General features: G+C 47.2%; 1 protein-coding gene and 1 long non-coding RNA gene across 2 annotated transcripts; both read left to right on the top strand.

The window, feature by feature from the left end:
• Positions 1–35,301: 35,301 nt before the first annotated feature.
• On the top strand, positions 35,302–103,411 carry LOC115068847. The gene is made up of 6 exons (XM_029559918.1): positions 35,302–35,458; positions 47,124–47,229; positions 48,077–48,257; positions 90,992–91,076; positions 99,459–99,518; positions 103,043–103,411. Exons 1-6 carry the CDS (start codon positions 35,369–35,371, stop codon positions 103,223–103,225), a joined length of 705 nt encoding a protein of 234 aa, XP_029415778.1. The 5' UTR covers positions 35,302–35,368; the 3' UTR covers positions 103,226–103,411.
• A 5,696-nt stretch (positions 103,412–109,107) lies between these two features.
• LOC115068848 lies at positions 109,108–114,820 on the top strand. Its single transcript, XR_003848203.1, has 3 exons — positions 109,108–109,144; positions 110,103–110,153; positions 114,731–114,820. It is a non-coding gene; the product is annotated as an uncharacterized LOC115068848 (long non-coding RNA).
• The last annotated feature ends 6,056 nt before the right edge of the window (positions 114,821–120,876 follow it).

The raw sequence follows: 120,876 nt of genomic DNA, 5'->3' as shown, positions 1-120,876 counted from the left end.
ATTCCACAATCTTTATAAATTTCAAAACTTTAAAAGTCCAAGATCGCTTTAATAACCCAAAGTCTCTTAACTATGGGCTCCTATAAAATCCAAAGTAAATTACATACCTTCTTATTCAGAGGGAAGAACCAGGGCACAATTATATCAAAGGAAAACCCAGCACCCAGTGTAAATCAAATCCTGTAACTCCTTGTTTGGCACTGGGGTTTCACTCATGGTCTTATGGGCTTCAAGGGGCTTAGGGAGCTCCACTTCTGCTCTGCAACACACACACACAGCTTGTCTCGAAGGCTCAGGCTGGCTGTGCTCCACATCTGCTGCTCACTGTCCTTGGTGGACAGCCCACGGTCTTGGCATCTCTAATATCCTGGGCTCTTTACTGCAACTGAGGCTGCACCTTCCCCAGTGGCCTCTCCTGGTCTCTCACAGTGCCAGGCCCTGACTGTTCTCCATGACCCCTTCATGCCTTTAAAACCAGTACCATGTAGGAGATACATACACATTTCCAAGTTTGGCTTCCAACTTGAGATACAGCCTTGGCCTCCTCTGGACCACAGCTTCTATGCGCTGATCCCAAGGAAATACGTTCAGAAGATGTCACCTCAATAATGCTAGTGTGCTGCCATCAGACCCAGTACCTGGCACACAGCATTTCTAATAGATGCTTGGGACACATAAAAAATAAAAAATACACAAGAGAGAGTCAGTGTTGAGGAGCCATGGTGTAGAAAGCAGATTGCTATATGCACCTTTAAATCTACGAGGATGCTGGAGAACACTTTAGATCTCACACATACTTCACAGAAAGTGAAATGAATTGTGGGAAGTGCAACCCAGCCAGCATTCTGCTTTTGCCACGGCATACCTCTGCCTTCTCAATAGAGGGGATTTCTTTTCCAACTTGTCATGGTCCTTCTCCAAAGCTGGATAGACCGGGTATTGTGTGGAGCTAGGTTACACTGTGGGCAGCTGGAGAGCCGTCCCTTTTTAGCTCCTGCTCAGTGAGTGTGACTGAGGCTCCCCTCTTTGTTTCTGCCATAGAATCTGACAGGTGAATCCTGCATCTGGCATGTTCCACTGTGGCTGTCGCCAAGGCCAGTTTGTCTGAGACCAGTGATGAAACTGTGCTGAGGCACAGTCCATGTGTGGGAGAGCATCTTCTTTTCTGTGCACAGAGGGAGGACATAGTCCCTCTCACGATGCCCAGGCCCGAGACAATACAGGTGGACCCTAGTGGCTTGTCACCTCATTGACAATAGAAGGAATTTATGAACTGGCAAAACAAAAATTGCATTGCTTAAAATAACCACAGACCATTGCTGTACCTTGCATAGAGAGCTGAGGACTTTTGCGCATACACAGACAGCATCCAGCAACGGGTGCCAGGTGTGCGCAGGGTGAGCTTACATGCCTGAGTCTGGTTTTCATCTCTGTGCCACACTGGACCAATCTTTGTGTTTTCATTGGACTTTTGTTTTCTTGAAATTCTTTTCTGCTCAGTTCTTGTTACTAGCTCTCTCATGTTAGAGGAGATGGATTTACACATTGAAACCTCAAGTTACCTGGGAAAGCAGGGTGCATGGATTAGGAAGGGTGAGGTGGGCCCCACAGGAGCCTGCACACTTGGGTGATGGCAGTTGCTTTAGGGAGCTTGTGGTAAGCCTGCAACAGTCTACTGAATGAATGGAAATAGGGAACAAATTGCACAACCCGAATCCCACACCTTCTCCAGTGCAAATGATTGATCTGTGTGTTCTGTTTCATTTTTATATCACAGATGCTCCTTCGCTTACTAAGAGATTATATCCCAATAAACAAACCACAGGCTGAAAATATTGTCAGTTGAAAATGGCTTCACTTTACCAAACTGTTGGTGTGCCCCAGCTGAGCTATGCAACTTGTAGGAGGTTACATGTTTGCCTGTGTGATGGAGGGCCTCACCCGAGCATCCAAGCTTAGCCATACAACCTTGCTTTCCTGCATGGTGGTGGGGTAACTGGCTGCTCTGTCTGCTGCCACTGCCCAACATGGAGAGAATATATTACTATATATCACCAACCTGGGAAAAGAGCCAAGTTCAAATTTCACAGTATACTGTCTACTGAATGTGTCACTTTTGAACTGTCATTAAGTTGAAAACTTGTAAGTCAAATAAATGGGAATTAGTGAGGTCCACCTGTATCCTATGAAGCTTGCTTCCTACCCTTGCATCCTAGAAATCTTTACATGGACATTGGAGGCATAATTAGTTCTGTTAGTGACACTATTCTGTGAGAAGGAAGTGACATCTTTTGGCGAAATCTTACTCTGAGTTTGACAGGATTTGATCTTCTCATTTTTTAGCAGTGACAAATTCTAAGATGCTCTATCTCCTATATATGACTTTCAGTGGAGCCTCTCTGAAAAGTTTTTTTTTTTTTAAATTTATTTTTAGGACAGGTGTGGTGGTGCATGCCTATAATCCCAGCACTCGGGAGGCAGAGGCAGGTGGATCTCTGCGAGTTCAAGGCCAGCTTGGTCTACATAGTGAGTTCCAGGCCAGCTGGGGCTACAGGGAGACCCTGTCACAAAAGGACCAAAAAAAATTTATTTTTAATTATGTGTATTTATGTGTGTCTCTGTGTGGGTATACATGGGTGTCTTTCAGCTTGGGCTCAGGAGCCAGCCAACACCAACTGTTGAATTCAACCATTCTTGATCTAGAAGACAAAAAAAGCGTGCTCTGTGAAGGAGGGACATGGTATCTACCAGAAAATGTAGAGTTTGCCACTGTCTTTTCTCCATCACTGACCTGGTTGGTGCTTTAATTTAGTTGACTCCAGTTTGGTGTTGGAGTAACGATCTTAGTCGGGGATCTTAGTCGAGGATCTTAGTGGGAGATCTTAGTGGGGAATCTTAGTGGGGGATCTTAGTGGGGGATCTTAGTGGGGGACTTCTCACCCAGCAGAAACATGGTTTAGAAGCATGTAGGTGAAAAGTAAACCATGTAGGTGAAAAGTACGCGTTTCCTTTAGGACTTTCTCAGTACCCCTCTTTCTTTGCCGCCGTTGGACACAGTGAACCCCGTGTGTCCTTCTTTTCTGAATTCCCACAAGCCCTTGCACAGAATCAGGTATTTGTAAATTAATACAAGCCACGTGGCTGTGGTATAACATTTTGCAACTTGCATTTTCCAACCTAATACTGTATCCTGGTTCTTAAATGACCCTTTAGACACATACTGCTTGAGAAGAATTAAAAATACAAACATACACTGTAGCAAAACTCACCAGCATTTTTTTTACCAATCACAGTTTTGTAGATATCTGACACCCATTTTGTTTACCCCGTGTGGCTTTTAAAAAATGCTTACTTATTTAAATGAACAAATGGATTTGTATGTATTTATGGTCTACACTGTGATGTTTTGAAGCATGCCTGCATTGTGGGTAGGTGAATCAAGCTCATTAACATATGCATCGCCTCACATACTTACCATTTTTCTCTAGTGAGAACACTTCAAATCTACTCATAGTGAGTTTCAAGAATATGATCCATTAATTTGAGTCATCTGCACATCCCCACTTGTGAGCTGTTTGCATCAGGCTGGGCACGGGCTCTCAAGTGCTGGAATTTCGAATGACTCAACCCACAATTTGTGCTTTTCATTAGATCTGGAATGCAGATCTGATTGTCAGCGTGCATCAGCCCTTCAGCTGGGAGCTGTCCGCTCTACACCAATCCTGGCATACAGAGCGGTGGCCTTGGACCTGTGCCTTTCTTCTGCCTCCTTAGCTTCTCAGGGTTCTACCCTGCAAAGTGGGCTAAGAACCCTGTTCCTGCCTTCCTCGGGGTTTTCGAGGGAGCAGGTGATCTGGCCTCTAAACTGTATCCTGCCTTTGGTGTTGGCTTCAGTCGATGGTCCCGTCACTTCTCGTCACCCAACATTGCCCTCTCTTGGCCTCCTTCCTAAATTTTAGACTACACCCACAATTACTCCCCCGTCTCTGTATATTATAAGCTAGGATCCCCATACGAGGGAGAGCATGCAGGTTTTTATCTTCTTCAGTTTGGATCACCTCTCTTTACTTCCCGAGTCCGTCCATTCGCCTACAAATTCTATGATTTCATTTTCTTTACAGATGAGTAATATTCCATTTTGTTTATGTGCTGCATTTTTATTACCCATTCATCTGTCAGTGGACATCTACATTGATTCCATGGATGTGCAAATATCTCTGTGGTGGATATGGAGTTCTGTGGGTAAATGCCCAGGAGTTGAAAGCTGGGTCATATGGTAGGATTACTAAATGGCTCAAGTTTCTAACTTACTAGTATAAGTTTTTCCATAGTAAAGTGTTAAAATTATTGCTGTTTGTATATTTAAATGATAACATCTTTCTTATTGCTGCTATTTATGGTTATAATCAGAATTACTGTTATGTTTAATTTTTTTTAATTACTATTTTATGCGTATGTGTGTATTGCCTGCATGTAGGTAAGTGCACCCGTGTCGTGCAGTGCCCTCGGTGGTCAGAAGAGGGTGCCGGATCCCCTGGGACTGGAGTTACAGACAGTTGTTAGCTGCCATGTGGGTGCTGGGATTTGGACCCGGGTCTTCTGCAAGAACAACTAGTGTTCTCAACTGCTGGCCATCTCTCCAGCCCCTGTTATGTTTATTTTTTAAGATTTGTTTGCTTTTCGACTAACTCCAACACTGCAGCGTGGGGACAGTTGCCACTATGAACAAAGGCTGAGGAGCAGCCACACTGCTGTTTAGGGTAGAATAGGCTGTGTATTTACATGAATGTATAATATCTATGTCAGCAGTATTGGCCGAGTCCATTAGCTCTCCAGTTGGTTTATTGATTGGGGTTTTCTTTGGTTTGTTTGTTTATTAAAAAAATGGAACTGTGAAAAAAAGAGAAAGATTTGTTTTTTATTTTGTATATGTGTTGCCTGCATACATGTATATGTACCACATGTGTGCTTGATGCCCATAGAGGGCAAAAGAGGGAGCTGGATCAGTTCTCAGGACCATCATGGTGGTTGTGAGCCTCCATGTTGGTCCTGGGAACCAAACCTGGGTCCTCTGCAAGAGAAGTACACGGTCTTAAGCACTGAGCTGTCTTGCTAGCCCCCATAGGTCTGAACTCTTATCTGTGCTCAGCTGCTGCATGCTGTTTATTATTATTTTTTCTCTCTCTCTCTTTCCCTCTTTTTCTTTTTGATTATAGGTTTGTGCCACCATGCTCAGTTTTAGCATGTTTATTTTCTATTTTATTCATTTTAAAGTTAATTTCCTTATTTAATCAGTTCTTATTCTAACATCTTGAAGGTGATTATATATACATGCCTGTGGTTTATTAGAGCGAAAAGACACAAGCTCACATCACTAAATATAAAAGTTTTTAGGGCAGACTCCAGGAGAGGACAGATACAATTTGTTCTTTCTTAGAGAGAAACAGACCCTAGTAGTGTGTACAGAGTATTTCTAACAAGGGAAGTGCACCAGGCCTTGGTACCCAGGCCCAGTCACATAGGCATGAACACCAGTGTGACCATCTCTACTTTCCAGTCTCAGGCTGTTACTCCAGAGCTCAAACTGACACAGGACAGCTCAAGGTGGATTAAAGCTGACATTTACCATAAATCACATTGTCCCATAAACTGTATGATGTGGCCCAATGCATTGGGTGTAATTCTTTGATTTTTACCTATTATCATTTTCTGAACTAAAACAATTTGTGCATGTCGTACATGAGTATTGTATTTGCATTGCTTCCATCCCTCCCAGTCCCCTCCAGGTCCTTCCATGGCTCCCCCACTCCCTCTCAATTTCTTGCTCTTTTCTTTACTCTTGTTACATACACATGCATACATTTATAGATACACATATATGTATGTAGATATACATACATATGTAGAACACACTGAGTCCACTTAGTGGTGCCCCTGTGTTCCTGGGTTTAAGGCTGCCCACTTGGAATTAGATAACCCCTCAAGGAACTGGTCCCTGGGGGAAAAATACTGATTCTCCCTCCCTCAGCATCCATTGACTGCCTGCGGCTCTTCATCTTGAAATGTCCCCCGTTCACCTTGGCAGCTGGTGGTGTTATTATATGAAGAGCTTGTGAGACTACCATACTGTGGAGATTTCATTGGTTCGGCGTCCCTGGCGTGTCTAGCACTAACTAGCAGCAGGTGTCTTGTCCCTCTGACTCTTACAATCTTTCCACAGCCTCTTCTGTGATGTTTCCTGAGCCTTGCTGTAGAGGTTGCATTGTAGATGTGTCACTTAGGGCTGGGTGCCTCACAGGCACTTATTCTCTGCATTTGACCAGTTATGGAACTTTGTAATAGTCTCCATCTGTTGCAAAAAAGTAACTTCTTGATGACTGGTGAGGGTACACTTGTCAGGCTGGTCAGGAGCTTTCCAGCAGCAGGTCTCAGCCTAGCCCCAGAGTGGGAAGATGGCCAGCTCTTATTTTTAACTAGCGCATATGAGCTGTCCACAATAACGGCTTGCATGGTCACATTTCACACATACATGTAACATGCTTTGATCATACCCCCCCCCACTACCCTCTTGTCACGACCCCCTCCATATCCCCTTCCTTTCTCTATGGTTCCCTGTCTACTTTGCCTCATCCAGATTGAGCACATGAGAACAAGTGTGCTTTGTCCTTCTCAGTCTGGCCTATTTTGCCCAACAGAACCATCTCCAGTGGCATCCATGCTTCTGCAGATAACACAGTTTCTTTCCTTCTTTATGTCTGAATAAAGCGCCACCATGCACATACACAGCACTGTCTTACCCATCCATCGCTTGATGGTCATGTAGCCCATCTGTAGAGTGGCTGTTGTGCTGTGTTGCTGTCTCTCTGGTATGCAGTTTGGGGTGTAGTCTGTGGCATTTCTGGGCCATGGGTGCTTGGAGACCCTCCCTGCAGATGTCCATGGTGTCTGAATTATTTTGCCTTCCCACCAGTAGCGTGCTGACGTTCCTTCTCCATGCACAGTCACCTCCTGCCCATCACTCCAGGTCAAGGCATTTTCTGCCCATGGTCACTCCCCTGCATCTCCTGGGAGATCCCTCCCTCCAGTCCCCGCAATATCTCCATTCCGTGCCCAGCGCTGCAGGACAAGCTCACCCTGCTGGCCTCAGTAGCCCACCCTCGAGACTGCCCCACGCACCAATCAAACACTTTTTGTTTCAGTTCCATTGAAAGTGGAACCAACATGAATCAAAAGTTCACCAAGTGGGAAAAGGCTCTAGAAGCAGCAAACAAGGAGACCAACCGTGTGTAAAGGAATGCTGTAAGCAGATTCTTTTCAAAGTCTCTGAAAAGGCCGTTGTCAGCATCGCCTCTGCAGTGCACAGGCAGGCAGACCAGAGCCCCTCTGGAAAGCAGACAGAGCTTTCTCCATAAGTCATTTTAGCTGTTCCAGCAGTGTTGACCAAGTGTGCATAAGCTCGCTGTTCACACGGGGAGCTGAGCTCTGGCTTGGGGACATCCTTGGCTGCTTTTCTGAAAGTTTCCCACTTCCTCCCAGGACTGGTCATGGGGGAGACCTGTCAGGCCTAAGCACCTAGGATCTGGCCCAGGCTGCACACCATTCGGGGTGCTATGCAAACCTGGTGAGTGAATACATGAGCTCCCACCTCTACTTCTCTTGTTTATCTCACGTGTCTTTCCAGAGTGTCTTTTTTGTTCTGGGCTCTGTGTCGTTTCTGAGACCCCAGAGAAGCCCAGGGCTCTCACCTTCCAGGTAAGGAGCTTGTGGAAGCATCCAGGCCATGACTGATCTGGGAACAAAATGTGAAAATAACTATTCCAGATGCATCCCGTTTTTCCTATACGTGGGAACTTGATGGAGCGTGTCCTTGGGCCTGAGAAGTGTGGGCAATGCCCACAGCCAAGCATCGTGCACAGTGGTCAGCCCCCACAGGTGCAGGGACCAGGGCACACAGGCGCTCAGGAGACATGCGGCAGCCTGTGCTCCTGTTCTTATGACTCGAACACACTTTCCAAACACATCAAATGTGGCCTCAGGGCCTGCTGTGGCCAATCACATGTGACTTAGGCGTGTCACATGATTTCCCCAGGTCCCTTCCTGGCTACAATGCCCCGCTTGCCCCAGCTGGTAGCTGTGGCTTGTGCTCACATTGAAATGTACCTCTGAGACTGGAAGCCACTGAGACCAGGTCTGCTTGTTACTGTATCTGACTTAGCTTGAGCTGTCTGAGGCAGAGTCTCCTCGGAGGGTGCAGTGCGCCCCACCCCTCCCGTTGTTTTCCTTTGTGTCTTTGCAGTCACTGCCAGCAGCACTTCCACAGACAGTGCAAGAAAAATAACTCGTAGGCTTAAAAGTTCTGTCCTTGAGCAAATACTTTAAAATTTTTTCATTTATTATTTTTCCTTTATGTGTATGAGTATATTGTTTGCGTGCATGTAAGTGCACCTGTGTCATGCAGTGCCCACAGAAGTCAGAAGAGGGCATCAGATCCTCTGGAGTTGGAGGTATGGATGGTTGTTATCCATATGGGTGCTGGGAATCGAACCTGGATTTTCTCCAAGAACAGCCAGTGCTCTTGACCGCTGAGCCACCTTGTCAGTCCTGCAAATGCTTTTTAATGGGTATTAGATTTTATAAAATCATGGGAGAATCATGCGACACTACCTGCACTGGACACAGTTGTGGATCACAAGCCTGCACACTCCTTTGCAACTGGCCCCGAGGTGACAGGACCCTTCACCTGTCCTTCATTGTTTATTGTCACCCCTGAATTATCTTTAAAATAAACACCTCATCTTCTCTTCAGTGCAACTTTCATTGTCTAATTACCACTGATGGGTGGGCATTCTTTTCCCCTCTCTCTTTCATTCTGTGGTGTATGTGTATACATGCGTGTCTGAGTGTGTGTGGTGTGTGTGTGTGTGTGTGTGTGTGTGTGTGATGCGTGGAGGTCAGAGGACACCCTCCTGCACCAGTCTTCTCCTTTTACCTTGTTTGAGGCAGAGTCTTGTTCACCGATGCACTAAGTTTATCAGGCTAACTGGTTTGTGGTTTTTCTGGGGCTTCTCCTGATTCTGTCTCCCATCTCTCATAGGAACACTGGGATTACAGACATGCACTACTGTGCCCAGCTTTATGTAGATTCTGAGGATTCAAATTCAGGTCCTTTTCCTCGTGCACAAGTGCTTCCCCCCAAGCCATCACCACACTCTGAAACCCTTCCTTAGCCCTGGTTTGCCCTTCTTGACTGTGGCCACTGCCATGTGACCAGGAAAGAGTACAAAAGCTTAAAAACTTTAGTCATGGTATATTATTGTTGCAATTACCCTGTTGTGATGGTTAATCTCTTACTCTGCCTAATGTATGTTTTGTCGTAGACATGTTTCTATGAGTATATATGGGGTCTGGTACCATCTATGGTGACCTCGGGCAGCATCACCCTCAGATAAGGGGTATCACAGTACATTCGAACCAGGTCTGTGGGGGTGAATCAAGGGTGCACCAGGTGGTATGAATGGGACCAGTTAAGGTAGGAGGCAAACCTTGTCTGGGATGTGGCTCATCGTCTTCTGCAAGGGCTCTCTTATGTGATGGCTCGGGCAGGAGAGGTGCTCTGTCCTGCTGCCCTGTCTTCTCTCTGCCTGTTCTCAAGTCCATACACTACTCAGTAGGAAGGGGAGGAGACAAAATATTTGCTGCTAGAGGCAGGACCCACAGGCCAGTCCTTAGTCACATGACCACAGTAAGCTGCAAAGGAGGCTGGGAATTGTAGTTTTCCTTGTGGGAGGCGTGTTCCCACCTATGAAGGAGGAAAAAGGTTAGAGGACAGAACCCAGATTCTACACTAGCCAGATGCCACTTGCCTCTTTCCAAGCTGGGATGGGTTCAGTTATGATTGTCTAACAAGTTTCCACATGTATAGCTCATTGCCTGCTTGCTCAAAGTCCTGTACGAGTGATTCTATTCCTGATAAAGTGTCAGAGCGATTCTTCTAAGTGGACAAGTGGACCTCCTGTTCTCGAGTTTCAGGGAGCCCTGTCCACCTTCCTCTTCCTGCTCAGTGTCCTGGGACCCACTGTCTGTGCTTCCCTGTGAGTTCCACCAATGGCCTTTCCTTTGGGTTAGGTCAGTGGGAGCCCTGGAGGAGGAGGGAGAAAGGGAAGAGGCATGAGTCTGTGTCTCTGTGGGTAGGGAAGCTTGGCATGCACTTCGAAGATTGCAACTTGGGACGGGAACCCTCTTTATCTGCTCCCCCCCCATGTCCCCCAGGAACTTGATGGCCATTGATCCGGCCCTAAGCCCCTTGTTGACCCTCCAGGTTTCTGTATAGCCTCTTCATAGATCTCTCTCGGTGTGTCAACCTTGTTACTCAAATCAAATGTCCACCTGTTCCCACTGTACCTCAAAGCAACGCAACCCCTTCCAGCAGCTCCCCGTGCCTCAGGGCGGGGGTAGTTCCTTCTTAGAGTATCTAAGATGCTGGGGGTTTAACCCGCACTTGCCACTCAGGATTTAGACTCAGGCTAAGTAAGACACATCAAGAAACAAGATGAACCTAAAACCATGGAAACCAGGAAAATCCATGAAAACACGAAGCCTCAGGTCTGTGTTTAGATTCTTGTTTTGCTGATTTGTTGATATGTTTATTGTTTTATCTTGTGGTGACTCTGCCTCAGCTGTGGCTCTGAAGCATGGGGCTGGCTGGATGCGAAGTCTCTGCTGACCCCTCTGAGGACTGCTGTCCATGCACCGCACAGCCCCGTGGTCTAAAGGCCACCCTAAGGAGGCCATGGAAAGTCTGTGTCCTAACCAGGATGTGACTGGGACCTGCTGCCTCTCCACAGACATGGGTGCTCTGGACTCAGACAGAATATCCAAGTGGCCGCACGTGCCCACGGCCTGTATATCGCCTTCACGTTACTTTGGAGGCAAACAGCAGGAGCAGAGCGACGGAGTACATATGTTAAATTCACATCAGTAATAAAGATTAAGTAGAAGTTAATAGCGTCCCAGTCATGCTTGTGGGAGTAATCTCCTTTCTGAAAATTCAAAATTAGATTTGGAGGATCGAAGCAAACAGGGGGTGAGACTTTGGCGTAATATTTTAATCAAATTGTCATGAATGAGTGGATACAATTAAGAATTCTGTCAGTCAAAGTATGGAGGCCCCTTTGTTAGTCAGTGTTGGGAGGGATGTGCTGGGCCGTAGTGGGGAGGGATTACACTTGACCTTTCCCAGGATCTTTGTTTTTGACCCTCTGGCTGGGTTTTCCGGGTTAGATGGCCATTTTTAAAAGGTATATACATGTGTGCACGAATAGATATGTGTCCATATCTGCATAAACATGCATATACACGAATTTCCATATTTGGGCTTGCTTCTGTGTGTAGAGTGGGATCACGTATGTATGTGCATTCAGGGACACATGGGTATGTACATTTTGCACAGACAATGCACATGTTTGCACATGCATGCATGTGTGTGTAATACATATGCATGCATAAGAACATGTGGAGATCAGGGGGCATGTAGTGAGAAATACTAAGCGTCCCTCTAAAATTCACCTTCTGTGGCTGGTGAATTTCATTCTTCAAATTCTTGGGGCAAGAGCCCTAAACCCACTGATGCAGGGTGGCTTTGGCGTCCCTCTAATTTTCTGGGATCCTAGTTCTTCTAAGCTAAGCTCACCAAGAGCAGAGAAAGACTCTGTTGCTCTCAAGGACATCCCAGTATTCCCATATGAGAGCAGATATGGACGGGGGGCAAACAAAGGCCTCTGCCAAGCGTGTTGTAAATTCCGGCCGCACATGCCCTCTCCCTCTCTCCGTTGCTTTTCCGCTGCAGACTAGCACGCTGTCTGCAAATATTCACATGGGTAGGATGTGTCCACATGAGCAGGTCTGCGTAGATGAACATGTAACCACACCCATGTAAATGCCGGCCCAAGCTGCCGTCGGGGAATCAGTGAATGAATGTGTGTCTGCTAACGTGGACATCAGCGCAATCTGGCAACCAGAGGAGGTCCACAGCCAGCTGCACACCCGCCCTCCCTTCCCTCCAGGGTTTGCGATGTTCACACTCTCCTCGCAGCCCCTCCCAGGATGGGTGAGACACCAGGCAAAATATATGCTTTCTTTTTGCCACCTCCCATCACCCTCCTTTCCCCTCACGGAACATTGATTTATTTTTAATTTTGACGCACGGGTGCTGGGTGGTAGGGAGAGACGCTGGCAAAAATATATACGTATTATTTTCCTTTTGCAGCCTTCGTGTGCTGTGTACGTGTATCTTATTTATCAGTGATTATAAATCAATAAGGAGAATGCGAAGCTCCAGGACGAGCCAGGCTCCCAAGCCTCTGGAGTCACAGACTTCAGCACTCATGAATGCGATGTGTTGGATACAGAATTTATTAGTTTAAGCAGATTCGAGCGGATTCGAGTTCCTTCTTTGAAATTTATTTTTGCCCAGGCAGCCGCCACTGCTGCTGCTCCATCTCCCCTTTTCAAACCCAGTGTTTAGGAAATAGACAGACGTTTCCACACAGGATGACAATGTGTAATCAGTGTCCCTGCGGTTTATTTTACCTTTTGCTGTAGAGGAGAATCAAGTCAGAGCAACTTGCTCGACTCCCTCCACTTGGGTGAGCATTTTGAGGCCGAAGGATCTAATTATTATTATTTTTTTTAACGCTGCCTTTACTGCATTTGCCTGGGGAATTATTTCAAATCGACTGACAGACCCATTGTGCTAGTGACATCATAGAAACTGGGTTTTTACACGGAAAACAAGCCTTCTGTTAATTCAGCAATAACGCGCACCCTGCGTGCAAAAATTGCCTTAGGAATGTCTAACCCAAGCGCTGAACGCATTCAGAGGAAAACCACCACCGCACGACGGTTGAAGGGGTATGCATCAAAATGCCTGGCATTTAATTTCTCCCCCCTTCTTCAGGAATTTAGCCAGTGAAATATAGCAGCCGGGGTCCCAGGCCTGCGCAAGCTCCTGCAATATGCTCCCGATCAATCAGATTTGCATAACTAAACTGTCTGCAAGCCCGCTCGGCTGCCCAGGTGCAAGGCCATTTGCATATAGAACAGTGAGGAGGTCCCAGGAGTCACTTCAGACCGGAGCGACTGCTGAGCCCGCAGTCCGCACAGCCCGGGAAATGAAATTGGAATGACAAAAAAAATGGGAGTGCTCGCTTGGAAGGGTGAAATATGCAGGCGCTCGCAAAGGTTATGTAGAGATTACCAGGCGGGGACTCTGAGGTGCGGCTAGACCCACTGGGTCGTCGGCAGTCAGGCTGCCACCCCAGGCTGAACTGGGCGACAGAGGGATGAAGTCTTGGGGTTCTCCTCGCCTGCCGGTTTCCCCTTGAACTTGAGGTACTATTTGGGACCTCCTGGGCTTTTCCTCACACATGGAAAGACTTCCCTGGGGCCCCCAATTGTGCTGCAAGACAGGATTTTTTTAAGAAGATAGCAGGCCTGACATTATGTCCCCTTTTGTCCTCTGTCTACCAGGAGTGTGGCGTTGTGGGCCATAATGAATCATCGCCTCCGTAAGTGTCAAGTTCCCAACCTGAGTGCTGTGGGTCTCTGTCTCACCCTGACTTACACCTACCCTATTAAGAGGGGTGACATCACCTGGGACAGCTCACAGAGGTCAGCTCTCAAACTCAGGAACTTATGGGAGGAGAGATGGAATCTTCCAAGTCAGGGGAGGGAAGTGAATTACGGAAGGTCACCAGCTTGGGGGTAGTGGCATGCACTCCCCATTTCCCAGCGCTCTGTGCCTCAGGAGGACTGGCCGCCCCCCCTCGCCTTCACGAAGCTGGCGTTGAGCTTCCTGCCCCCTCTCCAGACGCTTCTACTTTCTCGGGTTGTTTGCTCTGTAAGAAAAGTTATAAATGACGTTTTACAACAGAGATGATGATAACCCTGGTTGGAGTCGTTTGTTAGTGTATTCACATTTTTATTCTGTTTTTAAAATATCTTAAACTTAAACATGTTCATGAACCCCCTAAAAGTAGTCCAGGCTGTCACTTCCTGCGGGACACAGAAAAGTCAATGTCCTGAGATTTTTGGGTCTCCCCAAATGCTTTCTGCTGTGTGTGTGTGTGTGTGTGTGTGTGTGTGCGCGTGTGTGTGCTCATGTGCACATGTATAAACTTGCATATGGAGGTCAGAGGACAACTTTGAAAGTCATTCCTCCATTTAATTAATTAGCTAATTAATTATGTATGTATGTATGTACGTATGTATGTATGCATGTATGTATGTACCTATGTATGTATGTATGTATGTATGTATGTGTTTTGCCTGCATGCATATGGGTGTACCACATGTGTGCCTGGTGCCCAAGGAGGCCAGAATTGGGTGCTGGATTCCTTACAACTGGGCCTATAGCCAGTTGTGAGCCGCTGTGTAGGCTCTGCCAACTGAACCCAGGTCCTCCGAAAGAGCAGCAAGTGGTCTCAACTGTTAACTGTTCCGCCCCTAAATTTATTTATTTTGTGAGATTATGCTTTCCTATGTGTGTGTGCTGCTATTCTCTCTCTCTCTCTCTCTCTCTCTCTCTCTCTCTCTCTGTCAGAGGACAATTTGCAGGAGTCAGTTCTTTCCTTTCACCATGTCTGAACTCAGGTCCTCAGGCTTGGCAGCAAGCACTCTTACCAGCTGACATCTTACCAGTTCCACAGGTTTTTGTTTTGTTTGTTTTGCTTGTTTGTTTGTTTGTTTGAGACAGGGTCTGCTATTGGCTTCTGTTCACCGGCTGGCTGACCAGTGAGCCCCCAGCAATCTGCCTGCCTCTGCCTCCCCTGCACTGGGATTACCAGCGTATACCACTATATGCCCGACTTGTAGGTTCTGAGGATCAAACTCAGGTCCTTGTTCTTGCAAGGGAAGGGCTTTATTGGGTGAAATATCTCCTCGGCCCCCACCCCCAAATATTCTTTCGAGTTCTCTCACCCTTGTAAGAACCATTCTTAGCACCCTGGCCTGGATCACGTGGGTTTTCTGAGCAAAACACCTGTGACGTTGGACTAGGAGAAAAGTCTGTGGCCACATCTTATGAGAGATAACTTTCTTTCAGCTTGGTTGGTGGGGACTTCCTGTTTTGAGGGCACTGTCCCTTTGCCTGCCCAGCACTGATGGCAGGGATAACCGTGGGCAGGTGGAGAGCAGAGGGGATCTTAATGCGAACACGCCTCTGCTCTTCAATTGCCTTCCTTCTACTTCTGGCAGGAAATTGTAATGGCAGTTGAGTCTTTCCTGTCCTCATTTAGGAATGTGAATAGGTAAGGACTCTCTTTTGTATCCTTTCCCCTGGCATAGGAGGAGAGTATGTGGGGTGCTGGGTGGAGTCAGGTCAATGTCCCTTTTGGTTTGAATGTCACTTGTTGCCAAGTTGGCATCCTTTGTTGTTATCATGGTGACAGCTTTTTGTGCTGGGGAAGGGTCATGCACTTATAATCTGAGAGTAAACTGGGGAGTGAGAGTACTCAGTGCTTAGTACTTTTGTCTCTCCTGGTGCGGCCTTGAAGCTGGAGGAATAAAGGGCAAAGGCCATGGGACACAACCCTGGTGTACGGATCAGAGAGCCATGGAGGGCTGTGCTTGGGGCGTGCAGAGGCGAGCAGCCCAGCCACCAATGTCTGCAGCAGATAGATGTGTTGTGCTGAATGTCACGCTTGGCTCCTGTTGACCACCTATGTGTGTTGCTGACACCCGTGAAGAGGGAATCCAAGAAGCCCAGCCAAAACGGAGCCCAGTAGGCCATTCCTGGCCCTTGTCCTTGCTTGCTCCCTGATGACCTGTCTTGCTTCTCTGTGCCCCTCTCTCTGTTTGACTTCAGGCGTAGCTTTCTTTCCTTTGGGGTGGGAGTGCTCCAGTTTTGATCATGGCCTGAAGGGGGCTATGAACTCACCAGGCACTGAACTCACCAGGCACTGACTGTGACCTAAAGGTTCCCAGAGCTGCTCCTCCGACCATCCCACAACTGACTGCCAAGGGCCTTGAAGTGGAGCCTAGAGACATGAAGTGCAGAAAACAGCCACTGTCTTCCAGGTGGCTTACAGACTGATGGCAGAGATGGGCATTAGACAGATACCCACATGAACATGTCCTTGTCAGTCTGCTAAGAGCTAGTCACTTTCAGCCAATACTTAGCGTGCTCTAGTAGGTGGCCAGGCAGGGTACAGAGACTGAAGGATCGGTAAGACACAGACTCTCCATGAGGCAGGCAGGAAGACCGTGCTGTGAAATCTCTGCCTGCTTCAGTGTCAGGTGCATCTCCCAAGGCTCCACACCAGATGGTCTCTTTGTTAGCCCTGGCAGGGCTGTGAGCTCTGCCCGGCTAGGTGAGGATGGACTGACATTGTGCACACAGATTTCAGTGCCATGCACCACTATGGAAGTGATGATAATATTGAGGCTTGCTGCAGAAGAGGTGGAGAGTCCAGTAACCTATGGAAAGTCATTGCCTTGGCACTGGACCACTTATCAGCTGCTCTGACCCTTGAGGCTGCCTTGGCAATGGGTTTGGATTTCGGTTTGTGAACGGGAGAAGGAAGAGTATCTGTGATGTAGTTTCATCACCAAGACTTTTGTTTGGGCCCAGGGAGCTTATGCACTGAGCTTGGTCCGTCCCCTAGTGCTCTTACGTGGTGAGGCCTTTGTCATGGTGGGAGCATGAAGTAGAGGAAAGCTGTTCATCTCGCAGTGGTCAGGAAGCAGGGAGTGGAAGAAGATCCAAGGTCTTAATCTCCCCATCAAGGGCACCCCTCATATATATATAATTTTTATTTTATGTGTATGAGTGTATTGCTTGCATGTTTGTGAGTGCACCCGTGTCATGCAGCACCACAGAGGTCAGAAGAGGGCATCAGATTCCCCTGGAACTGGAGTCAAGGATGGTTCATAGCCGCCATGTGGGTGCTTGGAATCGAATTTGGGTCCTCTGCAAGAGCAGTCAGTGCTCTTAACCCCTGAGCCATCTCTCCAGCCCTACCCCTTTTTTTTTAAGATTATACCTGTCTCCCAGAGTGCCACAGTTGGGGACAAACCATTAGCACAGGAGCCTTTGAGGGAGGGTTGGGACACTTAAGATTATCTTAAGACCTTAAAGTCTGGAGAGATGGTTCAGTCAGCATCTCTAGTGTTTGCTGAAGTACTTTGAGGGCTGGGTTCTACCTCCAGCCAAGCCTGCTGCACCTGCCTATAATCCCAGCACTGGAGAGGCTGAGACAGGAGGCTCCCTGGGACTTGCAGGCCAATGGGCTAAGCCAAATTAGTGAGGTACAGGCCAGTGAAAGACCCTGTCTCAAAACAAAAGTTGGAGAGCGATTGAGGAAGACGGGGGTATTGAACTCTGTCCTCCAACATGCATGCGCACACACATGCATGTGTCCCCTCACACACATGTGCTCAGTGAGCTGGGGGCTCATTCTCATCTGATTCTAGTCTGTCTGGAGAGTTGGACGGCTGCCTGAAAACGTGCTGTTGGAGTGTAGAGCCAAACATTGAGCTGCGCTCTTGGAAATTGGGGTGCTGAGGCTGTTAGGCCAGGCTGCTGGGCACACCCTCAGGAAAATCCAGACTAGCAACTGTCCAGTCACCATGAAGCTGTGCCTGGCTCCCTGACTCTGGGTCTCTTGCTGAGCTCAGAGTGCACGTCCTGTGTCCAGACATCGCCCCTCCAGCTGTCTCTGAGCACAGCAACACCAATGTGACCAGCTCCTGGGGCCCAGTGTGCCCTGGCCTTCTAAACTGCCCTTCTTAAATTCAGCTGTCCCTCCTGCAATGCTGAGGGGGCATGGCCACCTCAAAGTCCCACCCCCCAGGTGCTCTGTTTCCCCCATATCCACTGGCTCCTGGCAGTGAGAAGCCCTGCTTCCTTCTCTCCCCACAGCTCTGCCCAGCAACTGGTGCTGTAGGCAGCCGGATGAGAGATGGGCATCTGCTGGGCTTCTGGGTCCCCAGGGTGCAATCTTGGCATTGCTGCTTGGGAACCACGTGTGAACCAGGCCTGAGAGGATGGGAAGCACGCCTGCCCTCTCCTGGCTGCCTTTCTCTGGGCTCCTGATGGTATGCTGTTTTGGGTTTATAGCTTTTGCCAAATTTGTGTCACTAGAATAAAGGGGTGCCCCCAAACACAGGGGAGATACCCCAAGACCCCCAGCACCTGAGTCTGTAGAGAGTCCTGGGCCTTACATATGCCATGGTTTTTCTTATCTGTACAAACCTATGATAAAGTTTAATTTACAAATTAGGTGGAACAACTGATTAACGATAACTAATAATAGAAGACAATTCTAGCAATGTACAGTGATAAAAAGTAAGCTTTAGAAATTGTTTATTTCAGGAATTCTCCAATTATTATTTTAGGATGGCCACAGAACCTGAACTCACAGATAAAGGCACCTTCTGCTGTGCTAAGGTCTTCTCATTCTTGTTTCCCAGATAGTGCAGAGGGCTCGGGACTCCCTGTCAAATCCTTAGCACTGGCTGATGAGACCCATCGCGGGAGACTGCACAATGCTACACGTTCTTGTCACACACAGTTTGATCTCTAAGGTTTCTCAACATGGTCAGTGGTGGCTGGTGTGGCGGATGGTTGGCTCCGCATGAATAGGACTCCCTGTGACATTGTCCGATCCCCTTCATGCCACTGTGAGCCACTCCTGCTCTTCTTTTTTTTCTTCTAATCTAAAAATCCTATCTATCTATCATCTATCTATCATCTATCTATCATCTATCTATCATCTATCTATCTATCTATCTATCTATCTATCTATCTATTATTTATTTATTATTTATTTGTGTGAGCCCATGTGTGTGGACAAAGGACACTTGGGGGAGTTAGGTCTCTTTTTCCACCATGTGGGTCCAGGAAATTGAACTCAGTCAGGCTTGGCAGCAAGTGCCTTTCCCAGTGAGCCATCTTCCTGGCCCATTGGGTTATGTATGTATGTATGTATGTATATATGTTATGTATGTATGCATGTGCATGTGTGTGTATGCATGTGCATGCATGTGCAGGTGCATGCACGTGTGTGGAGGGCAGAGAAAAACCTCAGGTGTCTTTCTTCAGGTGCTGTCCACCTTGTTTTTTGAGACAGGGTCTCTCACTTGGTTTGAAACCTACCAAGTAGTCTAGGCTGGCTGGCCAGCAAGCCCTAGGGAGCTGCCTGTCTCCACCTCCCTACCACTGGGATTACAAGCATGTCCCTCCATGTCTGGTTTTTCTTTTTCTTTTACGTGGGTTCTGGGGATTGAACTCAGGTCTTCATGTTTGCATGCAGGGACTTCACTGACTGAGCTGGCTCCCCGGCCCTCCTTCCCTTCTAAATTCAGCTGTCCTTTGCATGAGGACGGAAGGGGCCACCTATCAGATAAGGCTGGAGGCAAGCTGTGAGGCTGCCAGCCCTCTGAACATCAGCTCGGTTCTCCAGTCGCCTCTCCAGCGTCGCTGCACTTCTGAGCGAGCACAGCTCACTTAGCAGGGGATGCAGGGGAGGGCTCCAGGCTCACTTAGCAGGGGATGCAGGGGAGGGCTCCAGGCTCACTTAGCAGGGGATGCAGGGGAGGGCTCCAGGCTCACTTAGCAGGGGATGCAGGGGAGGGCTCCAGGCTCACTTAGCAGGGACGGCAGGGGAGGGCTCCAGGCTCACTTAGCAGGGACGGCAGGGGAGGGCTCCAGGCTCACTTGGCAGGGGATGCAGGGGAGGGCTCTGGCTCCAGAGCAGGCGACGGGGAGCGCATGGTTGTTCGTCGTTGTCCCATCTTGATGGCTAGGTTGAGATTATGGCTTGGGGATAAGAGTCCATTTATCTGGTTTGTTCCCACAATCTAATTGGAAAAGTGGAATTACCACTTAAGACTGATGGTAACAAAACAGCTTTAAGCGATGAAGCTAAAATGAGCCGCGAAGTTACGTCCAGGAGCCGACCACTCTGACTGCAGCAAGAGGTTTTATTTGAAATTAGAAAATGAAAATTACCGATCAATACGGAGAGAATAGAATAAATAGCGTTTCAATTGTGCTACGGGGGAATGTAACTCGGAATCAAGATGTCCTCTTTACCTTCTTTCTAGTCCCAGCTCTATACACATACGTGCAACATGGATAAGTACATAATTCATTGGTGAGCAGCCAAGACACAGCCTGGAGCCTCTAACCTTCAGATTAGCCCCATGGAGGTGGTGGAGGTGGGCTCTGGGGAAGCCAGACAGCAAGCAGGGATCTCTGTAGGCCTCACCTGCAGGGATGAAGCCGAACGCTCTGGCCTGTGGTTCCTCTGTCAACCTGGGATGCTGGAGAAGTCCAGCCCCAGAGCTCAAGTCTGAGAGTGCCATTTGTAGAATATTCAACACTTGTCAACACAAGGCCCTTGCACCGTCTAAGTCTGGTTCTTCAGTTACTCTGACAAAGACGCAGAGCAGACTTTGTTGCAGTGTAGAAAGCCACAGTAACTGGCTGCATGGGCTGTGCTGGCTCTCTGCACAGACAGACGGCCTCAGTCTTCCCATTTCGTATGTAAGAAACTGTTCAAGATTACTTTGCCTGAAGCCACACAGCACGCAGGTGGCCAGGTGGGTCTGGAGCCCAGGCAGGCTGCCTCATGAGCATCTCTGATGAACACTGCCCCTTCCGCCTGCTGGGCTGGTGGGCCAAGGGACATTGCTCATCAGAAGCACCACAAGTTTCCTCCAGGTCTCCTCCCACCCTGAAGGCTTTCTACAGTCGGCTTAGTCATATACTGTTACAGTTTGAGTGTGAAATGTCCCCCATAGGCTCCTGTATTTGAACACTTGGTCTCCAGCTGGTGGTGCTGTTTTGGGAGGTTGGGAAACCTTTGAGGCGTAGGGCCTAGTTCGCAAATGCAGGCCACTGAGGGTTAATGCCTGGTCCTGATTTTGGCCCAAGTTCTCTACTGCCTCACCCCGCCCCCCCCTCAACTCCTCTGCCATGGCCAGCCTCAGACAGCTGGTCTGTGCCTTCCTTGCCTTGATGGACTAGACCCTCTAAGCTGTGAGCCAAAATATACCTTTCCTCCCTTAAGTAACTTCTGTCACATGATGAGAAAAACTAAGAAACGCTAACTAACATATACTATGTAAGATATTTTCAGGGAGATGATCTAACATTGAAGAAGTCTCAGAAAATTTTGAAATACAACCAACTTCTGAAGAATTAATAAAAATAAAATAAAAAAAAAAACCTTAGGAAGGATTATAGCATTCAGCTCAGGAAAGGGGAAAAAGAAAAAAAGAATAATATTGAATATTGGTCTTTGTGAGTGTGTGTGTGTGTGTGTGTGTGTGTATGTGTGTGTGTGTGTGCCTGTGTGTGCCCATGTGTAATATATGTATTTGTGTCTGTTATGTATGTGTATGGTATGTGTGTGTGTGTGTCTGTGTGTCCGTGGTATGTGTGCCTGTGTATATGCCTGTGTGTGTCCATGTGTAATGTATGTTTTTGTGTCTCTTATGTATGTGTATGGTGTGTGTGATGTAAGTATGTGTGTATCTATGTGTATATGTGTGTGTCTATGTGTCTATGATGTATGTGTATATGGTATGTGTGTCTGTGATGTATGTCTCTGTGTGTGTGCCTGTGTGGTTGATCTCAGTTGTTCCTCTGGCCCTGTCTACCTTGTTTTTTGAGGCAGGGTCTTTCACTTATCTGGAACTCACCATGTAGACAAAGCTGGTGGCCAGTGAGCCCCAAGGATCCTCCTGTCTCTGCCTCCCCAGTGTTGGGATAACAAATGCATGTTGTCATGCCTGGCTTATTTTTTACGCAGATTCTGGGGTTTGAACTCAGGTCCTTGTATTTGAAAGACAAGCCTTTTACTGACTGAGCCATCTCCCCAACCCTCTTTTCTTTCTAAGGTAAAGAAGTTACTTCCTTTGGAGGACTCCCAGATTTATGCAGGATGTTTAAAGTCTGGTGTTGAGTTCTCATGTCAGTTCATCACACAATGCTCTTTGCTTTATACAAATATTTACTGCCGCTTGCCCTGCATGTTTTACTAGAGATGCTGTTGATATATGAATTTGTGTCTCCAGAAAGATTTGGATGCCCAAGGCTTCTCCCAGATCCAAAAGTGATCATGGCTGCTTTTCTCGGCAGTGTGAGCTCCCCTTCTACTTCTTACTCAGACCAGAAGAGCCTTTGGGCTCATGCGTGAACAAATCCTGATACTCTTCCCCAGGACCATGCAGCTGCTTGGCCCTGCTGAGTTTACCCCAGACTGGATCTCCGTCTTGCCATGGCAAGTGCAGCCCTTGGTGACAAACGAAGTTAAGGCTGCATCTACGAAGGACCCTCAGAACAGATGACCCCTCATGCCTCCCTGCTTGCTTCTTGGGGTGTGGTCCCTCACCCCCCAGATGGCCCCTTCCCCTGGCTAAGCCTAGTTTAACTTCTCCCTGTGAGGTGTATTCTGAACATCAGCTACTCGGTCATGAGCACACAGGGTGCTGTGACACTGTTTCTTAGGTATGGAAAGAAGGCTACTGTAGGTGATGAGGGTGGATCCTCACAGATCAATCAGAAGGCCTCATGAGCCACAGTAGAGGTTTCTAGAAGCAGCAGTGGAAATTCTGCCCGGAGACAGTCACATCACATTCTGCTTGAGTTCCCAGGCCCTAGGCTGGCTTGTGATGTTTGAACTCAAGTAGCGTCACTGACTGAGCAGGATTTCCAATTCGCTGGGATACCCTTCAGAATGGTGGGCTTCTGGGCCCAACAATGCCGAAATCTACCTTCCTAAATGTACCCCCTTACTGCGACGGTTCTACTTCCCCAGGGACCCCCCAAGGAATGTAAAGGTTTGCAAAGGATTTGACGTGCTCCCCCAATTCCTCCATATCCCTCCTGTCCAGCTGATTTCCCGCTCCTGACCTGGATGCTGAAGTCTCTTCTTCCACCGTACAAGAACAGAGCAGTTTGGGCTTGTGCACCTGTAGAAAGTAGTGCTGGAACATCATGTGGGGGTGAGTTTTTGCACAGAGACCTAAGGAAACTCACTGCAGGAGTGGGCTAAATAGACATCCCCGGGACGATGTGGCTGTGAGGGACCGTGGGGCTCAGACACTGTTCACCGCACCTCAGCATCAGCCTTTTTCTCATTAATAAGCCTGATACTCATTGTCTGACACTCACATAGGTTTGGTGAGGAATACCAGGAGTCTGAGCCTTGGGTTTGTTTGTTTTCTGTCTTCTGGAAATGGGAAGAAGGAAGTGTGATACACACACGGGTAGGTACTTCACCTCCAAAGAAGCCCAGGCGTGGCGTTTGAAGTCATGTCTCATTCAACATTCTCATCCCAAGTTCAGTGATCAGACAGATACCCATATGGAAGCTGCTAAAGTTAGGTACCCAGAGAGGGGAAAGATGTTCGGCATCCGCGTTCTCCAGCCCTCTGAGCACAGAATACCAGCCTGTTAAAAGCGGTCTATTTTTATGGAACTCTTTTGCTTATATTGAGATATAAAATTATTAGTCTGAGGTTGGCTCACATCATCAGAGCCTCAGATTCTTGGCAGAGTTGTGTGCAGTCTGTTCCAGTCACTCAGTGCCAGGGACAGAGCCCGCACAGGAGCAAAAATAGGTCTTCCTGCCGAAACCTGCTGAGTTCCTAGGAAAGCGGCGTGCGAGAAGAATTTAATACCCTGGCCTTAAGAAAGTTTCTGTGTTCTCCTCACACAGACTTGCCCTTGGTAGGTGACTGATAATATGCAATTGCAGTTTCCGCGGGTGTCGTGGAGGTAGGGAGAGGAACCTTGGCAGCCCGTGGCCCTGTGATAGGAGCGTTTTGCATATAAATTACATATGCATATGACATTTTAGCTCCAACTTTACATGTGGTTTGGAGGCTGGGTGCAGTCTTGTCCCTGCCTGTCTGTTTGCTTTCCCGTCGCTGCATCAATATTAACCCTGCTGTTTTAGTTTTCTCGGAAAGAAAGCCTGGATCAGCTTTACTTGAAGCCGTGAACAGGACACTGCGGCTTTTGGAGCACGGGGTAGCCTTGGAGGTTTCCTGGTGGACCTCGGGTCTTCTCCGCAGCGAAGCGTTCTGATTCGAGGCTTGCCTCCCCCACCCCAATCACCTCTTTTGGTGTATGAAAACCCAAGTGGAGTTTTACGGACATGTCTTTCATGATAATGTTCTATTGTCACTTATTTTTCTCCCCTTAAACATTTGAGAGCTTTCTTATTATAAACATGATAAGGGCACAAAGCAGGATGTACATGTGTGTATCTGTGCTTGTACGCGTATATATGTGTGTGCGTGCACATAGATTCCAGTTTGTATGTGCATGTGCACTCATGTATATGTGTGTGCTCATGTGTGTATGTGCATGTGCGTGCATGCATGTGTGTGTGTGTGTGTGTGTGTGTGTGTGTGTGTGTGTTTAGTAATGGGTATAGACTGAACCCAGGGCCTTACTCATGCTAGGTAGGTGCTCCATCACTGAGCTAATCCCCCAGTGCTCTTTTTATATTTTATTGGGAGACAAGGTCTTGTTAAGTAGCCTTAGCTAGTCTGAAACCCACGCTGTAGCCTGGGCAGACCTTGTACGCTTCCCAATTAGCTGTGATTATAGGCCTGTGCTGCTAGGCCTGTCAGAGCAGTGTTTTCAAGCAGATGCCAGGAGATTTGGACATTCAAGGACACTGTCTTTGGTGTGATACTCTGTGGGCTTCACAGGGCCTTGAAGGATGTTGGGGAGCACAAGACCCTGTCCTTCGCCTTATTGGGGCTGGAGGGAGAGCTCTGGGCCAGATGTGGCTTGCTTGAGGCTTCCTGTGAGTTAGGAGCTGAAGTGGGACTAAAACCCAAGTCATCTCAAATCTTGTCCAACATAATCCTTGCTGGCTTATCTCATCACGGCCCACAAGACATGCAAAAATGTTTTTTCATTCATTCATTCATTCATTCATTCATTCATTCATTTGTTCATTTCCGTTATCTTCTTCTGCGGTACTGGAGACTGAATCCAAGGATTTGCCCTTGCTAGGAAAGTGCTCAACCACATCCCAGCCTGGTTTTCACATTAAAAAAATTAATATTTTTATTTTATATGTATGAGTGTATTGCCTGCATGGATGTAAGTACACCTGTGTCATGAAAGGCCTGTGGAGGCCAGAAGAGGACATGTGGGCGCTGAGCACGGAACCAGGGTCCTCTGCAAGGGCAGTCAGTGCTCTTAACTGCTGAGCTATCTCTCCAGCCCCAGTTCTCACATTTTTAAATGGCAGGAACAACAACAAAAAAATCAAGACACAAAAATTACATGGGATTCAAATTTCAGTGTGTGCAGTGGAGTGTGTGCGGTGGAGTGTGTGCGGTGGAGTGTGTGCGGTGGAGTGTGTGCGGTGGAGTGTGTGCAGTGGAGTGTGGTGTGCAGTGGAGTGTGTGCGGTGGAGTGTGTGCAGTGAAGTGTGCACAGCCAGTGTTCAGTGTGTTGCCTGTGGCTGCTCTTGTTCTGAGCAGGCAGAACTGAGATTCTATGATCCACAAAGACTCTGACACTCAGGACAGAGAAAACGTGCCGGTGACTTCTGCTCTGTGTGTTCTCCACCCTTAGGCTCTGTTTACCTACCAACCCCATCTATTCAGGGCAAGGTTTGGCTTTCACTGCTTATGTTGAGGACAGATTACTTGACAGCCACACATAAGTCAAGTGCCTTGTTGGGGAGTTCTGGTACAAATTAATGTGCAGGAAGGAGGTCTCGGATTTGGCCTCTGTGGTCTCAATTTCTAGCTCTAATTCTAAAGCGGTGTTAATAGCTGTGCGTCAGCCAGAATGAGAGGAGAGGGGCATCTCCTCTATATTCTGGCCTACATTGGGATTCGTGATGGTTGCTGCATTTATCAAAAGGGATCTTGAGGTCTGGAAATATGGCTCAGTGGTATAGTGGGTCCATCCCTGGCATGTGCAAGGCCCTGGGTCTATCCTTGGTTCTGCAAAAGAAGAAAGTAAGAGAGAGTCGTGGTGGCATACTGATAATGTAGTGTGGATAAATAACAGAAAATCAGATGCTTTCCTGGGAGGTTCAGCAAATGCAGGTTATTCTAGGCGATGTGCAAACTTAGGTTGTGAGGTCAAAAAAAAAAAAAAGACTAGGACATCTCATCCAAAGCTGAATTGCTTTGCGGGCCTCCCATGCTGTGAAGTTGAGTGAGAGAGAACCAAGGCTATCAGCCAGTCCTAGAGGAAGGGTTCAGTCTGACATCTGAAATTTCCTTTTGAAGAAAGAACATTGAGCCAGGGTTTGCTCAGTGGTTAAGAGCACTGGCTGCTCTTGCAGAGGACCTGGGTTCGATTCCCAGCACCCACGTGGTGGCTGACAGCTGTTTATAACTTGGGGTGGGGAATCCAATGCCCTCTTCTGGCCTCCTCAGGTATTGCATACATGTGTCAGAGGACATGGGTGTTAGTCCTCGCGTTCCACCTGTTTGAGACAGGATCTCTTGTTGTTTGTGTCTGCAGATGTCAAGCTAGCCAGCCTGTGAGTTTCCAGGGATTCTTTTGTCCCTGTCTCCCATCTTCCTGGAAGTGTCCTGGCATCCTTCCTCTTTGGTGGCAAGTGCTATACCCACTGATCCAACTCCCCCAGCTTCCCTTTCTTTCTTTTTAAATGTAGTTAAAATAACTTATTAATTTAGCAGGAAGAGATTTCAGAAGATTTAGCCAGACATAGAAAACATACATTAAGATGCAGAATCAAGGGGTGTCCAAGAACCGTCTTCCAAAACACAAGCCAGGCCTTCATCTCTCCCAAGTAGAAAGTTGTTTCTTTTCCTTTTCTCTTTAACATTCTGTAATGTGTTGCATGGGCTAATGCCGGGAAAGCAGGAAAGCCACACTGGCCTGGAGGAACCAGAACGATCCAGCAGCTGGCAGGGCAGACTGAGTGTCTTGGATTTGCATGTTCTGAGGAAGGCCCTGGCTTGCTGACATTCTTCATAAAACTCCAGTTCCAATGCTGATAGATTTCTGATGCCACAGTTTTCATTAATAGATTGAAGAAATGTTGATCTCTGGGCAGATCACTAGGTTGCACAACAAATATTTACTAAGAGCCTGCTTACTCTGAGCAGCCGCAGCCCTCACTGTCTTTCCAGGACTTGGCATCTCTTGTGTGGGACATTTCTGTTTTTGCTAATACTTGGGGATGTTTGCTCCTTGTCCAGTGTGATGTAGGCAGAACACAGGTGAGGACTGCGTGTGGTAATAGTTCACAGTGTGGACTCCGGGGCCAGGCTTCCTGGGGTTCAGACTCTTCATCTAACTCTTTGAGAAGTCCCCAGAGCCTTTCAAAGACTCAGCTTATTGGGCTCTGGAATGGGACTGTTTTGAGTAGGGAATGAGCTGGTGTGTAAAGCTTGGGGACCAGAGCACATGATAGTTACAGTCATTTGGCTGGAGTGGTTGGGAGGCAGTGTATGTGACCCTCAAAGCAAAACTGTCATCCTCAGAGCAACTGGGATTTGTGGCCTCGTTTTATAGTGACAAGATTCAGGTTGGGTGAATGACCTGCCCCAGGGTTGCTCATCCCCTTCCTACCAAGCTCACATCTTGTAGAAGAGGCTGTAGGCCAATAGGACAAACCAGGTTGGCCTGGACACTGTGGCCAAATTGGATGCTGGACCCTATGTACATACCTGATACATGGTGATTCACGGGGTCACTTTCTCCCTCAGCTTGGCAGCATGCTTTCTGCCTGAGGAGGGGATGGCGGCTCTCTTAGTTGGTCAAGGGCTAGGGAACGTTGGTGTTTGTTTAGCAGATTTGCTTCTTTGTATAACTTTAACTGGAGACCTGGAGCAACAGAATGGGAACCAACAGAGGCAGAGCAGACCCAGCAGATCAGTCTCCAGTTGCCACTTTGACAAACAGAGCATCCAGCAGTGGCAATTGGGTGGGCATTATTTTAGATGTAACAAAGCTACAAGCTATGGCTTTGCTATAGGACATCAGAAAACGGGAGCAATCCAGCAGAGGCCAGTGAGGACAGCTCAGGGGTCTCTGGTCAGATGAGGAAAAGAGGAATGTTGAGACAAGACGATGTCCCCAAAGGAAAGGGTTGGGCAGCTTTAAATCACACACACACACACACACACACACACACACACACACACATGAGAACAACCACCCTCAGCAGGAGCCCATGACGCTCACTTCCCTGGTGGGAGTCTCTGAACATTTGTGGGGTAGCAGGGGTCCCCCAGAACAGGAGCAGCACTTTGGGAGCAATGACAGGGTTGCCGAGTTCGTGACCCTGTGTTTCCTCTTCTCTGAAGTGCCAGTCACTATCAGATGGAACGACAGATTTTTCTAGAACAGAGAAACAGCCCCGTGTTAAATATTCACATTGATTCTAAAATACATCTGAATTTCAAAAACCCTAGAATGTGCCGCCGTGAGTATTTTTGAACTGGAAAAGTATAGCAGTCAGTAATGGTGAACTTTTAAATTTTATTTTGCTGAGTTTCTCTGCAAGGAACAGTGCTGGGAACAACTACTCTGAGCCTCAGTCCCCTCACCTGTGACACTGGCCTGTGGGGGAGGCAAGGCTGGGGTTTGGGGTGCTGGGCTGTCACCCATGAGTGGTACACAGGGCTATCGTCTTCTCACCGATTTTTAGCATGGGTGACCCCAGCTGGGAATACAGACTTGCAGCCCAGAGGCAGAGCCAGGTCTTAGAGCCTAGCGGTCAGGAGGGAGATACCAGAGAATCCAACTAATTCTAAGAGCAGAGAAAAACAGAATGTGAGGGAGGACCCGAGGGAGGGGTGACAATCCTCCCTCTCCGCAGGAGTCGGAGGGAGTGACTGGTCCCAGGGGTGGGGGCAGGCAGGAAGGTAGGGTCCAAGGACAGATGGCCTCGGGGGTAGACAAGGAGCTGACGTGTGTGGACAGCCAGCACACCACAGAGATCTCAGCTGTGGAGCCCAGCTCTAAGCAGGTGTCCTCTGATGCCCTAACCTCACCAGGGCCTGGAAGAGGACAGAGGACTCCCCCAGGGACTATAGCCACTCTCCCCGTGTAGGCTCCATGCCACCCTGAGGACTCATCTCTGAGCAGCCTGGCCCTGCTATGGTGCTTTCTTCTGCTTTGCTCCTGAGAAGGGATCTGCAGGTCTAACTATTCAACAAAGGAAGGCGGCTAGCATTCTGGAGACCCACTGTTCCCCAGGCACGTAAGTGGCCTTCCAAGCACTTGTTCAGCAATGGTGATCTCCCCGTGATACTCTGTGTTAGCGCTCCTCATCCACAGCTTCCTTTTCCCCAAGTCTCAGTTACTGGTGGTCAGGTGTGGTCTGAAAATATGAATGAAAAGTTCCCAAATCAGCAATACATACATTTTAGTTAACTGTCCTAATTAACATGAGGAAATTTCAAGTCATCTTTCTGTTCCTCTTGGGAGGTGAAATATCCCTTCCACCAACGTATCCACACTGTATATACTACCCACCCCATAGCACTCAAAGAGAGGGAGAGAGAATTCAGGTGCACATGATTTTTATTAGAATATACTGTTATAATCGTTCTGTTAGTTCTTGTTAATCTCTTATTATGCTTAATTTATAAACTAAACCCTGCCATAGGCAGGAGTGTTGGTTAGTTTTTTTAAAAAAATTTTTTCTAAAAATTATTTTATTTATTATTTTTATTTTATGTGTACGAGTGTATTACCTGCATGTATGTGAGTGCACCTGTGTTGTGCAATGCTGCAGAGGTCAGAAGAGGGCTTCGGATTCCCCTGGAACTGGAGTTAAGGACAGTTCGTAGCCACCACGTGGATGCTGGAAATCAAATCCGGATCCTCTGCAAGAGCAGTCAGTGCTCTTAACCCCTGAGCCATCTCTCCAGCCCCGCTGGTTAGTTTTAATTGTTAACTTGACAGAATCTAGAATCACCTGGGAAAAAAGTATCAATGAGAGATGGCCCTATATGTCTGCAGGGGATTGTCTTGATTACATTAATTGATACAGAAAGATCAAGCCAACTGTGGGAGGCTCCATTCCTTGTGTTTGAGTCCTGGATTATGCAAATGTAGATGGGGGCCCGGGGATAAGTAAACAAGCGTGCATCGGTTCCCATTGGTTTTGGATGTGACCAGCTGTTTGAAGTTGCTTCCTTGATGTCCCCTCAATGACAGACTATAAACCCTTTCTCCCCTAAGTAGCTTTTTGTCAGGCTTTTCACCACAGCAACAGAAGAATGAAATTAGGAAAGTATGTAGGCACAGGGAGTGGTATTCCTTATGGATAAAGGGGGACCACTGCACCTACTTTGTATCTGATCCCCAATCTAAGAAGAAAAGACGGAATGGGGAGCAAGACCAAGACCCTGCTTTCATGGGGCTAGCTTTGCAGTGGAGAAAGCAGACGATAGTTTCAGAGAGAAACGCTGTGATGAAGATAAAGTGATTAGGGAGCAGTTGCTGTAACTCTAAGCAGGTTGGTGTGTTGATACTTGAGTTGGGAATGGATGAGAAGCAGCGGGCTGTGTGTAGACCCTTGGGGAGAGCATCCACAGAGAATGGAGCCAGTGAAGCTGGGTAGGGAGAGAGTGTTGGCAGTGAGTGCCCAGAGGTGCAATGCCATCTGGGAACTTTCAGAGGGAGAGAAGAGTGGCTGTAGTGCTGTTGTGAGGTGCCTCCGGCCAGGAGCGGGGTGTGGGGGCTCCAGTGAAGTCACAGTGGTCTGTCTTATCCTTGGATGCAATTCTTCTCTTTTTATTGGGAAAGGATACTGAGAGTTTCCATCAATCGAAATGTTCCCTCCTGGAGGGACATGAGGCTTATGAAACCCCCAAGAAACTCACAAAGCCTGATTTAGCTATTTCTTGTTGCTGTGATAAGAGATAATGACCAAGGCAACTTACAGAGGGAAGAATTCATTTGAACTTATGGTTCCATGGGTAAGGGTCCATAATGGTGGGAGGCACAGCAGCAAAGGCAGCCAGAGCAGAAAGTGAGAGTGATCACATCTTCAAGCAGGCACAGGAAGCAGAGAGACTGGAAATCTGGCAGGGCTTAAAAACTCTTAGCACCTGCCCCCCAGTGATGGTTTTCTTCCAGCAAGGCTGCACCTCCTGAAACTTCCTGAAACAGCACCATCAACTGGGATCAAAACGTCCAAATACTTGGAGCTTATGGGGGACATTCTCATTCAAACCACCACAAGGCCCACCTCCAAGATTACAAAGTGGGACACAACTTTGGGGAAGAGGGCACTCTTTGGTGGAGCTGCCTGTGTGTTGCACAGGGCGCTCTAAGGATGCAGCTTTTGTGAGTTGTCACCCATGATGGCCTGGGCTTTTGCAGGAGTCACCTGTGCTCCTGTAAAAATCCCTAATAAACTGACCAGTTCACCTAGCTGGACTTGGATGAAACTGTTTCTTTGCTCTGTCATTGCTCCTTTTCCAGAGGAGAGAAATAATAACAGAACAAAAATAATAATAAACCCTCCTCTTATGTTTCTTCCACACGCACAAGAGGAAGATTTCTGTGTCTGGTGGGTTGGTACTCATCAGCAGAGGGTCCATGATGGAAAGGCAATTCTGCGCCCTTTGTACCCCAAGTTTTGTGGAAAAGCTGTCTGTCATCATACAGAGGATCGGGGCCTGGTGTCACCATCTCGACGACTTATGAAAATATGTGGCTTCCCAGAACCTTTAGAGGAATCAGACTGCACACTTATCCCGGGTCTATTGGGGATTCAAGGTCCTAGGGGGAGTGAGCATCCTCAGCTGTTGGTGGCGTGGAGACCACCCCCCTCCCCATCCTTTACCTCTGAAACAAAGCAGGGACCAAGCAGACCTCCTTTCTTTTCTGGGACTGAATTTGAACTTGCACAGTGAGTGGGGTAGGGTTAGGGGGAGGCCACGGGGAGCGGGTGGCCTGTAAGGCGAGCAGGGAGGAGAAGGGGCAGGAAAGCAAAGCAAAGGTGCTGCACTGGGCCGGGGGCTGTGGCCGGCCTTGGGAACCCTTCGCTTTTCTGATTGATACTTTTCAATTATTCCTCCCATTTCACTGACATTTGAAATGCTATTTTGGTTCACTGGGCTAGCGGTCTGTCAATCTTGTTTACCTTTTCAAAGAACCAGCTCTTAGATTCAGTGATTCTTTGTAGTGTTTTCTTTATTTCTATTTCGCTATGGAAATGAAAAATTATATCATTTCCTTAGATTCCATAAGTATATTTAAGGAATCCAAGAATGAAAACTCATTTAATTATGTCTCTGACGTGGTAAATTGCTTCTGTGTCGGACATAATGGCATGGACAGCCTTTTGCTAGGGAAATGAGTTCTCCAGTAGGACATGCCAGCGATAAGACGTCCGGTTTTGAAATTGTATTTCTCTGTATCGGAATTAAATCTGGACTTTATATTTCTGGACTGCCATGCTCAGGAGCCGGCCCCTATACACTACACCCCAAGACTGACAAGCAATGCTTACATGGGGACTCTTTTGCTCAAATTGGATCCACGTTTTTATGTTCTATCCTTGTATTAGCTATTAAAATCTCTCAAACTGTAGCCCCCCTCAGTACCCCCTCTTTCTTCTTTTCATCATCATCTCCCCTCCCCCCCTTAAAACTAGTGATAGGGTTTTCCCAACCTGATGGCCAGACAGCCGCCGATGCCTGGGAAGCAGGGAGAATGCTTCTTCTTTGCAGCAATAATTCCCACCCGGAGGCTGAAAGGTGTAAAATTAACGCAAACTTAGTAAAATGCAATATTGATTTTCTGAGATGCATAGAGGGACCGGCTTTTCATTATAATAGGGGGTCAGGGCTAAGCGTGTAATACTGCGAGGCCGAGAGGCTTTTGTGTGAATGAGTCTTCCTTGATGGAATAAGGGGGTCCAGTTTGGAGATTGTGAGTCCAAGTCTCTTACCTTTTCTTTTGGGCTGCCACCTGTATGTCAGGTTCTTGTGGCCCCAGATCAGTCACTGAAGCCAGAGCCAAGCATTCCCTCTCCCCCGACCTTCCCAGCATTTCTACCTGCCTGGGTTCCCACCCACTGTCCTTTTGCTCACTGGTTACAGCTCTTATTAACATTCCAGAACCCGGCTGAATAAAGACAGCCTGGAGGGTATCCGCATATGTAATTTCATTTTAACCTAGGCATTAATTTGTTTCTTAAAATAATAAAAAAGCACAAAATAATCAGCCGTGCCCCAGTACAGATTTTTCCCTCCGCTGGTATCCTATTAAGATCCAAGAGCTGCCTCTTGATCCCTTGATCCCTGTTTCAAAGCCATCCACGTTCCCTGCCGCGTCTTCTTCCTGGAAGATTTTATTATTGGCATTTGGATGTGGGGGATCCTGAGAAATCTAAATACCCTTGGTGAATTTGGTTTAATATTGCCAAGACCCTATCACACCCTGGTGCGGAGTGTTTCTCACGGAAATGGTGGTCAAGATTACAGCAGAGCCAAAAGCAAGGGAACAGTGGGACCAGGATCCTGCACAGAGAGGGTGGGGAGGCATCGGGGCAGCACAGCCCTGGGCTTGCAGGGGTGCCCTCTTAGTCCTGGAGCATAGTATGGAGATTCTTGGGAAGAGGGGTCTCCCCCCACCCCCCAATGCAGATATATGTTCCTTTCTGCCGGGTGTGAAGGACAGACAGGCTACAATTGCCCCGCAATGTAACTTTATAGCTTGAGTTTCCTAAATGTCATTAATAATCAGGAACGTTGGCTACAGAAGGGTAAGTTAAATCCTGTCATCGGAACAGCAAACAGCTTTAGTCAAATGTATTGGCAAAGGATTAAAAATGCATCAAGCATGTATTTGTCTTCTCTATGGGAAGCCCTTATTAATAGTCTGAAGAGTGGGAAGCTTCGTCCTTATACAATCAGCACCATAGTCGTCTCTTTAAAAATATGTTTTAATGTGTGAAATTGCAGGATGCCGACGCTGTCATTAAAACCCCTCTCCGGTTCCAATAATTTCTCCACTTTCGCTCTGTTTCTTTTCTTCCCCCTCCTCTACTGCCTTAAATTTTTTTTCCCTATTTCTTCTTCCAAAGCGTATTTCAAAGTGGCAGGAACACAGGGCTGTGAGGGAAAGGAAGGTGAGGCTCCCATCTCTAGCTCAGAGGGCCGCAGCTGCAGAGTTGGGTGCTACGGGGACGTTCGCTGGCCAAAGACACCTTCCTTCACAGGATGGTCCGTTGGGATGTTTGTGGCCAGGGGAGCAACTCTCCAGTCCCAGTTGTGTCCTGTCATGGCTTGGAGCATCTACCACATGTCAGGAAGTGACTATGCGATTGTTTTATTTCCTCCGGCCCTGGTGCGGCTAGAGTGGGACAGCCGGCCAAGGTCATTAGCAGACAGGGGCTCAGTTCAGCGTGCAGTGATTTGATGTTCTGTCTTGTCCTCTTTCCTGTCTACCTTCTTTTCTCCCCTCCCTGTTTTGGCTCAGTCTTGTTATCCACCTGACAGTTTTTTCTGAGCACCTACTGTGTGCCAGGTCCAAAGTGAGTGAGCAGCTGGCTTCTGCCTTTGAAAACCCAACACTCTTGCTCCAAGCAAAGGAGCCCAGGAGCTGCATGGCTGTGGGTCTCCCTGTCTCCCCACACCACAGAGGCCTTTTAGTTCTATATCCTCCTTGGCTGTGACCAGGGCAGAGCGGCTGTGTGTGGGAAAATCTCCTTTGTCTTTGTGAAATTTTTTCCAACTCCCAGGGTACTTGGAAAACACCCCAGTGGCCAGTTTCCTCCCCTGGCTCCTTCCACCTGGCACTTTCCACTCCCTGCTCATGTGCCCTGCTGCTGATGCGCTCGTTTATGGACTAGTATTGTCACAGGCACAGGGGGCAAAATCGATGCAATTTGAATTTCTCTTTCCCAGCCGGGTCCTTGGTAAATTGTTGTGGAGAATTATCGATCTCGTATTGCGATGTGATTCTTAAGCAGCATTAAGGTGTTCGCTTTACTGGGTAACACTTATCTAGACAAAGGGAGACATGGGGCTGTGGGGCTCCTCAGTTCACCCTAAGGAGAGAATGGAGAATCACCTCCTTTAAAACAAAGCCCAACACAAAGCCCTCGGTGCCGAATGGACGGGGAAATTGCTTTCTTGCCACTAATTTTGATTGAATTGAGTCGGTCATCTCCAACAGAACAATAGGAAACATTTAACGGTTTCTTGCACTTCTAAACACACAGGCAGGGTTTTAAATAGTCAGGAGGTGATGACACATGTGATAGCTGATTTCTAGCCAGGATCCTGGGCAGGACAAAGTCCACCGGAGCACACAGTGGCCGAAGCCTGCACCTCAGCCTTCACCACTAAGAGGCTGGGGCTGGACCCCAAGTCAGTGATGTGTGGGAGCTTGCTTGCTGATATTCTCTGGGGCCCCTCTGGGCACAGGACTCTGAATGCCGAGCACACGCCGATTGATCCAGTCCTGGTGAGGTTACTGCTTTAAGACTCTGGGCTTTGTAGACCTTGGTGCTCTGTGAGTGTGGGATTTTGGTGCCTTGAAGGGTTCTGTCACTTTGAGCTGTTAAAATTGTCCATTTTGTAGTGTTAGCTATTGCTTTTTTAAAAAAAAAAATTTTATTATTTTTATTTTATGTGTATGAGTGTAATGCCTGCACGTGTGCAAATGCACCCGTGCCATGCAATGCCTGTGGAGGTCAGAAGAGGGTGTTGAATCCCCTGGAATTGGAGTTATAGACGGTTGTTAGCTGCCATGTGGGTGCTGGGAATGGAACCTGAGTCCTCTGCAAGAACAGCCAGTGCTTTTAACCATGGAGCTGTGTCTTCAGCCCCTTGATTCTTTAAAGAAGGAATCTGGGCTGCAGGTGGTGACTGTCATGAGACTAAATCAATGCTGTAAGTCCTGTTCTGTTGAGTTATCCACACATCTGATTACTGATGTTTCAACACTCTCACCCCAATTCGTCACCCTGTTTCCTCTCACAAAGGCAAGACTTGGCTCTCCTTGTCCCTGGGGAGCCCTTGGTTCTGGGGGTGGTGGAGAGATAGTGAAACTCTTCAGCATTTTAAAAACACGGCCGCTTACCAAATAGGACAGAGGAAACTTGTCCTGCTGGTTTAGATGCTGCATCTCTGTTGATGGAGCAGGTGTGACCAGTCTAGAGGCTACCTTCCTTCACCCCCTCCCATGGATACTTCTGGAAGGACACCCAGACTCCTGCCGTACTTCTGTGCTGTCTGTAGCTCCACTCTAAACAGTCTCATACAGGCCTACAGGGAATGGGCTGCCCTACTGTAGTTTACAAGTCCATCTGCTTCCCAGAGGGTAGAGGGAAACAGTGGTCACCATGGGTCCCCTGTGGATGTGGCTTGAAGGTCTGGTGTCCTTTGTCTGATCTGAAAAAAAATCACTAGACGCTCTTGGGTTTTCAACAGCTTCCTCTCACAGGGGGAAGTTGGTTACCTTTATTTTGTGGGCTCACAAAATCCGAGTTTAACTATAATTTAACCCAAGAACCACCAGCCTCCACTGCACTTTCTTATAATGGCTATAGGGAATGTCACAGAAAATTGTGAAATTACCAGATAATTTTTGCTTTTTTCCTTTGGGTACAAGTTGTTTTTTTAAGTATATATATTAATTATTGTTACAGATTATTGTATTATTATGTTATATACAGTTTTATAATAGAAGGGTTGGGGATTTAGCTCAGTGGTAGAACGCTTGCCTAACAAGCACAAGGCCCTGGGTTCGGTCCTCAGCTCTGAAAAAGATGACAAAATAACAATTTTATAATAGAGACAATTATACACTATAGTATTATATAATATTATTATATATTATGTGTGTGTGGATGCATAAGGTCAACCTCAGGTGTCACTCCTCGGGGCCAACCATCTTGTCTGTTGAAACAGGGTCTCTCACTGGGACTTGGGGTTTCAAGTAAGCTGGACTAGCTGGCCAGAGAGCCCCAGGGGTCCTCCTCTCTCTGACTCCCCAGCGCTGGGATAATATGCACACGGCACCATGCCCAGCTTTTTGCATGGGTGCTGGGATCAGACTTGAGTCTTTGTGTTTATGCACCATGCCCTTTACTGATGGAGCCATTTCCCCAGCCCCTCTTTCTATAATGTTTAGAATAAAATCTTGCAAGGTCGTGTATGTATGAATTGGCCCCTACGACCTTCCTCCCGTACTTCACTGGCTTATACCAAGATACCCCAGAGCCCTGCACAGCCCTTTTTCCTCCTGTTGGTCTTCACTTACATGACACATCCTTGGATGGCCTATCTCAGGCCAAGTTATCTGACATCATTGTCTTTCCTTACTGTCTGTCCATCACTTCACCTGTTTTTACAGCCTGCTGTTCTTCTGGCTGTCTCCCCACCCCAACCCCTGTATCCTGCTACCTTTTGCTTTCTGCAAACTCCACAGAAGCCCTACACAAGTCAGGAGTTCCGCAAGGCCTTGTTGACCAGAGGACAGAGATTTTCAGCTTCGGAAAGAACATGCTAGACAGGATGCTCTGAACTTGAGACAAGAGCCCTGGAACTCAGCTGTAACCCATGCTCCCTGCAGTTTGGAGCCATGACTTGGCCTTTGGGCTTTAGCCTCTGCAACTAAAAAAGCAAGGAAAATTCTAGAACTTTCCTCGAGGGGCACTGGAAGAATTAGATGTTATCAAGGATGTCACAAATGTTTTGTGAACATAAATAAGGTCACACAGCTCAGTCGGTGGTGTGCTGTAACTTCTGGAGGGCAGAGGCAGCGAATGAGGGGTCCAGGGTGACTGTTCAGATTCTCTACAGCTCTTGGCTCAGGTCGGCCTGAGCTTTGTCACTGCAGAGTCTGGCAGGATCCTCGCTCACTCTCCTTAGCAACTTCTGGGTCAAAGTTGTGTGGGTCAGTGTCAGCTGACTCCAGGGAGCTGGAAGTAAAGAAATCTATGCTGAAGGGGCTGCTGTCTGGCTTCCTGGTGCCAGACTGACCCATGCCCCACTTTAACACCCCTCCCCCATTGCAGCCCTCACCCCATATACTCAGATGAGACTGTATGTGAACTGGGCTCATGATGAATGAGTTAGGGGTCTAGAGAGATGGCTCAGTGAGTAAGTGTTCACTGTGCAGGCAAGAAACTATGAGCTTGAGCCCCAGCAGCCAGGTAAAAGGCCAGGCATGGGGGTGTGCACTTGTAATCCCAGAGATGGGGAGGTAGAGACAGGCGATCCCAGAGCTCATGGGCCAGCCAGCCTAGTGTACTGGATGAGCTCCAGGCTAGTAACAGCACCTGTCTCAGAAAACAAAGTGGAGGAGGGCTGGGTGGGGTGGTACATGACTTTAATCTCAGCAATCTGGAGACAGAGACAGGTGGATCTTTGTGAGTTTGAGGCCAGCTGGGTCTAGAACAAACCCCGTCTCAAACAAACATGAAGGAAGCAAACAAACACTAAAAATCCAAGGTAGATGGCATGTGTGTAACAATATCCAGAGTTGTCCTCTACATGTATGCACACATGTGCACATGTATGCTCACACATACACACACACACACGTGAATTAGGCAAATGAGGTCACCATTGGGGTGGCCCTAATCCAATAGGCCTGATATCCTTATAAGAACAGGAAACCAGGACATAGACTCACACTGAGGGAGATGATGTGAGGGATACACGGGGAGACATGTCATCAACAAACCAAAACGGAAGGCCGCTGAAGGTCTGGGCCCTGCTGACACCTTGACCTTGGACTGCCAGCCTCCAGAACTGTGAGAGACAGTGAATGTCTGTTCAAGCCTCACAGTGGACATGGCAGCCTGGGAGAATTCAGACTCTGTAGCAACAAGTCTGATCCCTGTTCGTGGAGAAAGGGAGACCGGGCAGGTCCACATGAGAAGGAAGGGTTTTCTAGAAGTACCTGCAGGCCTTCCCAATCTCTATGTTAAGTGATGCTGGTTCTAGGAACGTGCAATTTTCAGAACCAAGAGTGACTTAGGGACAGATGTAGGAGCGTCCTTTGCTGATGCTGAGTGGTCCAGGGTGACTGTTCACATTCTTTATAGCTCTTGGCTCAGGTAGGCCTGACTCAGTGCCTGCTGTCTTCTCCCCACCTCAGGTTGTCCCTGGGACTGTGATAGGGGCTCTGTCTACCTGCCTCCCAAGTATGCAGCAATTCTGGTGTCTTGAATCCCTTTCTGAGCCCTTGTGACCACTTTGGGGCTCTTTAAGGACCTTCTCCTGGGCTCCCTGCTGCTGTAGAACGAACAAGAAGCCCGCTGTGGCAGCCAATCTCCTCCTTAATTAAGCTGCACAAATGTCAAAAAAAGGTGTGAAAGCAGAGTGTGGTTATCTAACTCCCAGCTTGCAACTGAATTTTTTTTCCTCCCTTTTTGCTGTTATAACATTATTGAAGTTACTCGGAGCTGGGAGAAAGTTAGGATGGAAATTCGTGATGACTCCTCGTTCACGTTTGCAAAGGACGTAAGGGTACATAAGTGATCTGGGACCTGGTTACTTAAGTTCCTGGCCCATAGGCCAGCCTGGCTGTCAACTCAATACACTGCGTCCTAGCTGTGTGGTGGTAGAGAGATGACTTCATCTCTCTGTGCCTTGGTTTGCATGGTTGTCGATAGGACACACAATAGAACCTGTCTCAGAAAGTGGTTGGGTGGGTCAAGAGATAGGAAGCAATGGGAGCTTTTAGCAGAGGATCTGCTTTGGAAACCATAGCAACTGTCCTGTGACTCTTCCTGAGATGGCCCCCATTTTCCTCCTCATCCTCTTCCTACCATTCCTGGCCCAGCCCAGTCTATACCTGGCTCTGTGTGCCCCACACTGTCCTTTGACTTGCTAGTTTTCTTTTTTAAAAAAATATTTATTTACTGTTTTTATTTTATGAGTATGAATGTACTGACTGTATGTCGGTAGGGGCACCTGTGTTGTACAATGCCCGAGGAGGTCAGCAGAGGGCGTCGGATCCCCTGTAACTGGAGTCACAGATGGTTGCTAGTCACCATGTGGGGCCTGGGAATCGAACCTCTGTCCTCTGCAAGAGCAGCCAGTGCTTTTAACTGCTGAATCATCTCTCCAGCCCCAACTTGCTCTTTTTTTTTTTAAGCACATTCTTATCTCTGGCTAGTACCCTGAGGTCCAGCCTCTGCCCCCTGGTCCGGGATGCTTCCAAATCTCACTGTGCATTTGCAGCTGTTGTGACAGGTCTCTGGTAGCTCTATACCCTTGTAGTGAGAGCCCCCTTCCTCTTTTTTTTGGAGGGGGGAGACTCACTGATGGACTTATCTTGGGCCCATAAAGCTGCACATCCAGGGCTCTGCAGCCTGGGGCCACAACCACTGACAGTTGCCTCTGCTCGTCTACACTGTTCGGTGCCATCACTTGGCCACTGGTGAACCTTGATAAAGAGGGTGACACAGATTCATGCTTGGTGAGTTCTTGAAGGATGAGTGAAGGGAAGATGGAATTACACATTCATGGAATTAGGGTGTTAGACTTGAAGGAATCTCTGAGCTCCCTCAGGATCTCAGAGTCCGAGTACCAGCACTTACGGACCTTTCTTACCATCAGAACTGAGTGGTTTTGCAAAGCAGCCAGTGTGCTCTGTTCTACTGAAACATGAACTTAAACACGCGCAATGACCTATTGAAGATGATCCACACAAAGGAATTGTGGGTGCTGTCAGTGTGGACAGACCTGGGGAATATGTTGGATTTTGGTGAGATGCTAAGACAGAAGCATCAGGGCTAAGCTGACCTGTGTCTGGGTCCTCGCTCAGCAATTTTGCTGCCCTGTAACTTCCATTAAGGTCATTGGGCTTCAGTTATTCACATGTAGAATGGACTGTGCCTGCTCCATGGAGGACTCAATAAGATCTTTTCCCTCTTTGTCCCTTGTGGTTTATGAAGCAGCTCCCAGGCCTCTGGCCCACTTGGTAGGTAAGTACCTGCTAGTCCATCTTTCAACCTGCTATCCCCCTTTGCTCTGTCTCCATCTTCTGACCATGTAAAGGATTGGTTCAGAAGTCACTTCTTCCTGCATCCCTTTCACTCGCAGGCTTGCCTCTCTCTGATCAGTGGGGACTCCAGTGAATGGAGAAGGAATAGGGTCAGGTGCAGCGTAGAGTGGAGGTACAGATGACATTCATACAGATGAGTGGAGGGTAAATTCAAGGCATGTCAGGGGTCAGCAGCAGGCTGTGTTTGCCCAGGGCTGTGTGTGGAGCAGAGGTGGAGGGAGCTACATCAGGACCATGGGGAGGGGTGAGACATGGTTGGAACAGCATCCTGGGGCGTACTTTGGGGCCTTCCAAAGGGCTTGAAGCCTTCCCTTCCTCATCCCTCATCTATGCCCCACCCCTTCCTCCTCCTCTTCAGGATGAAGTTAAAGTTGGAAGATGCAGAAGACAGATCTCAGTGGGGTTCTGAGTGGGTGTGGGAAAGAGAAAAGATCAAATTAGAAAAGGATTAAGATATCAGTACAAATCCTGAGACTAAGTGGTAGTCTGTGAAGGATGCAGTCAGAAGGCAGCATCTCCCCAAACCCTCAGTCACAGGTTCCTCTTGGCTCCTGCTGCTGCATGGTGGACACGAGTGCTTGGTGTCCCTCCAGAGACCCCTCCTGACCATTCCGTCCTTCTGTCCTTCCCAACACTCAGTTGGCAAGCGTTTGCCTTCTCCCAGTTTTACTCCAGTGGACATGAAAGAGACACACATGGGGAATATAGAACTTTTGTGTCCTTGAACTTGAGGATGAGCCCTGCCTCTACCTGGCTGCTGTCTTGCTGGTCAAGTTCCTCTACCACATAGACTAGACTTTGCCTTCTGTAAGCTAAGGCTGTCGGAATCCACCTGGTTCCTTTGACTTGAGAGCTCTGTGTACCTCTGCTGACCCCAGGATTCAGCGGGCAGTAGTTCTTTGGGGTGGGATGTGGGGTGAGGGCTGGAAAGCCACAGGTGTACTCCGAGTATTTGCAGACCTCCATGCTCATGGTCTAAAAGTGGTGCAGCTGGACAGCATTCAACTCTTATCCAGTTAAGACAAACACTCCAAGGTCACACACCTGCCGGCAGACCAAGAAAAGGGCCAAGTGCTCAGCTGCTGCTCTGCCCGGGGTGGGGTATAGACAGAACCACTCTCCAGCGTCCCTCAGAACAGGACAGTGCTAGCTAGTGGGGCTTCCTCAGGTCACTGCACCCGAGAGAATAACAGAATGACTGGGAGTTTCCAGGAGGCCATGTGTCTACTTTCAAGAGCCTTCCCTTTCCTGAAATAGGCTTTTGCCCGCCCTAGAATTGTCATATCGAAAGTCTTTCCTTCATCAGAGCAAAGGAGGGCGGAGGCTGTGTGAGAGGCTGGTTCTGAGCTAATAGAACCTCAGCTAAAATTAAAAGAAAAGGAAAATTCATTCTTTATGCAGCTTTCTGAGTTTTGACCACTTAAAAAGTCAGCAACTCAATGACAATCTGTCATCCATCCATCTAGCATCATCTATCTATCCATCCATCTATCTATCTATCTATCTATCTATCTATCTATCATCTATCTATCTATATTAATCTATCATCTACCTATCTACCTATCTATCAACCTATGTATCTATCATCTATCTATCATCTATCTATATTAATCTATCATCTACCTATCTACCTATCTAGCAATCTCTATATCTATCATCTATCTATATTAATCTATCATCTACCTATCTATCAATCTATATATCTATCATCTATCTGTCTACCTATCATCTATCCATCCATCCATCCATTCTATCAATCATCTATAAACTTACCTACCAGTCTATCATCTACCAACATTATCTATCTATCCATCTATCCACCCACCCACCCACCACCCATCCATCCATCCATCATCTATCTATCTATCTATCTATCTATCTATCTATCATCTACCATCTATCTATCATCTATCATCTATCTATCTATCTATCTATCTATCTATCTATCTATCTATCTATCTATCTATCATCTATCATATGTCTGTCTATAATCGATCTACATTATCTATTGATCATCTACATTTTTAATCTATTATCTACCTACATTATCTATCACCTATCCATCTAGCATCATCTATCTATCTATCTATCTATCTATCTATCTATCTATCTATCTATCATCTATCTATCTATCTATCTATCTATCTACGCATCCATCCATCTGTCCGTCTGTCCACCCATACTTCTGTCCACGTCTCTGTGTTATCTATCTACCTACCTATCTCTCTACCATCTGTTTATCTTATTTCTTCCTTTTAAAATACACTTCTCTTTCACATCCACAGGTCTATGTCCTACTGCTCAAGCTATCTCCAGAAGGTTCTATGAGTCAGAGCCACATAACTCCTTCCAGGGACCACTGAGTACCCTCAACTCAGGTCACCCCAAAGTACTGGTGCTCTTGGTGCTGCCCCTTCTGGATGAGTGAGTGTGTGTAGGTGACTGTCATTCTCTGACCCTCATTTAATCCTCTGCAAACTGAACTTAGTAATTCTGCCTTACAAGCCTCATAGTGACATGCCTGAGTAAGGCAGAATGGAAAGGGTGGGGAGGTATCTGGAGCAGAAGGGGGCTCAGCTTGTGCAGTGTGTGTTCAATTATGTGTGCGTGCGTGAATTCACACATGTAGCAAAGCTGTGACCCTTGCTGTGGATGTCCTGCACTGGAGGTCTGAGGAGACTGTGAGCTGGGCAGTCCTAGCCTCAAGCCTTCAGTATCCCAGGGATGGCCACTGTCCTCCTGGGAGTGGGGAAAGGGCTCCGGAGTGGTGGGTGCAGGAGGGGTCCTGACTGTGACTGACTACATGCCTGGCTGTAACTATGGGGTGGCAGCTGCCATCAGGGGCAGCCTCCTGGCTGTACAGCAAGATGCTCAGAGGACCAGAAGGGCAGATTCATGGGGGGCAGCCCCTAGTTTGAACACAACTGTGTGATTTCTTATGACTGCAGATGGTGGGCTTCCTAGAGCAGAGTCAGCTCTGAGCTGGAGACCACACTGTTTCGAGAGTTCTGCAAACAGGGCTCTGTGTCTAGCAGATACGTCTGTTCCTATGTGTATGGAGAGTTCAGGCTGGATTCATCTGAGCTGCTCATCATGCCCATGAGGCAGGCATGCTCCTTTCCACCCCAGAAGAGACTTGGGGTCTTGGAAGGAAGCAAGGACTTGCCAACGGCACCTGATGGTCAACCACAATGTGACCTTGACCCCAGATCCTACTTATCCCTCTCCCCTCTCTCCTAAAGCAGCTCTCTTCTTTCTGATTTTCTGGACCCCTCATTGCCACACATGCATGTTGCTGCCTCTTCTCAGTAGAACTGGTCTGTCACTTCCTCCAGTCAGCTGCTGACCTTAGTGTCTGGGATCAGAGAGGACAGCCACCTACACACACTCATCTACCCAGAAGGGGAAACCCAAGACCACCAGTACTTTGGGGTGGTCTGAGCTGAGGATACTCAGTAGTCTCTGGAAGGAGTTATGTGGCTCTGATTCATGGAACCTTCTGGAGGTAACTTTAGCAGTAGGACATAGACCTGAGGATGTGAAAGAGAAGCATATTTTAAAAGGAAGAAATAAGATAAATGGATGATAGAGAGATGGCTGAGTAGAGAGATAACAGGTGTGGATGGATAGATAATGTAGGTAGGTAGGTGAGTAGATAGATGATAGATGATAGATAGATGATAGATAGATAGATAGATAGATAGATAGATAGATAGATAGATAGACAGACTGAAGGGGGATAGCAGTGCAGAAGAGAGGCTACGGACTTCCTGTGAGCTCTACCTGGCCTGTGGCTTCAAAAGCGCTTGGTCTCTGCCACCGTGGAGTGGACAGTGGTCCTGGCTCTCTCTCATTCAAATGAGGGGGCCACCCTCATCAAAAGCCACATGGCGAGGAGCTCTGGGCAAATGGGCACTGTTGACTTTCACGGTGTGTGGAAAGCCAGCATCTGGGGAAAACCCACTGTTTACATTCTGCTGTTTTCCTCAAGTGAAAACGTTTTCTACAAAAGCCCAAGAAATCAGAAAAAAAGGAATTTAACTTAAAAAAGGCAATAAAATTTAACATCTGAAGTTGGACACTGACTGATAGGCTAGTTTCAACCTCTTTGAACCAGGGAACGGGTGGAACAAAGCCATCCGAGGGAGACTTAGATTTAAACAGACCGGTTTCCGCTTTAGCTGTCTAAGGGTCTTTTTTTTTCTTCTTTTTTTTTAAAGGGATATAAATTCCAACCATGTTTTGTGTGAAGGGTCTCGGTGCAGACTGACATTGTGAGTGTCAGCCCCAGATCACTTTAATCAGAGAGTGGATATGCATGATAAAACGGATAAGGGACTTTAATCAAAAAATCCGCTGGCCTGGAAACGTGACGCACTCCGCCAAACACACTCCATCCCACTTTTCTTGTGCCACTGCCAAGATTCTATTTCATGAATATGCATCGGACATGATATTACATTAAAATGTGACATTGGTGTATGGGGTGGAGGATTTAGAATCACTCAATATGTGTGTGCGTATCTATGCACACATACATGCCCCCACACATGCAAACACGTGTGCATACCTTTACAGATCTAGACTGTTCTGCAAAGTTTTTGTCAATTGGATGTTGACGTCGTGAGATGATTTTTCCCTTGACGTATCCTTGGGTGCTGAATATTAGATTTCTAACTTGTTCCATCCCTGTAAGAAATCAACAGTGACAGTAGGCAGGGGTTTTGCTTCAACTCTACCCAGGAATGCCCTGTGCCATTTCCAGCATGGGGTCACATCTTTCCATGCATAATGTTCGTCAGGGAGAGGGCACAGGCTGCTGAAACCGTGGTTTGTTTCAAGCTTAAGGAATTAATTCCAAACGCAGTGAAGAGGCAGCTGTGTGCCTTTCCCGTTCCAGCGGCATGGAGTTTGCCTTAGAAACAGGGGCAGGGGACCATGGTGGACCTGCCCTCAGCTGCCTTCCTGAGATGAAGCTCTGGGGTTGGTTCCTCCATACCCTGGAGGTCCAGCAAACCTGTGGGCTATCTGCCTGCAGCCCTGTCCTGTCTTCCTGTCCTGTCTGCCATGTCCTGTCTGCCCTGCCTTGTCCTGTCCTGTCCTGTTCTATCTGCCCTGTCCTGTCCTGACCTGTCCTGACCTGTCCTGACCTGTTGCACAGGAAACTGTCCCCCAGGGAAGGGATCTGCTTAACATTACCTGGAAGTACAAGTACGGAAAGGTAGGTAGACGATGGACGCCAAGTGTGCCCTGTGATGCCTGCTCTTAGGTCTCTTCACATCTCCAGCTCTGCTTCCTCATCTGTAAACTGAGGAGGGGGTTCTAGATGAGCTGACCCAGATCCCCTGTACGCCTTATGAAATGGGACCTAAATGCCCTGCCTAACCTCCGTCCTACTTCTTGCTTTCACACTGAAAACAGAGCACACAGGCTTCAAGGAGGATGGTTTGAAGCCTCCACTGCTCACGCTCTGTCCTGCCCTGTCCTGTCCTGTCCTGTCTTGTTCTATCTGCCCTGTTCTGTCCTGTTCTGACCTGTCCTGTCCTGTCCTATCTGCCCTGTTTTGTCCTATCCTGACCTGTCCTGACCTATCCTGTCCTGCCCTGTCCTCTCCTGTCTTGTCCTGTTCTGTCCTGACCTGTCCGTGTCTGCCCTGTCCTGTCCTGACCTGTCCTGTCCTGTCTGTCTGCCCTGTCCTGTCCTGTTCTGTCCTGACCTGTTCTATCTTCTCCCTCCCCTTCTTTTTCCTTCCCTCTCCTTTGTCTCTCCCCTCCTCTCCTCCCTCTTCTTCGTCCCATCCCTCCCCTTCCTCTGCTCCCTCCCTCCCCTCCCTCCCCTCCCTCCCCTCTCCTCCTCTTCTCTCTTCCCTTCCTCTCCTCCCCTTTCCCCTCCCTCCCCCTCCCTCCCTCCCCCTCTCCTCTCCTCCCCACCCCTCTCTTCTGTTCCTTTCCTGTTGACTTTTCCCCTCTGTGGAAACAGAGGATGAAGATTTTGGAATTTATTGGACATCTTACCATGGTATGTAGAGCAGATGGCTTGTGGAACACATGTGCTTTGTGCAGATTAAAGATGAACGTACTGTGAGATCTTGTTTGATGTCTTGCAGAGTCTCTCCCATGGAAGGAAGAACTTGGATGGTGTCTGGCACACATGGATCCCTCTGGAGGCATCAGGGGACAGAAGACTCCATGGTGCTGTTTGCTTAGAAGTGGGTTGGTGTTTTTGACTCCCAACAGGGCTAGGTGGCTCTGGCATCCCTCCTGGGATACTGGTGGCAAATGGCTAGAGCTGATATTTGCCCAACATTTCAACTGTAAGGACAGTTGCCCGCACTGAGGATGCTCCTGGGCAGTAGTCAGGGACACTCTACCCATAAAAATCCCTTTCACGTAGACTGGACCTGCAGGTGCATAGTGGACTGCACGGTGTCCTTCCCCACTGCAGGTCATGTCCACCCAGAACCTCAGAGTATGGCCTTCCATGGAAATGGGGTCATCACAGATGTCATGGTTTCACTCATCCTGGATTTAGGGGATCTTATAGGAGATACGGGGAAAAGTCATCCTGAGAGGATGAGGCCAGACTGCAGATGCAGCATGTGACCAGGAACACCTGGTCGCCAGGCTCTGCAAGAAGGAAGGCACTGTCCCAGAGCCTTCTCAGGGAGTGTGTCCCACTGACCCTTGCTCTGGTCTTCTAGGCAACAGAAATAAGCCATGTATCAAGCCAGGCACACTGGGACACAGTCCAGCTACTGATGCAGGCTCCAGAGTGAAAGGAGTCATAGGCCCTAGGCATCAGTGCCCACTCTGTTCTGGGCTGTGGTGGATGGGGTGGTGAACTGTGGTCCTGGCCACAGCCATGATGCTCAGCTCGGTAGGGTCACTGAGCCACTGTGCCTTAGAGTGTTCCCAGGGGAAGACAGAAGAGACAGAAGGGGAACTAGACCCAGCTGTGGACCACAAACCCAAGCCAGTTGTTACCCCAGGGGAGGAGATGGCTTGGCCAAGCCTCCATCACAGCATGGCACACAGAGTCACACCCTCCTTCTTCCCACAGGCTGGGAAGCGGGGCCCAGAGGTCAGAGCCTGGGTCTGAACCTTGGAGTCACTCGGGTGTTTGACTTGCCTCAGATGCTCTTCTGGTTGTGGGGCTGGTGGCTGTGGACTGGAAGACCTCGGAGGACAAACATATGGGGCCAAAGGTCCAGATGGTGCGGCTACAGGTCACCTTCTGGCTGGTATGGCTTTGTTAAAACCTCTGGGACCTTTTTTTAGATTGTTCTAGATCAGAAACTTTTAAAATTCAAATGCCACGTGTAATGTTTAATTCAGGGCCCTGACCACACCATCCTGTCAAGATTCGTGTCTTAAGAGCCTTGGGAATGAAAGGTCCAATTAAGACCACTGTGGGGACCACATGGACATTGTGGGGTGGGGTGTGGGGTCACACAGACAGTGTGGGGTGGGTTGTGGGGTCACACAGACAGTGTGGGGTAGGGGAATGTCTAGCTGACTAGCACTTGGTTGCCCCTCCATTCCTCTGAGTCTCATTTGAAAAATGTGTGCAAAAATTATGCAATACAGGGTTTGGGGGAGATGGAATTAGGGACAATGACTTGGATAGTCTAGGAAACTTTGGACTGTACCGACATTGGGATCTTTTGGAGCTAATGTCCTCCCCCCTCTCCCTTCTTGTCCCTCGTCTTTCTTATATCCATCCATGAGCTGTTGTGGCTCAACATCCACTTCCCCTACAAAATTCTGTGCTGCTAGGGTCAGATGGAATAGGCATCATTGTGGCTACGAGGCTTAAAAAACCATTGACAGTTAATAGAAATTGATCAAAGTATGTTCTCCATGTCGATATTCCCAAATTGCTTCCCTATAATACTAAAATTGAGAAATCTTGAGTCCTCTAGAGTGATTGGATGACTTCCATTGACATCAGGATGACAGACCAGTGGAGTTTGCATCCAGGGATCAAGGAGCAAAGCCTCTGAGTTGTCCTTAGGAATCTGTTGGCATGAAGACATGCTTCTCCTTGGTGTGGACTGCGTTTTGGAGGAACTCTCTCTTAATTGCTCCCCAAATTGCTGTTTATTTTAAAAATTATTTTTATTTATTTTGTTTATTTATGTATTATTTATTTATTTGTTATTTATACCTATGTGTGTGTGTATGTGTGTGTGTGTGTGTGTGTGTGTGTGTGTGTGAAGTCAGAGGACAACTCTCGAGAGTCAAGTCTCCTACCATGTGGGTTTCAAGAATTGAACCCAAGTCACCAGCCTTGGCAGAAGGAACCTCTATTTGCCGAGCCATCCTGCTGGCCCCAAATGACTGTTTCTCATGAGCCTCAACAATAGTTCGAAAATAAACAAGTGAGGCACTGCGGTGCAGGTGGAGCATGTTTTAGCTGAAATTCTTCGGACTAAAGAGTTTTGCATTTCAGATATCTTAAGGTTTCGGAATATTTGCATAATGAGCTACCTTGGGGGATGGAGCCCATGTTCAAACACAAAACTCATTTGCTTCCTTCATACCTTCCACACATAAGCTGAGGATATTTCATGCCGTGTTTTAGGAATTCTGCATTGAAACACAGCTTGCATATATTGGACCGCTAGCCTGTGGGATCACATTAGGGCTCAGGAGCTTTGTAATTTGGAGAATTTCAGACTTCAGAGTGTGGTATTAGACATTCTGCCACTGTTCCCATGATGCACTGGCTGGTTGCGGGAGAGAGGAGATTTGACCCAGTCACATAGTGAGAGCTGAGTCATTGAGGCAGCCTGGTGCCAAGGACAGAGCCAGGACAAACTACAAGACATCTCAAGGCTGTGCTGCTTTGACAAGCCACATTCTACTCTGGGCTTTGGTGTACTCTGGATCGTGGAAAGTTTGAGAGGCTCAAAGTAGACTCTTCGTAGGGAAAATGTCCTAAACCATTAGAGAGCTAGGTTGAGGGCTAATGTGATTTTCTGCCATTTAGTAAACAATCTAGATACTTCCACTCACTAATGAAAACAGTGCTTTCCAGAGAAGTTTCTACAATCTTAAATAAACAGTTTCTTGGAAAAGTGCCACATGCTATAAATTTAGCTCAAACTTGACAACCTGGATGGTGACAGGGCACTGTGCCCATATATGGTCACAGGGGGTTTAAAATGATTCTGGGTCCAGAGTGCCACTGTCTGGTTCAGAGTCTTGTGAATCCTGTGGCCTGTCTTCAGTGATGGTCATCAGGGAAGGCAGCTGCCCAAGGACAGGGGCATCTTCTCTTCAGCCGTCTTTATCCCAGGGACTGACTTCAGACCCTGGGCTCAGCACCGCAGCAGGAGGGAGGGCTCCGCCAGTGTCTCTGACATGCTCCATGATAATGACTCCTTCTGCATGGGCTTATGTCAGTCATGTTGATGCCTCATACTGCCTTAGAGTGTGTCATGTTCCATTATTCTAGAATTTGTAAGACACAGAATACTGGCAAGAGGTTGGGACGTGTGAGAAAAAGTAACCCCAGCTCCAGGGCCCCTGCTTTCCTTATCTGCTGGCCCCTGCTTCAGCTGGTCACCTCCCCATGACCCCGTGTTATCAACCAGGCTAGCCGGGTCAGAGATTGCTCAGACATGCCGGGCACACTGTGACAGGGCTGGCCCAGAGCCTCTGACTTGCAGAAATGGACAGTGTTTGAAAGCGGTATTGTATGGGGACAAATGAACCAAAACAACTCAGTAGTTGGACTTTTTTCATTCCCTTTTTTTCTCTCTCTCTCTCTCTCTCTCTCTCTCTCTCTCTCTCTCTCTCTCGCTTTGGTTTTATATGTTTTGAGGTCTAATAAATACAGGCACTGTGTAAATATTCTTTACTGCTTGGGTCACGAACTGGCCTCCCTCCCTCCCCCCACCTCCCTCCCTCCCTCTTCCCCTTCCTTCCTTCCTTCCTTCCTTCTTTCCTTCCCCTTCCTTCCTTTCTTCCTTCCTTCCCCTTCCGTCCTTTCTTCCCCTTCCTTCCCCTTCCGTTTCCTTCCTTCCTTCCTTCCTTCCTTCCTTCCTTCCTTCCTTCCCCTTCCTGACAGGCACTTGCTGTGTAGCCCAGGCTAACCTTTATTTTCTGCCTCTGTCTCCCGAGCACTGAGATGACGGTGTATACCACCCTTCCCAGCCAGTTTTTCTTGTGCGTGTGTGGATTCTGTTTTATTGCTTTGGCACTATGTATATTTGTGGTGGACAGAGACATGAAAGAGAGGTACAAATATCAATTCTCTTTTGTAGCCCAGAGCCAATTGTTTAGTGTGAGTTTTGATGCGTGTAAGACGGTGTAGATACAGAAGACCACTCACAGAGAGGATGGTGTTTATAATCAAGTTGGCTCTAAGAATAAAGAGTTGTTGATTTAAATGTATAGGTTAGAAGAAAAGCGTGCTTAATAGGAGGCCTGCCCTTTGTAAATTTTCAGTGTGTTCGACAGTATTAAGCACAGTGCTGTTCAGCAGATCTCCAGGACTCACTCCTCTTTGAGGGTTGAAACTTTGTACCATTGATTAACAGCTCCCAGGTCCCCCACCCCCACCCCCAGGCAGCTGTCATTCTACCCTTTGCTCTTCAGAGTTTGACTAATTTAGATATCCATTGTACGTTAGTGACAGGCTTAGTCAGTCAGCACCATGTCCCCAAGCCTCATCCATGTTGTTGCAAACAGCAGGGCTTCCTTTTTAATGGCTGACTAATACTCCACTGTGTGTGCATACTGCATCGCCTTTCTCCTTCGGACCGCCCTGGGTATTTAGGCTGTTCCCACACTGGCTGTCATGAACAGTGCTTTGGTAAGGCACGTGGCAGGGCAGGTGCCTCTTGGAGGTTCTGATTTAAATTCTTTTGGATTTGTATCAGAAATGGGGTTGCTGCATCATGCAGTAATTCTATTTTTTTGAGGGAGAGGGAAAGTCCATACAGTGTCCAAACCACTTGTTCTGTTTTGAGCTAGGGTGTCATGTAGCCTGGCCTGGGCTTGAACTCATGATCCTCTGCTCCTACTTCCAGAGCACTGGGATTATAGATGTGCTTCACCATAATCAGTTCCATTTTTGTTTTTAAAGAGAAAAAGCTGGGCTTGTGATAGATTCCTAAAGTTTCAATGCTGAGGCAGGAGGATTGCTGCAGGTTTGAGGCTAGTATGTGCTATATAGCAGTTCAAGGTCAGTTTGGGATTCACAGTGAAATGAATAAAACAATACAAGCAAGAGGGGAAAACAAAGGGACCCAGCGCTTTGGTGCTCAGCCGGAGACTTGGGGGCCGTGCTGTTCCGGAGGCTACGTCAGGTCTAGGGACCAGTGTTCAGAGCCTCAGGCACTCACTGAACACAGAGAACACCCTTTAAATAGACCAGTGACTGTATTTTAGCAGCTTCCCTGAAAGCAGAGGTCATTAGCGTGGCGGTGGCTCTGGGGCCAGTCCTGGATGGGTTTCGAGAGAGTGAAGATGTGCTGGAGAGATGGCTCAGTGTTAAGAGCACCAGCTGCTCTTACAGAGGACTTGGGTTCGATTCCTAGCACCCACATGACAGCTAATAATCATCCAGCCCGTAAATCAGTTCCTGGGGATCTGAAGTCCACTTCTGGTGCACTTACATACGGCAGGCAAAACATTCACACCTATAAAAAAATAAAATTTAAAAAAGAATGAAGTCAAGTGACTTATTGGTTTGTAAAACCATCAACCCCACTAAGTTTTAGCCCTAGAGAAGCACAAATTATTCATTCTTTGTCAGCACAAAGAGACTCTGGAGAAAGATGATGTACAGGGGAGGTGGTTCTGAATGCCACATGTCAAGCATCCTTGTCCTCCTATGTGCCTCCCACCACAATGCCCTGACTCACCTCAGCCTATAAACAACAGAGCCAGCCAACCGTGAAAGCAAACCATGAGCCAAAACTTTTCCTCTTTATAAGTTGCTGGCTTCAGGCATTTTATCATAGACAGCTAACAAGTTCCTTAACTTTCTTTAGCCTCGTTTGCTCTACTAGAAAGCAAGATTCTGCATAGGACTAAAGAGATAATGGGTGCACAGCCTTAGTAGGACTTGGATTGGTTTGCATACAAGTTGCTCATGTGTTGCATAGGACTGTCCTCTGACAGACAGACCGTGGATAGGTGCCATCTTCCCAAGCTTGGTTGCACCCACTTGCCTGCTTGTTGATTGTAATACTTGGCAAGGAAGAAGGGCAGGGAGAGTCACAGGACCCTCCCAACCAATCAGTGGATCCTAGTTGCATGAGGGGGCAGGGCTAAGGGTAAATAAGCTGAGGAAGGCTAGACTCTCTCTTCATTTTGTGTGACTGTGGGAAAGTCACCATCCACGCTTGGATGAAGAACTTTCCAGTGTTTAGGAGGAGAGCACCCACACTCCAGTAAGTAAACCCTCACCCACTGCTCTGTAAGTAAGCCCAGTAAACTCACTGGTTTCTCAGACTGTAGTTTGGCGAAATCATACCTCAGTTTGTCATAGGGACCAAGAGAGGAGGGGACAGACATTGTTTATGCCTCCCAGAAGGAATTTTAGTGACATCACATGTGCAAAGCTTCAGGTCATTAGAATACTTACTACACAGATTTCCCCCTCATGTGGAAGATGGTGTCAGAGTGAATAAATATTGCATTGGCATCATTAATAATAAAGAATATGAACATGGCTCTAACAGAGTATAATGGACATTAGACACGGTATGAATACAGTGTAATGTCTTAGCAATGTGGGGCTCCAAGTGGGTTCAGGTACCTGGCTGAAGTTTGTAGGGATTTTACAGCTGGGCAGCCACAATAAATGAATTATATTAATTGGCTTTCTGATCAGAGTTATGAAAATCAAGTTTTGTAGAAAGCATATCAAATACACTACAGTGATTATTTTAAAAGAGGGTGCTGGGCCTTGCTCTGAAAACCACTACTTCCCAAGTTGTACCTCACATACATACAGATAAAGCATGTTCTAGGTTAATTTCTACTGCTGTGCTAAAAATACCACAGCAGAAAGGAATCCAGGGAAAGGTGACAATTCGGGTTACGGTCCATCGTGGCAGGGAAGGCAGCGGGAACTGAAGGCAGCTGGTCACATCACATCCACAGAGAGACAAGGGCATGCACGTAGCAGGCAGCTCTCTTTCTCTACTTGTACACAGCCCAGGGCCTAAACCAAGGGAATGGTATATCCACTCTCAGGCCGAGTCTTCCCATATCAATTAAGGCAGTCAAGACAGTTCCCCACAGACAGGCTCAGGTAGACTTAACCTGATCTATAACCTTCCATGGAGACTGTCTTCACAGGTGATTCTAGGTTGTGTCATTGATGGTGAAACCAAGCATCACAAATCTGTTGAGATACCCTGATCGACCAGAAGGCAGAAACTAGAAAAGGGCTCAGTTATCATGCTCAGGTTGGGAAGCCAAGTCTCAGAGTTTGGAATTGATTTGCCCAAGATCAACCAAAGACTCATGTGATTTTATGAAGCTGTTAAATAATCTGCAATCTTAAGTTTCTACATAGCTCATTAGAATCTTCTCTCTGTCCCTCCCCCTGGCCATGGGAGGCACTCTCACTATCATCTAATAGAGCAAAGAATTTGTGCCACAGTCGTTACTATGGTTGCCTCCCAGGCAGTTTGTCAAAACGTGGATTAGTTAGAATAATCAGAGCTAGCTACAGTAACAAACAGCCCCGACATTTGAGTGACTGAACACATCAGTGTCACGGCCTGCCATGAAGCGATTCAGTAACTCAGATCTGTCTTTCCTCTGGTGTCACCATCTTTTAGGGGGTGACACTGAGTTTTCTGTGTTCAGCTACACCGAGAGAGCATGGCAGATCACGAGGGACATCTACAAATAAGCCTGTAAGTGGTGTCACTTCTGATATATTTTAGTAGAGGCTGGTCATATGGCTCTGTATGGATCCTGATCAAGACTGGGGAAGCACTCTGCCTGGGTGTTGTGGTTTAAATGTGAAATGTCCCCACCCCCCAGAGGCACTGCTGGGGCCATTTTGGCAGGTTGTGGGAACAGTAGGAGGTAAAGTCTCCATGGAGGAAACGGGTCACTGGCAGCAGGCTTTGAGGGTATATGGCTGGCCCCACTTCCTGTCTGATGTCTGCTTTGTGGCCAGCTGCCTCACACTCCTGCTGCCATGACGGACCCTTGCCTCTAACTGTGAGACAAAATAAATCTTTTCTTCTTTAAGTTGCTTTGATCAAGCATTTTATCACAGCAATGAGAGAAGTAACCAGTGATCTAAGAGCAGGAAATGGATTTGAAGATGCCCACCAGCTTTCTCCTACAGCGTGTGTGGCCCTCCTCCTGTGATCTAATAACGAGTATGCGATCCCGTCTGTGAGGGCAGCCTGGTTCCAGTTTGGAGGCTGTGACAATCGAGCGTACAGGAACGGTGTCTCACGCCTGTGGAGGTGGGCTCATTTCTTCTCTCTTACTAGAAGTCCCTACAAGACTGCCTACTTGCCAGAGGAGGAAGCACTGTGTCGAGAAGGCCCAGGCTAGGGCAGTCTTGGAGCCACAAAGCAGATCTGCTACCAGATGGCGCCTGGAGCTAACTCTGCCTCTGGACCTGGCTTGCTGGGGGTGGGGATGGTTATTAATCACGTCACTGCTGAAGCCAGTTTGCATTTGAACTTGCTGAGGAGCTGGGCTTCTCCTAATCACAGCCAATGTGAACATTCCATGAAAGTGTCCAAGCCTGAGTAAGGACAGCAGCGTGACAGTAATAAACCAGGTCATTACAGACAGCCAGTGCCAGACGTGGACTGGGTTTAAACCTTGGAGGCACGGGGAAGGCAGGAAGCGTGGGCTCTGGATAAAAAGACTTGGATCTTCATCAGAGCTTGGCCTTTTACCTAAAGCTCTGTGATCCTGGGCAAGTTATACACCCTCTCTGGGCCCTCTGTGTTGGGAGTCCCAACATGTAACAAGCCAAATGTTGAAGTTCAGTACTCAAAGTGCTGGGCTAGGGATGCCACGTAATGACTGCTTCTTAGTATAACAGACTCTTTAGGCCAGAAAGTACCAATTTCATCAACATGTCGAGTCTTCGAGCCAATTAACCAGTAGTTCCCTGCTCTACACCCTACAGACAGCTTTGCAGGGGGTTTTCTATCCACACCCCACTTTGGCACAACAGGCAGGTCGGAGGCTCCATTATTCATATTCTGCAGTAATGGGCTCATTAAACATCGCCTCGTGACTCCATGGATCCTGGAACGAAACCAAAGGCCACTTCTCCGGCGGTTATTTCTTCCCTGAGATGCTTGTGTATTTTGGAGGAGGTGCCAAGATATTCAGCGAGGTACTCACATCCTTTCCGGAAGGAGACAGGCCATAAATTATTAGTAAGTAAATAAATAAGTAACCATTGCACTCTGTCAGTTTAGGAGGGCAGAAATCAGGCGATCGGTGTTGGCTGTCGTGTTACCCACTTGATTGACTGAATTGTGAGCTGATTTGGGGAGGGACGGGGAGGGAGGGGCGGAAGCGACAGCATTGTGCCATTCTCTGACAAGAAGTTTGGGGAACAAACTTAGAAAGAAGAAAGTTGGCCCAGATGATGGCACCTCTTTCCTTTCTGTAATTAACCATGGCACAGCGCCTGTCGCACCTGTCACATTGTCTGAGCAGCGAGGTGCCAGATGAACGCGGGGACCACTCTGCCTTATAAAAAATTAAACGCCACATCATCTTGATGCATTTTTGATCTCTACATACATTATTGTTTCCTACAATGTGAACTCTAATATTAGGAATGAAAGGCTATCATGTTCAAATAATCCTCAATTCTTTATTTACTTACTTATTTTTCTTGAAGTAAATTACTTTTTTGATGAAAGCAATGTTTTTGCATCTTTCAAAGGATTTCTAAAATCTCTAATAATGACTTTATTTCCTTTTTCAACATTAAGGTGTAATTGATGAAGTAGAATCCATGTTCAAAGTAGAATCCATGTTCAGCAGTGTATAGTTTTGAGGGCACTGACAACTGTCCTGAACTACCATACTCAAGATGAGGAGGGAGTTCATGATGGGGAAGGAAATGCTTTCCTGTGCCCTGTGTGATAAACCCATATCCTCTTGGCCAGTCTCCATCAACTTCTGATGAGTCTCCTGTCCCCATCACCCTACTTTTGTAAGAACGTCAGGTACCTGAGATACTACACAGTTTTGCTTTCTGAGTCTGAATCATTGCATTTAGCGTAAATGACTGAGCTTCATATATGTTGTCATGGGTGAAAAGTTATTTTTTTTTTTTCATTTTCACTAATGAATAGTATTCTAATCCATGAATGGTTCCAATACAGGAACTGGAATGAATACATTCTAGCATATCCAACGGTTTCTTAGTTGGTTTCCCAGGTAAGGTATTTGGATTGTAGCCAGATTTGGGTGGTTATCAGAAAAGCAGTCATAAACATTTCTTTATAGAATTCATGGGACCTAAGTTTGCACTCGGATAGTTGGGTTGTACGGTAGGTGTGTGCTTCACTCTGTAGGAAACGGTTCACTTCTGTCCAGGGTACCATTTTTTTGGGCAGGGGAGGAAAGAGTTTATTTTATCTTCCATCTCCCAGGTCACAGTTCATCAGGGAGCCCAAGGTAGGAACTCAGGCCAGGAACCTGGAGGCAGGAGCTGGAGCACAGGCCATGGAGGATCGCTGCTTACTGGCTTGCTCCCCTGGCCCCTGCTCAGCCTGCTTTCTTATGCAACACAGGCCCACCTGCCCAGGGGTGGCACCACCCACAGTGGGCTAGGCCCTCCCACATCACTCATCAAGAAGATGCCCCTCAGACATGGCCACAGGCCAGTCCAATAGAGGAAATTCCCCAATTGAGGCTCCCTCAACCCAGGTGTGTCAAGTTGACACTAAAGCTATCCAGCACAATAGACCCCTTGTTAACTTGACACACAAACATATCACTATTAAATCATAACCTTTCTAATTCTTGTCTCCAAGATACGATACCAAACACTTAAAAGTCCATAGTCTCTTTTAAAAGTCTCTCAACTGTGGGTGGGCTTCTGTAAAATCCAAAACAGGTACTGTCTTATTTCAAAGGGAAGAATTGGGCACATGTAAGCAAAACCAAAGTCCAGCAAAGTAGCTCAAGGCTGGACATCTGGGATTCACTCATGATCCTCTGGGCTCCAAAGGGGCAGCTCCACTTCTCTGACTGCCATCCACAGCACGAACAGCTTGCCTTGCAGACCCAGGCCAACTCCATTCCACACCTACTGCTGTCCTTGGTGGCTGTCCCATGGTCTCCGCATCTCCAAAAAGCTGGGGTCTCCACTGAAACACCACATGGAGGCAGGATCCAGGGGCTCTCAGGAAGTCCCCTGCGTTCTCAGGCTCTCTGCCAGAGGGAGGCCAGAACTCGGCATTCTCTGGTGGTTTGCTGAGATCAGAGCCGCTACACCGACGGAGGTCAGAACCCACCCTCTCAGGCTATCTAGGGTACCATTTTTTTAAACAGTATTTCGTATACCCCCAACTGGCTTGGAACTGGCTATGTAGACCAGGCTGACCTCAATCTCACAGAGATCCAACAGACGTGTACCTGGCCTCCAGGGTACCATTTTGAATTCCCATCAGCAACATAGGAAAATTTCATCGGTCCACATCTTCACCAGGACTTGGTGTTCTCACTTCTCAGCTTAATTTTAGCCACCCAGATGGGGATGTGGCAGCATCTTCTTGTGGTTTGGAATGAAATTTCCCTAGTGACTATGGCTATCAATTATTTTTTCATGTATTTATTCGGCATCACTGTATTTCTTTGGGGAAAGTACTGTTTTAAGTCTTTTGTTAGTTGTTAAAATAGGCATGGACCATTATATCAGATTTAGGTTTACAGCCCATCTGAAGGGAAGATAGAGACATCTTTCAACATGCCCCCTGTCCCTACATAGGCACAGCCACTGCTGGTATCAACACTCTCTTTCAGAGGGGTCTGTTTTTCACAGCCCCTGAACTTGTACTCACATATCGTCTCCCAGAGTCTGTGGTTTACATCAGGATTTGCTTTTACTGAGGCACATTTGATGGGTTCCAAGGCAAGTGCGTACTGCCATGTGTCCGAAGCACCCCATAATAGTTTTTTCCTATTGGTTTCCTTCGCTCAGCAACATGCTTTTAACATTCTGCCGTGTCTTTTCATGGCTTGACAGCTCATTTCTTTTTAACACTGAATAATAGTCCATTGTCTGAATGTGCTGCATTTGATTTGCACGTACCCATTCATTCACAGGACATCTTGGTTGCTTCCAAGTTTCAGCAGTTATGAATGAAGCTGTGGGAATCGCAGGATTTGGGGTGGTCATAAATTTTTAGTCCCTTTGAGGAAATATGAAAGAGCATGTAGTTCTATCATCAGGTTTGTAAGAACCCGCAAACGAATCTTCCCCAGTGACTTCACCCTTCTCAATTCCTGGTGGCAGTGAGTGGGACCCCGGGCTCTCCATCCTGTCTGGAGTCTGGTGTTTTGATGCTCTGAGTTTTGGCCACTGTTCTAGGTGTGCTGTGCTGTCTCATTGTTTTGTCTTGCCTTGCTCATGTAGGACACAGAATGTGTTCCCATGAGCTCATTGGGTCTATTTGGTGAGGGGTCTGTTGAGGCATCCCCGTCTCATTTCTTTTTAAGTTGTGTTTCTGGTTTTCTTATTACTGAGATTTCAGAGCTGTGGTGTAGCTTAATGGTAGAGCTCTTCCCTAGCATTGCAGGGCCCTGGTCCTAACTTCAGGGCTGAAGTCGGGGAAAGGAAGCGATCTGAGAGTTCTTGGAAAAAGAAAAGAGGATTTGAGAGTTCATCTGTTTTCAACGTAAGCTCTTTGTCAGATATGAACTCCCGTCTGCAGTTTCTCTTCATTTTCTAGATGTGTTTTGGAATAGCAGACGTTTTCAATTTGGATGACGTCTACTCCGTTAGTGTATTCTTTATACATTTTTACAGATTGTAGTTTTTTTTTTTTTTTACAGATTGTGTTTTGATGTTGTAGCTAATATATGCTTACCTGACCTATGGTCACAAAAAGTTCTTCCATTCTTTTTTCTGGAGCCTTTATTTTGTGTATAGGTCTATGGCACATTTTGATTAAATTTTGTATGAGGGACAAGGACTATGAGCTATTGAAACCCTCTTGCACAAATTGACAGGTCACCATGGAGAGGCCAGCTAGCCTGGACTGGCTGAACACATTCCCAGGACCATCATCCAAGATCCCACATCTGTCACTAAAGATCACACCTGTCACCCAAGATTATATTTATCACCCAAGACCACACCATCATCCAGGATCACACCATCACCCAAGACTATACCATTATCCAATACCACAGCATCACTAAAGACCATACCATCACCATAACCCTTACCCAAGACCACACCATCACCTAGGACCATACCATCACCCATGACCACACCATCACCCAATACCATACCATAACCTAAGACCACACCATCACTCAAGATCACACCATTACCTAAGATCATACCATCACTCATGACCACACCATTGCCCAATACCACATCATCACCCAAGACCATACCATCACCCAAGACCACACCTATTACTCAAGACCACAGCATTATCCAGTACCACACCATCACTCAAGACCATACCATCACCCAGGATCACATCATCAGCCAGGATCATATCATTACCCAAGATCACACACTCACCCAAGATCACACTATTGCCCAAGACTATACCATTGTCCAAGACCACAGCATCACTCAAGACCATACCATCGCCCAAGACCACAGCATCACTCAAGACCACACCATCACCCAAGACCACACTATCACTGAAAGCTACACCATCACCCAAGACCACAGCCTCATCCACGACTACATCATCATCCAGGATCACATCATCACCCAAGACCATACCATCACCTAAGACTACACCATCACTCAAGAACACGCCATCATCCATGACTGCATCATTACCCAAGATCACACCATCACCCGTCACTGCACCATTACTCCAAATAAGACCTGCCACGGAAGATCACATCTGTCTTATGTACAGAGCTTTAGCTTGTCCAGTGGAATGGGTGGTCAGCACTTGAACAGCAAAAGGTTTCTGTAAACCATTGACATTTATGTCTTGCCATTCTGGACAAGGATGCCAGCAGCTCTGTTCCTTGTGAGAGCTGCCTTTCTGGGTCATAGATGGTGACTATAGATGCTCCCCCGCCCCTCCCACCTTATGAGAGCACTGATTCATCATCAGGGCTCTGCCCCCATGACCCGACCTCCTCTCCAGGGTCACACTTCATCATGCCATTACATCGGGCATTCAATGAGAATGTGACAGAAGAGAGCAAACACCTAGTTTGGAGTTATGGCCCACATGTGAGTCCCTCTCCAGACTTACAAAGCAGTCCCCAGAGAGGTGAGTGTAATAGGCTCAGAGGGGGACTTCTGGATGGGGAAAAGGGGCCCTGTGTATGGATTCTGCAGGCTGTTCATCAAGGAGATGTCTGACTTGACTTTTCTTTTTTGAGGTTTTAAACAACTCTGAGACCTTGATTTATTCCCAGTCACCCCAGGTCCCCCTCCATGCCACCCACATGAACACACACAGATGCATGATAAATGAGGAACTCGTCCCACCAGTGGTAATGAACACATGAACAAGCAACCTTAGAAAGAGAAGTCCAGAGGTCCTTTGTCAGGGACCCAGCAAATCCTCTTCCCATCTGAGTCACTCTATCCTCCTCCGGGTTGTCCCAAGGAGTGGTGTTGTGGGGGTGATCATTGTATGAAGTGTGATCACTGACTGTGTGCCGAGTTCCTGACCTGGTCTGGCCTGGCTCCCCTTGCTCTGACCTGCAAGGTGCCTGTTCACCCACCGGCTCTACACGAGGGGTGCTCTGTGCCTGTTCACCCACTGGCTCTACATGTGGGGGGCTCTGTGCCTGTTCACCCACTGGCTCTACATGTGGGGGGCTCTGTGCCTGTTCACCCACTGGCTCTACATGTGGGGGGCTCTGTGCCTGTTCACCCACTGGCTCTACATGTGGGGGGCTCTGTGCCTGTTCACCCACTGGCTCTACATGTGGGGGGCTCTGTGCCTGTTCACCCACTGGCTCTACATGTGGGGGGCTCTGTGCCTGTTCACCCACTGGCTCTACATGTGGGGGGCTCTGTGCCTGTTCACCCACTGGCTCTACATGTGGGGGGCTCTGTGCCTGTTCACCCACTGGCTCTACATGTGGGGGGCTCTGTGCCTGTTCACCCACTGGCTCTACATGTGGGGGGCTCTGTGCCTGTTCACCCACTGGCTCTACATGTGGGGGGCTCTGTGCCTGTTCACCCACTGGCTCTACATGTGGGGGGCTCTGTGCCTGTTCACCCACCGGCTCTACCTGTGCGGTGGTCTGTACCTGTTCACCCACCGGGTCTACACGTCGGGTGCTCTGTGCCTGTTCCCCCACCGGCTCTACATGTGGGGTCCTCTGTACCTGTTCACCCACCGGCTCTACATGTGGGGTGCTCTGTGCCTGTTCACCCACCGGCTCTACATGTGGGGTCCTCTGTACCTGTTCACCCACTGGCTCTACATGTGGGGTGCTCTGTGCCTGTTCACCCACCGGCTCTACATGTGGGGTCCTCTGTACCTGTTCACCCACTGGCTCTACATGTGGGGTGCTCTGTGCCTGTTCACCCACCGGCTCTATCTACCTGTGGGGTGCTCTGTGCCTGTTCACCGAGCATCTTTCATCACAGGCATTGTCTCTTCCAGGAAGCCTCTCCTGACTCCTGTATCCTTCTGCCCCTCTGTATAGCACAGTTTCTCCTTTGGAGCCTGGGTCCCATCGTTCACTACCAGGCTGCTGTATAACCATCTTTTTCACCAGACTGAGCCCTTCTGGAGCCAGAAATGGTCTTAACACGTGACAGAGCAAGTTTCAAAAAGGCTATCCAATGGATGCCCGAATGACAGAGCCCTGCAGGTGTCTAGGATCTGCCTCCCTGGGCAGGGGACCTTGCCTGGTGCAAGCTCTCTCCTGAGTGACTCTAGATCTGGAATGTGAGGTCTTTCCTTTCTAGCTCTTTGGCCCCAGGGCTGATCCCAAGACCATGGCTCTCTGTAAGGCTCCTTCCCACCCTGCTGGGCTGGAGTCTAGGGTCAAGCAGCTTGGAGCTCTTTAAACGTCTGCAGGACTGGGAGCAAGAGCCAAACTGAAACACGTATTAAAAGAATGTTGTGGGCTGATCGGATCACGGGAACAATGACGGTACAAATACTGTCAAATGGGGCATGTGTTTAAAAGGTTAGACAAAACATCTCCTCGCCTTCTTTATTTTTTTTTTTACAGTACATTGCCAAACAAAAATGTGGCTGAAAGGGCGCAGGGCATGCATGCGTATTTTCTTCTTTGTCTTTCTTCCTCTCTCTCTCTTTCTCTCTCTCTCTCTCTCTTTCTTTCTCTCTTTCTTTTTTTCCTTCCCCTAAGGAGCTTCTGTACTACCCACACTAATTGTAGGTTTTTCTGAAAATGCAGCATGAATCATTTATAAATAAAGAGACTTTAAAATCCCTAAAAGACTCCCCGAGGTATTTGGTATTTCAGCATAAAATAACTGTTAAATGGAGTTATTCTGAATTAGCTTTTACTGGAAAGTGGTGAAAATAAAGTTTTCTTTTTGCCATGACTGTTGCAGTAATTCTTTTACACAGCCACCCGGGGTAATTGACGGCTGATTTCCATAACTCAAGTTCCAGCACAGCCTTTTCCTGAAGTGGCTAGTTCTGAGGAAAAAGGACTCTTCAGGGAAGAAGAAGACCAGTTCGAGTGCCTGCACAGAGCCCCAAGATGACTGTTAAAGGTCAAATTCAAATGCAGGCATTGCTATGTAGAGTCAGTGAAGGGCAAAGGTGTTGGCGTCAGACGGGCCAGTGTTCTAACTTCATCCCTGTCTCCTTCCAGCTATGTGGCCTTGGAGGAATTGCTAAATGTCTCTGATCCTCATTTAACTTGGGGAGGACAATTATTCCAATTTTGTAAGTTGTTAGAAAAATGAAATAGTCAGTATAAACACGCAGCACAAAGCAGAAGGTCACAGTAGCAGTAGATCGTTAGTGATGATGATGACATTGCTTACATGATTAGGTGGGCTTTGAAAGTATGTACAGAAAGGCACTTTACCTCTGCTCTGGCTGACTGCTCCAGTGGGTGTACAAACATTTTTAGAGTGTGTTCCATGCCAGGTGCTCTGTGCGCAGAGCTGGGGGCCTGCAGGTGGGTGAGACCGTCTAACAGAGAAGGGCCAAGTGAAGGAGAACGAGACGGTGACGTAGGTGTGGCTGTACCCGAGAAGTGCTGCGCACAGTGAGGGTGGAAAGGAAGCAGTGGGTCCCCACTGGGCACAGGAAGCAGGCTCAGGCATGGTTTCTCAGGCAGAGGGTGGTCACCTGAGCCAACCTGGGAAGGCAGAGGGCTGTCCAGGTGTGTGTCAGAGGCTCCCTCACTGTACCACATCCCCAACACGTGGGCATTGCAGCATCGAGTTCGTAGCAGGCTTCCCTGCTACGTAGCAGACTTTGGTGGATGGGTGAGTAGATTCCACAGCAGGGCCAGAGGAAGGCCCAACTTGGAGGACAAAGGACAGCTGGAGCAGCTGGTATTGAGGACAGGCTTGGGGAATTGAGAGTGGAGGGCATGCAGGAGGCAGGTGGGACTGGGCAAGAAAGAGCTTTGCCCTTGCCTCAGGGCAGGGTGGAAGATTTAGCTGAGTGAGAGCACAAGCTCTCCAGCCTTGGGTATGCCCCTTTTGGCAGGCCTGACAGCGAGCTGGAGCAGAGAGGCCTGGGCACTGGAGGGAGGCGTGGGCTCCTGCCTGCAAGACTCCTTCTGAGCTGTCTTGGTTCAATGCACAACCCAAGGTCATCTTGGACTCTGGTTGTAAAGTTATGCAGTGGGGTCTTCTTCTACTCTGAGACTGATTGACAAATTTCCCTGCCACACAAACGCTTCTTCAACTTACCATAAGAATAAAAGGAACTGATGAGTTCAGTGTGTGTGGGAAAAGAAAGCTCATCGTCCTCTGGACAGCAGATCTAGGATCTTTTAGGGGTGGATCTCAGAGCAGGTGTGTGCATGTTTGTGTGTGTCACAGGCTTTATTTACACACTCACAGTTTGCACATCTGGACTCTGCCAGTCTTTTCAGAAACACACAAACCCAAACACCCACACCCACACTTGAGAGCCACGACTGTGCTGTAAAGGAGGGAGCTCCTGTCTGTGTTCCTGCTTTTGCAGAGTACACACACAGACACACACACACACACACACAGATGCCTGCCTTGGAGAGTGCACAGTGGAACTGGTACCAGCTGTTAGAATCTGAGTGGTTCTCAGCACTTGCTTCCGTAGACTGTTTTAGTCTCTGTCTATTTTCTGATCCCCTCAGAGCATAGCCCAGACCTTCCTAGGAGGGGACGGAGCAAGAAGGAGAGTCCAGTAAGACACGATGGTGACCGTCCCCTTGGCCAGAGTGTGCACGCATTGCTTGTTACTACTGTCATCTTGCCACATCATTTTACAGATTGCTAGAGACAGAATCAGCTATATTAATTTATGTTCACACACATGTATGAAGAGATACACACATGTGGATGCGTAAGATTTGTTAAAAGGTATCGGTGGTTGTGATTGCAGAGCTGAGAAGGCAATTCCACCATCTGCAAGCTGGAAACCCAGGGGAGCCTGTGGTGTTGTTCAAGGTCTGCAGAGTCAGTGATGCAGATTTGATTCCGACCCCCGCAGGCTGAGACCTGGGGGTCTGGAAGGCAGGCAAAGGCTGAAGCAGCAGCTTCCAGGTCAGGTCAAGCGTGAATTCTGTCTCCCTCTGCCTGTTTGAGTCAGGCCCCTACTGACCCCCCAGGCACCCACTCACTTGAGAGAGGACCACTGCATTTGCTGAACCCACATGGTCAAATGTCAACCTTTTTCAGAAATACCCTGGCAGATACACCCAGAAGACTTAACCAGCTACCTGGGTATCCTGTGGCTCAGTCAAGTTGATACCCTAAATTACCCATCACACTTAAGGAGCCTCAATGTTGATTCCTGGCCCTTGTCCTGCTCCCCACATCATCTCATGCCCTCATAGTGATGGCGAAATAAGTGTAGTCCCATTTTATAGATGTGAAGTTGAGGCCCAATAAGATGAGTCTGAGACCTGGCCAAGCAGCACTGCTTGGGTCTAACATTATCGTTGCACTCTAAATTCTAGGGGGCTGTGCCTTTCTGCCCTCCCTTTCCCCCTCCCTCCCTTCCTCCCTCCCTCCTTCCCTTCCCCTTCTCCCTCCCTCCCTCCTTCCCTCCCTCCCTTCCTTCTTTATTTCTTTCTCTCTATTCTTTTTTTTTTAAATTTCTTTGCTTTTATGTATATGATTTTTTTCTTCTTTTTGGAGACAGAGTCTCACTATGTAGCTCTGGCTAGCCTGAATTCTCTATGTAGACCAAGCTGGCCTCAAACTCACAGAGATCCACCTGCCTCTGCTGCCAAGTGCTGGGACTAAAGGCATGCGCCACCATGCCTGGTCCTTGTACTCAAGTCTTCTGTGTCATCAGACACACTCCATCTTACACAGGTGACCTGGAAGTGGCACTATTCATTCTGTCATTAAAACATTCACTGAGGGCTGGAGAGATGGCTCAGCGGTTAAGAACACTGGTTGTTCTTGCAGAAGGCCTGGGTTCGAATCCCAGCACCCACATGGCAGCTAACAACTGTCCGTAACTCCAGTTCCAGGGGATCTGATGGCCTCTTCTGTCCTCTGCGGGCATTTCACGACATGAGTGCACTTACCTACATGCAGGCAATACACTCATACACACAAAAATAAAATATTAAAAAAAATTCACCGAGCCGGGTCTCGTTCTCAGTTTTGGGGGAACAGCCCATGGGCAGAGCAGACTAATTGCTAATTATCAGCCTCTTTCTAGGAGGGGAAGGGGGTGTCATAGTTAATAATCTCGAAGTGTGTACAGTGAAGAAGAGTAAGGAGGCACTGGGGTGTTTCCTCCTTTAAGGTGTGTATTGGGAGGGGATAGAGGAAACATCTGGGATGATGGATGACAGCTCAGTGAAATCCCAGGGGAGGTGACCAGGTGGCAAAGGAGAAGAGGATTGTGTGGGGAGGTGTAGCTCCTGTCTCTCTTGTGGGCTGGGCTCTAGCGAATCTGCGACTTCCAGGGCAGCTGCTGTGTTGGGCAAACTTGGACAGAGTGATGGGATTTTCTGCTTGATCTGCAGTGTGTACGTGTGTGTGTGTGCGTGCGTTCGTGATGGAAGGGTGATGAGCTCCCGAGGGAGTCGCCATGTACCCTCAGCTCCGGACAGCAGACCCAGCAGGGCCTTGTGGGCTTTGGTCTTCACAGCTTCCGTTCCTCAACCTCTGAGGGAAGTTGAGGCCGCCCTCCAGGCCTGACAGAGGAGAGGCTCCTTCTGGCTCCCTTCCCCAGAGCCAGCTTTTGAACCCTATTTAAAATATATACTGCCAGTGACCGGGGAGGCTGAAGTCTCTGAAATGCCCTGTTCTATAACATCCAAACACTTGCCTGTAAAGCAGTGTTTGGCATGCTGGTGGCAAGGCATGGGCTTTTATTTTTTTCTTCTAAGGTAATCTCTAGGAAGCTCATGTTTCCACAGTGATTAAATATGCAAAGTAATTTCCATGATTTCCTCTGCGTTCTGAACCAAATCAGATTCCGTTCCGCTCCTCTTTGTACAAAGCCACTTATTGGATCAGATTCCAAAACAAATCCCCTGAATTTGGCGGATCATCATTTTAAAAGGGGGCTTGTTAAGGTAATCATTAAATTAAACCACCCCTTTAAGAATATTTAGATCTGGTCTGCCAAGCGGAACGGTCTAATGGTTTTTAAATTAGGAGCTGCTGCAATGCTACAGAATTTTCTTTTGTGGGTCAAGTGGGTATTAACAAATGCTAAGACCGTTCTCTCTTTTGTCATCACCTTGAAATCTGCAGAGGAAGGCAATGAGAGGAGGAGAGAGGCTGGGTGGGACTGTGCATCTGCAGGCTGGGATTGCACCTGTGCTCCCGGGGCCCTTGGTTTATGGGCCACAGTGTTTGCAAGCCGCAGTAGCTCCCACTTGTTCTTGGAGAGTCCACAGCATGAATCATCAGGGACCGTGGTGGCCGAGAACAGCACCGACCTCCCCCTGATGGGCTTAGATCTTCCAACCACCCAGCCTGAGCTAACCCTTCTGCCTATAGACTTAAGGCAAAGGCCTCCGTGCTCTCCGTGCTTCTGGGGACATTGGCAGTGAGTTCTGAGGACAAAGGGCAGGAGCTGGTGATCAGCTTATCGGCAGATTGCTCAGGGACCCAAGACCGTGGAACAAAGTGTATTACCTTCTCTTTCCAGATCTTTCAGCTTCTTGGTGGGACCTGGTAGAACTGAGCTGACATGTCTTTGACTAAAGGAAGCAGAGCTCAAATGGAGCATTCATCATTGGGAGAGAGTCCCTGATGTCTATCCATGCGCCTCTCTTGGAAGGCCTGATGTAACTCACTTGGATGGGGCAGAACACAGGACTCCTCCTCCTCCTCCTCCTCTTCCTCCTCCTCCTCTTTCTCCTCCTCCTGCTCCTCTCTTCTTTCTCCTCCTCCCCTTTCTTCTCCTCCCCTTCCTCCCCCTTCCTCCCTCCTCCTCCCCCTCCTCTTCCTCTTCTTCCTCCTCCTCTTCCTCCTCTTCCTCCTCCTCCTGCTCCTCTCCTCTTCTTTCTAGAGCCTTTTCCCACCTGTCACCTCCCTCTGCATGTTTCTACCACCTTCTGTCCTTGCCACCCACAGCTGACCAGTCCAAGAGCAGTGTACACAGAAATCTTCCTTAAAACATGTCCTAAATACAGAAACTGCACTGTTCCTCTGAGTCAGCACAGTCCCTCCCCTTCCTCTCCAGCCTCATCTGGTTACCCCTCCTCCCGCTCCTCCCCCTCCTCCCCCCCTCCTTCTTCCTTTGGAAGAGTTCCTCTTGCAGAGACAAGAGTCAAAGGTCTTGTGGGCCTAGGGCCTTCAGTCAACAGAGAAGTCAACAAACCAGGCCTCTAGGGTCAACTGCCCATGGCTTTTGCTTTTTGCTTCTTGAAAAGAAGTGCAAAAGAAGAATAAAATCTTGTGACACGTGGAAACTAGAGGACATTGAAATTTTACTCTCCACACATAAAGTTTTATTGGCACACTGCCGTGCTCCTTCATTTATGTTAAGTCTAAAGTTGCCTCAGAACTTGGCAACTTCAGCAGCATGTGCAACCCACAAAGCCCAAATTATTGACTATCTTATCTGGCACTTCCAGGAAATGTTTGCCAGTGTTCAAGTCTTTGGAGAAAATGGCCGCTGTAAATTCTGTAACTTATTTTAAAAATATTTATTATTTTTATTATTTTATGTGTATGAGTGTATAGTTTGCAAGTGTGTAAGTGCACCTGTGTCATGCAATGCCCATGGAGATCAGAAGAGGACATTGGATCCCCTGGAGCTGGAGTTACTGACAGTTTTTAGCCACCACGTGGGTGCCAGGAATCAAACCCAGGTTCTTTGCAAGAACAGCCAGTGCTCTTACCCATTGAGCCATTTCTCCAGCCCCCTGCAATCTATTTTTAATCTGTGAAATATGAAATGGGATTCACTAAAAGGCAGAAGCCTATATTGGTTACTTCTTTGTCACTGTGGTCATATTCCTGATAGAAGCAGCTTAGCGGAGGAGAGGCTCACTTTGCTCAGTGGTCATATTCCTTATAGAAGCAGCTTAGCGGAGGAGAGGCTCACTTTGCTCAGTCTCTAGGGTTCAGCCCACCATGGTGGGAGGGTGCAGAAGGGCAGGACAGATCAGGTCATGGGGAATGAGAAAGGAGAGGCAGGAGGCCGTGTCGCTCTCTTGGGGCTCTCCTCTTTGCACATTGATTCAGCGGATGTTACAGGACATTCCTTTAGCTCATGGGATGGTGACACACAAATTCGAGACGAGTCTTCTCCTCTTAGTTGATCCTTTCTGGAAATGCCCTCACAGACACATGCACAGAGGTGTGCTTGGATCTCACAGGTGATGGCAAGTCTAGTTAAGTAGACAATGAAGGTTAACCATCACAAGTTCAACTCTTGTCCACCTGACAGTAAAATGACATCCCTTTACACCATAATGTTCTATCTCTGGTCCCCAAAGGGCTCTTGCCTATCTCATGGTAGAAAATGCATTCAGGTTGACTTCAAGAGTTCCCAAGTCCTAACAGTTCCAACATTGCTTTTTTATTTTTTATTTTATTTTTATTTTATTTTATGTGTATGAGTGTACTGCCTGAATGTATGTAAGTGTACCCATGTTGGGCAATGCCCATGGAAGTCAGAGAGGGTGTCAGATTCCCTGGAACTGGAGTTACAAAGGATTGTTAGCCATCATGTGGGTGCTGGGAATCGAACCCAGGTCCTCTGGAAGAACAGCAAGTGTTCTTAACTACTGAGTCATCTCTCCAGTCCCCCAACTTTGTTTAAAGACCTAAGTTTAGGATCCCAACTGAGACTCAGTACAAACCTATACTTTGTGAGCACCTGTAAAATAAAAAAAGAAGTTACATACTTCCAACATACACTGGCACTGAATAAACATTCCTATGAAAAAGGGAGGAATAGGGCATAGAAAGTGGAATGGGACCAAGCCAAGGCAGAAACCCAGCAGGGCAGACATTAAATTTGGTAGCTCTGTGTCTAGCATCTGGGGTGCGTGACGTCATGCTGTGAGCTCTGAAGGGCTTAGGCACCCTTTGCTGTTTGTAGCCCATGTGGCCTCTCTTGGGTCAGCTCTGCTTACTGACTGCAGCTTTCCTCAACAGACCTTCTACATTCTTATAACCTGGGGCCTCTACTGAAGCTTAGGCTTTGCCCTCACAGTTCTGTGCATGACATTTGCATCGATGGCTTAGGGCATCTTACCCTTCTGTATCTTGCTATCCTTTAAAACCTGTGTAGAAGCCTCCATGACGCTATAACCATTTCATTCTGTGTACCTGCAAAATCAACACCATATAGATTATACCAAAGCCTGCCACCAGCTTGTACAGTGGCAGGGTACGCTGGCTTGAGTGGCCTACAAGTACCTGGGTGGTTGAACCTGGGAAAATGCTTCCTTAGGTGATCCTGTGTGAGTCGGGATGAGCTGGGTGCCCTAGTGGCTCTCTCTTCTTAACAGCATGTCTTTTAAATGACTTTACAGTTTGACATACTGGAACCAGAATGAGTGGGTTCTAGCCAGTTTCCTCCCCTTCCAGTGCAAAGCGCTTGGCTTCTCTTCAGTGGCTCTAATCTCTTCAACAACAACCTTGTCCATCATTTCCAATTTGTTCCATTTCTGGCCATGCTGCGCCTTAAAAAGTTCTTCTGCTCTTCTTTTTCTTCCAGTTCTCACTATAAACTTGGCTAAAAGCAGCCAGTGGTAACCATGCCACAGCCTGAACTCTGTGCTATTTTAAATTTCTTCCCTCTATTCAATTAGTCTGTTACTTTTGAATTCAGCCTCACTCGTTTTTGGGACACAGACAAAATTGATCTCTAGTCTAATTCCCAATAGAATTTCTTATTCCTGTCTGAAATCCCATGAGTGCCTGTCTTTCTACTGGCTTATGGTTTTCTAAGAAAACACCAGAATGACCCATTAAGCTTTGCTTAGCATATCCTAGGGTTCTGTAGCCTACATCTCCACACCCTTTCAAATTATGCCCATACACTGTTTCGAAGTTGCAATAACCACATGGTTAGGCTTAGCTAGCCCCAATGGTGTACCCTTTTTTTGGTAAAAAATTTTGCAATTGTTCCAAAAGGACCCCCAAAGATACCCATATCCTAATTCTCAGAAGCTGTGAACGTGTTACCTCACATGACATAGAGGTAACTAAGGCATAGATGGATTTTGAGTTGCTAACAATCGGCTGACCTTGAATTAGGGAGATTATTCTGGGTCATCTCGTAGGCCCAGTATAACCACCATGGTCCTTAGCTGTGGAGAGGCAGAGGAAGTTCGATGGCAAAGCAATCAGAAAGATACCCAGCACAGCTGGCTCAAGGCAGCTCACACCTGGTCTGAGCTTCAACATCCCCCAGTGCTGAGAAGTCCAGTGTCGCCCATAACTAGGATTTAGATGTTTCATCTCAAACTCATATTGAAGTTTAATTGCTAGTGTAGCAGTATTTAAAAATGACAAATTTGGGGGTGATGAGGTCATGTGGATTTTGCCCGCACTAATGGATTTGTGCGGTTTTGTGGGAGAAGGACGTTGCCAGTAGAGTGCATTCTGATAGAGTGCATTCTGTCCCATCTCCCTGTGTCTTTGTCTTTTTTTCTGTCTCTTCATCCATCTGCTTCGGTTTCTCTTCCTATCTATCTGGCCATGTGATCCCCCACCATGCCCTGACACAGTAAGAACATGAAATTACTGAGGTCTGGGAATGCCTGGGAATCCTGGATCAGTGGGTCAGCCTGGGCAAGGCCCAGTATCTTTGGGATGACAAGTCGCCCAATGGCTGGTCTGTAATGGAAGCTGACTCCTCTAGACAGTCACTGTCTGGTACATTTGACTTGGCTTAGTGGTCAGTATCTTCTGGAGGCCCCTGCTAAGCAGCTGTTTCTACAACAGTAACCCATACAGGAGCTCGCTGTATACCAGACTTTCAAGAAATACTTTATAGGATTTGCTGCTGATCTTAGAAGACGCTGAGAGGAAAGTACTGCTCTCTCTGTTTTTCATTAAGAAATTGCCTCATTTTACCTCAAATCACACTACCCCCAGGTGACACACTTCCAGCATCTACCCCAAACCTTACCTCTCGTCTCTAGTCCATCTGCACTCTTATTTGTAGGACCCAATTCCCACCAGACTATACGTCCAAAGTTTTCACAAACCCACGCATATACCAAAGTTGTCCTGGAGCTGAAAAGGGATCTTACTCTTTGCTGATGGTTTCTGGGCTCCTCTGAGCACTTTCTGAATTAACCTTACACAGCGCGTTGAACCATGCCCCACCCACCAAAGGATGTCTTTAAATTCTAAACTCTAGTACCTCAGAATGGGACTTTATTTAGAAACAGTGTTTCTTTTGAGATATCTTTATGAAATTAAGGAATTCCATGAGGTCATGCTTGGGCAGCAGAGCCCTCAAACCCAATGATGAGTCCTTGTAAGAGGAAGACAGGATTTGCGAACATACGGGCCTGAAGGCCACGTGGCGATGGGGCAGAGATTTGTAGTGATGCACCTACAAGTCAAGGGATGCTAACCATTGCCCAGACAACAGCAGCTGAGAAGCAACGCAGGTTTGTTCTCCGGAGTCATCAGAGGGAATGTGATCATTCCAGCACCTTCATCTCGGGTATCTGTCTTCCAGAACTGTGACTGAATACACCTATGTTTTCTAATTAACCAATGACTATTTAAAAGTTTTCATGCATGTATAAGTTGTATGTCGGGCATGTTCCACTATCCATCCGTTTTCTTGCTCCTCCCCCCTTATTAGTCCTCCTTTTCTATTAAAATATTTATTATTTTTATTTTATGTGTATGAGTGTGTTGCCTGCATGTGTGTAAGTGCACCTGTGTCATGAAATGCCCACGGAGGCCAGAAGGGGGCGTTGGATCACCTGGAACTGGAGTTATACACAGATGTTAGCCACCATGTGGGTACTGGGAATGGAACCCAGGTCCTGTGCAAGACCAGCCAGTGTTCTTAACCAATGAACCATCTCTCCAGCCCCTTAATTAAAAAAAATTTAATTAGTATTGCTTTCTTTAAAAAATAGCATGATTACATTGAAAGACTTTGTATAGGTTGGAGGATTTGGAAAGGGAGAGAATGACAAACTCACATTACAGCAACAGTGACAAATTTCACATTGTTGTGGAAGCTTGGTAGTATAGTGTTGTCAGGAATAATATTCAAAAATTATAGTAGACATATAGAATTGCAAATTTACACTCTAAAATACAATTACATATTTTTAGCTTGAGAATACATCAGTTTAGTTAATACAGTACTTTCTAGACAGTTCATTTCTACCTCCATGTCATACATACACACATGATTTTCTGTTATGTATGTATCTGTATAGTCTAGGAACCACAATGAGAGAAAATGTGATATTTGTCTTTCTGAGACTGCTTTAATTCATGGCTTAATTCACTTAATATGGGTATTTCTAACTTCTCTATTTTCCTGCAAATGACAGGACTTCATTCTTCCTTATGGCTGAGAAAAACTCCATTGTGTATAGAAACTCCGTTTTCTTCATTCATTCCCCTGTAGCTGAACACCTAGAGATTCAATGATTGTGCATGGTGCCGCAATAAACATGCAGGATGTGACTTCTGTTGTTATGAGTCACTCTGTGTGCTGCAATTTGCCACCAACGGCTCTAGAAAACAAAGCGCCCTGATTTTGGAAACCTTGGTTCTCTGTTGGTTTCCCAGCTGAGACTGACCAGGAGCTTCATGGAGATTGGCTCAGTGCTGCTGGGGGCCAGATCCAGCCTGGGGAGATGCAGGTAGGTGCTGACCAGCAAGACTGGCCCTCACAGCAGTGGATGTAAGACATAGCTATGAGGAGGGGTGTTCTGCGGACCACTGGTTGTGGAAGAACAGGGATAACTCATGGGCATGCTTTCAAGTCCACACGCAGCCTGTCAGAATCCAGTGCCATCCAATCCTAGATATTAATATTATTTTTATTCCCTAAGAAACTGAGGATTAAGAGGGCTTAAGAGATTTGCACAAGGCTGGTAAGTGAGGAGAGCTAAGACAGCACCAGAGGGGTGATACCGTAGCACAAACCAGTTAAGTGCATCTTGAAGAGCCAATTGCACACCAGGGACCAGGTTCTGTGCAGACCAAGACCTGAAAGAGCCCACAGCTTCTTCCAACCTTTGGGAGACTTGGTGTGATAGGTAGGGAGGCCAGACAGCTCCACACAGGGGGATGGAGGGTGGAGGGAAGGGATGTTGTGAGCACATGAGTGACTGTCCTGTGGGCTGAAAGCCCGAGAAGGTGGCTCGTGAACGTGGCTTTGGAAAAGAGGGGGTGGGGAGAGGTCTCAGGCTCTGTGGTCCTGGACCCCCTTCCACTCTCACAGACTTGTTTTTGTGGCTCATGCTAAAGCAGAGATTCTATCACTGTTTTAAAAAATATTTTATTCTTATTTTTATTTGCTGTGAATGAGTGTACTGCCTGCATGTATGTAAGTGCATCTGTGATGTGCAGTGCCTGTAGAGTTCAGAAGAAGGCATCGGAAGCCCTGGAACTGGAGTTATAGATGGTTGTCAGCCACTGTGTGGGTGCTGGGAACCAAATCTGATCCCCCTGCAAGAGCAGCGCTCTTAACTGCTAAGACACTCTCCAGCCCCTGATTCTACCCTACTACTCTTAAAACTTGCTGTGGACCTCAGATACCTTTTGTTGTTTGAAGGAGAGTTAATATTTAGTATCCTGGGAACAAAAGAGAGACCATAAAAACATTCACACATTCATTAAAAAGAACTGTTATAAACTCATCATATAAGAACATATACATATGTACATTTATGGAAAATACCTTCTTTCTTCAAAACAAAACTTCAATGTAAAAATAGCTTCTTTTGCATGTCTGGGTGTTGCTTACATGTGTGGTGCACCGAAGACAGCTCCCCACTTCGTTGCTGTGATAGGCTGCATTGTCTGCCGGACCTAGGAAGCAGGAGACAAGAACACCTGGAGACCCCAAGGGAGTCCTTGAAGATCCCCAGGGTTCCTTAGCACACACTATAAGGATCTCCATCCTAGGCAGGCAGGAGTATCCAGAGCCAGGGCCCAGTATTCAGTGGGTAAGGAGTTAATGACACAGCCCAGCATCACTAGAGCAAATTGGGAAAGGGTCCAAATGGCAGGACCACTAAAGAGGTGGGTGGGAACCTTGTGTGGGGTCCTGCATTTCAGCCAGTGGGTGACTTGAGAGTCACTAAGGTCCCTTGTCAGGAGGGCAAGTGGCAGCCAGAAGGCTCTGTGTGTGTGTGTGTGTGTGTGTGTGTGTATTAGAGAAGCAGGCCTGTCAGGCAGGGCTAAGAGCTGCTGTCCAGTCCAGGCAATGGTCAACCATCATCCCAACATCGGGGCCATTCTTGTGAGTATCTACCACTGAGGTACATCCCAGCACAGAGCCACTGTGAGTACTAATGGCCCTGTGCCAATGAGACAAGGTTAATCACACTGAATAGCTGTTTTAAGAATAGATAAAATGTTTCCATTTAAAATAATTAAAATCTGAAACCATTTTGGGGCTCAAAGGTATACATTCAGTTACCTGGAACAGTACTTTGTGAAACTTCATTTTCTCCTAAGCGCAGACAAAAGAAGGATTGTCCTATTCTCTCAATACAATGGGATGTATCCCAAAAGGACTGTTTAACCAGCAGATGGGACCCAGTGTCCCAGAGTCTGCCCAGTGGGTGGCTCTGTGACCTCAATTGCCAGATTGGGCTCCCTGTGCCTCAGTTTCCTCTGTCTATAATATAGGAACAGCAATTCTTGCAGGAAAACAACCAAATGAGTTCCTTCTGAGTCCATTCCAGCTCCGTAAATACCCTTTCTTAATGCGACCTGGTCCACCTGCCCACGTACACCACTGATGGGGTCAGGCTGCAGGACTGTGAGAATGGGCGTCCACACCAAGTGAAGCTGTTTCTTGAGATACAGCTATGCTCGAACGACCTGACCAGCTTGACCTGCTGTCCCAGTTCTGTAAACACGCTGGCCTCTGGAAGTTTCCACTTACACTCTATTGTCATAGGCGAGAGACCCCTGTGCACGGCCTGCAGTCACCGAGGCAGAAGTTTAAACCCACTAATGTTGGAATGGTCTGGATTGATGCTAAATTGCCTATAAATACTGCAAGGAATGGCAAGCCAATGCTCAGGTTTTGGAGATTACTCTCTGGAGTCTGTGCTGGAGCAAATAAAGATTGTGATTCTCTGGACGCAGTGATTCCCAGAGCAGGCTAAGTGACAGTGGTCAGATCTGGGTTCCCAGGCCCGCTTTGCAACTCTGGCTCTGTGTGTCTGGCTTTGGATCTGGACCATCCTTTTCTGTGATTGTCTGTCAGTCCATCGCCCATGACGGACACCTGGGAATTTTGACTTTGAAAACAACTGTGCCAAAAGATAATGACTGTTGCACCCTCTCCCGTCATATCTGAGTGCCCTTATGACTGGGACATGTTGGAGGCAGCCTTCCTCAGCGTCTCCAGCATGGATGCCAATGGGGCCCATGGAAGGGTCTCACAGTAATCAGGGGCACGGAGGAGGGTGGGGTCCCGTGGAGCTAGGGAGGAAGGACTTCTTCAGGGTCTCAGGATCCCCACTTCAGCTGGAGCCAGTGTAGCCAAACAACAGCAGTGACATCAGACAGTGTCTTGCAAGGCTCAGCCTCAGGACCAGTTAGATGGGCAGGAGGAGCTGGAGCAGCGTCAACCCTCAAGGCCTGTGAGGCCCTCCTCCACTTGAGTGGCTTCCCCTCTTGGGTTCAGAGAACGGCCTGCCCCTGGCCTCAGGGGCTCCTCTGCACTGACACCCCTGCCCCTGCCCCCAGCCCTGCCCCTGCCCCTGCCCCCAACCTTGCCCCCAGCCCTGCTCCTGCTTCACTGCTGCTCCGAGCCCAGCCTGGCTGGAGAAGCCAAGGCCAGGAGAGCAGAGCCAGCTCTGCAGTGTGGTACCTGGGGCAGCACTCTCTGCTCCAACTTCCTCTCAGTAGAAGGACTCTCTGGGGATGCTGGGAAGATGGTGACTGAGATCTAAGAGGCAGATCTGCCCAGCATCTAATAGATGCTCAATAACCAGCCTGACTGGGGGTTCCTGAAATATGAATCATAAAATGAAGCATTTGTGGTGGCTATGGCAGGTGTCACAGAGTGAGGGAAGGGTCTGGGGGCAAAGAATGCACGCCTTTCTTTTGAGCGGGACCATGTATCCTGCTTGACAGCCTTCCTCCCTTCCATTTCGCCCTGCTCTGGAGCATGGCTCGGTACTAAACAGCAGATCTTCTCCTCTCCCAGGAGCTGTTTGTGTTTTTCCCTCTTTCCCTGGCTGAGTGGTGGCTCTTGTCTTGGGTAGTGACTTCCATAATTTCTTTAATGTATATATTTCTATTGACATCATGATGGATTATAACAGATTTCCTCTGCAGAATGAAGCGATCTTGCCAGGATCGTTCCGACCTATGGGGAAAGAGCCAGGATTAAAGAACCAATTATAAATGGATATTTACCTGATAGATTAGGATGGTGACATTCGAGCAGTCTTGCTCTATTAGGTAAATGATCTACGTCCTGCCAAGGTTTATAAATATGCATTTCACTAAAAGACTTAAGTCCTGGTAATAACTAATATGCATTTCATAGCATTCCATTAAAAACACGGCCCTTCTTTGGACTTTTAGAAAAACGTTAAGTTTCAAACAATGTTATGGCTTATGGGCAGACTGTCTTCTCAGTGACACAGTTCAAGAGGTGTAAAGGGGCTGACTTGTCCTGACCACCCAGTGTCACCGAGCTTCAACTCCTGGATCATCTCTCGCTACAGGTCACAGTACAATCTACTGTATGTGCATTTGTTTGTGTGTGGGGGAGGGTGCACATGCATACATGTGTTTTGATTGGCCTATCAGGTGTCTTTCTCCATGATTTTCCACCTTAATTTTTATTACTTTAATTTTTATTTATTTTAAAATTCTATGTGGGTGTTTTGTCTGCATATATGTAAGTTCGCCACATGGGTGTAGTACCTATGGAGGTCAGAAGAGGGTGTCAGATCCCCTGGAACTGGAGTTGTGAATAGTTGTTAGCTGCTATGTGGGAACCGAACCTAGGTCCTCAGCAAGAGCAGCCAGTGGTCTTAACTGATGAGCCATCTCTCTAGTCTCTCTACCTTAAATTTTGAGACAGGATCTGTCTTTGAACACAGAGCTCATGGATTTGGATAGGCTGACTGGCTAGTGAGCTCCAGGAATCCACCTGTCTCTGCCTCCTCAGTGCTGGGATTATAGACTTTTGACAGGGGCTGGGGATTGAACTCAGGTCCTCATGGGTGTGCAACAAGCATTTTACTGACTGAGCCATCTCCCTAGCCTGCTCTGTACTGATTGATCCCTCTGCCTCTACTGCCCAGACAGGTCCCAGGACATGGGTAGCCTTCTCTGCACCCATGCATACATGCACTTAAACAGGGGCTCGCATGAGCATGCACTCTGCCTCAGCGTCTTTCCAGCCGGGGTACTAGCCTACTGGAAAATCCTACCTGCGTTCATGGTGGAGCAAAGCACCAGAGTCATGGCACAAGTGCTGACGTTCTCTAGAAACAGCCCTCCCCCCATGGGGGCACAGTTCACGTATCCTAGACTTTATTTATTTATTTGTGTGTGTGTGTGTGTGTGTGTGTGTGTGTGTGTGTGTGTGTAGTGTGTGTGCAGGTATGCACTTGCCATAGTGCATATGTGGTGGTCAGAGGACTTTTGAGAATCAGTTCTCGTGTCCACCTTGTTTTTGAGGCAGGTCCTCTCTTTTTCCTGTTGCTTTGCTGCATAATTGAGTTTCTGGGAGACTGATTCTCCTGGCTCCAGCTCCATCTTACTGCAGGAGGTCTGGGATTACAGACGCAGGCCACCGCATCTGGCTTTTTATGTGGGTCATGAGGTTCAAATTCAGGTACGCCAGGCTTCGCACCTAGTGCCTTCGACTGCTGAATCATCTCGTCAGGCCTCCTTTATTTTTTCAAAATAATAAAATGAAAAGTAAAATATGTTAAATAAGGGACTGGAGAGATGTCTCAGCTGTTAAGAGTGCGTACTGCTCTTGTAGAGGACCAGAGTTTGGTTTCCAGCGCCCACACTGGGTGGCTTACAACTGCCTGTAACTCCAGCTCCAAGTGGATCTGATGCCTCTTGCCTCTGCAGACACCCACACTCAAGGGCCCATAGACACACACACACACACACACACACACACACACACACACACACAGCCTTGAAATTAAAACAATAAAAATGAATCTTTAAGACAAAACAAAACGTTAAACAAAATGGAAATGAAGACAGCCTGGCTGTCCTTCCACCTACAAGATGTGCGTCCATACGTTTCCTGTGTGCCTTTAAAATAGAAATAGGGTGCTTGAGAGCCTGGGGCAAACACTCTTGTTCTGACACTGAACCTAGGTCACTTGGAACTTTTCAGTACTGTGGTGACAGTCTTCAGATTCTGACCCAGGGTCCTGATGGCAGATGGTGGTCTTGTCTCAGAAGCATCCTGTAAGAATCTGTCCAATGACATCACATGTGACTCTGTTTTGTGTGTGTGTGTGTGTGTGTGCACGCACACGTGTGTGGGTGCACATGTGTGTACTGGCATGTGGAGGCCTGATGACAACCTTGGGTATCATTCTTCAGGAGCTGTCTACCTTTTTTCAGACAGCATCTCTCCCTGTCTTCTAGTCTGGCTGGCCACCAAACCTCAGGGATCTGCCTGTCTCTGCCCCCAGCACTGGGATTCCAAGTGCCATCATGCCTGGCCTTAACGACTGAGCCATCTCCTCATGTGGATTTAATAATACATTTTAATATCTATATGTTATTATATAGAATGCTATTTCTTCTCTACTGAGCTAGCAGAAAATATAGGAAAATGCCTTTTTAAGCAAAGCTTCCATTTTTGTAAGTCACCCATTTTCCCTTTCCATTATAATTCTAAAGTTCTATGATTATTTTCATATTATAATTTTCTATTATGATTCTAAAATTCTGTAATTACACTCATCTTGGAAGTACAGAAATATCAGATATGTCGATCAGTAAAGCACTACAAAGAATTTATAGCTCTTTTATAGAATTTATAATTCTCATCATAGGGAAAATTATATTACATACAAGAAACAAAAATACAGGCAGAAACAAAAAATGGATTTCTCTAAGAAAGATCCATGTGCACAAATATTACTCTTTACTCTGATGTTGATATCACACTGTTAAAATAGAAATTGTCCACAAGTAAATTGTGAGATGCTAAATTCATGAGCGATATGGTCTTTGGAGAAAATGCTTTTAATACTGTATTTCCAAAGCGGTGCTTTCCTCTGATTGCTGTAGCGAGGAGCTTAGCATTGAGGGTAGCATTTCTTACAAAGCATCTTTGTTTCAAGATCACCTGGTATAGAGGGAAAGGAGCTTGTTAAAAGCACAGATTACTGAGGCGCAAAACGAACAGAATTGGAGATTCTGAGGGCTGGGCCCAGATCTCTGGATTATCAGTCTGCAAGCCTTCGCGATGGTACTAAGGTGTGTGCATGTGCGTGCATGCATGCGTGCGTGCGTGCAGGTCCAGGTTCAAGTGTGAACAGTGTACATATTGAGGTCAGAGAACAACTTTGGCTGCCATCTGCCTTTTGTTTGAGGCAGGATATCTCTCATCAGCTTGGCACTTTGCCTCACAGCTGACCCGTGGCCTTCCTGGGATCCACCTGCCTCCACCTCCCATCCCTCTCAACACTGTTGGATTAGAGGTGCACGCATACCACCACACCTGGCTTTTTACCTGGTCTTGGGGATCTGAATGCAGGTGTGAATGCTTGTGAGGCAAGTGCTTTACCCTCTGGGCCGTCTCCTCTGCCCCCTGAGGCACTTTTAAATTTGGTACTCTCTCTCTTCTCTCTCAGTGAGCACTGTTACTGACCTGGTGCCAGTTGCCTGCTAATGACAGAGCTGACCGGTCTCCACCTCTGGAGCTGCCTGGTAGCCCTGAATACAGGATGCAACATTGTCATGTGACTTTTAATAGGCATGCCAAGGATTCTGATTCTCTTCTACATCTAGACCAGGAGGAGTTGGGGACCATAGGCTGTGCCCTTGGCAATGGGTCCTGTGTCCAGCTTGCCTGCTCCCTTTTTGCTTGAGACCTAGGCTAGCTAAAGACTCATGTGGGTCTTCAGGAGTCTATTTATGGGACCCTGAGAATAAATGCAGAGAATACCAAGGCAGGGCTGATACCCGCTTCTTGCCTACAGTTGCCATCGGGGGGGAAATACAGGATGCTCAGTTACACGAGAATTTCAGATAACCAGCAGATGATACTCAGATACACGTGCAGCCTAAATGCTGCATGGCATATACTTTACTAAGATTACTTGTTTATCCCAAATTAGATTTATTTGTTTTTGATTGTTTGAGACGAGGTCTTGCAATGTAGCCCAGGCTGACCGGGAACTCACTGTGTAGCTCAGGCTGGCCTCCTGAGTGTTGAGGTAAAAGACCCATATTTAAGCCTCCACTGTGTGGCCCTGGGTAAACAGTCCTCTGAGTCTTGCCATTGAGCAGGGAACTGATAAGTCCATGTGCAATGTGAGCCATGAGCGAGGCTTCCACTTTCAGCATAGCCTTAGGCTCTGGTTTGGGTAGAGTTCTCCAGTCTGTAGGTCTTTGCATGACTTTGAAAGCATTCATTTCTGTAGCTGTCCTTTCTTTTCACAGTTCTCTCAAGTTTCCTGATGAAAGGCTCGTTTGTGATTAGACGTTTTTCTCTCATGTGATATCCTGAGGGCTGTAGCTGGTGGGGACCATGTTTTGAGTCCCAGCCAACTCTTCAATTAGAAGGTGGGGATAAGTCAGCTATTACCTAGGAGATCTCTCTCTCTCTCTCTCTCTCTCTCTCTCTCTCTCCAGCTGTTTGCTGACCCATGTCCCAACCATAGGGCTTCCACCGGAAGCCAAACAGAAGACCAGCTGGGTCATTTGGTGGGAAAACAGACACTTACTGTCAAAGGGGAACATCTACCTAACCTCTCTCTCTCTCTCTCTCTCTCTCTCTCTCTCTCCCCTCCTCTCTCTCTCCCCCCTCCCCCTCTCCCCCCCTCTCCTCTCCCTCTCTTCCTCCTTCTAAAATTTTGGCATTTATCTCATCTCTGAAGACGACATTTGGCATCGCCAAAAGACGCTCTGCTCTTTACCACAGCACTCCTTTGACCAAACTCATTTTGATGTCGTAATGTCCTAACCATCGTGAAAAGTCCCTCAAGTTCAATATCATTCACAAAGCTCCAAGGGGAAAGGGAGAGACAGGAAGATGATCAGAACAGCAGCGAAAAACAATCATTTGCAGGAAAAAAAGATGGACCGGGGTGATAACTCCGATATTATAATCCAAACAATATTATGGGCAATTTTCCCCTCATAACCCGAGGACAAAGAACTTTATTACCATTTAAACTTCAATATTGCGCCAATTAAATTTCAGCTTAGAAATCACGACTTCCTGTCTACGTGTCATTAAAAACGGTGGCCTCTCTCATGTTCCCTAAAGAATCAAGGGAATAACTTTTTATTCATTGTAATCACTCTTATTTTTAGCAATTAAGTGGGGGAGGAGAACATTAGCTCCCAATGCCAGCTCATGTGCGCTCGATGTGGTGTCGAACGCATCTTAAACAATACTATTTTCTTACAAAAAGTAGGAATGACAGCAGACTCACGGGCTTTTATTTTTCCTTGTCGCATTTAACTTTTCAGCCTCGCAGCCCAGATAGCTTTTTTTAATCAAAGCAGGTAACGGAAGAACAGGCTGTACCCTCAAATGCAATCATATTTAATCATATTTAATATCCTTATTTCTCAGCTGATCAAACTTTTAAAATTTGAATGCTTGGGTTTGATTTAGAACTCTGCGGAGGTCTAACTAATGAAGAAGAAGCACATCTCTTTGTTCTTATCCAGAGAGAGGAATGTTCTAGAAGCAGGCTTGTGTCTTGGGTGCCAGGGAGCAGACAGGGCTCTGCCGGACATATGCAGGAGACCTGCCGTGAGTCCCACAGTGCTACCCTTTGCTCATTGATCACCGGGTTATATTCCTACGGGAGCCTCTCTCATCTGCTGACCCAGAGCTGCTGAGTACCGATGCTGCATCGTGTCTGCCAGTGGACAGGATGCTCAGGGCACTTCTTTTTGGCTTCTCTGTGCTTAGCTCAGTGCCTGAATACAGTAGTCACACCATAAATGCCTGTCAGTGGGAATGGCATCGAATGCTAGACAGCCACTAAAAAGGTACCGTATATCTTGTTGAAGCATGGACCAAGAGTCATAGGATGTTAAAACCAGGATTCCAACTGGGTTGAATGATTTTTTTTCAAACCAAGTGAGGTTCCCGGTATCATCTCAGGCCCAGGGTGTGTTAGGTGGTGCACATGACCCCTGAGCTTACAGAAAGATGGGCATGGAGGGGGCAGGATGGCAGTAGAGTGTGCAGAGGCTACAGGAGGGCTCCCAAATTGATGGAGGAATGCCTCGAGGGCCACGCTAGAGAGGTGACAGAGCTTCATTGGGAAGAAGGAGTAGAAGGAAATGGAAACCATGCAAATGTCTTCTGTGATGGGAGAGAAAGATGATCCCTAAGAGCTTAAGAGAGTCTGGAAAGTTCTATTTGGGTAGTCCTGATTGTAGGATTTCAACTGGGGATCTTGAGATTCTATCCCCCATCCAGGCTGCTGGCTGAGGTGTGGTTGTGGTCCACACCCAGCTGAGGAGGGCAGCTCACCTGTCTTTGGGGGACTGGACATTCCAGTAAGCCCTTTGGGGTCTGGGCTGGGAAGGTTGCACCTGACCAAGAACAACTTGTTCATTTGCCTCACACCTGTCTGTCCTCTTCTTAACTGTTTTCTTTTAGGAATTGCTTTGTGGATCTTCCTCTCAAATGGAGGCTCTGTGGTGGGTTTGGAGTAGGAAGTCTTTGATGGAAACAGGCACCGTCATTTTGGAGCTTATGACCTTGCACAGCAAGCTTGCCTGGCTAGTCCTTTTTTCTCGTAGGCAAAACAGAATGAGATTAGTGAACCTGAGACGCTCTTGTGAGGATGAAATGAAAGGCCCCCACTCTGTGAGTGCCCACTCAGAGCACGAGCTATCTGTGAAGTCCCTTTTGTCCCCAAGGTCAGTCCAGTGCTGGGGACCTGCACGGTGTGGAGTGAGTAAACCAGAGCTGAGGAAGAAAGAAGGGCTTTGCCTTTATGGAGTCACTCAGTAAACAGTATTCACCGGGCTACTTGCTGTGTGGCGGGAGATCAGTGACACACATAGCCTCTGTGTGCAAAGAGTACACTAGCCTGCATTTCTGCACATTTCCGACAGAGCAAGAAAGACAGCTTGTGGGCTGAGAGCATGGTCCCTGAAAATAGACACCAGAAGCCACTCTGTGCCAGGTCCGAGGTTCTGAAACCGTGGAAGCCAGAAATGAGCGTCCTGGCCCTTCCTTTCCTGTGACTGCAGAGTGCTGAAGGGTACCTAGGAGTTCATTACTGGGATATCTTCAGATGTTTCTGTTACCTGCCACACCCTGCTTGCTGGGCCAAGACATCTGAAGGCACAAGCTCGTGTTGTCAGGGATCTTCCCAGGGAGATGACATTGTAATGTCAAAACTGGTTGTCGCATGTGACATGTTAAGAGGTACTAGGGGAAGTCAAGCTGTGAGAAGATGGTACTTGGCCCCGGAAACCATAATCCAAGGCTGGCAGAGATATTCCACTAGCTCTGAACCCTATGGCCTGGGTAGGAGAAGGGGAAGGGTTTCCCAGGGGAGGCTGCTTCATGAAAGACTTCGCCACTCAGACGAACAAGGACAGTGTTGTGGCGAGAGCTCTGATCTCTGTTAAGAGCTGATGGGGGGATGAGGGTAGTGGGGGGTGGGTGGCAGCTGATGCTGTCTGCTGCGGCCAGGCTCACTCTTTCTCCTGGGCAGTTTCTGCTTTGCCTTGGGACCTGCTTTCTTGATGCCCACAGGCAGGATTGATTTGGCAGTGAACTTGGACTTGCCTCAGGCTGGCAGAAACAGGTTAATTTTCAAGGCTGGAGTATAATATATATCCACGGGAGAAAGTTCGAAGGGATCCCCAGATCCATGCTGGGTCTCTGCAGTTGTTTGAGTTCTCACTCCAGAGTCTCAGAGTTGGGGAGGGGGGTCACCCCTCTAATGCATGGATCTACAGGGCCCCTCCCTGGAAGTCCCCTCCATCTTATATTTGGTTAGTGACCTTTTCGTTCTCTCTCACACAGCACCTGTGATGGAGAGCCTTCTCCAGTTTGGAGATCCACTTCATGTGATGCTAATGTTAGCAAAGGGAGCAGGTGCTAAGGGGCCACTGAGGCCAAGAGCCAAGGTCAGGGTCATCAGCTGAGCTGGGATCAGAGAGATCTACTGACATACTATCTCAGGGACAGGCAAAATATGTGAGTCTGAATAGCTCCAAGAAGAAGAGACTTATCACAGGGCCTCAGAGGGTTCAAAACCAGTGGGGATCCTGAGGTTAACAAGCCATGGAGAAGCCAGTGCCAGAGCCCAGGAAGTAGGAGTGGCAGGAATCACAGCTGCCTCAGCCCCTCAGCCCCATGGAGAAGCCAGTGCCAGAGCCCAGGAAGTAGGAGTGGCAGGAATCACAGGGATTGTCCCCAGCTGCCTCAGCCTCTGTGGCACAGGACTCTGCATCAACCAGAGGCTGCCCAGGGTGCCGGGGTCAAGAATTCAGGCCCCCAGCCTCTGAAGGTACTAGCACCTCAGGACCCACAGGGCAGCACATGTTGCTGATTCTCCCTTACTCTAGATCTTGTGTGAGCTCTTCACCGGAAAAAGCACTGTGTAACTACTGCTCTGAGGCCAAGAAGGACAGCTTCAGGGGTCCAGCCTCAGCAGCAGAGGTGATGGCTTGCATTGGAGCAAGAGCCCTCCAGCACATCCAGACAGCACGCGCATGTCCCTCTCCGCATTGCCACACAAGGACTGTAGACCATGGCTACCCTGGCTTGGGAAAGCCTCACAGTGAGGTGAGGCTTTCTGTGTGTTGCACAGACCTTTCCCTCTTGCTGTGATAAAATGCTCTAACAAAAGCAGCTTAAGGAAGAAGGGTTTTATTCTGAACACAGTTTGAGAGCATAACCTGTTGTGCAGGGAGTCACAGCGGCAGGAGCTTGGGAGAGCTGGGTGCATCACACCCACACCCAAGAAGACAGAGGATAGCACGCTGCTGCTCAGCTCCCTTTTATGCAGTCTAGGATGGCCTTGCCCAGGGAATGCTTCTTTTCACATCAGTTAAATGCAGTTAAGATAAACCCTTATAAGAAGAGCAGACGCTCATCTCCCGAGTGATTCTAGTCCATCAAGTTGATAACACTAACCATCACAGAGGGTAACTGAGTATAACATTGTGCCTTCTTTTCTCAATGAAAAAATATCCTGCTGGGCTGAAAGCATGGTGGCACATCGTGATCCCAGCCCTGGGGAGGCAGAGGCAAGAGGATTGCTATAAGTTTGAGCCAGCCTGGTCTACATAGTGAGTTCTAGGCCATCCAAGACCATATAGTGAGACTCTGCCTCAAAGACACCCCCAAAAAAGCAAAATTGAAAAAAACTTCAAGAAAGAAAAGACAAAGGAAAAGATTTCCCCTGTAGAATGTTTTGCCTACTTGAGAAATAAACTTGGAATTCTGGACTTTAACACAAACTTAAGCTACCACGTGCAATAGAAAATCGTAATGTGAATGTTTCTTTCTTCTTGTGGATTTCATGGACGTTTGCCCACATGTCATTTAGGTGTGATATTTACATGTATGTTTGCCCATGCTTTTTTTTTTTTTAATGAGTGACACCATCGTCCAAGTCGGTAGATTTAGCGCTTTCAGTCTGTGTCTCTCAAAACTGAATCCCAGGCCACATGTGTTAACTCATGCGAGGTAGAAGCCAGTCACAGGAATGTCTTCTGAGTGCTTTTCTCCATCTCTACTAGTCTTCCTTTGAAATGCCACTCAGCAATCACTCTATGAGTGCTTGCTGTAGGAGGGATGACCACCGTAGGAGGGATGACTGCATGTCTGTCACGTCTTCTCACCTTCCTTACAGAGAGCCTGCCAGAGTCCTGGTTAGCCAAGGCCGAGAGCCTTTCAGCCATTGTATCTGACCCAGAACAAGAAGCCTTGTGTTCTGGCTTGCTGAGAATAAAAGACCACAGAGCACATGTGTGTGCATGAGTGTGTGAATGCGTGTGAGAACGAGTGTGTGTGAACGTGTGTGTGTGCGTGTGTGTATGTGTGTGAGAGTGTGTGTGTGCGTGTGTGTATGTGTGTGAGAGTGTGAGTGTGAGCATGCCTACTGGCCAAAGGCTTTAGAAGGTTCTCTCATGGACTGTTCACTCGTCATGTCCACTCATGTCCTGGTTCCATCTTCATCCCATTGTGTTGTGAATAAAGTCAAGCGCTGCTCCACAGCCCACAGAGCCCAGCATCGTCCGAGTGCACTCAGCATCGTCCGAGTGCACTCAGTATCCCCTGAGCCCACTCAGTATCCCCTGAGCCCACTCTGTGTGTGAGTGTGTGTGTGTGTGTGAGTGTGTGTGTGTGTGTGTGTGTGTTTCTTCTTCTTTTTCAGTACTAAAGATTGAACCCAGGGACTCATACATGCTATGTGCAAGGGCTCTACCCTAGCTATAGCCTCAGTCCTTTTGACCTTTTGAGATTAGGTTTCCTTATATAGCCCAAGCTGGCTTTGAACTTGCTGTTAGCCCAGGCCAGCATTGAACTTTCCATCCTCCCGCCTCAGTCTCCCTGGTACCTGGGATGGGAGCCCTGTGCTCTCTCTCTGGAGTGTTTGTTCAGGTTCTGCCCCAGGTTCTGTCCTCCCTTCAGGTTTGTATCAGTTTGGTGACTCTTAGCTTCCTAAGAGTCACCCCCTTTTGGGTGTCCCTACTTGGTTTTCATCAAGCCATTCCTTGTCCTTTAGTAACAGCTGCTTCAGGTGCCCCTGGACTTGGCTTTGATCTGCCTGCCTCCTGCCCCCTGCCCACCCCAGAACATGAGAATTGGTGGGAGAGAGTCTCAGAGTGGTCAAAGGGCTCCCTGGAACTTGACAAGGACAGGATCTGGCTGTCTTTGCCACAGGGAGTCAACAGAGCCTGGGGCTCATCATCTGGCCCATGTTGTTGCAGTGAAAGGTTCTGGTACTGACAAGATTTACATCTGTGGAAAGGAAAACTCTGAGAGGTCGTACAAGAAGCCCAAGCCCACACAGGTGGCATGGCATGGAGCCGGGGTAAGCTGGAGCGTGTTCAGTGTGCACTTGAGCTCATGTGGCCTCTCTACCCCACCCACTCTGCCTGCACTGACCTGCTCTGCATTAGAAGTTCTAAGAGTTTAATCTGTTCTGAGCTCCCCTAAAGACATTAGTTTAGGAAGCTCTCGCCTGGACCCCATGTCACTTACAGCACTGCACCGGCTCTCTTGTCAAGAGAAGAGGCAGAGGGACGTCACCTGCTGTGAGTCACCGGCATCAAAACTGGGCTCAAGAATCCATTTGCACTGCGGAGGGTGGGTGCAGATGAAGTTAAGAGCCTGCTGCACCTCTTAAAGGGAAATATTTAAATAAGCGGGACCTCGTGTGGATGATGTATTAAGCTCTCTGGAGATGTAAATCACATGACTCCTGACTGTCCTCTAACAAAGTCAATTACATTACACAAACTTCACAATGGCACGGGTCTTTTGCTTCTCCTTGGAAATGTCCATTTCTTCCCTGTTGCTTTTGCCAAGACAGAGACATCCCGACAGGAACAGAATATTCTTCAAACCCTTCCACATTGTTCTACAAATTGGATGAAATTTTAAAGAGTTCAAACAAAAACACATGCCTTATTGTTATCGGCAAGGTGCGGCACGCTGGCAAGCACATCACAGGGAAACGTCTTCTGCGTTCGTTCCTGAAATCATCTCTATTAGATTATGTAGATATGATCTATGAAAATACTTCCAAACCTAATCTGTCGAGACTTCAGAGAGAGTATAAGCAAACACTTAGATTAGCATTAGATTCTTGACTTTGAAATCCATTACTGTAAGTTACTTACTGACTTTGAGGCATAACCTTTTTACCATGGGGGAGGGGAAAGGGCCCCTGGCCGTGTTTAGAGGCCTTTTAAATCTCTCCTGAAAGTCTCCCACCTTCGTCATTAGAGAATTAGCAGCAGGCAGGGGATGGAGGCCTGTGTTGGAATGGTTCAATGGTTCTCTGGAGTTGCAATTTCTAAGACACGTGATTATATTAATTACTTATATAAAATACATATTTATTCTATTTCTAGGACACATGCTATATTGTATCAATGAACTAACTGTAATATATATTTATTATACTTTTAAGACACATGCTACATTGTATCAATTAACTAAATGTAATATATATTTATTATATTTATAGCACACATGCTACATTATATCAATTAATTACATAGTATATATTTATTATATTTCTAGGACACATGCTGTATCAACTAATTGCATGTAATATATTTAATCACTTTATATTTCTAGCTTACATGCTTTTGCATGCTAGAAAAATAAAAAATTGAATCTTTATCCTGCCATTCTGTTTCTTTGAGTCGTTCTACCCGCCATCTCTGGCACACATATATTTTTCAAAGTCAACTGTGGATAAAAACCAAGACCAGGGACCTGATAGAGTCTTCAAGAGCCAGGGTGCCTGCTGCCTCCCTGGAGGGTGTCATCTACAGACTGTTCCTGTCTATGTTCTGCTTTGTTCTGTTTTTAGATATTTTAAATAAACTTCTTTATATCAGACTCAGCAAACTTTCTTCTAAAAGGCTAAACACTAAGTAGTGTGAACTTGGCCAGCCTTGCTGGCTCTGTTGAAGGCGCTCACCTTGACCTGCGTGCTAGGGGAGCCGCCACAGAAGTAGGCCGTGAGTGGGCGTCCTCCAATCAGGATTCTGTTAGGTAAGATTCTGTTCCATTTCCGGGGCCTGCAGTCTTACCATTCTGATTGCTTCTACCTACTTCAACACGTACAGGTCATCCTCAGCTCTCCATCCATATAGGAAACAGGCCGAAGATCAAAGTGGCCCGTGGATTGTAGTCTGTCCATTCCTGCTCTGTGTAAGTAGCCAGAGATACTGCCTTCCTTTAAAAGTTAAGGTTAATAATAGAGCTGTCAAGTATTTCTGTTTCAAAATAAAAGTAGCGCAGAAATTTGGCAAGCAAAGACCTGACGTTAGGGGAATGTTCTGACTTGATAGGAATTGAGCTCCTCAATAATAATTAAAGAAGAGATCGTGGATTTGAGAGGGAGTGGAGAGGGGCACGGGAGGAGTTGGGAGGGGGAAATGGGATGAGTGATATAGATATAGTACTCATGTATGGATCTTCAAAAAAACCAAAATATTAAGGAAAAAATTAAAATATAAAAATTTACCAAGTAGCTCAGTTGGGAGAGTGCTGGTCTGGCATGCATGAAGCCATACATTTGACTCCAGCACCAAATAAACCAAGTGTGGCACATATCTGCAATTCTAGCACTTGGGAGGTGGAGGCAGGAGGGTCAGAAGTTCAAGACCATCTTCAGCTAAGTTGACTGACATAGCAGGTTTGAAGTCAGCCTGGGATGCATGAGACCCTGTATAAAAATAAAATGGGGGCTGGAGAGATGGTTCAGCGGTTAAGAGCACTGGCTGCTCTTGCAGAGGACCCAGGTTCAATTCTCAGCACCCACATGACGGCTAACAACCATCTGTAGCTCCAGTTCCAGGGATCCAACGCCCTCTTCTGACCTCCGTGGCATTGCATGACATGGGTACACTCACATACATGCAGGCAATGCACTCATACAAATAAAATAAAAACAATAAATATTTTTAAAAAGAATATTGCAGTTGACAGTTTTATATATTGCAGTAGTATTTATAAAATGAAGTTCGTGAATGTCACATACATTTTGAATGAAGAGCGAAACATGGCAAATTCTTCCTCCATTTAGAACAGTTTTTAACTAGAGGGATTAAAAAGTATATTTCTCTTTTTACCTTCCCTTCCTTTCTCTACTCTCTTTTCTTTTCTCTCTCTCTCTCTCTCTCTCTCTCTCTCTCTCTCTCTCTCTTTCCTTTTTATACAAGGACTCTCATGGTACCCCAGGTTGGCCTTGGACATATTACATGGCTAGCTTTGAACCTGAGATAGTCCTCCTGTCTCAGCCTCCCAAGGACTAGAATTACATGTATGAGCCACCGTGCCTTGCTCCTGAAAATATATATCTTTTTTAAAAAATTATTTTATGTGTGTGAGAGTTTTACCTGCATGTATGTAAGGACACCAGGTGTGTGCATGCCCACGGAGGTCAGAAGAAGGCATTGGATCCCCAGGAACTGGAGTTATGGACTGTTGTGAGCTATCATGTGGGTGCTCAGAACCAAACCAAGGTCCTTAGCAAGAGCAGCCAATGCTCTTAACTGCTTAGCCATCTCTCCAGCCCCCAAGATGTATTTCTTAATAAAATTAGGACCTCAATCCTATTAACTTGTCCCAACTACAGACACAGAAAAGACAGGAACCTGTGGCCACCTTAGCTGTGACCTCTGGTGGTGTAAGGATGGGCTCTGCTCTGAGCTGCATTGCTGGAAAAACAGCACGGACCTATAAAACCTTTCCTGGTGCTTCTGCTGTGCTTTGGAGTGGTTCCTGGTGGAACCTGACATGGGGCCCGGCTCAGTGACTTTAAGCCAGCAGTCTAGAGAGTTCGCAGCTATAGCAAAATACCCAAGCTGGGGTAATTCTTGAAGAAGATGTGTTCAGTTTGGAAGCTTGCAAATCTAAGGTCAAAGGGATGTGTCTGCTGAGGGACTTTCTATGGTTGAAGTGTTCTGCGGATCCCTGAGGTGGGACCAATGCCCTCAGAGGCCCTCAAATCCCTCTAGATCTCTCTAGACCCCACCTCCAAATACCATCCACTTCCGACTTTGGGGACTGAGCTTGCAACACATGAATTTTGGGGGACAAGCACTCAAGCAGGGAGCAAATAAATGCACCCACGAGCCGAGGCGGACTGAGGAGGGTAAGGGAGTCTGTTCATGCAGCCTGACAGTTAGACACTCTGACCTTGGAACTGACCTTGTTATCTGGGTGTCTTAGGAAGCATAAGAAGCTTCCAGAAACTTCAGCTTTTAAATCCTTTTATATATGAGGTCCCCCTTCCCAGGTGAGGTGACAATTATGTTAGATGATGTGGGGGATGAAAGTGGATGGCCCACTTTGCACTTAATGACTACCAATAAAGATTGCCTTGAATCAGTATATTATCACAAAAGAACCCGCCTACTTAAAAATTAGGTGGAAAGGTCATATGCTTATTTGTAGTAGAATTAACATTTCAGCTCTGCAACAGTTATAGTTCTCCATACGTTACTCAGTGTTGCTTTTGAATAAATTAAATTGAATATGATCTTCAAAATTAATAATTTCAGGCTCGGGAGACGAGAGCTCAGCCACTAAAGTGCTTGCTATGGAAGCTCCAGGACCTGAGTTTGATCCCCAGCACCCACATACGAAAGCCAGGCGTGGTGAGATGCACTTATAACTCTAGTGCTGGGAAGTGGCAATGGATGAAGCCCTGGGGTTTGCTGGCCAGCATACGTGGCAAGCTTTGGGCCACTAAGAGACCCTGTTTCAAGAAAACAAGGTAGGGGGACTGGAGAGATGGCTCAGCAGTTAAGAACACTTGCTCTTCTCCCAGAAGACCACAGTTCTATTCCCAGCACCCATATGGTGACTAACAACTGTCAGTTACTTCAGTTCCAGGGGATCTGACACCTTCTTCTGGCCTTTTCGGGTATTACACACACATAGTGCACTTACATACATGAAGGCAAAACACTCATACACATAAAAAAATAGTAAATACAATATTAAAAAAGATGGACATACCTGAAAAATAGCATTGGAGGTTGATTTCTGCCTCCACATGCACAACATGCAGGTGTGCACTCACACACACAAATACATATATGTACACACACAAATTAATAATGTCTTTAGTTTCTCAGCTAACATTGAAATGTTCTATAGCATATATGTTGGTTTTCATTCCATTTTTGAGCTTTCAATTGTGTGTGTGTGTTGTATTTACATTAAAAACCAATAAATATTTTTATATCAGTATGTGATGCTGTCGACTGGGCTGGGATGAGCAGGGTCCAAGGACATTGGCTACAGGTTCTCGGTTGGCAGGTGTCTGAAAGCCCAGTCCAGGAAGAGGTAAGGGTGCCCGGCAGAGGGTTTAGCCCCAAAGGAGGTTGAGGAGCCCCTTGAGTGTTTGAAAGGGGCCAAAATGTAAGTTCACTTGGACTAAGGAAAACAGAGAGCTTGTGCAGGTCTTTGGGGGAATAAAAGTCCTTGAACTTAGGAGAGAACTGCTTGAAGCCAGTTTCTATTGCTTGCTGTGCTGCCCCTCTTTACCCCTCCCTGTTGATGCCTCAGTGACAGCTGAGAGAGCAGAGGGAAGGGATCAGTGTCCAGCCTGACTTACATGCCCTGGATTGAATCACTGACAGGCTTACCTCTGCAGCCCCCACCACCCAAATGGGTTCATCCCTGACCAGTCACCTTGCAAAATGGGGTCAGTGTAGCAACGTCCCAGGTGAGTGGTGAGAAGTTAAGTGCCAGGCCGTGCAGAGGCTTCTCCTCTCCTCTCAACCCATAGGGAAAAAACTCTCCATCAGGGGATAGAAAATGCCTTATAAAGTGAGCTATGGAATCACGTGTGGTTTCCTTACAAAATTAAGCTAAATATTTCAGTTGCTCTTTATTTGCAGAAATACATTCCAAGACTTGTGGGTGCCTGCAACCTTGGATCATTCTGAACCCTACTTAAACTTCATTTTCCCCCATACATAGATTCATACACACATACCTATGATAACTTCCAATTTATAAATTAGGCACAGCAAGAAATGAATACCGATAACTAATAATCAAACTGGACACTTTTAACAGCATAGTGTACTAAAATTGACTCTTACATTTCAGGGTCATTATTAAGTTAAAATAAAGGTGACCTGGGCACTGCCCTGTGACACTGCAAGATGGCTTCCCCAGGACCTACCATGGAGATGCTGGACAAAGGCTCAGACCATGTTCAGGGTGAGATAGGACAGCATAAGATTTTCATCACACTGCTTAGAGTGGTGCATGATTTAAAACCTATAAATTGTTTTTTTCTGGGATTTTCCATTCCATATTTTAAAATATTTTATTTATTATTTTTACTTTACGTGTATGCGTGTATCGCCTGCATGTAGATAAGTGCACCCATGTTGTGCAACACCTGCAGAGGACAGAAGAGGCTGTCGGATCCCCTGGAACTGGAGTTACGGACAGTTGTTAGCTGCCATGTGGGTGCTGGGATTCGAACCCGGGTCTTCTACAAGAACAGTGTTCTTAACCGCTGAGCCATCTCTCCAGCCCCTTATTCTATATTATTTTAAGTACACAATTGACCCTGGGTCACTGAAACCTTGAAAAAGGAGGGACTCTGCATTTCTTGTGCTTTGTGTAATCTGTTTCTATATTTGTAATGGAGATCAAACATGACTTGCTGTCTCATTACACAATTACAACCGTAGTTTTCCGATTTCTTTGCTCAGGAGTGAACTAAATGTGAATTCTACGGAAACAAAAACCATACACTTTCTAATCCAATTTAGTGGTTTTAAACTCTGATGTTAAAATGTCACCAGTGTGTATTGACCCTGACCCTGTGTTTGCACAAGGAGGTGTGGTTTGAAAGTAATTTTTGAGGGAATGTGATGAGGAGAATCCAAAGGCCTCCCAGGAAGAGGGAAACTCCCTTCTCCCTCTCAGATTCAGATCGATTATAACATCTCAGTGACTGTCCCACTTGGAAAATCTGGGAGTTCTCAGTAGACAGGTCTTGTTTGAGAAAGCTTCGGAAGGTTGTGGTTATAATAAGTCCTTTGCTCTCACTTGTAAAGATTTCTGGTGCTATGTGGATCAGAAGCTTCTACTTTGAGAGCCTGGGTTGGAAAAAAAGAGGAAAGCACAGCTCTCAAGCCTCTCCCTGAAGCTCTTTAGTGAGCACCGCGGACGATGCCCGAGGAGACAGGACTGAGTTTCTGCCCTAGACAGAGTCGTCTTGAGCCTTTGGTCCCTCGGCATTCAAGGCTCCGCCCACCTCTTCTTTCTGTAAGCCCCTCCCCCAGATTAGGGTGATCCTGCCATATCCCCACCTGGACATTCCCAGCCAGCCCAACGTTCTGAAAGTCCCACCTATTAAAGAGGAGTGCTGAAAGCATGTGGCCTTGCCTTTTGAAGCTTCTCCCATGGGTCTATCTTTAGTCTAAAGTTTTTTTTTTTTTTTTTTTAACTTCTTCAGTTCTTGTAGAGGCTTGTGGTCCCATAGAGCTGGAGGACTGGAAGCTTTTCCAAGGCAATAGTTGAGGTTAAATGTTGGGGTAAGTGCTTGCCCAGCACACATGTAGTCCTGGGTCCATCCCCAACACTGCAGGAGAGAAAGAACAGTAGAGGTCTCAGAGCAAGTGGTGCTCACGGCCACTTTCTGCTGGTGTGATGCCGTGAGACGTACTGGAGACACCCGCTGGTGGTTTCTTCAAATCACTCCTCCCCTTCTGAGGCACAGTCTCTTCCATGTGACCACAGAGCTGTCCATCTGTCCCGAGGGCTGTCCTGAGGGCTGGGGTCCAGGAACAGGATGATAGTCAAAGACATTCTAAACCTAAACCAAAAAAATCATGAAAAATGACTCTGAGGTTATACTTGTTACTCTGGAAAGATATTGAAGATGATCCAGTACACCCTAATCCTCCAAAGCTCCCACTGTGAGCTCCCTCCTTGAACCTCAGCTCTCTTTGGGGCCTCTCCTTTGTCAACCAGCCAAAGAAGACACTGGCACCCTCCCTCAAGCTCTGGGTCTGGCTTCACCCACCCATCATCATCCTTTCCTCACTGTGCCGTTCATCCCAGGGTTCCTGAGAAAGGGCCTTATTCTTCACCTGCCAGGAATCTCTTCCCTAAGCCATCTCGCATCTTGTCAGCTTCTCTAGAACTTTCTCAGCCCACACCCCGATCCTTTATCTCTGAGCTCCTGAATCCACCTACTAGAAACTTTTAGGGCGTTCTAAGCAGGAGGCCCACTGCCTGGGAAGACCAGTCTCCTCTCTTCTGGCCCACCACACTCCACACCTTCCTCTGCAGTGAAACAGCCTCTTACACACTGGATATCTGTGAAGTGCTAGCCACAGCCCCTCTACCCTGAACGGTGTCCAAAGTGGGAGAGATGTTGAAGAGACGACAAGGGGGTACCAGTTCATGGAGAATTGACTTCTTAGATTGTTGAGTCAGATCACAGCTCACAGTCACACTAACCAAGGACACAAATATGGAGGTCGGAGTGGCAAGAGACTATTTTCTTCAGTCCTTTTGGCTTCCAGCCTTATCCTCATTCAACACTGCAAACACTGGAGAAAGAAGCCCTCAGCTATTGCAAACATTGGAGGAAGAAGCCTGAACTACTGTCAGGTGTGAAGGCTGTCTGGCTCAGGGGCAGCTGGTGGAGAAATCATCAGGGGTGCAGTTCAGAGCCTTCCTCCAAATCCGAAGTGAGGTGAGGAGCGAAGGACGGGAGCCTTAGTGTCAAGGACCCCGGCTGAGAGGCACTCTCCCACCTGTGGGAAATCCCACAGTGCCGTTGAGTCCATTTTTTCTTGGGCATAAAAAGAATGATCTACCATCTTAGGTATCATTCATTCACTTTAAATCTCAAGATATTCCACACTATGCAGAGGGTGCTCTTTAAAGATACCCATCCAGTGCTTGGATGGATGCTTAAATCACTTCCTGAAAAAATACACTGTGGTTTCACAGGAATTTTTAAAACTCATCTCCACAGCTAGCATCCTAAGAGACACTTTAGGCATTGGTTCCTCTGCGGGGGGGAAGCCACGTCACCTGCGACCCTTCCCTCAGTCCTAAGGTTTCCTTACAGGGTCCGCTTCCTCTCCTTCCAGTCATGACAGCAACAATCTATTCCCGGTCGGTCGGTCGGAGCAGATCACTAGGAAACGCCACTCAGAAGCTCCCCTCTATTGATTCAGTTTGGTAGTATTGGCAGCTTAAAAAGATTATGTTTTAATTGGGGACCAGATAGATGGCGTTTTAAGGTTTTGAGTTTCGCTTCGTGCCACGCTATGGATTATTTGAGAGGTTGTTCAACACAAGGAGGACAAAGATTAATGTGTTGTCCTTTTCTTTGGGTGACCCTGGGTGCAGATGTAGCTTGGGCTAAAGTGACTGAAAATCTTTTTCTATCACAGGGCTGAAAAGGTTGACTGTGAATTCATTAGAGTTATCTTTGTTTAGGGTATAAAATCTATGTATTAAATGGCTAGAATGGAGTGTGAATTTTTTTCTCCAGCCTAAGAAAGCCTCAAGCGGCTGGAAGAGAATGGGATGCTCAACTGGACCAGGGTAAACAATTTAAGAAGCGTTGACATGGGACTTAGAAGCTGTTGCTTTGGAATTTTAGCGAAGGACAAAGCTGGTAGTTTAGCAGGGCATTGGATGACTGGAGGATTCCATGGCACCTTTCAGTTTGGGAATGAAAACGCAGCACTGTCATAGAGCATTTATTCAGAGCTGGGAGCCCAGGGACACCATCGTGTGTAATTGATGAAGCAAGTCGCACACTCCTAAGTTGTTATATCAACCTTGATCTGGAGCTGAAGAACTAGGAACAGAGAGACCAGGCCACTTGCCCACGGTGGTAAGGGAAGTGGAAGCAGAGGAACCATGAGGTCTGGCTCTCCTGAGAACCTTGGCTCGTCCTTATCTACATGGATGTCCTTGGTGTGTGTGAGGGGGGTGAGGGATGAAATTGAGATATAAAAAGAATGATCTATGGTCCTAGGCATCATCATTCACTTTAAATATCAAGATCTGGGCATGGAGAGATGGCTCAGCAGTTAAGAACACTGGTTGTTTTTGCAGAAGATCCTAGTTCGAATCCCAGCACCCACATGGCAGCTAACAACTGTCTGTAATTCCAGTTTCAGGGGATCTGATGGCCTCTTCTGTCCTCACAGGCATTACACGACACGGGTGCACTTACCTACATGCAGGCAATACACTCATAAAATAAAAACAACAAAATATTAAAAAAGAATCTCAGGATCTTCCACAGGGGAAGGTATTGTGTTTCACACTAGGATGGTCATTGCTGTCAGATTGGTTTGCTGGACATTTTGTAGCCCAGCAGAATACACTGAGTGGCCTGAAGGATGGACAGGTGTTTCATACAATTCTGGATGCTAAGCGTCCAAAGTTGAGGTGAGGACAGGGCTGGCTCCTACCTGGGAGGGCACTCTGTTTCACGCCTCTGGCTCTGCTTCCAGTGGTTCCAGGCAGTTTCCCTGACTTGTAGATCTTATGACTCCATTTCTGCCTTTGCATTTATAGGGTATTCTACCTGAGGCTCTGTGTTTGGATTTTGCTTCTAGAAGAATATTTATCATAGGGGTAAGTAAAGACATCATCTTAACTTCATGATCTGTAATGACCACATATCAGTTACTTTTCTTGCTGCTGTGACAAAATACCTGGTGGAAGCAACTGAAGGAAGGAAAGGTTGATTTTTGGCTTATGGTTTGAGGGCATAGTCCTTCATGGTGGGCAAGCATGGTGACAGGACCCTGCAGAAGCAACCCCAGTCTCCGCATCCCCATACAGGCTGTGACTACTCCAACCTCCTACTTTAAAAATATTCTTTTCATTCTTTTTATTTTATGTGTATGAGTGTATTACCTGCATGTGTGTAAGTGCACCTGTGTTGTGCAGTGCCTGTGGAGGCCAGAAGAGGACACTGGATCCCCTTGAACTGGAGTTATGGATGGGTATTAGCCACCACATGGGTGCTGGCCGGAGAAGCTCCATTTTGGAAACTCCATCTTAAGGAAGTAACCCTGAGCTGAATTCTCCCCTACCCCCAGTTCTTGTAAATCATTTGACCTTCATTGTAAGACCACAGGGTAACAAAAGCAGGCTTTGCAAAGCCCCTGGCTGATGTCTCCACCTGCTCCTTCTGGCTTCTGTGAACTTGTTTATCCCTGTGTCAGGAAGGGAATGGGATTGTTAACTCTTTGCAACTTCAGCAGAGCGATGTTGCCACACAGTCGCTGTAACTGTTTACCTTGTGCCCCTGCTTGTTTGTTCAAAAAGTTGGGAAATGTCTTGTTTACCTAATCTTTAAACAATGTATCAAAGCTGTGACCCCTGCAAAAGCCCTCTACTGGGGACCCTGCAATTGTACAACTGTCATGAGATGATTAACATCGCCTGCTTTGAGTAATAATACCCCCACCTGGAAAGTCCTCTTGCGTTTTTTGTTTTAAAAGGTAGCTCCCCACTCCCTCAGGGCTGCAGTCCTTATTCCTGAGTAGCTTGAACAAAACTTTGAATTAAAATCTGACCCGGTGTCTGGTGGTCTTTTCCTGGTGGTCCTGAACTCTGTAACAGCCATGTGGATGCTGGAAATTGAACCTGCAAGAGCAACCAGTGCTCTTAACTGTGAGCCATCTCTCAAGCCCTCTGACCTCCTACTTTTGAGGGACTCTCAGTGAACTCAAGGGCCGTCCTCTGTCCAGCTTCGTCTGTGAATCACTGGACTTCCACTGGCAGCTCAGGAAGTCCACCTCAGCTATGCAAATAGGCAGATGGCCGCCATCTTGCCTCCCTCTCCCTGTTCTTTCTTTTGAACGCTCAGGTTGTCTGCTTTGTCTGGTCACCTGACGGTACAGTCCTGTTACAGCGACATGCTTCCTGGACACATTTCTGTGAATCTGGAAGACCTGGTACATAAGCATTTTCTGAAATACTCCTCAGAAATGACTGCCTTTTTGACACTACTGAGTGTCTGCAGTGCATAAGGCCTACATGAAGCCCAACAGAGAGGAGGGGGATGGTAAAAGTCATTTTCTACAGTTCAAGCCTTGTGGCTCAAGAAACAGCTAAGCAGAACAAGTTATTTATTTAGAATTATCTGTAGTCATGGTTGGTTTCCACCCTCTCAGAGTTTATATGACATTTATATAATGTATTTAATATAATTCTGCATTTACATGAGTTTGTCTTGTTTGTACTCATATATTTATTGTGAGCATTGCAATATGCATCTGATTAGTTTAAAAACAACATTCATGGAAATCCTTTTGCAACAAGAGACACATTAGACATTCAACCTTGGAATGTGCTTACTTTATATTATAACTTCAGAGGGTTGAGAGACGCTCTGTCCATTTGCAAACTCTCAGAGCAGAGAGGTGCTTAAAGATTCATCAGCATAGAGTTCTGATTTCACATACAGGAATGGTTTGAAGAAGAGAAGTGGTCTGCTCCTGGTGTGTGAAGACTCAGGCCTCATGGTCCCTAGTTCAGCCTAGATACACATACATATGCCCCTATCTTGAATTCACAGCCAAATAAGAGCAGCTTCAGGCTTTATCTTCCCATTTCAACATCAACTTTGCCATATTCTATTCATTGTAATTTATTTAATCCATCCTCACAACCATCAGTACCACTATCACCATCCTTACCACCAACATCATCATCGTCATCATCCTTACAACCATCACCACCATCCTCATCATCACCACCATCCTCAGCATCCTTACCACCATCACCACCATCATCACCAACCTCACACTCCTCACCATCCTCTCCTCTTCATCACCACACTCATCACAATCCTCACCACCATCATCTTCACCACCATCACCATTACTACCACCATTATCATCATCATCACCACGCTCATCACTATCCTCACCATCCTTACGCTCTTCACCGTTATCATCATTATCACCACCACCATATCACCACCGTTACCATCACCATCACCATTACTAACATCATTTTCATGACCATCACTTTTACCATCATCACCATCAGATCTAGTTATTAAGCAACTTCAGCACCTAAAAAGTCCTCCATCCTTCTGCCTCAGGAGCCTCTAAAAGTCCATGACTACACCCATTCCGCCAATCTCTTTCAGATACATTTGTATCTTTGTTCCTGGATCCAGATAAGTATGACTTTGTTACTTTTAGTTAAGAATTTTTTAAAGGAAATGGGAAAACATAAACTTAAAAGCAATAAAACGATGATGACTTTGCCACCCAGTGTGCAGTGGGTTTTGTCCTACCCATCCCTGCCCATGAACACATGTGGTTTTTATGGTCCAGGCCATTTTCTATCTTGTCATTTGCACTTACTTGCCATATGCATTTTCCAGGTTGGATGAAATTCCCAGCATTTGCTTTAATTGTGGGAGAACACACATAACAGAATTCACCACTTTGGTCATTTAAACTGTGTTTCAGTGGCATAAAGTGTACTCCCTACCATCCATCCACAGGATGCTTTTCATTTTATAAAAATGAAATTCTGTATCCATTTAATTCCCTGTTGTCGCTGTCCCCAGCCTCTGGCAACCACCATTTGCTTTAGTTTCTCTGAATTTGGCTTCTTTATGTAGCTCTTGTAAGTGGAATCATTATTTATCCTTTTGGCTGGCTTACATTATGGAGCATGGTATCCTCGGGTACCAGGATTTGTTCCCTTTTAAAGACTGAATCATATTCTAGTGTATGGATTGATCCCATCCATCTGTCAAGATCCATCATCATCATCATTATTATTATTATTATTATTATTATTATTTTGGTCTTTTTGAGACAGGGTCTCCCTGTAGCCCCAGCTGTCCTGGAACTCACTATGTAGACCAGGCTGGCCTTGAACTCACAGGTGATGGATTGCTAAAGTTGTTTACCTAAGACTAGGATCAAGCAAAGTTTGATCATTCATGCATCCATCAAGTCTTTGAGTACACACATCGGTAAAATGGCATTTAGATGAGATACAGTTCCCTCCCCAGGGTCTCGAGAGCTATGGGGCAAGCTCATGACCAGTTCAACTCAGCACGGGACTACAGCAGGCAGTTTTCCCCATTTTTCTCCCCACTGTGATTTTTTACTTTCTTTTAGACTGCTTACCTCTACCTGCATCTTCAGCAAAGGCACAGATCTGGCACCACCAGGCGCCTTCACCCATTTCACCCTGTGACTCATCTGGCTGGCTGTGAAGAACAGAGTATGGGTCGTCGGCCTGGGCAAAGCTGCGATCCTGATACACCTCCTCCTCCTCCTCAGAACAGCAATGGGAGCTAGACACACGTTTGTCACTGCAGAGGATTACTTCCTGCCGTCCCTGTCCCTACTGTCTGTAGTGGCTCTAGTGACATGTGCTAGGATGATGAACCCCATCTAATTTCACTAATGCATTGCTTTCCGCGGGCAGACCCAGCCCAGTCCCATTCAAAACGAGTTGAACTCAGCCATCACTTACCATAAGGAATCACATTAAATGCTAATGGGCACCACAGACCCTCCGCAAGGCTTGCTGAGTGATGGGTTGTCCTCAGAGGGAGCTGGTGATGGCTTCTGTTCGAATCCAAATGAGGTGACATGCTCAGCTCCCTTGACTCGAGGTTTCAGTGGGTTTTCTGTCAGTTCCCAAAACAAATGGCTCTGTGTACAGGAGGCCTGGCTGGACTTTGCTCTACATACTCTTTCTTTTAGAATCCTCTGGAATATTCATATAATCTCTTCACTGCCCATCTGATGTTGAGCAGAAAATTTAAGGTGGTTCGTCTTCTGGGTATGCAGCTTTCTTTCCAACTCTCCTTCCTTCCAGTTGTTGAGTGACAGCCTGGTATGGGACATGTCTTCTTCATTCAAAACCAAATCAGGTGAATCCACAAGAGAGGAGCAGGCAGCTGGCTTTGGAGATGAGGGGCTCCTTTCTTGTTTTCTTTGAGGCAAGGCCTCGCCGTGTGACCCAGGCCAGGCTTCAACTTAAATTCTCCTTCCGGAGTGCTGGGATTGTAGCGTTCTCCATCACCTCCGGCTTGGGTTCTTTCTTTTCTTCTCTCCCAGTGGGGCCTCTCTAGGGAATCCGACACAGAATTTTTCTGGCTCTTTCTTACCTTATGCCAAGCAAGCTAGAAAAGCCTAGAAGGTGCGCATGTAGCCAGGAGAGGTCTCCGAGAGAAAACCAAATGTTCATGGATACTGGGAGTCTGACTGACAAGTTCGCTATTCTGTGCACCAGTGAAACAGTCCCAAAGACCAATGTGTGCTGGGGCAGATTTCATGGACAGAGGATGATTCTGAGGTCTGGCTTTTTCAGGAGGGTGCACAGTCTCCCTGAAGCCTCTGCGGGTCAGGCAGCTTCCAGAGTGAGTGAATGGGGAGTGCGGGGGGGGGGCCCTAGAGGCTTCACAAGGCCCTTACTCAGGAATGGGAACAGATTATTAGGATAAGGACAGGAGGGCCAGGAAGTCCGGGGAGGAGCAGAAGAAAGATCAGCTGCCAGTGAGATCTTAAAGTACCCACGAGGAAGGAGGAGAGAGTCCCATGGGGCCAGGAGCAGATCAAGGAGGCGGGATGCTTTATTATCACTTGCCCTGGAGTGTGACTTGAGCCTCCTTCAAGCTTTTTTAAGAGGTCAGGGGAAAGGCTGAAATTTGTGTTTAATCATCTCTGGCTGTCAAACTGTTGTTTATTCAAAAGCTACTACATGCGGAGACCTTCATTTGACTTCATTTGAGTTAAGAGCTCTGTGTGCAGTGATCGCCATAGTTTTTGCCAGGGCTGGTCTGTCAGGGCTGCTTTCTCAGTCAGTCCCTACCACAGACCTTTAAGCTCAGTAATATGAAGATTTGCAGTCTCAAGCTGGGTGTGCCGGCACATGCCTGTAATCCCAGCACTCAGTAGGTAAAGGCAGAAGGAACAGGAATTCTAGGTCACCCTTGGCTACATAGGGAGCTTGAGGCCAGCCTAGGCGCCATGAGATCTTGTCTCAAACAAAACAAACAAACCAAAACAAAACAAAAAACAAGGGGGCTGACAAGATGCTCAGTGGTTAAAGCACTTGCCTTGCAAGCAAAAACTTACATGCTCACCTGTAATTCTAGCCTCCGAGGCTGGAGACAGGTTCCCCAGAGCAAACTGGCTAGCAAGAGTATAGATTAGCTCTGGGTTTGATTGAGAGACCCTGCCTTAAAGAATACAGTGAAAGAGCAATTGAGAAAGATTCTTGACATCAACCTCAAGCTTCCACAAGCACAGTGGAGCATGCACACAAGCACACACATGTGTACCCACATACTTCTAGCCTCCGAGGCTGGAGACAGGTTCCCCAGAGCAAACTGGCTAGCAAGAGTATAGATTAGCTCTGGGTTTGATTGAGAGACCCTGCCTTAAAGAATACAGTGAAAGAGCAATTGAGAAAGATTCTTGACATCAACCTCAAGCTTCCACAAGCACAGTGGAGCATGCACACAAGCACACACATGTGTACCCACATACACACAAACGTGTGTGTGTGTATTGTATGGATATATATATATATACATATATATATATAAAATAAAAATAAAGTCCTGTCCACACAAACAAATAACAAATAAACACTCCAAACTAAATCAATGATGTTAACAATGCCCCGAGCATCAGAGAGGCTAGGGGGAAGGGACTCAGCCCAGGCCACACAGCTGGGAGTCTTCACTTGGTCCTGGGGTGATCATTGTGTTTCAGGTTAACAGACTGAACTTGAGAGCTGGATGGGGTCTGTTTGGAAGAGATCTGGGATCCTGCTCTAGAAAAAAGACCTTCAAACAGTGGCTGATGAACCCTAAGGGTTTCAGCCAGTTTGGCTTTGCCTATTCAGGGTGCATGACTGGGCACAGCACCTCTTCAGTGGTCAAAGGAGATGGCTACCATCTTTCCACCTGGCTCTCGGTCATTCTAAGCTGGGAGAATTAGAGTTGAGTATCTGAAGATAATTGCTTTTAATTACAATTGAGCTTCCTTAGCAGTGTGGCATCCCGGGAACAAAGATGCCCCTGTCAAACATGGCCACCTGCACCACATGTCTCTCTGGAGCTTCTAGAATTCTGAGAGTTGTAAGCCTTACTCTTTAAAGCAATCACCCCTGTAATGAAGCTCCTTCTGCCTGTCTCCTGCCCCAACCCCCTCATTCTAGAACATGGGAACATCTTAAGGGAAGGAGTCTATCTGCTCCTGTCCCGTGTACTCCAGGGAGCACCCTTGCAAGCTCTGCATCCTTAATGTCAGAGCTAATCCACACCATGCTCACCTGTGTACACTGGATTGCAGCCATGTGGGTTCATAATCTTTCAGTCAGGAGTGGATAGATGCAATGCCATGGGGTGTCCCCATAAGACTACGTGAAGCTGAAATACTTCCTGTCACCCAGTGATATCGTAGCACAACCAGAACTCCATAAGGTCTCAACTCCTGACTCAGAATCCAGACCTTGTGGAAGGTTCCAGGCGGAGGTTAAGGCTGGGGCCACTGCTGGTGACTTGGAGGGTCTCCAGTGGCAGGAAGGTATCTCACCCCACTGCTCTTGGCATCAGGAGTGCATACAACTGCCAGATCCTATTGGCACTGGCTGGTCACATCAGCTGCTGGGCGTCAGATGGCTTCAGCTTCTTCAGAGGACAGAGGGTAAGCCCACAGGCCTCTTTGCCCAACCATTGGCTGCAGTGCTGTTCTGTCAGGGCCATCCTCCTACGTCCTCAGGAACCCACAGAAGAGCCCTCCCTTGACCTCCTACAACATAAAGTATATGGGTCAGGTGACCTTAAGGTTCCTGAGTGACCAGGCAGGGTCAGGTCTCTCACATGCTGCTGTCTGGCTGCAGGCTGGCTTCCTGTCTGTCTCTGGAACCGACAGATTTCCTGGAGCTTGGCCTGGGCTGGTGGCAATGCTGGGCCATCATGGTCCCTTGCCAGAAATAATTTCTCACGTTCAAGCCCCCAGTGCCAGGAGGAGTGAGTCAGTGGTGCTGATGCAGAAGGGAGAGGATGCTGGCACCATCCAGCATGTCCTATAAGCCGCATCCCCAGCATGCAGATGTGATCTGGCTACCTTCTACACACCTCCTCCCTGATGTCATCATAGCTGGCTTAGCCTACTGTGTCTCACACCCCCTGTCACGAGCAGGTCTACACTCCGGCACCTTCTCTCCCTCGTGTTTCTCTGTGGTTAGTTCTAAACGTGTGTAATATCTTCCTCCCACAATCCTTCAGGACTCAAGATCAGTCTCCTGCAGCCAAAGGGCTGGTTAGTACCTTAGATGCTTTCTGTGATTCTGTTGTTCTCTTCAGTAAGCACTATGCCTATGCTCCCTATACATTCTGGGTCCTTCCTGTGGAGTCTAACAGCCAGTGTCTGTAAAGAATCCAAGGACACTTGTTTCTGGTTACAGGCAGCTGGAATGCACACAGCTATCTGCTTGGCCTTCTCTTCCATCCACTCCACAATAGTCTCTGGAGGCCCAACAGATGTAAAGTCACTGCCAGGCATGATGGCACATGCTTTTAATTCCAGCCCTCAGCAGGCAGATCTCTATGAGATCGAGGCCATCCTGTTTTGCAAAGTGAGTTCCAGGCCAGCTGAGGGTACAGGGAGACCCTGTCTCAAAACAAACAAACAAACAAACAAACAAACAAACAAACAAAGAGACAAACAAAGCCAAACAGACGTAAATCTACAAGGATCCATGGAAGAGGTTGGAGAACAGCATGTCTGTGCACATCAATAAGCAGACAGGCATGGAGATGCTTTGCAACCCTGAGGAGGCCAGGGAGAGCGAAGGGCAGTTCCCGAACTGTGCAGGTGCCTCAAAGGCTTCAGGAGTCAGGGATGGCATCTCGGGGCTGGAAAGACCATGACGCTGAACACCGGGGTTGTGACTGAGGAAGGAAGAGTCATTTGAGAGAGGCAGCTCTGCTTTGAGCCATTTCTGGGAAAGATTGCAACAGGGCATCCCCAGGTGACAGTGAAGAGACGGTACTTGTGGAAAAGAGGAAGAAAGAGAAGTTTTACTTCCCATGGGAGCCTGTAGATTTCTCCTCCCACAGCACCAGGAATCCTTCCCACTGTGGGTGGGGAGACTTTTCCAGAGCAGGTCACAAGCCCAGAGGCTGGAGGTATGGACACTGGGGATTCAGAGAGCAATGCACCCAGCCCTCCCACCCTGGTCTGGAACTTCCAGCTCCTGCCCAGGATATCACTCTGAATAGTCAGTGACCATGGAGGCCACTGAGGAATGACACCCAACCTTGTCCTTTGACCTTTACACAAATGAGCACACACACAGATATGCACCTGACTCTCTATATATGTTTCTTTTTATTTTTAAATTTTTCTTTTTTTGTGTGTGGTGTGCATGTGTGTAGGCATACAAGGTTTTGATTGTGTGTTAGTGTACTGCATGGGTGGGAATGTGTGTGTACACAGGGATGCGGAGACCCCAGGCCCAAGACTGATATTAGGAATCTGTTAAGGTTCAGGTAGCCCTGCCTCCTCACCAACAGGGTCTCAAGGACTTAAGCTCCTGAGAAAAGGGAACTGAGCTGATAAGCACCCTGGTCTTTGAAGTCAAGAGAAGCAGATTTTTTTCCACTGTTTGGTCAACACAGCAGGCTTCCCCTTTGATCTCTAAAGAAGACAGCTTTTAACAGTCCTGCTCTCCCACTTCCCCCACCCAACTTAAAAAAAAAAACAACACATCTTCCTGCCTTCTACAGGAAGCAGAAGCCTCCCCTTTTAAAAGACCCCAGCTCATGACCCGGGCAGACATTTTCCCTGCTCAGAAAGGAATCTGTCCCATGTGCTCCTTTGCTAATAAACTCTATTCTGATGGAGTTTTATCTGTGCCCTGGTGCTCTCTCCTGATCAACCCTACTCGTCATACGGCTACTTTATTTGTCATGTGGCTACTTTGACTACCAGATGGTGCCAAAACCTGGTTCTTACTTCAAGGGACCTGCCTGGGCTTCTCCAATGCCACTAATCTGGCTTTCAGCATACCTTCTGTCTACAAACTAAGAAATGCTGACAATTTGGCTTCGCATTCACAGCTACAGTGGCTGGTGTAAATGGAGCTGACACTTTGCGATGACTAGACCTGTGAAGCACATGGAAATTTGCTGTACTCCAGGGTCAAAACCTTACAAGAGACAAGCTACTACCAGCACATAGTTACAATGAGAGGTAAAAAGTAATAGTCTACTTGAGTGAGAGGCTTGAGATGCCATCTCTATTGGTCTTAACTCCTCCCCTTTCTACATTGTGATTCTAAGCCCGTTTTTCTCTGAAATAGAGTTATTTCCCTCTCTGATACTCAGATGCTCTATGTTTGCTTATATTCCTGCCCCATCATTCCCTGAGTGCTTTCTAGTTATAATGTTAGGGTAATATTAATTATATTGGTAAATTGTCACATGCTGTTTGAGCTCACTAAGATACTGACTCTGGAGATGGGATTGGCCCTCCCACTTCAGACTCAAGCCTATTATCTCAAGTTGTGTTCCCTAAGACTTTTCCAGGTTCAGGCTGGCCCCCTGACCCTGTGACAAGGAGAACAACAAAACAGCCTGAGAATAAAGGCACTGTGCAGTTGAGAACCGCTAAGGTGTAACTTAATTTCAACAAAGGGTATTACTGACTAATGAAACTAGCTATTGGAATTATTTTCAGTACTATTTAGATTTTCTTTATTCTTAACCTTGTCTGTTAATGTTTCCTTTTGTCTTTCCTGTCTCCTACAAGGTTTTATTAACTTCCTTCAGTTATTTAGCTCTTAAAAAGGAAAAAGATGCTACCTCAAATCTATATGGAAACTTAACTCCTTTTTTAGACCACTAATTACCTATACAAAATAACATCTAAGCTGGTTGAGTAAAATCCTATTTGTTAAATACAATTTTTATTTTTAGTTTACTTTCGCTGTGTTTTAAGATGTATTCATTTTGTTTGTCTACTTCAAAGGTGTTTTGGTTTAAAAATGATAAGCCACATTCTCAACAAAGATTATATAATTAAATATGTATACACAGTCAATATAAATTTATGCTTCTTAAAATTAATTTACTTGGTATCATATTAATTTTTTGACTAAAATCTCATATAAACTAAAAATGTTAAATTAACACCAACATATTTTTTTCAGGCCAAAATATTCTCTCTTTAATCTACAACATGATTCCTGGTACCAAAATATGTAAGTTAATATTAAGTACCTCTCTCTCTAGCTCTCTCTCTCCCTATCTCTCTCTCTCTCTCTCCCTCTCTCCCCCTTCCTCTCTCTCTCACCACTGCCCTTCTGGGGCTCTACTAAACCTCTACTAAACCACCACCCTTCTGGGGCTCATCTTCCCTCAGCCTCTACTAAACCTCAGGGTCAACTTGTTCCACAAGCTCCCCTCCCTTCTGGCTCACTGCATTTTTTCTGCTTTTCTCCCATCCCATTCCTGTACTTTGTCTCCATCTACTGTTTGGTCACGCCACGCTCTCATTGCAGGGTTTTCCGCTCCTCTTACTTGCCTTGAAATCACACGTGTGTTGGAAAACCCTTTCCTTTCTCTGGGTATAGGACTCTATTTCCAGAGATAGGAACACACACTACTTCCTGTCCAGGACAGGATCTTGCCTTTCCTCTCCCTGATGATCTAATTGCAGGATGACGCCTTCTGGGAATTGGAAATAACTCGAAAATAACTCAAACCTGCACAACAAAAAAAAGGATGCTTTCTTTTGGTACTTGGTTCTCCTTGCTTTCGTTTTGCATGGCCGATGCCAAACCCCTTCCTCTCCTACTCCCTCCCTATCTCTCTCTCTCTTCCTCATCAGCTGCACTTTCCTTCCCAGACTCATGATCCTGCCTCCACTCCCTATGGAGAGGGGATTTTCTTTGTCTCCCATCTGCTCGGCTCTGTCTCTACCTCCTACCAGCTTGCTGGGTTCTTTCTCTATCTCCTCTTCACTCTGTACTTAATCTGTCACTATGGGAACCACCCACTCAAAGTCTCAGGGTCTCACACCTCTTGCTTGTCTTCTTAAATCCTTAAAACAACTAGGACTTTTGGATACAGTCAGGCCAAAACACCTGAAGTTCCTGTGCACCACTGCCTGGCCTCAGTATGAGTTAGATAATAACTCTGTTTGGCCAGATACCAGAACCTTAAACTTCAATATTTTGAGAGATTTAGAAAATTTCTGCCATTGTAAAGGCAAACAGTCCAAATTACCACACATCCAAGCTTCCTTTGATCTCTGTGCTAATCCCTCCCTCTGGGTCCCATGTTCTTCCCATTGGGTTCTTGTCGCTAAGACAGTTTCATGGGATCCCAACCCACCAGGGGCCTCCACCCCTCCTCCTCTTCCTCCCTACTCCTCCACCTTGGCTTTTGATCCTACCATAGCTGAGGAACAGCCTCCAATTAGGACCTATCCCCAACCTCCTCCTGCTCAACAGCCTGAGGCACAGCCAAGTCCCCCCTGTGCTCTCCCCTTGCTATACTCCCCCTTGCCTTCCATTCCAGGGCCCAACCTGGCTCCCCTCCTTTCTCCAACTCAAACTCCCTCTCCATGCCATGATCTTCCCATGACCTTCCCCCTCTCCAGTGCCACTCTAAGTTCATCACCTGCTCTCCTTCCACTGACTCTCCTCTACTTGAAAAAATCTAAAACCTTAAACACCTCCTTGCCAAATATTCCCTAGTCTCCCCTATTCTGGCTTCTAGCTCAAATAACCTGTTTATCCCTCCTGTATCTACTTCTACTTCAATTCTAGACCCTGCCTCCAATACCCCTGTCCCTGCATCCCCTCATGGACAGGACACCCCTCCCATCTCTCCCACTCTGGCCTCTTCCTGGGACTCCCCTTCTCCCAACCCCTTTCCTATGTTAAGCCATACTCACTCCCACACCCAGTCTCAACCCCCTGCCCATGGTATCTTCCCCCCTCAGGGAGGTGGCACACATGAACAGGATGGTCAAGGTCCATGTCCCTTTCTCTCTTGGAGATCTATCTCAACTCAAATGCAATATAGGCTCTTTTTCTACTAATCCTACACACTTCATACAAGATTTTAAATACATCACTCACACCTATGATCTAACCTGGACTGTCCTGATCCATGTGTTTTGAGATAGCCCTCACCACTTTGGACAAGCCCAGCCTGGAATTTAAGCTCCATAGACCTTAACCCCTCCACCATCCTACAATATGTAGACAACCTACTTCTTTGCTCCCCATCTCTCTCAGTCTCCAAGGCCCACACAATCAAATGCCTTAATTTTCTGGGGTACAAGGGATATAAGATATCTTCGACTAAGACTCACCTTTCTCTCCCTCAAGTCAAGTACTTGGGGTTCCTTCTCACACCTATATCCCACTGTTTAACTATAGAAAGGATAAATTACCTAAGGTCTTTAAACCCCCCCACAATCAAGGAGAAAATTCTCTTTCCTAGACATTGCAGGGTACCTCTGCACCTGGATTCTTAACTTTGCCCACTTTACAAAGCCGCTCCATGAAGCTTCCAAAGGGATCTCCCCTGAGTCTGTTGACCCCTTAGAGCCCATTACAACAAGCTTCCACAACTATAAACACTCTTAAAGTTACTGGTTCTACCACTCCCCAACCTCAAATGTTCATTCCTCTTTTATACAACTAAAAATAAGGACCAGGCATTAGGGGTTTTGGGACAGATGAGGGGTCCCACTTTTGCCCCAGTAGCTTATCTCTAAACAGCATAATACCACCATCTGGGACTGGCAACCTTGTCTCTGTGCTCTGGACACTACTGCTCTCCTGGCTCAAGAGGGACTTAAGCTCACTTTGGGTCAACCCATTTCTGTCCTTTCCTCCCACCAGCTTAAGTAACCCACACATCTCTTGCCAGTCTAGCTCCCTCTAAACTACAACTCTCCCATGTCATGTTTCTTTAAAACCCCCTTACCCATTCGTGATTCCTGCCCTCCTCTCAATCCAGCTTCCCTCCTCCCTTCCAGTGAACCTCTCACTCACTCGTTCTTGGAAACTCTCAGGAACTCTCCTACCAGGATTCCTTAATTTCCCAGATCCCCCACCAAACCCAACCCTGACTTGGTTTATGGATAGAAGTTTAACTCTCACCCCAACGGGGTCCCACAAGCCATAGTGTCTCTCACAGATGTCATTGAGTCAGGACCCCTACCACTTGGAACAATGTCACAAAAAGCCAAACCTGTGACACTCACCAGGGCCCTAATTTTAGCCAAGGATGACCTCTTCCTCCAGCATCCCTCCCCTCTACACAACTATTTACCTGCCTTCACCTTTCTAAGGAAACCACTCAGGGAACATGCTGACCAGATTATTCCCCAGGCTTCTAAAGGCCAAACTGACCACTCACTACAACCTGGAGGTCACACCTACCTGTAGGTTCACACCCAACAGAAAGGAGTGAAGGAAACCCTCCAGATGCCTTGGTCCTCACCTGGTGATCCTATCTACCCTGACTGCAGCCAAGCTCTCAGGGGAACTTGGTTGGATTCATTGCTCCAAATTAAAACTGGCCAAGGAACACAGCAAGTACCAGGCCACAAGTATCTGGTCTCTTAAATTAAAAATCTTGAACCCTACCTCAGCCATTCCCACCACACTTACTGTGTTTCTATAAATTTAAAATGAGATAAAGATAATATATAGATAACCTTCAAATTTCTAGGTTGCAGCTTAGTCAACTAGTCTAAGGATGTCTAGTCAAGGTTTATTTAAGGATGTTGCCCAAGCTCTATCTACATAGCACATGGTAATTAAAAGTACCAGACTGGTGTAACTAACCTTGTTGGATGTTTAATAACCAGACTCTAAGGCCTATATTTATCTGGTCAGAGGGAGTTAAAGGGACAAATTTTTGTTCCTTGCCCTCCAAGATCAAATAAGTTCCAGGGGCTATAGCTCATTTCTCGAAATGTCCTGTAACTTTGGTGAGTCACCTGTCCTCTTGTTCAGGGAGGCCATGGAGACCCCAGAAGATGGACTTGAACCAGTGTCCAATCTGCAAAGAGGAGGGTCAACACAGAGGAAACATTTCCTCCGTGCTTCCAAGAGAAGCCCTGGTCAAGCAGGACCTTTTGACTTCTCTTCACATAGATGGAACTGGTAAAAGAAAAGCCTGAGGAGCCAGAGGCTTCCCCCAAGCCCATGTGGCTCCTGAGGATCAAATCCTCATACGACCTTAAGAGTAAAAATAAATTGGTTTATTTGGGCCAACAGTATGGTCTTAAACACCCAAAAGGAAAATATAACCAAAATTAAAGTCATCAGTATATTTTAAAGGTTCAAGAGATTACATAACCCAGACATTAGACATAAGTTCTTAGGTCATTTAGACAATTATCTCTCATTGATGATTTTGTTCCTAATAAGACAATGCTGCTCAGATGTAAGACTTCAAATCTTGGTCTTCAATACTGTAGTGCCCACTTACAGCTAAGGGAGGCAACCCACTATTGTTCTAGCCTAAAAAATTAAATGATGACTAAATTTGTTTTCTCTCCCTATCTAGAAGTGTTTGAGAGGTAACTGACACTGATTCTAGCCGCTCCAACAGCTATCAAAATGCCTGAAAGCAAATACTGAGTCCATCTCTCTTGGGTTCAGCCTTGGCAGAAGAAAAATAAAAAGAAAAATGAGCTATTACCTTGGTGCTAACTATTGCTCCCTGCCTCTTCAGATATTTTCAGGACCAAATCCAAAAACTAACTCTTACTAATTTTAATCAGTTGTTACTTTCCTTCCCTCCACAGGTATACAAGTGCCTGTCAACCATCGAGGACCCTGTTGAGATGCATGAAGAGGGAACCCCTGCTGTCTGATCAACCCTAATCCTGCACCCCCCCACATCGACCCTGTCCAGCAGGAAGTAGCAAGACAACAATGGCCCCTATCCTATAACACAAAAGGCTGGAATGTTCAGGTTCAGATAGCCCTGCCCCCTCACCAACAGGGCCTCATGGACCTCACAAGCCCCTGAGAAAAGGGAACCAAGCTGATAAACACCCTGGTCTTTGAAGTCAAGAGAAGCAGACTTTTCTCCACTGTTTGGCCAACACAACAGGCTTCCCCTTTGATCTCTAAAGAGAACAGGTTTTAACAGTCCAATTCTCTCACTTCCCCTGCCCAACTTTAAAAAAAAATACATCTTCCCACCTTCTACAGGAAGCAGAAGCCTCCCCCTTTAAAAGACCCCAGCTTACGAACCACACAGACTTTTTCCCTGCCCAGAAGGGAATCTGTCCCATGTGCCCTTTGCTAATAAACTCTATTCTGATGGAGTTTTACCTGTGTCCTGGGTGCTTTCTCCTGATCAGCCCTATTTGTCATACAGCTACTTTAATTATCAGAATCATCCTCAGCTGCTCTTCTACCCTATTCATTCAGGCTAGGTCTCTTAATCAAACCCAGAGCTCACTGATAAGGCTAGATTTGTTAGCCAGCTCGCTCTGGGGATTCCCTGGCTTCAAGTTCCGGGGCTGGAGTTACAGATGGGTGTCAGGCTCACCTTACATTTACATGGACTTCTGGGGAGGGATCCAAATTCTGGCCCTCATGGCTGTGTGGTAAACATTTGACCTCTGAGCCGTCACCCCAGCCCCTATCTGTCTTGATGACATGTAGATCCCCTCCCCGAACCAGTCTCTCAGATTCTGCACTGTGAGCTGCCTATTCCTACCACGTGCTCATTTTCCTATGGGAGGCTGTTCAATTGTTTAACCCATAAAAGGTGACTTAGGTATCCATGTCTGTCAAATACATTCTGTCAGGGTTTGAGGAGTACTCTTTCATATCCAGAATCTTAAATTTTTTTCTCAAAGTCGGTATTTTCTTTTTCATCTTCTTTCTTACCCCCTCTCACATAAGCAGTGACCAGTGGCTTTCTAGTCTCCATACATGTGTTCAAGTCTTTAACTCCATTGATGATAGTGTGCAGTCCAGGGTCAGCCTATGTGCCTTCCTCCATGTGTTCTGACAAGAGCAGTCGGCCCCTGTCACTTTGTCTCTGAGTCTCAAGGGTCTCTTAGAGGCTGGCAGTCACTTTTTCTGCCAAGACCTTGCTTCTGTGTTGACACAGGTGTAGCTCTTCTCCCGACTTTGGGGTCCAAGAAGTGTAGTGTGTAAAACAGCAAGTGGGACAGAACCTTCCAGATCCCGCTGTACACGTAAAGGAAACAGATGCTTTGCTTCCAGCACTGTAAGATCCCAAGCAGCTGGGGGAGCATTAAGTTCTTTTGGAACTTGGCAGGTGTTTATTTCTAGTTTCTACCCTGTAGGGATGGCCAGGGAGCCATCCTTTCTTTGTGTGATTTTGGCTGAGCACTTTGACCTGGAATAAATGGTATGTAGGCTCAGTATCAAGGCTCTACTTCCAGTGAGCGCTGTGGCCTGTGCTCTCCCCACCGGTGCGGTTCTGGTTCTGGAAACTGCTCAATGAAGAGAAAGAGAAAAGCGATCCCTGCAGGCCCAGCTACTGCCTAGTACCCCAAACCTTCAAGAAGAACAAGGAACGCTTTAATCCAGGTGGGGACCCAGGGCACCCAGAACATCCCCAAAGATCGTTGTGAGTGAGAGGCTTTTCTCTGTCTCTGCCTCCTGCACTGCTTGTTTTTTATAGGCAGTGGGTGGAGTAGTGCTCCCAGTGGGTGGAGTAGAGGCCAAGAGCACTGTAGTGCTGGGGAGGTGGCTCAGTAGGTAAGAGCATTTGCAGTGCAAGCGTGAGGATTTGAGTTCAAATCCACAGATCCTATGTAAAAACCTCGGGCGTGACTGCACGTGTCCTTAACGTTGGTGTTGGGGGTGCAGAGACAGGGTTGGGGGTACCGCAAGCATCTTAGTGAAAGTGGTGAGCTTCAGGATCGGTGAGACACCCTGTCTCAAGAGAATCACCTAGGAAAGAAACCCTCTGGGCTTGTCTGTGAGGGAGTTTCTAGATTGGACTAATCGAGGTGAGATGACACACCCTCAACGTAGGTGGCAGACCCTATGAAAAGTAAAATGAGCTGAGCACCAGTATTCAACTCCCCATGCCCCCACCCCGTCCTACCCGGGATGCAAGGCGATCAGATGCCTAATGTCCCTGCCAGTGCCTTCCCACCAGGGTGGACTGTGCCCAGACCATGACCCAAACTAAATCCATCCCTTTGTCCTTAAGTTGTTTTTGTCCTGTATTTTGTCACAGCAATGAAAAAAGTAACCCATTCACGGTCTGGTGTGACTCTCCTTTGCCCAGGCATCCCTGGCTTCTCAGTCAGTCCTACCTCTTCCCCTTTCTAGCCGGGGGGCTGGGCTGCCTCCAGGGCTCATGGGTGTTAATTCCTGCCATCCTAAGTGTGAAGCACCTTCTACCTGCAGGCTGCCCCAGCTCTTCTCTACCTGTGCTCAGCTTCCAGCATGTGACCTGGCTGTTTTATTCAGAAGATTTATCATGGAAGTTCTCCCTTGAAATTAGTTATTCATAAGTTTGTAGTCTGTCTCCCCACTAGGAATGGAAGCCTCATGTGGGCAGAGACCACTCCTGCGTTGTTCACCGTGGTGTCCCCACCAGCCACGAATGTACCTGGTCCACTGTGGGCTCTCTACAAGTATTTATTGAACGAATGGATGATGGTGGTGTAAGGAGAACATGATTCACAAGTGCTGTGGAGGTCTGGAGCCATTGGGGCCAGTGCTTGGATATGTATTGGGCCCGGAAGGGATTGCCTCCCTGTTCTGTGGGCTTCCAGAAGAGCCAACTCCCACGCAGTGCCTGCCCCAGGAAGAGGCCTGGGCAATTCTTTGTATCCAGGACCTCATTCCTTCCGGCCGGGCCGCCTGGGCTCTTGGGTTGGCAGCATCAAAGGGACTGCTCGGTTACCCTTGGGAGACATGCTGTCAGTTCACATGATGCTTCAGCCAGAGTTGGGCCACAAGGAGCTCAAGCCAGGTGTCAGCTGAAGTCACAGGGGGCCAAGATGGGAAAGTGGTCTACACAAAGATGGAAAAAGACAGAATCAGGGAGGGGCAGGGGACAAGAGGTGCATTTGTGGGACAAAGGTGCAGGAGGGCAGGGGAGGGGAGGGGAAGGAAGGGAGGGCAGGGGAGGAAGGTGAGGGGAGGGGAGAGAGGGGAGGGGAGGGGAGGGGAGGAAGGAAGACATGAAGGCAGCAGTGGTTTGGCCTCGATCTCCTTCCATAAAACAGTCTCTGAGAAGGTACACGCCTGGTTTTGAATTCTGGCTTTACTTCTTACTGCCTGTGTGACATCAGAGAATTCCCTTAACCCCTCTGAGGATCTGTTATTTCAGTTGTGAAGTGGGGTATTTTTCACCTGGACTCTGGGGCCATGTGGTCTGAACTCTTATCTCTGTCCTGCCTCCTCCTCTGAAGACTTTGTGGGAAAATGTGGTCCAAGCAGGCATTCCGTGTATGGTAGATGCCCATGAGGGTGAGGTGCCAGCCCGTTTCCACTGCATCCCAATGTTGGCACAACCTCAGCCACAAAGTAGAGGTCATTCATAGACCACATCCTCAGATCCTCCGACCAGGTCACCTCTGCAAACTACAGGAGGCACTTTGCCAAGCCCAGGCCCCAGAGTGGATCCTGCCCTCCCTAGAGATCCACTAAGTACTTGAGTACCTGTCTCCCTCTGTGTGGTGCTCCAGGATGAAGGAACCCAGTGCTGGCTCAGGGCCACCTGGGCCTGTCCATCCTTTGCCTTCATTCTTTGGAACATTTCACCTGACAGTCATATATACTTTTGCTCTGAGAGGGTATTCCCCAGGAATCATGTATTGGAAACTGAGTTGCCAGCTCCACAGTGCTGAGAGGTGGGTCCTTTAAGAGGTGATTGGGTTGTGGGGCTCTGTAGTTTTCTTGGGAGGCAGGTTAGTGATCAGCCCGGTGAGTTCCTGAGGAAAGCTGTGGCCCCTCCCCCTCCCTCTGTGTTCCCTTGTCCCTCCACTTCCCCCATAGGATGGATGCTGTAGCCCTGGATCAACATAGGCCCTTCCACCTTGGATCTCTGGCCTCCAGCACTGTGAGAAGCAAGTCTGTTCTTTATAAAATATCCAGTTTCAGGTATTCTGTTACAGTAACATGAAAAGGACCAAGATGCAGACTATTCATTCAGCATTCTTATCCTATTAAAAATTGATAGAAGGAGGAGGAAGTATGGGGCGGGAGACAGAGAGAGAGGTGGGGAGAGAGACGAGAGAGAGTGAGAGAGAGAGAGAGAGAGAGAGAGATAGAGAGAGAGAGAGAGAGTGCAAAGCTTGCATTTTAAAATAATTTTAGATAACCTTGTTTGGCTCAAAATAGAGTATTCCTGGCAGGATGCTGACCCCCACGGACCTAATTACATTGAGGCACCTGGTCTGCAAAGCTGTTTTGTGTTCACTGGTCCTTGAGGTTGGTGACACTTGACTTCTATAGAGCCAAGATGCTCGAATCTCAGGGTTTCAAGTGACCTCATGAGTCCTTTCGCAGGAGCCGCTGGTCAACCTGCTGGGAAGATTCGTCTTCACAGGATGTGAGTCTGTCTCCCTAAAATAGAACGTCTGGGGCCTTTGTCCTCCAGGTCCAGCTATCAGTACCTACTACATACCACAGATGCTAAGGGGATCCACCGGGTTCATTTCCATGCTGTGTGTGTGAAGACAGGTGAAGCTGGGTGGCATCAATAGGTGTCAAAGAGACACAGTGCCTTATAGAGACAAAGACAAACCGCACCCCCAGCTCCTGACACTTGCAGGTGGCAGTGGACTTCAGCGTGCTCTGGGACTCGGGGTGAAGAAGGGACCTCAATGGGACTTTGTCATCCTGTGATGGAGGGAGAGAGCTCAATAGAGCCTCATGATAGCTCTTAAGTTGGTTCAATAATGGTTGATGTCAATCTGCTTCCATTAGGTTGAGCTCAGCCATCACATACTACTCCTGAATCATCCTTGTCTGCTATACCACTTACAGAACTGAGGGTGTCCCTGCAGTCCACGCTAGGCCACAGCACTGAGTGGCTGAACAGCATCTGTTCCTGTCCCCCGGGCAGGAGATCCTGGGCTGTATAAAAGGGAGCTGAGAAGTAATTCTCTCTCTCTCTCTCTCTCTCTCTCTCTCTCTCTCTTTCTTGACTGTGCATGTGACATGACCAGCCTCAAGCTCCTCCTGCTGTGAGGTTCCCACTCTGATTGCCTTTACCCTTAAACTACGAGATAAAATAAACCTTTTTTTCTCCTTAAATTGCTTTTGCCAGGATGTTTTATCACAGCAACAGGAAAAGAAAATAAGCCACTCTCTGACCGGGGATGAGGTTCAGCACATGAAGATACTTAATCAATATTGATTGAATGATATTTTTGCACAGGATGGAACTTTCCTCTGAGATTATCATTTTTTCAAGTTTATTTATTTTCATTTTATGTGTATAAATGTTTGCATGTTTGTATGTGCACCACATGAATGCAGTGCTTGAGGAGGCCAGAAGAGGACATTTGATCCCCTTTAATTGGAGTTACAGATGGTTGTTAGCTCCTGTGCTGGAAACTGGATCTGGGTCCCCTGCAAGAGCAGCCAGTGCTCTTAATGCTGAGCAGGAATCTAGTGCCTCTATTTTAACCCAAAGCAGGTATTTCCAAAGTCTGACCCTCAATCTTGTTACCCTCTTAAGTCTGGCTGTCCTTCTGTGCATTTCAGTCTCTTAAACTAGAAAGTCCACAGACGGTTGTTAGCTCCTGTGCTGGAAACTGGATCTGGGTCCCCTGCAAGAGCAGCCAGTGCTCTTAATGCTGAGCAGGAATCTAGTGCCTCTATTTTAACCCAAAGCAGGTATTTCCAAAGTCTGACCCTCAATCTTGTTACCCTCTTAAGTCTGGCTGTCCTTCTGTGCATTTCAGTCTCTTAAACTAGAAAGTCCACAGACCTT

The sequence above is a fragment of the Nannospalax galili genome, unplaced genomic scaffold (genome assembly GCF_000622305.1).
Source record: "Nannospalax galili isolate Female #2095 unplaced genomic scaffold, S.galili_v1.0 scaffold188, whole genome shotgun sequence".
NCBI classification, from domain to species: domain Eukaryota; kingdom Metazoa; phylum Chordata; class Mammalia; order Rodentia; family Spalacidae; genus Nannospalax; species Nannospalax galili.
This window is presented reverse-complemented; position numbering and strand designations above follow the sequence as displayed.

Coding starts and splice junctions, on each gene's coding strand:
- LOC115068847 (XM_029559918.1), top strand. CDS start 35,369: ATGTGTGGGAGCTTGCTTGCTGATATTCTCTGGGGCCCCTCTGGGCAC. Junction 47,230..48,076: donor TGCTGTTTGCTTAGAAGTGG/GTTGGTGTTTTT, acceptor TTCTTCCCACAG/GCTGGGAAGCGGGGCCCAGA. Junction 91,077..99,458: donor TCTGTCCATTCCTGCTCTGT/GTAAGTAGCCAG, acceptor TTGCATTTATAG/GGTATTCTACCTGAGGCTCT.